We start from the raw sequence: 117,607 nt of genomic DNA on the forward strand, positions 1-117,607 counted from the left end.
TCCGAGGAGGCAGCTGATCACATTACTGCATTTGCCATGAAGGCGCCTTTTCTCAATGTGTCACAAGGTGCGTGGCAATAAATAATTCTTTACCTGAGAAATTGAACAGAAAAGAAAAACTCCCCCTGCTCAACACCGAGCACTTTGTTTGCTTTTAACTAAATTGGAGAATAATTCAAGAGCGTTGATTCAATCGTTAATCATGCGTAACCTTGTAAAGTAGTACAACAGCACAAGTGCACGTGCGCCTCTGCAGAACAGAGTTGCATACAAAAGTAAAGGAGAGAAAAAAAACGAAAAATCACTAAGCTTCAGATGACAGTTTTCAGCCCGCGTGCAACGTATACTTAATGTACGGTGCACGTTCAAGGATTAAAATCAACTTCAAAGTGCTCAGCCTTAATTTTATGCATCACCCTCAGCCAACATCTGTGTTCTGAAAAAAAAGTCTCATTTGAACTTATTTATTGTGCAACCGAGCATGCAAATGCCCACACCCTCCAGGAGTGCGACCACACTGAACGCTGGTCCCTCAGATCCCGTCACTGTTAACCGTGTGGGGTGCCTTTGCACTGCAGCTGGAACGAGGCTGGCTGGCTGGCTGACTGGCTGGCTGGCTGGCTGACTGGCTTGGCAACAGCTTATTTAGACTGCTGGTGGTCGCGGTTTTCCTCAGCTATGCCTCCAAATGCAGCAGCAGCCACAATGATAGCATGTAACTCGCTTCAGCAGCGTGTTTGGGGCGGGAGTCAAAACACTGGCGAATGTAAAGAGGTAAAAGACAGGTTTTCAATCAGTTCAGTTCAGAAGGACAATGCCATGATTTCATTAATAGATTTTTTTTTCAGAGAAAATTAAGTATGTTATTTGGATATCAATAATGAGGTACAAACAACTCAATGAAGAGAGGAGAAGAGATTAAATCAGTTTGGCCACAAGAAAGTTGTACCATTTTCTTACACCATCACATAGTTAGGGACATTCAATCATTTAAACAATCATCAGCAACAGGCGAATTGATGAATTGATCTTCTGCCAAGCAGTGGCCACAATTAGTCAATTGTATGAAAATCTGTTGCCCGCAAATCCATTTCTCGTCCAAGTCATTTTTCAATTAAAAAAAACATTTCTGTCTCTACGTTACTGAAAAAAGTGCACGTCATATAAATGCATTTTTGTCCCCCAAATAATATACTTTCCCCTCCAGCTACGACAGTATTCTAATGAACTTGACTGCCTCTCTTTTGCTAAAAAACAAACAATGCATTTATATCAGGTCTGATTGTCCATAATTGCCCTTTACAGAGATCTTGTGTGGATGTGGTTTTGCTTGGGACCGTTATAAAAGCTGTTAGGAAAAGTATGCAGCATCCCAAATGGCCATATAGCCAATTCTTGCCTTCACCTCACTGTTCTTTCTTATATTAAAGACAGTGCAATCCTCATGTGCCTCGAAGGAATTAATTAAAAAGCCGTCCTAATGCAGACAATTAAAAAATCATCTCATAAACTTTTGCATAATCCAAAGCTAGGTTTCAGTAGAGTAAATATTTATGCACACCACCTTTGTGCTTGTTTTATTTCGCTGCCCACTCAACTGTAATGAGAGGAACAAACCCACAGCAAATCTTTAGAACCGCACAGTGCGTGACGTATTCAATATCATTTCCCACCTGGAATGTTATGGACTCTAACGTGGACTGCGTATTCCCATAAATCCCTGGGCCCTGGGTCTTGCCCTCCTTGTGAGGTGCAGCGGCGAGCTCACACAATTGCACTTCCTTCACTGAAACGCGCTCCTTACAATCACTTACGGCCCGGAGAGGTGAAAGGGGAGGAGGCTGCCGATTGCACCCTGCCAGGGTGCACTTAAAATGCAAAAGATATTCAAGATAAAGTACTTGAGGACATACTCTACAAAATCCAATTTTCTTCCTCAGTCCTCCATCCCCAGCTGATAGATTTATTGGCAGTGTTTCTGCCTCGTTCATTTGCTGCAGCAGCACAGGAGTTATATTAATGTAGAGGACGCAATGAAGTGTTGGGATTTTCATAAAATGAGAACCTAGGCACAAATTGCAGGAGCAAATTTGACTTAACGCAGATCTCACTTTTCTTGACATTTGTCCCAAAATCATTACGGAACTGATCTCAGTCATTAGGGTGAGCGAAAAGTGCTGACACACTTTCAATTTTATAATGCAGCCAAGTGATGCTGTTGACACAGCACAGAAGGGGAAACGCTACTGTTTACCGCAGCTTCCTATAAGATGAAAACTGCTGCGCAAATTAAAAAGTGGGACATCTCGGGGCAGCGTGAGGAGGTCTGCTGGGACGCAGTCTTTGATTTTGGCAACGAGATTTATGGCGTAGGGAGACAAACAAGCTGCGGTAAACAAAAAGCCACTGATTCTGATGCACTGACGTCCCAGACGCTCCGTGCCTTCCTCGCATGTCGCCGTTTGTCAGGGACAATCAGATATTTCATCGCCTCACCGACACCAAGGGGCTGATTTAACTAAGATCTGAAACAAGAGGCGCTGCACTGCTTGCACACTCTTATGGAGCGCCGGTCGTGGTTGGTTTGCGCGTTGCGGCGGCTCCACTAAGACTGCATGCGTAATTGGATGCGTGCGCGAAAAGTGGGCGAGGACGCCCGACTGAAATGAGGACGTTGCACCCGTTCCCGTCTCCTACCGGAGAGAATACGGGACAGCAGCGTGACAGCGAGTGACGCGATCGCAGCTACGCGACTGTAAACAGGAGTGTACAGTGAGACAGGAGGTGAGAGCTGTTGCCTTTGATGCGCGCGTTCTATCGGGACACTCAGGCCGTCGAGTCGAAGCCGGTCAGCGCTGCGTCTGGACTGACAGTAGACATCACACACACACACCAGTGTTGGTGGTGAATCATTTTTTTGTATCCTCTCCGCCCAATATTTTGTGTTTTTTGTCAGAAACTCCCGTTTCTACATATTCATTGAGAGAAAAAAACACTAAAGGGACTTATGCGTCATTTTGCCCATGTGACCGTTAGAACCCTCATTGCGCCCCCTTAATAGATCAGCTTCATCACTGATTAGCGCGTGTAATGACATTCCTAAACCTTTAGTAAATGAGGCCCTGAGAGTCAGACATTTGGCAGGGTGGAGTCCCAAACTGCTGCCATTGTCGCACGGAGCAAAACCCTGACTGGAAGTCTTCTTCGAGGAAGGCTGAGGGGCAATCTGCAAATTGCGTGAACTCACAGAGCCCCTCGGTCGAGCAGGAAGCGGTGGCGTGCTGTCACCATTCCCCGCTATTCCCACTACACCTCAGTCGTTCGTGTCAAGACAACGGAGAAGACGCAGCACCAATTTTAGCGAACGAGTGAGCGAGCAGCCAGAATACCCTAACCCTACGGAGAAGGGCAGGCACACACTTGTCAAGTTAAAAAAGGGAATGTCACCAAGTTGTAAACACTTCCTGCCAGGAAGGGAGCACTTCCTCAATCCTGGAGCAACCCGGGCCATTCCTTAGTTTCCACCAAGCAAATGAAGAGCGAGACTTTTATTTCTCCACTTGTGTTCCTTTCATAAAAACTGCTCCTTTCCACTGCCGAACAACAGCGTGTTCAAGGCCAAAACTGTGAGTGAATAATGAATCTGGACAGATTTGAACATGCTGTATACATATATACAACATATAATCGTGTGTGTGTGTGTGTGCATATAGATCTATATAAAATGTTATGTTGTACATAAAATATGTATGTATTATATATACACATACACACACAAACAGTATATGTATGTATACACTCACACACATGCACACACACACACACACACAATGTGACAATCGGTTATCCCACAAAGAAGAAATGGAAGTGTTCAGTTTCCTGGTGGGAACTTGGTTCACAGGCTGAGGCGGAAGTCTGGCTGCCTCCTGCAGTGCCAAACAAAAACACTGGCCTGCATTCATGTCTGAGACACTAATGCAGATCAGTTTCTTTTCATAAAAAATGTAAAATAAATCAAGTCAAATCATTGTTATGATGATTTTATCACGGTTACATTTGCATACTTTTCACGTTTTTCTTTCGACAGAAAGCAAAGCTACTGTTTTTCTACCACAAAGTGAATGTATTTCCATTTTTGTGACTTAGCTGGCATGCGTCCTTGGGAGTAAATTTGTTTCCGTTTAATCGGCATGTGACAATCTGCCGGCTCGCCAGGAATCCTTCCTTCCAGACGCAGACACGCACAAGCACACACTGTCATTAAACAAAACAGAGCCATGTGTCTACAACTCCCCAGCGGCCAATGCTGCGGCTCGGCACTGCAGGCTAATTGTGACCTGGTGGAATCATGTGACTGATATCCTGCTGCAAGGCAAGGGGGAAAAAAAAAAGTGAATCGAGTAACAAGCTCAACAGAGCCCAGCGGGACCCCTTAGCTGAGAAAAAAAAAAAAAAACTCAGACAGAGGGGTTAAGAACTAGCTGGAATAAACAGAGGGACACTTCTTCCAACATATGCAACTTAAAGCAGCGTTAAGTTAAGTTATAGGTTGTGCTGCATGTTTAAAAAGGACGGTTAAATGTAAAAAATGACTTGAATTTTATTATTACACTTGCAAAGCAGAATTGTACTGGTACAATGTGAATGTAACGGTAACTCTCAGATTGATTGAGAAAATTGTGAACTGACAGAGCTTTGCATTCAGGTTTCGAGCAAATCTTTCACAATAAGATGACTTCATGCTGCCCCACTGAGGCGGGGCTCACATGCGTATTCTGTCAGGCCCTGCGCCGTTTCCTTCCTTTCAAAGCTCCTTTCCAGGATTCTGATTCAGGTCACAGGAATCCCTTGTTGTGCTCTGTTGTCATGAACACTTAAGTACAAAAAAAAAAAGCTGCTGTCTAAAGACACAACTGGCACGAAATAGAAAACTCTGTTGAGGTACGAGCGGAGAGTATTTCAATCTGCAGGTCTTGCGCCGTATGAACCGACGGCAGAACTGTGGCTAAAAACACATGCTCTTGATGCTTAAAATAGTTTAGGAAATGATTGGCGGTCTCTTCAGTGAAGAGTGGGACTAATCGGAAACACAGACCTTACAAAGACCTGACTCCGTGCCTCGCGTTTCATTCCAGCAAGCAGTATCACAATCTGGAGCTTCCTGTCATGAGTCAGAAAAAACATTACTCTGCCCAAGTTGTTTTCCACAAGGCATTATGATAATAAAAGCCATCATTCACTCTTGTGAAAGAAGTGAGTCACAATCCGCCGACCCGGTAACTCTGACAAACAACAGCTGTAAAAAAAAAAGAGACGAAAAGAAAACGAAAAGAAATGCAAAACACAAATCGCAGCAGGCATCACTCCAGCCTGAATAAACATGGTTTGTGCGACGGCGGATCGACCGGGACACTCGCTGCACACAGCGCTCCGGCATCCAGTCGGGACTCTCTGTCAACCGCCGCACTTTCATGGCAATTGGAGAGGTGGGAGAGCTGCACTTAAAAGGAGTCCTATGACAAAACACGATGGGCTCTGATGTTTTCATCCATTTTCTGGCTCCCCGAAGGAAACCACTCTCACGGACGGAGGTGATATTGACAGTTGTGCTTGACATTTCAACTATCTCTGCCAGACAGGGGTGTGGTGGGGTTTGGTGGGGGTGGCGGCTTTGGGGCGCATTTATAAAACAGTGTCTTGTCAGTGTCTTGAGTGTTGGTCGGGGTGAAAAAGGCAGGCGAAGACACAGAGGAAACGATCTTAAGTGGAGTTCAAACATGCTCTTAATCCACAGCGAGGTCAAACAAGCTGTCCACGCTCTGGCAGACCTCGGCCTGGAAGGCGTGTTTGCCAATGACGTGCTCAACTAACGCCCCGATGACAGCCAGTGGAAACGGCCGATGATATTGCCAAGCTAACTTAACAGTAGCATCGGCCAGCTAGTTAGGATCATCCCCACAGTGGCAACAGTTTAATCAGGTATTAATGTTGTGTATCGTGCAGTTTATGTGGGTTAAAAATGATGTCCTTTGTTGCCTTTATCGTTTTGAGATTATTATTTTTTTTTTTCTGAAAACCAACATTCGATGATGTGCGAGTAGCTGTTAACAATCGTCAGCAACGTACGATTTGGGACGTAATTCCATGTGGGGATTTGAGCCCCACACGCTAGTGTTACAGTCAAGACCGCACCAACCAAGACCAAGACATCATCAAGACTAGAGCGTATCGAGACCCAGACAAGACCAAGACCTCATACATCAAAAGAAAAATAACAACAAAACAGAAAAAAATGACCAGTATCTTTTTTTTAAATTCAAGTTAGCTTCTAAATCGAACAGCAACATTTTTTCAACGAGGTATCTTTAAAATGTTTTTTTTTTTTTTTTTTAACATTTTAATGCTTTGACAACTAGTTTGATCAACTAGGGATAAAGGAGGTGTGTCTCTCTGGGTGTCGCAAACAGAGCGTAAAACGGCAGCAGCTGGATTCTTTTCCATTATTATCTGTCATTATCTGTCATTGGCTGAGTCTTGACCACCCTTGATCAAAAATCCCGAGTCTGCCCAGTCCAACACCGAGACCCTTAAAAAATGCTCTCGAGACCAAGACCAATCTGGAGTACTGCAACACTAGCACACGTTGAGGGCACGATTCACTGAAGCACTGCGAGGGCTGTAAACCAGAGAATACACATCAATCTAAAGCACAAAAGCCCTCGCAAAGTGGCAAAGTGCATCTCAAATTGTGCTGCCAACCAAAAAAGCCTCGGCACATTTAATTGAGGTTTCATTCATACACTTATAGCAAAAAACAGGCCATGTTCATGTGCGCCGGCGCTGCGGCGGAGAGCCCGCTGGATTCGCAGAGATTCGGCGGCACTCGCCACATGCAGTCAGAATGAAATATTTAGCATTTCCTCAGAGTTGGCGATAATTACAGGACATTTCAAATCTGTGTCAGTGCACGCCCGGAGCTGACGGAGAAAACACCGCAGTATCGAGACTACGCAACGTGACGCCAGGAGCCTTCGAGTGCATCTGTCCACCTCAGTCAGTGATTGATTTGCCAGACTACAAAATCCCCCACAGGTATAACTTGCTAGGCCACACGGTTCTATATATATATATCAGTAATATTTACACAAACTCTTCAAATCACCAAAACTGTTTCTTTCAGGCTGTAGGCGAGCCTTTGAAAACACCTGCAGCACTGAATGATTAAGACACAGCCCTCCAAACATGACACCTGTCCGATCCAGCGACGTGTCCTTCTGTCAGGTGTTTAGGATTCATCTGTGAGGCCCTGGAGCTCACTTTAACAGAACTGGATTTCCCTATTTTTCGTTCTGCCATTTCTTTCCATGAGAGGAATGGTGACAAAAGCCGGGATTTCTATTTTGATACCAAGGCAGTTGTAATCGGGCGCAACAATGGCGCAATCATCTTATCTAAATTGCTATCTCCTTGTATACGTGATGGGCGTGTTTTGCACCATCACATGTTATTATTAGTGCCTTGCGCTTTTGTGACGCAGACGCTGCTTAAGAGGAGAATGGAGTGGCAAATTATGCACAATGCTTACCGCCAACAGTGGTCACAGTCAAGTCTTGGTGAGTCAGGACTTAAGTGGACTGCTGTCAACAATGTCATTTCCCCCACAGCCTGTGATTTCTCCTGACGTGAGTGACGTTTATGCAGTTCTCCCTACTTAATCCATCCATCCATTTTCAATACCCGCTTCTTCCTGAACTCTGGGTTGCAGGGGTCTGGTGGAGCCTATCCCAGCTGCCAGCTGCTCGGGCGAAGGTAGGGTGACACCCTGGACAAGTCACCAGTTCATTGCAGACTACAACCATTCCCACTCACACACACACCTACGGACAATTTAGAGTTCCCAATTCACCTCGCATGCATGTTTTTGGACTGCGTGAGGAAACCAAAGGAGAACGAGGAGAGAACCCGTGCAGACACAGGGAGAACATGCAAACTCCCCACAGAAAGGTACAAGAAGGTCAAAAGAAGGTCGTGACCTTCTTGCACTCCGCAACACCATCTTGCCTTTCCTCCAGAATAGTTCATCAAATTTAGAGGCATCCAATTTGTTAAAGTGAACGAAGAAGATATGGGAAAAAGAAATAACACAAAGGGAAAAAGTGGCAATCCGGCATCGGCTCGTCTGTTGTACTCCCAGACGACACCTTTGACTCACCAACAGCGAGTCAAAGGTGCCCCCAAAACAGTACGAAGAGCCAAACTTGAATTAAAGCAGCAGTTTCCCCAGGTGCACGGACAAAACACTGACAGCATAGCGGCAGCATTTCACAGGGACTGCGGCAACCTGTCAGCTTCGCGCCGCTGCTTTTGTTTACACGTCTACCAAGCGGCGCCTGCCATCACTTTGGCGTGCCCTTGAAGGCAGAGTGCTGAGTAGAGCAATGAGCTGGGAGATGAGGCCCCTAATTAGCTCCAAGGCAGAATGATAATTGATCATCTCCCTCAACTCGCTCGAGCATGAAGGGCTCGGCGTCATTAAAAACAAAAAAATACATCTTGGTGCCCTGAAAACACCGAACTTGAAGCGCTCGCTTCGAAAAGCCCCGCAATCCGTTTGAAAAACGTCCCCAACCAGACAAACGTGAATGAGAATCGCACATGCACAACTCGTGAAGCAAATATTATACATTTTCCGAGGAAAATTTCTTTTTTTTTTCTCGTTAAAACTTAATGACCTTCCTTTCGTCAACATAAAAGACTGAGGAATAAAAGGTGACAGGGGGAAAATTCACTCGGCACAGCTATTGGCATATTCGGCATTAGGTAAGCAGCAGCATAATTAGCATTCAAGAGTCAAGTAATTAAAACATCAATGTAACCAAGTAGTGCTGTTAAGACACTTGTGTGCTCTTTTTCTCCAGTTTCCAGCAGTCAGCATTTAGCCTTTAACCCTCACGCCAATGTGACGCCCATTTAGTCTGCATGTGTCTGTATGAACTACATTCCTTTTTCAGGGATGTCAGTAAACCTATTTTAGTTTGTACAAAAGAAGGCCCTCAAGCTGTCTTCACCAGCATTCACACATCTGAAATTGTATGTGCTTCAGATTTTTACAAATCATCCTTGGCAAGTAAAACAAAAATGGAAAGAAAATGTGTATTTTTAAGAACAATTTTGACCACAAAAACCAAAACGTTGAATGTTTGAAGGAGGCAACAGATAGTTTTTTTCAACTCAGATTGGCCACAACTGTCAAGTCAAGAGTAAAAACTTTCAGATGGTAAAATTTAAGCAGATGCAAAAAAAAAAGTGACAAAATGTGTTCCTGAACAACTCACAACAATTCAGACGAAAGAAAATAACTTCAATCCTCCTGTCAGTATATTGAATATCCAGCCAGCTGCAAGTCTCCGTTTAGCTTAGCCAGCTTGTTATAAAGGTGGGTGTGTGAAATACAATATTTCTAACAATGCTACACGATCATCTGACTGTCCATTGTGCGCATTCAAGTGGAGGAAGAGGAGGGGACGAGGCGTGCTCTAAATTCTTATCAACGCGTACGAGTTCACGTCGGGCCGCTGACAGTTTGGTAACACGACCAGCACAGAGGCTGATTCTATTAGCTTCAAGTAGTTCTGAATCTCTCTGTTAAAGGCTTTTGGGAAATCTAGCTGACAGTGTTTGGTGTGATCAGAAGTGGGGCACTGTTTTTTTAGGGGGGGAGGTGGGGAAGATCATCCAACACAGGAACTACTGTGACAGGCTGCACACACTGGGGAATACGAACCAAAAAAAACAAAAAAAAAACGTTGAAACAAAACCAACAAAGCACGCGCCACAGAGACAGGTGTGAACGCAAACAGGCCCAAGGCGGCGGAGGCGGAGGAGCGGGAGGAAGGAGGAAGTAACAAAGAGGTGAGATCAAGTTGACCACGGGAGAATTCTGTACACAGTCGTGAGACGTGACCTGAGGGTCGAGCGGTGGCACGCAGGGAGGTGTGCACAGCCCTCGTCCTTGAACCACACTGACAGGGGGACGTCGAAGCCTTCAGCTCCTGGTGTGTGTGGATTCCTGGGAAGCCCGTCGTGACAGTGGACTCCGGGGGAAGGGGGCGGTCTGTGGAACCCCTGAGCAAGGGGCGGAGCTACGTGGTGGACAGTGGTGGCCGTGGCCACCTCACGGCAAGGGGGCGGGGGGGGGGGGGTAATTTGGCAAAGGGTCTTACACTTTAACACGGCAGCGTCTCAAGTCACGTCTTTGCTGACTGAAGTAAAGTATCTTTTTTTTTTTAATTGTATTTCTTACTTGATGACTGGCCTGGATTTTGTTCTGAGTGGAGGCAAGACACTCAAAGAACTTTAACGCAACCCTTGGACAGTAGGAACAGGTTTATTGTTAATATTAACATTGGCAAAGATGTCCTGTTCTCCAATTCATCAGCCGACTGTTACAAGGTCACACTGAAAACATTTAATTCATACAAACAATTACATTAGAATAATAATAAACAGTAGAAACAGTCATTTCAGGTATCTTCTTATCAGCACCCCAATGTGAGTCGTGATGTCACCCTGGCCCACCGACGGGAAACATTTCTGCCTCCGCCACTGCCCATCAGTCTGTCTTCGCATTCACTCCGGGCTGACAAATGCCCATCTGGCACCATGTTTCGCGAGTTTGAATGGGGAAAAGTGAGAAGCTTGTGTTTGTATAAGCACACCTGTACACGAGTCTTCGGGTAGCTGAATAATATTCACCCAGCTCGATTAGAGGCGCTCGTCGTTCGGGATTGCAAGCAGAGGAGGGGGTTGGGGGGAGACGAGTTTCTGGGAAGTGAGCGAAAGTTGATTTCGTTTCAGCGCGTTGGCCGGTGAGAAAACCGGAGTACATTATGCGGGGCGGCTCAGCACTCCCCTGTCGTGTCGGGTTTAGTGAGTTCTCGGCCAGGAGGTGGATGTGTCGCAACCCCCGCGGCCGGCCAGCCAGCCAGCCAGCCAGCCAGGCAGCGTGCGCGGCTCCGATAACAAGTTCAGCCGGTTATAACGTTTGACTCCCCTGGAGAGTAGGTCAACTCTCTCCCGGCGAGGCCGTGTTTTCATGTTATAACTGAAGTCTGACAGCGCCTCGCTCGGTTTGGGAGAAACCTCGGCACTCCGCCACTTTAGTTCAAGGTGGAAGTAAAAGCGAAACGGAAGTCGTTAAAAGCTTCTTTTTTTAAAAAATAAAATTAAAAAAATAAATAAAAAAATGAAACAAAACTTCACCCACCTTCTCCTTGTTGTCGTGCTCCGACGGAGGCGAGGTCGGAGATTTAACGCTCCCCACGGCGACAGCCTGAGTGACCGTCACACCTCCGCCCGGAGCCGGGCTGCTCTTTTCGATCGTTTCCACCTTGATGAGTCTGTGCTTCGGCGACACGTACTTGATATCCGGCGAGCTCGCCGCGCTCTGACCGGGGCCGAACGCGATATTTCCACCTGGAGTGTACGGGTCCTCGAAGTCCAGCTCCTTCTGGAGTTTGTAGGCGGCGAGGATGTCCGGCTGAGCGGGACTCGGGAACGTGGCTCCGGAGCATGTTTGCTGGAAGCCAGTCGTACCGGGCACAGTGGTGTGACAGTGCCTGTAGTCCGGCTTCGGCGGCGCCGGCGGCGGGGCTTTCGTAGTTTTGAATCCTAGGTGCTCCTTGAACCACTTGGCCATGCTGCCAGTGCATCGCTCTCAAAGTCGGTGAGAGTAGCTCGAGTTCCACCTTCCCTGCCGGCGGCGGAGCACCAAGTTGCGTTCGGCAAAGTGCGGCTGCTCGGTGGGGGTGGGCGTCTGTCTGTCCGTCCGTCCGGGAGAGGACGGACCCGGGCTACTTTTCTGCTCTGTTCCCGCCGCCACTCTGTCACCCCGCGGTGCTCGGGCTGCCTCGGTGCCTCTCCGCGTCAGTTTCCAACAAGCACTGGGCGCGCTTGTGCAAGAGGAACGCGCTTCGGAGACACGCACAGGCGCCGTCCTCCTCCGCCTCCTCCTCCCCCTACTACACACAACCTGCACTCCCCCTCCACCTGAGAACATTCACTGCCACCTACCGGACTCGTAAAAACCCCAGACGACTGAATGGACGGCAGCCCAGCAATTTGATGCGCCCACTTACGAGCCGAGCAGAGAAAGCGACCACAGTCCCGAGGAGCTGCTTCTCCTCTCAGAGATTTATAATGGGGGGACATACAGGCTGATTAATGTGAGGTGTTTATTTCCATAAGTTTAAGATGATGATGATGATAATAATAGCAATTATTATTATTATTATAAAAATCATCATCATCATCATCATCATCATCATCATCATCATCAATATCTGCTTCTTAATGAACTCAGGGTTTGGGGGTCTGCTGTAGCCTATCCCAACTGTCATAGGGCAAAGGCAGAGTGACACCCTGGACAAGTTGCCAGTTCATTGCAGGGCCACATAGAGACAAACAACTTTACACGCATGTTTTTGGACTGTGGGAGGAAGCTGGAGAGAACCCACATAGACACAGGGAGAACATGCAAACTCCACACAGAAAAGCCACAGGCCCGGAATCGAATGGTTAGGTTGTATTTATTATTAACTCTCTCGTTCCCTTTTATAAATAAACAACTCTGAAATTAGTCAGAAAATAAAAGGTTGGTGCATGAACTTTCCTTTCCTCACGCCACAGGGCTGAAAATATTTACCTATAAATGTTGCTGGTCACATGATAAGGCTCAAGGGTAAAGTGTCCTGAGCTCACTCTCTGTGCACTCGTGTCCAGATGGCCAGCTTGTTTTAATTGCAAATTACATTCCGAATGACCAGTGGAGTGGGATGCTGGTTAACATAGCGTACTGTTTATTGCAGCGACGCATGAGAAGAGGAGGTGAAATGCTCATCGTGCCAATAAAGGTAGGTAAACATTTGTCTCCAAGGTGTCTTTCAATCTTTCAGATGCAGTGGGTCGTGGGGGTCACATGCTAAACACTAATTGCTTTTACAATGAGAACACAAAAGAAAAACCAGTCCCATTTCCCAGAGACAGACCACAGCAACAGACTGCATTAGCAGGAGTCATTGCAGCAGCGCATTGGGGTTTTATGAAGCAATATTTCTTTTTAATAACCGCACACACACAGGCAGAGCATTGAGCAAGTCACTGGGTACAGTTGATAGTTTAACCCTGAGAGCCCCTCTGGGAGACACGGGTCCAACGTGCCATGGATCCCCCCAAAAAATCTATCATTTCTGAAATGAAATCCTGCCATCACGGCACTTTGGACACACAGAGGGATTTTTTACCAGCACAATTTTCATGCACTTTATGGAGATAATTTCACCCGCATCTGGAACGTTAATCAACTGAATTAGTACCTTATCCATAAAAGCTCTGTGGGGTAAAAACAAACTGAAATGGGTGCTGTGGTGTACTAGAGCGCTGGCACAGGGAAAATCATTGTCATGGCATAAGAGGGAAAAAAATCCATGCAGCATTATATGTATGTATGTATCGCACGGTATATTTCAGAGCTTTGATGTACACACAGTCAGCATGCCCTCAGTGCTGCATCTACACGTCCAAAGGATGTGACATATATATATATATATATATATATATATATATATATACATATATATATATATATATATATATATATATATATATATATATATATATATATATATATGTATATATATATGTATATATATATATTTATATATATGATGCAGGTGCCACATGGCAGCCTGTCTCTCAAGTCTGGGAATTAGAGGATCCGCAGAGGGCAGAGGGAGTCGTATCATTTCCGTTTTTGAGGCCGACTCACATCGCACATCTCCTATGGCACTGCTACAATTGCATTCATCAGTTTCCCACAGCTGCCGTCACTGACACCCTTTAAAATGCAAATCCTGTAATCCAGCACCTCATAGGATACAAATAGTCTCTTAAGTAGCCGACGCATGCAGATTTCTTGCCAGGAGGAAATGATATAGAAATGTAAAGGTTCCTGCCTGAATAAGGATGCGAAAAATGGCTCTGTTTATGGATAAGGTGTCCGTGCCTCTCCGCCAAAAGTCATCATTCAAAGCATGCAACCTCTGTCTTATATATATATTTAAGTTTTGCATAAACTAACAGCCACTGATTTAAACATATCCATGCAAATTATCAGCATCTGTTTGCTCTAGGCAACATTAGTAATGTTGGCAGTTGCTGCACTGCTAAAAATTTGTGACATGTTCTGCAGGACATACTGCACAATTTATTTTCCTCTTATATCCCTCTGGGTTTTCCCCTCCAAGCACGACAGGAAATGATTTGACAGGGCCGGGATGTGAGGGCTGAACAAAATTGAGTTGCATGTATTTTAAGGGAAAGGGGGTAATAGATTATTTGCTCTGAACTGAAATGATTCTATACTGATATACATATCTTTGATCAAGCTCTGAGTTTTGTCAGTATGCAGGTGTCTGTGTTTGCATGGGATTCTGTGCTACTTCACCATTAGGTTTTGAGACATTACAGAGAGAACAGCAACAATTTTATGTTCCCTGACTTGAAGGCTACCTTTTATTTTATTTTTTTTATTGTTATAAAACTACCACTGTTACCTCAGTGCTTGCTCCCATTGAAACAACTGGTGGCTCGTGTAGTCTTCACCTGGTCATCATGTAAAGTGCCCTGAGTGGACATTTGCTGATAATATGGCACTATACAAATGAAGTCGAATTGAATTGAATTGAATTGAATTGAATTGAATTGAATTGAATACCATCCACTCCACCAAATAGTTTTCTATCACTGCTTCTCCTGCAATCAGGGTCTGATATGGGGTGCTGGATCCTATGTGGAGCCTTAGGTGGTGTGCACCTTGGACAAGTTGCCAGTTCGTCACAGGAAAATGAAAGTGGGACAAACAACCTCAATGTTCACATTGAGAGCTGCCAGTTATTCCAAAGTGAATGTCATCGGACTGCGTGAAGAACCCACACAGACAGAGAGAGAAATTCACACAGAAATTGACCCATGACGTTAACATAAGGTGACAGTGCTAATCACTGTGACACTATGTTGCTCATATTTTGGGAACACAAAATAGTACAAAATCCTGTGGCGTCTGATTCGGTTGTAATCCCTGTTTTGTTGTAATTTATTCATGTACCCCTCACCCCCACTGGCAAACGGTGACTCAGACAGTTTAAATTGAAAACAGTGAGTTCTCTCGTGCACCACGGCCTTAGTGTAGTTGTGATTCCAGTCTTGTAAGTCACCCAAATGTTGTTTTAAACCTTGCTCTTCTTTACACATTAAATATTTAGCTGAACGTTCACACCTTGTCTGGGTAAACACATCAACACTCCAAAGGTCTCAGAGAAAACGCGCTAGAGTGAATTAAGAGCTCTAGGCTTTTGACGGGAGTCTCCGTGGACTCACAAGGTGGAACACTTGTGAAGGTGTAACCATCTCCTGCCTGTCAGCATGGGGATCACTGAGGTCCTTAAGCAAGGGAATCAATATGTAATCAGAAAAGTAAACCGCAAAGGACCATGATTTCATTTTGAGGTTCATCCTGCAAAATGAATGAAAGTGGAGAAATGTATCGGCCAGTTGAGTCAATGCAAATAAACAGAGAGCATAGCTAGGAATTGCATCACTGAAGTTTGCATTAATTAATTCTGTATCTCTCAACCCTTAAGATGTTTCAAATCAATATTGCAGGCATCAGGCCAGAAGACATGAGGAAGTAGTCCATTTCCTGCAGGTCTGCTCCGACGTATATATTGGAAATGTAAAGCAAGGTAAGGAAAAATCACTCACTGGCATTTATTTATATATGCTATCAGTGTGATAATGTACCTTTCTGTGGCCAACAGTTTTCATCAGTAAAGTAGATTTATTGATCAATGCAACCCATACAAGATCAATTGGTGACAGATACAACTAATTTAGTGACACAAAAACCAGGCTTAGTGGGAAATACCAGGCGCATTGGATGGCTTACAACCAGTCGATACTGATCAATCATCCCCGACGTGGGAGCGAGATGAAATGAAAGGCAGCCTGACTTTACAGTCTATGAGTTCAGGAGCAGCCATCTCAGATTGTGAGGGAAAGATTGCACTCCATGATACCTCGGCAGTCGGGTTTGTAGTTTAGGGCCTGCGACAACATCAGTGCACTGAAGATATCATTTCACTCAATGTCACTTCAAGCTCTGTACTCAATGAGACTAAATAGATTATTATTAATTAAGAGTTTGAGGTTGGAAGTGGATATTCCAACATGAGCAAAGCTTTTCAAAAAGACGATGCATACAGGTCTCAATTTCCGATTCCATTTCAAATGGAACACACAAAATGTCTGCCTCTGCTTCACAGACTGATTTGTGACGACTTGAAAATGGCCAAATCAACGCATCTAGTGCACATTATCTCCACCGCCGCCACTGTTTGACTCATGTAAGCATTTCATAAAATATTAATGAGTTTGAAACCATTTGCATTAATCATCCCATCAATTAATTTAATTGATAAAATAAACCAGGCACTTGGCATTTCAAACACAGCGGATTGGGCAAACAAAGAAGTGGGTATAAAAGTGATATATGTGGTATCAGTATAAAAGGAGCTTTTCACTGCGGTTCCCGGTTGGCTCCTGTCCCCGTGTGTTATCAATATGTCCTCCCATTTTCTTCGTTCTGTCTGCACAGCTTTGCTTGCTTCCATATATCTGCCAATCACAGCTCAGGCTTGAAAGCAAGCTTACTCTGTAATAGTTTCTCATCTGCCAGCCGTGTGACCGTCACCTGTGGTTGTGCCGGAAAAAAAGCCTGGCGCTGCAGAGGCGAAGCAAAGAATTAATGGGGGCCTCTGCTGAGAGAGAAGACAAGGACGGATTGCTAATCTGATTTATGTGTGTGGTCTGCCGGGTGCAGGTGGGCATGCTTTTCGAGCTCCACCAACATTCACTGTTTTATTACGGACTTTGATGGCAACAGTGGGAACAGGTGCAATATATTGCAGCATGGCGAAGCCTGACCTCTGTCTGGTGGAGCTCTACATGTGTGTCCCTGAGAGTTCAATTCTATTTGGCCATGGAATTTATTAAAACAAGGCTGCTTTTACAACCTCAATGAAAGACAGTAGGGGGAAAAAAAACAAGTTTAATTGTTAGGCACAGGAAAAAGGGTGGAAAATGTATGTAGGTACAAGGTTTGAGGAATAAAACACTTTTTAGTACTTCCCAGGAAATAGCTAACATTGAAAGCACTGAAGCGTAGAGTGAGATTTCTTTTGGAGCTTCCAACTATATGCTATTGTATATACTATAATCCTTTAGGCATATTATATATATATATATGTATATATATATATATATATATATATATATATATATATAGAGAGAGAGAGAGAGAGAGAGAGAGAGAGAGAGAGCGAGCTGAGAAGACAGAAATGTACTTTTAAAGGACTGTACTGTCTAAGTATTCAACATCTGGCCCTCCTCACCCTGCTCTTTCTCACTGGCTATTGTGGGACTGATGTCATATGCAGCCCGGAATATCAAAAGTAAATACCAAACATGTTTGATATTTACAATTCGGGATTGGGGGGGCTCTGAGCGGAGTGGGAAGAGTAAAATAATCATATTGACACCTCACACTTGAGGAGCGTTTGGACAAATAGTTGTTTGGCAAGCAGCCAGGGACTCAGTCGGCTGGGCGGGGCAAATCTGGCCCAGACTTGAGCTTAATAGCGTCGAGTGAGTGGTGAGCTGGAGGCATTGCTGTATGATGTTTATCTTTCAGACAGCCCTTGACATCAGCTTGTCTGGGCTTTTCATGTGTAGCACCTGATAATGTTCTGCTCATATAAACTCGGCACCTCTGATTTTTCGCTCACTTATAGAAGCGAGCCGCCGCCGCTGCCGCTTGAAATCTCTGGGATGTTTGCCTTTTACCTATAGCGCAGAGCAGAGCCGAGATGACCTAGTTCTTAAATAGATTTATATGAGGCATTTCTCCGGTACTCATAACACAGAATTCCACACAGCTTTTCGTGAAGTGATGCTACTCCAGGATAAACAGAGTCTGCAAACTGGCTGGCTGAAGGAATGGGTGTGTGCTGAGGTGTTGGCCGAGAGTGACACAACCCTGAGCTGCAGCTTCTCATTCCTCTGGGAGTCTGCAGCTCGACAGGCTGTCCTCTGATCCAGACATGTCTCACTGGACTAATTTTCTTGTCTGCTTTCTCTGCGGCTCTAACAGCACGTTACAGCAAAGACCTTCAGCCCTGTCGATCATTTGGGGACTGAATCACTAAATTCCTCTTTATATTTTACTACCCCGCAAGGTCTTCTCTCTGACTCTTCACAAAGAACAGGCAAAATAGCAGCACTCAAGGTAACATGCTGGTTCCTTGAACCCCGTTAAGTAAGTCACTGCTGTGAAAAGATTTTACTCCCCATCAACCACGATCCCAAATGTGTGCTTTTAATGCTTTGGATGTTCAAAAATACTGATGATTAAATGAGCATCTTGCAATTGATCCATAGTGAAATATTAGCATTAATACTGGATACAATTTAGTTGCGAAAGCTGAGAACAAAGCAGCTCTCTGAGCTTTTTTTCCCTCTGTTTTGACACTGAATTCTTGAGGAAAGGGCGACAGAGGGCTTTGGGAAGATGAGTGTGATGGATCAGAGCGGTTCGGTTCACAAGCCCGCTTCGACACACAGCTTGACACAGTCAACCGCCTCTGACGAATGAAAATGTTCTAGTTGCGCTCGTCTCGCTTTGACGTCCCTTCATAATGCCGCCATGGTATGCGGTGTCACTTTTGGACACCACACGGTGGGGAGGTTGGTGGGGTTTAGGGGGGTCAAGCAATTCTCAGAAGCCTGCTAATGGAGTGCTGTCAGGGGATTTGGATAATGCCTTTGTAAGGCAAAATGTACTTACTGGTCTGGTCCTGTTCAATTATTTTAAATGTGTTTCTGTCACACAGGAATCATAGGGTCAGTTCCTTCAAACTGCATCGTCCTTATCCCAGATTTCGATAGTCATGCAGGTCATATTGTTTGAAAGTGCAACGTTTCACAGAGACATTAGAAGTGGTTAATGATTGCGAGTATTAATCTTCCACACATCTCATGTGTTTCCCCTCAAGCTCCCTCCAGTTCGCACTGCAAAACGAAAATTATTATTATGGCGGTCATGCCTCACCTTGAATACGATTTCATTATTCTGAGGCACAGTTACTAAAGTGAGACTTGCCAACAGTTTTAACTCATATTGATTGCCTTGCTGGAGGGCACCATGATTGGATGCACTCCCCTCGTTCACTGCGGCCGTCCCCGATTTTCTTTTTCATTCGAGTTTTAATTGCAACATTTCTCCATCACAGATAGCCTCCTGCTGTGCAGCTGCAGGTAAACCCGTGCATGATAAGGTGAATTCAGCAATATTGAAAGCTTGTCTCATAGCAACGTATTAGTGCCGGTCTTGTGGCGAAAGAGCCAAACCAACCTCAGCTCGGAGCACAAACACTGGGAAGGAGTCCAGGTTCACTCTGAAGCATTCCGCGCCTCGACTTTGGAGAGGTGGGTGGGTGAGTGCCAAAGATGAGATTTTTTTTTTATCCGGCAGATTCCTTGGATTACTTTCATTGTCATGCTAATGCGTCTGTGATGACTGAATGTGCTGGAAGTGCTCATGTGAGAATTTGCATTAGGCTGATTGAGGGTTTGATGCCTGGTCAGAAACCCACATGGAGGCTGGAGTGTGCCCCCAATTCTACCTTCACTGTCTTTTCACCTTAATGGCTGCCAATTTTCTTTTTCTCTGATGGGAAAATCAACAGCAAAAAAAGAGCAGACTGTGTGTGTGTGTGTGTGTGTGTGTGTGTGTGTGTGTGTGTGTGTGTGTGTGTGTGTTGACGCAGCCTCAGGTGGCGCAAGAAAAGCTAAAGGAACACTGTTGTGCCACTTGGATAAACAGTCTGACTAATACCCAGATTGTTGGAGACTGTTTTAACTGTGTGTTAAAGGAGTTAGTGTAATGTTCAAAGAAGTTCTGTTATGAATAGAACCAGCAATTTGGCTGGGCTGGCAACCCGTGTGAATGGATGCAAATCTCCTTTTGCTCTGTGCCTTCAGAACTGTAACCCCACTTCTCACATTTTGTTTTCATAACAGCAGCTATAGCAGCACACGGATACCGCTTGGTGCTAGTGATAACAAAGGTTAAGATGTTAGCCTAAGTTGTAATTTGCAGGAAAACAAAGCAGCACAGACATAATACCAACAAGGATGTCCTCTTTGCAGTGCTACCTGCTTTGTAGGCAGCCAGGTTAAATAATCTACAGTCAAATTATCAAACCAGAGCAAGAAGTCAGTTGGTCCATTGTTATGAATGTCTGGCTGTTAATAAACTTGTGGTTTCAAGCTGAAGTTATGAAGATATGACATAAGGGTGTCAGTAGAGTACCTGGATAGTGGCTGATATGACTGACGCTTCCCTCAAGACTCGTTCTATTCCCTTAGTCTGTCCATACTCACTCACAGTCACATGTTTCATCACATGACACAATGTTCAACATAGTTCTGGGGAAAAATAAGCAAGCTAAGACAGATTAACATTGTCCCAACACGTCTTACACAATGTCAAGCTTGGTACAATGTGATTAAGTTTACCTTTACTGCCAGTTCGCGATGCCATTTCTGTAAAACTGTTTCAAGATGACGCTGATGGATGGCATGGATAGCGACAGTCTGATGGCGCTGATGTAAAGTCCCTGTGATAATAGAAACAAGCCCGTCTGAAAGATGAATATTAGTTTATTAATCAAACATCGATCTTTCTCTTGCATTTTCTGGTTGCAGTTGGTTTGTTCGCTCTAATCCTTAGTGCATCAATAACTTGTTTGTCTTGTAATTGCATATTGATTCAGCAAATTCAACTATTTAGTTTGCTTTTAAGGCAAATTAGCGGCAAAACAGACTAAATCTCTGCGGACTGATTCAATCTTCATTTGCCTCTCGGAGGCAAACAACAACATTTATTCACCGTACAGGTGCGAGATAACATCATTTGCATATCTTGGGGAGGTTTGTTGTGTGCTGGGAGATGAGAGCAACTTCCTGTTTACATCGGAGGGGGGGGGGGGGGGGCAGCTGAAGTTTTGGAGAAATGCAGGTGTTGAAAGAGTCTGTTTTGTGATTTCACATGCCACTAAACGTGAACATCAAGCGTCCTCGAGCACCTCTCCAACACCTTCCCAGACAAATTAGACACAGCTCAGTAGCACTCAATGGGCTGCCCCCCTGGGAAATTATCGCAAGACAATGGGCTTCTCATCTTCGTTTTATGTTCTGAGGGGAAAAATAGATCTGAAGGGAGAAAGAGTTTTGGAGATTTCCCACTTTAGAAAAAAAAAAAAAAAAAAAAAGCCTGACTGGCGGTATTCAACAATTGCACAGCTGTGAATGATGAGCGATCTCCCTGCGGCGGCGTTGCACAGCAGCGTACCCCCGCAACTCCACAGAAGTAGTTGTTTTCACAAGGACGATTACATCCTGAAGATGATGGATGTGCAGCTGGATACTGCAGCAGACAGGAGGATGTCCAGGATGCTCAGCGGCTAATGACTCGCCACGGGCATCTGCAACCGCTGCCTCGTGTCACACGGAGCGTCCGCTCAACTCTCAGTAGTTCACCGATCCAGCTCAACTAAGCGGCATTGCTGTACAACCAGGTGCTTCTTTGCCCCTGAATTCTTCTAGCAAATACGATGAAATGTCTTATTTGCATGTAACGTCGAAAGGGGGTCACACAGGTGTGCCGGTCCACCTCAACCCGTTGACCTGAACAAATCGGAGCGACGGTTCAGTGAGAACGGAGATGGAGAACACAGACAGAGTGTGGGAAAAAATGTCCAAATGTTAGGAAAGTTGCTGAAAATCACCACGTCAGAGAAACATCCAAGCAATTGGAACCACCAGTGTTCTCACCTTTCATTTTCCTGTCATGCAAACTCAGGACCCTGTGATACATCGACTGCTCCACCAGCGTAACTCTTCGGATCAAACCTTTCATCTGACAGGCAGGCTCCCCCTGTAGACCAGGGATGAAAGCCTTTGGTCTTATGAAAGGATGAGGTCTCTGTTTGAAACACTGTACTGCAGTCACTGCTAAAGTCACGACCAATGTCTCTGTATGTAAAACATGACATACTTTACAAAGCAGGACCTTTTTTTTTTGGTTCAGTTTGAGGCAAAAGACTCAAATGTGCTTGATTCTCATTTCAGATGCTTTGCTGTGTCATTGGTTCCAAGGTATGATGCAATCAGTGTGTGAGAGGAGCGCTCAGTGTGTTTACCTTTAGATACTGTCCATGAAAATATATGAACAGAGTGTGGAATATGTGCACAGTGGAGCCTGTCTTGGGGAGCAAGCGTGCTCACTAATAGCCAGAAAAATACCATTATTGCAGACTGGAGGCTACAACGCAATCTAAAGTTTGCAGATCTGGGCAATAACACAAACTGAAGTATGAAGGTCATTGCGCTTCACTCATTTTAGCGTAACAAGTCGTTTACAGTATTCGTTTTTCAGACTTGATGGTACAGAATATGTGCTCACATTGTCGCTTTCCTTCATTTGCATGTTCTTCCAAACCCTCCAAATATTGTTTGGTTTTCTCGCTCGTTAAAAATTTATAAAGTATTTTACAGTCAGTGTGTAGACCCACTTCTCCAGCTGACTGCCTCTCCACTGATCAAATTCAGTGCGTCTGGTAAACACTGGGCCAACATCCAGCATACATCCTGCTAAAACGACCTCCTCTGACTCTCTGGGAAACAACCACGGCAATAACCAGCGGTAGTTTATTGGATGTATCTTTATGAGCTGTGAAAGCTGGGATTGCTTCAGGTAGTTGTCTTACCCTCTTTGTGTGTGTGTGTGTGTGTGTGTGTGTGTGTGTGTGTGTGTGTGTGGTTTTTTTTTTTTGGGGGGGGGGTTGTTTTTTTTCTCTGAGCAGCTGTAAGTCCAGGCCTGTTAGGCTGGTAGCAGCTGTCTGAAAACCTTACGTTGACGAGCAAAAGAAAAGCCAAGATGAGAAGGAGGCACTTTGGCCCCGTATAGTTCCAGGCACGTGTCACGATGACATCACGTCAAAGGGTAGCGTGACTGCAAGCTCATGCATCACTGTCAGAGGCACATCACTTTGCATTTTAACTCCTTGACCTTCTCTTCGACATTGCTCATAGTTAAAAATCATGAACATAATGTCGCACGGATCCCACGGGTAATCATGCATGTCAGCGTCAAACCAGCACGTCAACCCAAGATTCAACGCGGTTAAAGCCGTTTCAGCGTGGTCTCTGTGAAATTCAGCAGTGCACATGTGCTATATTTGGTATCGCTGGAAACTCGACAAGAATCTAAAACGGGTCTGGGATTTAACACAGCCTGTCGATGCGATGCGATGCTTGGAGGGACGACAGAGGAAGACAAAGAAAAGTCTCTAAATCGAAGACACAACTTGAATCTCGTAGAATTTCTGCTTAACTTAAAGAGATTTCAATGGACAAAATAAACTAAGAAGCAAAATAAATAAGTACTTTATCAACAAGCCATAGTATTTACCCTAAATACATAAAGAGATACAAAAAATAAATTGAGGTACCACTATGAACAACAGCACGCGCAACGTTGGCTAGTAAAGTAGATATGTTATAACGGTATTTTGCTTGTAAAAGTACTGCGCAGTTCTTCCAAGTAAAAATTCATGAACACTTTAAGAGAATAATATTTAACAGTTATCAAACATGCAGCACTAGTATAACTTGAGTCAAGACATTTCTCTTCAATCGCAGAGTAAAATATCTGTACACCTCACATCTAATCCACTACCGATTACAACAAGAACAAAAGAAACATATTGCAGCAGTGACCATGTGTTTGTCTAGCTGGTGCCATTACATGCTACTCCTGGAGGGCAGACAAATAAGACTTTTCAATTTCACGATACAAGGACGGAAGGACGACTCAGTTTGACGACACAGTTTTATTGTGAGGACATTTTTATCTCGTGGATAAAATCGTACGTGCCTTGAATAATTTAAAAACTTGCTCCTTTTGAATATAAATGAAAAGTGCCCCAGACATTTATGACCTTTGACCATTGCTCTAATACAGCTGGAAGTGATATTTAAGTGCCTTCATTATCCAAATGCTAAAGGACTCTCAGGAAAAAGTTTGGAAATCACTGAACCTAGCATTTGTAAGTGCTCAAAAAAAAGGTGCTATTTTGCATAGTGCAGACTGGATTATTGTGGCAGATGAAGCCGTCTATGCACTTTTGGCATCAACAATATAAAAAAAAACAGCCCTGTGACAGCTCCTCGCCTTGGAGATCAGGCTGTATCTCTGCAGACAGAAAGTTCTGACAAGTTCGGAGAGACTGACAGAGAGTGGGAGAAGAAAGGTGAAGTGCACTAAGAATATCGTCACGCTCCAGGGTTGTTCTTCCTTCGGTCATGACCTTTGCAGTTGATCTGTCGTGGCTTAGAGAGAAAACACTGCAGAGTTTACAGTTATTCTTCTTCTTGCCACTTCTCCATGAGACAGAATCAATAAAACGCTAAATAGAATAAATAATTCACTAATTTGAATAATTTAATAATTTAACTGGAGTGAACTGCAAAGATATGAATTTGCCCTGGTTGTGTGAAAATAGAATGAGATGGTACTTCACGGTGCTCTGTGCTCTGTGCTCTGAACCTAGCCAGCTATTGTTTGCCCAACGGTACACAGAAATGCAAGAGCACATGAGCTTTGTGTTTGTGTTTCCTGTCAACAAAATTAGTTGCAATTATTTACTGAGGTTGAGACAACAAGCTGAGCAACGCAAAAGCAGCTGGATCATCAGCTATGGGTGGCCTTCGCACTGGGTCGTAACTTAGTTGGGCTCTCCTCACTGTTTTTAAAGGTTTTCCATCAGGTGGTAGTACCTGGTACCTGGTACCGGGGAGTATTTTACTGTCTACTTGGCCATGGTTGATGACCACGAGGTGGTATTCAGTCTTTAAGGAAAAATAATCAAAACCAAGTAGTCAAGAGCTGAGGAGTGCTAAAATTTTTCCTTAAGTAGTCAAAGTAGTGCCTCAACCTCTCCAAACATCATCTATGGACTATTATCACAATTGCCTCTCCCAATGGCATAAGATGCAGCCCATGTAATTATTGCTGCAGACAAAGGTGATGAAACAAAAAACCCCCGTGGGTGGAGCAATCCAAAGCTGCAGGCCTGATCACGGCCTAATCTCTCCACGCAGAACCGCTTTCTGCTGTTTCCGTCTGACGCTCTCCAGCCGTGTCCCATCTGAGTGGCCGTAATTAACGTCCACTGATAAAAAAAAAAAAAAAACAAGTCCCGGGGGGGGAAGAGGGTGAGCTGTTCACTCGTAACACATTTCAATGAAGTAAATGATATAAAAGGATAAATTGCGTGTTATATGGAGCTGAAAGGTTCAACCATAAACTGTAATACAAGGCGCGCTCATTTTCTGTGGAGCATTCATTAAACCAAATGGTTCCAGGACGGAAAAAAAAAAAGTGTACAGATGTAGACGTGCATCCGCCTAGCAGCCTAACACGGCCCTGTTTCCTAAACGCACAAATTTTGTGTGTGAAAAAAAAATAGTGCACAATCAGTGTGACGTCTCTGCCAGAGGGCCGGTGTTGCCGCACTTTTCTTCATGCTAATGAGCCACTTAAGAGGATGTGCGCTCACCTTTCTGCAGCGGTCTGCTCAGACCTTTGACAGCGCGTCACAGAGGTCAGAGTCTCTGTTAACGCATCATTAAGCGTTAAGTCCACTGATTTCAGAGCAGCGTAGATATGCAACGGGCAGATATAGGTGGAGCGCAACACCTGCAAGCTTGCACCACGCGCACAGTAAATGTAGAGGTACACTTGCGCAATAGACACAACAGGCACGTATGACATTTTAAGCCATTTTGATTGATTGCTATGTCCAAAAAAAACTGTTATTGAAGTGGTTTGTGAGTTGTTGTTTTTTCGGTTTTAAGTTGGGATGTTAAACGATTAATTTTTTCAATCATGATTAATCGCAGAATCTTCACAGTTAATTGCGATTAATTGCGGTTTGAATAGCTAATGTAAAATTCTCTTATTTTGCATTTCAAGGCAGTTTTAAGCCCATACTATGAAGTATTTCTTACCAGAAATCGGCCAGATGGGCCAACTACGGGTTAGTAAAAGGGACAAAAAGGCTTACGTTTGAAATGCGATTAAAAGAAATGTACTTGTTATGGATTGTATATAACTAACCGCGATTATTGACAGCCGTAGTTTTAAGTGAACATTTGTTCCTTGGTCAAGGTGTCTAAAAAAATAGATTTTTTTGTCAGTAAGTTCATAGTTAAACCAAATCACAGTGTCATATGACTTTACATGCATTTGTGTGTTGTTATTTTTTAATTTTTCTTTCCAGGACCCAGGACGCCAAAGTATGTCTCTTCTGCCACTGTTCACGTTCCAAGAGAGAGAAAGAGAACAATTTTAACGCAGTCAAGTGAATGCTTTTGTCTTTCCATGACACGCGTGACCCTCACATCATATTTCAGTTCGCCATCTGTCTGACCATGGAAAACTGCTGCGTTAAGCAAAAAACATTTGCAGACCCTCAGAAATACGTTCCAATAAACGCCACCTCAAGCCTCTAGTCTCAAATCCAGCGAGGAAGCAAGTTTATGTGGACACACATAAAAAAAATCCAGCTTGAAAGCTTTACGCTAGCCCTTGTGCCCATCCCTCCACCCCTCCTTTGAAGGCAAAGATGAATGAACTTGGAATCAGGCACGTTGTCTAGTGTGTGGCCTGCTCAACAGACTCCATAACTGCAACAGAGTCAGACTTCATTTAGACGCACGGTGTTTTCTTTTAAACATTGAAAAACTGGATTCATCTCTCACAGGGACTCATAAAGGACACAGAGGAGTGAGCAGGTTTAAGAGCCAATGGTGTGTTAAAGGCCTTCCTGACATGCAGTTCCAATAACTCACCTGTGACCTTTCGATGAGTCACGCCTGCCATCCTCTGGAGCTTCACGTCCTGTCCCATTAAAAAAAGAAAGAAAAAACCCTCAGTACTGTAGCTCTCAGCGTGAAAACCATGGCATTAATTGAAGGAAGACAAAAAAAGAGCTGCTGAGTCTTCCAAGTGCCTGGAAGGCTCAGCAGCTGACTGTCAGTTTCCAATACCCCTAGAATTGCACAAAACCCAAATATTTATTTTCTCGACTCACTTAAGAAGGGGAGATTTTTTTTTTTAATTTGAACTCTTCCTTCATAACGTATATAGCTGGTCCAGTCTTAGGAAGTCTGGAAATAAAAATCAACTTTACGTTTTAGTGAGATAACAGTTTGAACTGTCAGCAGCTGCAACGACGGATAATTCTCATCTGATTAAAGGTTACATCTAGAAATTGCATCCAGTGACAAACATCAACTTTCATCAATTTTTTTCATTTGCGTGTGTGTGTGTGTGTGTGTGTGTGTGTGCGTGCGTGCGTGCGTCTCTGCATGAGCTCATGCGTTTGCACGATGGAAAGTGCACACTCAGATAGAGTGATTATGTTTACTAATGGCAAAATGATGTCAGAGAGGCTTTTTAGGCCACTTAGCTCTGAAAACCAAATCAATAGTATTGCTCTGGGATTATTTACACCATCATCTCTTTTTAGGGTTGCGTCTCCTTCATCGCTCACCAATAAATATGCGTTTCTTTTGGCAGGCTGCTGAACGTAGCAGTTGTTTGGGTCAAACCGCCTTTTTTGGATGGAGCTGATTAGGTATAATTGGTGCCTATTAGAGTATTGATTGTTCAGTCACTCTGCTTGAGCTCATCAGCACGGCGGGTTGACCCAAGCGCACGTGCGCTGGCCTGAATCTGCGGACTGAATTTACTGGGCACGAGACACAGGGGAATGTGTTGTCCGTCTGCCTGGTTTAACTGCATGTCACAAAACTGCTTGAACCTTCTCAAAGCTCGGTTCGGTTCTGCGCTTCGGCCCTGTTGTGCTGGTTCTGCTCGAGGATAGAGCAAGATATGTGGGGAGTCGGTCTTCGGACCGCTTCATTTAAAATTGATTTTCTTAAGACGAAGACAGACAGACAGGACAGGCAGGCTGTTGACATAAGAATAAGAATAGACTACATATATACACTTCAGACAGAGTTCTGTCAGATTTTCACAACCGTTGACTGGGATTCCAGATGTCAAAAACAACACGCTAAGAAAAGGTTTTCATCACAACAGCGACCCTTCATCACACCTCGGCTCTTTCTCTTTCTTGTGCCCGCAACAGGGACTGGAGGGCTCATATTTCAGAGTCAAATTTTCACGTGCAGTGACAATGAAGCATTTGTCAATTAAACCGCTGGCCACTGGCAGCCTTCAGGAGACGGAGTTGTGAAACAGCCGAACTGATGGATTCAAGCTTTGCCTTGCGGCAGTGATGTTCTGACACTTTTTCAGTCGCCAGTCGAAAAGAAAATCCTACTTTGCAAACCCATCCAGTTTGCATCCCGTTTTCCCGGTGCCTGATGAATGCGCTTTCCCATTTCGCTTGTCTTCACTGCTCCCCACCCCACACCGCCGACGGCCCCCAGCTTATTTAGCATCTTCGGGAGTGACGGTAGGATTTTAGTTGCGTCTCTGATCCCTGAACCTCTGCCGCGGGGGGGGGGGGTCGCCACGGCTCCCTGCTGGGCGTCGCTGCTGCGTCTCTCCGCCTCCCCCACCTCGTCACGGATGAAAGAGGAATACAAATAAATGCCCGTGGTCGCCGAAGCTCAGACCCCCGCGCCGCTCTCGCTCCCTCTCTCCCTCGGCTGCATCCCCGCTCCAATGTCGACGCCTCCCTCCCTCCATCCCTGACTCTGCTCACCCCCAAGGACGGCCAAAGACGTTTCTCCTGAGTGGAAAGAGAGTGATTCCAGCCGACATGACACGGCCGCCTCGGGGCGTCGCCGGGCGGAGTCCTGCTGAGTCTTTTTGGAGTTGCGTAAGCGACTAGCGCGTCACCTGCCACGTGTCGGAAGCTAAACGTGCATCCATACTTGTCCGTCTTCATTAGTGACGGAGGCAAAGCCAGCAGCCTGAGGACTGCAGAACGCCGGTTCTACAAGTGTTCTACAAGTGGCCGAGGCCAAATGCTAGGGAAGAGAAATTAACAAGAGTTGCTACAGCATGACGTGTTGTGACATTTTTCATGTTTAATTATGTCGCATTTGTGTGTACAAAAGCATCTTCAGAGAAAGGCGCGACAGTGCTGCTGTGGTTTGTTCTGAAAAATGTACAACAACAAAAAATTCTCAACATTTTGTGGTCACAGTTGATCAGAGTTGGTCAAATGTCTGATATTCCATCATAAACCGCTGAATGAAGCATGAAGAAGTCAGTCAGTCAGTCAGTGTGTAGATTTAGAACTATTTATTAAGAACTACATTTTGAAAACACTATTCTCTAAATAAATATTTCCCTTCTGAGGTCTTTTTTTGGTTTGTTTACTTTGGAATTTTGTAGCTGAGGCTTAGAGAGAGGAAGCCACCCTGGAGAACACACGGTAGCCAACGCTAGTTTTAATGCGTTCTGATTTGCTGTGTTTCAAACGGGAGTCAAACGACTGCGTCGCTTTTTGTTGCCAATTAAAAAGTAAAGTTCTGCCTCTCCACCTGCACAAACAACACAAACAACGGAGAACTGGGGAAACCGGAAAGTTAGAAACTAATCGTCTTGATGGATTAGATGCTGTGCAGCCCGAGTAAACAGCAAGGGCTGCACAAGCTGTTTAATTAGTTCTTCATTATGAACTGCCACAATAAAAAAGAAGCTGGCAGTAATGAAAATGCAAAATGTTTTTGATATGTGCCAGCTGACCTTTACTGATGAAAAGAGATTCCCTATGTCTGACCTGACTAACCTGACCATACTCGGTATGTTTACATGCACGCTGTAGTCGAGCTAAGGTCATAGCGGGCTGATCAGTCCATCGGACCAATCCCCATTGTCTGTGTGTACGCTGAAAATTCAATTTCGGACCAAGCACGTCTGACTCCATCTCAAATGACAGCACTTTGCGCATGTAGTGATCTTGTCGTCAGGGAGAGTTTACATTAAAGATAGATGGGGGGGGGGGGCTAATTCAATCATTTCGATTACCTCCAGTGGATGATTCACCACAAAGAAACCCCGAGAGGAGAAGCGTCCTCTGTTTTGTGACATTTGTTTGAAAAACATTCCCTTTATGCATGTCTACACAACCAAATGGACAAGGTTACACAGCCCTGCACCATGATATCTCATAGCCGCAGTATCTCATGAAAGCCTTTATTGCTTTTACTAATAGTATCATTAATCATACAGGTGCTTTCAATTACCAATAATAAAAAAAAAAAAAAACTTTGAATGTGGCGCGAAAAAACACCCAAGGTTGCAATATAAAGCTGCTCGTCAAAGACCCGCAGGACGCGTGCAGCAGGTGGCACGAGAACTCCCGCGCCATGAATCTGTCTTTGTGCCGGCACGCCGCTCTCGACAGGGAATGTATGGGTTTATGACCGCCATCTATGAAGTTATTTGGCACCAGAAGGACAAAGTAGAGAGCGGTGATTAAAAAGCAGAATGGAATGTCACAACTAATAGATACAGAGCTGGCCAGGGGAAATGGGAATGGAGGGAGGGAGGTATGGAGGGAGGGGCTGAGGGCAAAGAGGAGACAAAAAACGCAGAGAAAAAAGCTCTTTTTGCCAGTGTGTGCGTGTGTTCCTGTCACAGTGTGTGTCAGTGTGCGTGCATGTGCACTTAGTGCGCGTCCCCCTGAAGGGCCTGCTGAGAAATTGGAGAGCGTGTGGCTGGAGGTGTTCTCGGCCCTCCCCAATTTTAGGTGTAATTACCCAGACAGAAAATGAGAAGTAAGTGGAGTGGACAGGGTCTCTTCTGGTCCCCTTTTCTTTGATACAACAGCCTCCTCTAATATATTTCTAAAGTCTGATGTACATAAACCCCTTACGACATATTCCACCACTTGCAATATCCCTGCTTCTGTCTAATTGCATACAGCAGTTAGTTAACAGCAACAAAGACACTGAAGATATAAAAACTAATGCAATGGTTGTAGGTTTTAATCACTGGCATGACATCATCCTTGTCTGTCTGTCTGACTTGTACATGTAGACAGTAAGGTAGCTGACAAAGGCAAACACACTGCAAACACAAGAAATGAAGCAAAAGCAATAATGAGCAAACAAAGAGAATGGAACAAAACGCTTCAACAGCGAAATACTGCAATCCCAGAATCAAAAAAAACAAGACATAAGTGCGCCAAGCAACTCGGTGGACTCAGCCTGTGAAGTCTCTAGCTCACTAACATTCATCTAGATCTGTTGCTCTTCTGTAATTTTGTGAAGGATTACATCCAAGAGTTTAAAAATACAGCCAAGGTGCATTTCTGTGCTTGCAAGACGACCTTGAAGTGAAGACCACATGTTTGGGGTCCTTGATCCTCATTGGGCACCATTAGAGCTGTGGCAGCAAAGAAAAGTTGCAGATAAGCATTTTGTCGCCACGCAGTCAACAAAATGTTTAAAATGAACAACTGGTGCCCACCCACCTCCCTCCGCCCTCTCTTTGTCAGCCGAGCCTTTCACTGAAGAGATTCCAGGTTGGGGACATGCTTGGATGCACCGTGTGTACATTCCTAACGGGATCATTTCATCTGGCAGTTGTAGACTTGTAGTTTCCTCGTTGTGCCAATGGACGTCTAGTGAAAAAATAGGCCAGTTTCCTGTTCGCTGCCTTCCAAAAAGCTACTGGATCCACTACCACCACTTGTCCTGGGCAGGATAAGAAAGCACCGTTGGCACCCTGCGCCGGCACTGACACCATCTGTGATACTGTTGAAAGAACGGAGTTGAAACAAACATGCGCGATACACAGTTTTATCAAGGAAAGTGCCAGGTAGCAGTTGGACAGGCAGATGGGCAGCTCTCTCGAAAAGCTTCAACTCAAAGTCGGAAAAAAAAAAAAAAAAATAGTGTTGCAAGTTGTTGCAGGAGGTGATGTCATCCTGCTGGAGTCGAGTCAGGGAAAAACCTGGAGCTCACTGGCGTGGTATGCGTGTTCGGAACTTGACCTGTTTCAAATATACCTTCTTATTTTAATGATTGTTGCAACATGAATTGTTAAGAGAGCAGACAGAGAGAGAGAGAGAGATTCTCTCCGTGTCTGTGATTCTTGTGCTGAAAACGTACTAAACAAGGACCCCAAAGCTGGGCCTCTCTAAAATAATCTCCCTCTAAAATATGATCCGGTTGAATATTTATCTCCACAACAGCACAGTTCAATTAGCTCCACTTCAAGCAACAACAACTGTGCCAAAAAGCTAAGAAGTACTTTTAACAGAATTTAAGCTTAAGCGCAAAAGTAACAAGCATGTTTTTCCAATGTAAGAAGTAGACAGATATTTACGTACAAATGTAGGGAGCAAAAGTCAACAGATAAAGAAATAGTCAATTAAAGTACACATACCTGAAAAACCTACTGAAGTACAGTAGTATTTGTATAAGTATTTGTACTTTGTTACTTCTCACCTCTGATAGTTGCCATCATAACCCTTGCCAGTTCTTAGAGGAAGTGATGGAGCTAAATCAAAAGTTGATATGTGCATTCTGGAGTCTGCAAAGTACCGCATTTATTATCGCAGAGAATAAGTTGACACTCGTTTGTCACAAGGTGCCTGTGAACTTGCTCAGCTCACCTAAGGCCGCGTGATCCCGCTGCTCTTTCTGGGCTTGTTAGAGCCTGTAATATTCCGGTCTGTGGCATTTGTGCGAGCCGGGTATAAACGCAAGGAGACACCTTTTATAGCGTGACCTTCTCATCAGACACCACCTGTCCCCACCCCCTCCTGCCGCATACCCCTGCGTCCTTGTTTGTAACAACCCCCTGTCAGACCCAGCGGGTTGTTCTGTTTGTATGCGTTTGCTCTCACAAGCGGAGGAAAAATCTCCATAAGAAACTCAAGAAAAATAACAAAGGAAATCACACGGGACTCAATTATGAAAAGCAATTTTTTTAAACTCAAATTTGGATGTTTTTTTTATTAGTCGAGCTGTCATTCCCTTTTTCTTTTTAGTAATAACTTTAGTGGAAACATTGTTTTCCGAGCCAATACGACACCATTGACAAGAGGCTACGAGCTACACTGAATGCTGGGCAAATGGTAATAATTTACTCTGACGTTTCGAGGAGCCGGTGCCGTCCTTTGGAGGGGGAAAATGCTCACAGCCTCAAAGCAAAGACCATTTATCTCAAGCTTTTTGACACTGACAATTTGCGACGCAGACGCGGTTGTATTTCACACGTCGGGGAGGTTCGAAACTCTTGTGCGTGCGCGGCTGCCTGCCTGCCTGCCTGCCTGCCTGCCTGCCTGCCTGCCTGCCTGCCTGCTTGCAACAGACTGCCTCGTGCATCTGAATGAGAGGCGATGAGCCGTAGCAAATCCTGTCGTGAAATATGCAGGTGAGCGCCTGGCTTACGGTTTTACCGCGTGTGTCTTTTTGTCTCGCAGGCGCTTCCCTCCTGAGGAGCGCGACTGCGCGTGTTGTTTTGCAACCCGATTGAAATTATTCTCATTCTGGACATGACCGAGTACAGTCGCGTTCCTCAGAAGGAGGGAGTGCGGAAAAGCTCTTTTGCTGTTTGGTTGCGTTTTATGCCTTTCACGAGGAGAAATGCAGTGCACTTAAGAAAGGCAATATTTTTTTTCTTTTTCTTTTTTTTTTTTATCTCAGAACCTCACAGTGCTTGCGGTGTGTGGGTAGACGCCAGCCAGACTCGCTGTCATACACTCACACAAAGTCAATCTTGTATATAAAGAATAATAAATAAAAAACAATCACAAAGGCAAAGGGCATTTCTCCAGGCATTTAATCTCAAGCGGACAGAAGGCCGCGAGAAGTCCTTGGCTACCGTAAGTCAGGAGGAGGAGGGAAGAAAAAAGCTCTTTAGATCTTCAAAAAAAAAACAACTGTTTAAAGCTTCACAAAGGGCCTTCAATCCAAAAAAAAAAAAGGGCTTTAACTGAAGACATCATGCTTCTGTCTGCAGGTGCTTTTCATTGTACTGTATATATCCAGCATGAGGCGCACTCGCCAATTAAACTTCGACTGCAGGAGAATGGTTCCACCACTTAGTCTGACACCGGTGACTAAGAACTGAAACCAATTCAATTTTAACCAGAAACCTTTCTTTTACAATTGAAATTACTTAGGAACTGTCTGAACTAATAAAATAATCAAAACTAATTGAATGAATTAACATTTGGCTGATGCAGCACCAATGGGTTTGCTGTGGAAAATACTGCTAAATTATAATAAACAGTGTTTTCTGTCTTAGCTCCTCCTTCTTGACAATTTAACAGAGATCACCAGGTCAACACATCGAATTCCCATTAAGTTGGCAACAACACTTATAGGAGTCCATGGGCTTTGTCATCGCTACTAAGACGTACTATCACTTTTGCAGCATTTGTGATAGAAATGCAGAGAGGAGATTGGAAAATGAATATATACATATAAATGAACAGGAAGAGCGGGTAAATATGGCAGAATGCTGGTGGAAAACTGAACAAGCTGGTGTGGTGTCGGCTAAAGTTTTAGAGAAACTTTCCTTCTTCCTCTAACAATTTGTGCACATACACACACGCGCGGACACACACAGACAAACACACACACTCACACACACACAAATGTGTTCGTGTGAGCAGAAAGGAGTGCAGTTTTATAATCAATTTGGACCTGAGGGTGGCGTGGGTTGATGTTCCTTCCTGCAGTGTAAATCCTAAAGTGACTGCTCCTCAAATAGTACCAGCACGGCAATCAATTCCACCGGTCTGGTCACTATAAAGCTGGGAGGCGGAAAGGGAAAAAAATGAGTTCAGGCAGCCAGCTATGATTTCCCCCTGTTCCCTTAAATTGAAGGGGCGTGATGCATTTTCTTTGGTCTGACTTCCCATTTGACCACCACTCTCGGAGCCACCGCATTAATGTCAGCCCAACGCCCCTCTGCAGAATAAATGATCAGAGCGTTTATTAATGCAGGGGAACTGTAAAGCGGCCCTATTGTTTGGGAAGATGAGGCTTGCGGGTAAACTCACAACACAATGAGTGGAAACTCAGAGTGGCGCCCAGGAAAAGCTCTTCAATCGGCTACGCAGCGTCGCATTTTTAAGCAATAGATGCCCTTTCCAATAAAGTTAATGCGCACACACACAACAGGATGTGCTGATTTAATGCAGATTCATAAAGGCATTTGTATTCCTTTGAGCTTCCCCGGTCTTACCGGCAATCTCATAAACGCAGCTCCCTGAAACTGGAGGCCGCTTCAATAGTGTGAGCATCAGGTTTTTAATCTGACTTAAAAGCCCATTAAATCTCAGAGTCGGTTGGCACGATAAGGAACTTTGGAGGACACGGTCGCCTTCCCCTCGCTTTAAGAGCAGCGTAATGACTTCTCTCATGTTTCATTTAGATTAATGAGGACACAGTTTTCTGGGAGTCCTCGTAAGCCACGTGTCATCCACAGAGGGAGTAAATTATCGCCTCAGTGGAATGAATAAATTCTGCCGAATCAGGACCTCCCTCTGTGCATTGATAATTCCCAGCAGTAAGAGATCTACTGGTTTCAGTGGCTTACCAATGTTGTGGTCTGGCAGATTGATACTTAGATGAAATGGCTCATCTTGCGGCTGATCACACTTCCTTGTCAACAGACATGGGAAGTGTTTATCTGCAGCAGAAGCAGTCTGACAAATACGCTTGCTTATTCTTATTCTTATTTTTATACAACCGAGGAGTCAACAACTGGAGAGTTTCAATAAAGGCCAAGGCTACTGTTCAAAGGGGGGGAAATGCAGAAAGCTGGCAGACAAATGCCCATGAAAACTAGTTTCCATCCTCCATTGACAGTGGCAAGAACAGAGGCAGATAATAGACACACAGTGTGAAGGGACCACCTGGTCAAACCTCTTTTTTCTAAAATGTAACTTAACCAGAAGAGCAACAGTAAGTGTGTCCTGGCTGAGGGTGTTCATGATGGTCAACAGTCATTGCATTTAAAGGAGCAATTAGTCGTTTTCATTGCTGTCAGATCAGAAGATATCTGTTGATACCGAGCCATTTCTATCCTACAATGCTAGATTGGCCGTGTGTGGGCCCCGCTCGCCAGAAACAGATGCCCTTTCACCATTATAAATAGTGAGAAGCAACTGCCCCTACAGCGCACCGCAACTTTGGAAAACACATTAAACAGGCTCCAAATGAATGCTAACAGCGGGTTAAAATTATGCTGGATACAAACTTCAGTAGTTCAGAGTTGCTTTTTGAAGGGGAACGTTATCAGTGATGAACCTGCATCCAACACGGAACTATAATAGTTTTGTGTTTTGAAAGTTTTAGCTTGTTTAAATTTAACAGACTTTGGACAAATCAAACTAAACGAAAAGTCTTACCCAGTTAAGTCTGTGTCAGAGGCAAGTCCATCACAGGTTGTGGTCCCTCTTGGAAACACGACATGGTGACAGTGCTCAGATGCACCCTCTAGAGGTGAAAATTCACTCATGGCCAGCCACCAGATTTACAATGATTGCCGGCCATCAGTTCTTGATGAGACAAACACCCGACCTGCAAGCTTAAGGTAACTTTAATAGGGCAAAGGGTGTGGCTGTAGCAAATAAACGTAAAAAATCTTCCAGCGCGTAGCAGCTTTTATTGGCAGCAGAGCGGGGTTCTCGTTGGACTTCTGAGAAGGCAGCTGCACCATGTTAGAAACAACTCAAAGGCAGCAAGTTGAAGGAAATCTGACATCAATCAATATAACATTTATCGCCGCCTTATCCGTTTCTAAATCTCTTTCAATTTTCCCCCATTTCCAGGTCCATATCTCTCAAGCCTGGATAACTGCTGTCAGTCTCTTCGCTCCGTCACCTCTCCCTTCACCCTCTTCCTCCTCATTTTATCGTTTTCCTCCTCTATGTGTTCACTGTTTCCTCTCTCTGTCCGCCGTCCCCCGGGCTGATATTATCACACAGCCCCACTGATGTAAACTGACATGTGAAATATAGCTAATTGGAGGGTCTGGCGCTACTTAATCCCGTCTGACAAGAAATCCATTCTCCGTTCTCGTCTTTTCTATACAACATTCATCAACCCACAAACAAACTTGTTGCTGGAGGATCAACACTGAGTACAAGTCGGCAAATTTCCTCCGGGGCCTCAGGCCACATTGGTTATGACATGTTAAGACTGATTACAGAGATTTGCCTCCCGGTGTTTCGTCCTCCAAACACACTAGTTCTCGTTATTTTCTTTGGGTAAATCCATCTTTTAAAGGTCTGTTTGCTTTCCTGCGTTAGCAGTCGTTTGTTTCTATCACTGTTCATGTCCAGGTCAACCGGGCCGCAAGATAATGGTCCTTGCCACTCCTCCATGGTAAGCACAATATTTTTGTTTTTCATTTGCTTGCATCAGATGATGCAGCAACACCCATTGAAACACAACCACTCACAAATATTTCATGGAAACATCTGAGATTGTGCAAAACTATGAGGTTGTCCGAAAAACGCCCTACCCGTTCTGTCGTCCAACCACAAAGGAGATGGGGCAACAGCAGCAGAAGACCACTTTGTGCGTCTCTCCCGTCCGCGGCGAGCATGATACTCGAAGATACAGTGGACTTTGGCTCGCAGACATCGGAAAGAAAAAGATGATTGGAAAAAATATCGTCTGGTCTGTGGGGAAATTTTCTTGGCCCAAATCAACTCTGCATTGTTTGAACACCGCAGTCCACCCGAGCGTTGCTGCTGACCTTGTCCATCGATTTATGAGTACAGCGGTGGCTATTTCCAGCAGCCATGTCACAGAACTCTAATCATCTCAAACTGGTTTTCTTCAACATGACAATGAGTTCGCTGCATACCGATGGCCTCCACGGTGACCAGACCTCACTCTGGCAGAGAAACTTTAGAGAATAAGGCGAAATGGGAGATTTCCGACAACTGCCTGAATGTCGTTGCAAAATCTGGGAGGGATGTTTTCCTCTGAAGGTTCTAAGTGCGAACACCGTGACTAATGAAGATGCCGTGCCGTCAGTGAAGCAGTTGATAAGTCTCACCACCTTATCTCAAACCACTACGCTAGCACTTTAACACATGAATATTTATCTCTTTGACCTCCACCGTTTCCCCAGTGACTGATGGGGAAAAATCATCCTTGTAATCAGAGCTGAGGCACTTCCACGCTGCTCTTGGCGTGTCATTTTGTCATCCGCCGCCGTATAATCCATATCTCCACGGAGGGGGCCGGGGTAAAGTGAATTAATAAAACTCTCTCAAGGCTGCAGCTAAAACCTCTCACGGAAATGAGGTCTGACAAAGTCTCCGCTCTAATTGCATAAGCATCGCCGCCTTTTTTGTCCACTTCCAGGCGCGTCGGTGGGCGCGGCACTCGCAAAGAGCTGCCCTCTGTTGGCCCCGCCACGCTTGCCGTATCTCTGCCCTCAGCTCAGCTCGCCCCTCAGCGGGAAATCAAATACACTTAATGGAGGAGGGGAAATATTACGACTGTAATCGAAGCTGTAACAAGATAAGCGTGTCACCAATCGGCACCTTCCCTCGTGTCTCTTTGCGGCAGCAGGGGAAAACCCTTTTTACAGCCCTGAGCCCTGTGTCAGCACTCCCCATGATTTCACTTTAATGGTGGGATGACGCGGTGTCTCGTGCAGCATGTCAATGGCACACAGGAACACCAACCCCAAGCCCTACAACCACACATTAGGAAGTCAAAAATGTAATTAATTAGCTTTGAAAAGCAACATTTTTTAATCATCCCTACGATCAAACAGCACTGTCTCACGTAAGATGGAAGTGGACTTTCTTTTTTCCCCCCTTTAGCTTTCCGCACTCGACAAACCCATTTAACCGCACAATTTCTCAGGGGCTCTCCACGGCTAAATAGCTCCAGAGTGCACAGCAAGTGGATCAAGTTCTCCCTCTGACCGAGGTCAGTGTGTCCGGCTCTGTGGTGCCTGCCTCACCGCAAACCAGCTTCTGTTTCATTGGAGATGGGCCGCCATCAGAGGGCGAATCTCAATGTGAAAGACGCAATCAGAACGGTCTGTAGGACTGATGCTGTGTTAGCGATTGGTCCTGAAAGCATTTTGCGAGATCCTGAGGGTTGTTACACTGTTGTCTGCTCCCGGCCGCGATAATATAACAGCACTGAGAAGCTGAAAAGGCTAAAAAGTGATTAAAGACATTTGAATCAGGTATTGTAACATAATGATGCCTAGCAACTTTCAGGCTTTTGTGCTATGACAACTCCACCTATGTCGAGGTGGTACTCATGTATTTTATGGGTAACTCCATAAAATATGGGTAACACCATCAAGTCAAGCAGTGCTAAAACTGTGCACTGGAAAAAACTACGATTTGTTGCCAGTTCCTGGTACCTCATAAAGTGTCCGATGAGTGGTTGGAGGTGTTGTGCCTTCAGAAATGCCCATCTGCACACGGTGGTTGTAGCCAGTGGTTATTTTGAGTCACTGTTGCCTTTCTCTGGTCTCCAAGCAGTCTTCCCATTCTGACCACTGACATCCACGAGGCATTTTCCTCCACACAACTGCCGCTCCCTGCATATTTTCTCTACTTGGGACCATTCTCTGTCAACCATGACGATGGTTGTGCCATTGTGAAAATCCCGTGCCTAAATTGTGCAGTTACTGGACGAGAAGCTGTTGAGCATTTTACCTAATAAAGTGGCCGCTGCGTGCGAGGTGTGAGTGGAACACGTAGGTCGTTTCAAGGTTAGGGAACACTATTCATGCCAATAAAAAGGGGGTCCTGGGATTAAGTTGACCTTTATTTGTTCCTTCTACAACCTTGTCAAGCTTTCATCACACTGACGAGCCAGAGTTCCCCCCCCAACCGTCTCCAGGTCAGCAGACATTTTGTTCCACAGCCAACACTCCATCAGAGGGAGACTTACCTCTTTGCGTCGCTGTTTCATTAAAACAAAATGGGCTCCACTGACAGAGGCTTGACGTCTTTATTGGGCACTCCAGCAAATTGATTGAGGCTCCTTTGTTAACTCGAGTCGAGTACTAAGAACACTTTACGTTTGTCATCGTCGCACATTTATCCCTGTTCAACATGGAAGCAAGTGAAGTACTTGTTTTCCGGATCCTGATTTTGGTCAATCCATCATCATAAATAAACAAATGCATACATAAATCTTGACATATGACAAGCTGAATGGAACCTTTAAAAGGGAACTGTCCACTAATCCGACCTCCGTTAGGTTTAGGGTAGCAGTTAGGGTTAGAGTTAGGGGAGGGGGCAATTCGTCGGACTAATGGGAGGTCAGACCAATGCCATGCTCCCCCTTTAAAAATGGGTCATAATCAATCAATTGAGCACAGTGAATCATTTTTTTTTCCCAATCAGGAATATAATTGTGCAGAAATAGTACTTTACCTGTTGCTTTACAAGTTTCTCTTGAGAAAAACCTCGACTTTTTCTCAGTTTGATGTCAAATTTGATTTGATTACAGTTGGTTAATTCCCTCATAATTAATAATCATGATCACTGTTTATCTGCAGCACCATCTTGTCGCTCAGTCTTTGTCCCTTCAAGCGGTCGATCCGAAGCTCTCGCAACATGGCAATATGGTGAAGAACCAACAGTCTTCTCCCCATGTCATTCCAGTACAGTAATATATTAACAATAAATAATGAAGAAATTCATCAGAGTGGACTTTGCATATAGATAGCCTACTTAAGACGGGAAGGACGATTAACATAACTTGTGGATAATTAGATTGGCTCTACTTCCCTTTACTTTCCTTTCTGTGACCGATACAGAGGGCAGTCGTGACAGAAGCAGGACGCAGCTCTAACTGCAGGGGGCAAACATGAAAAGGGGTGACGCATGCGTGACGCCGAAGATTTGGTCGCGTAAACATGAAGCAGTGGACCACGGTGTTGTACTTTCAGCGTGTTTATTTTTTTATCCCAAACTCCGGTGGAGGAGCCGCGCACAACTGACTGTTCAATAACTAATTTTATCATGCTTGCTGCGTATTTAGCCCTCTGCTTACCAGCTCCGACAGGAACGCTGCTTTTTGGCTTCAAATGATGCCTTGCTGGACCTTTGACATGTTTGTGAGACAAAAAGGACAGTGACCGCCAGATGGTCTCAGAGGGTGGAATGAACACCTGTTCGGGGGTGTGGCCATGAAAAGTTTCTGAAAAAAAGGAAGGTTAAAAAAAAATAATAAACTTGTTGAAAATGTTTAAAACATCAACAAACAATAGTGATTTTTTTTTTTGTATAGTGGAAGAATTACTATATACCATGCCAAAGTGCCTATTAGCCACCAAAGCAGGGAAGAAAGCAACACTAACACAGTGGTCCACTTCTGTGTCCATGATGTAAATTTAGTGTGTGGCTGAGTCGAGGAGCTGCATCGGATGTTATTGAGGGATAAAAATAACAATAATTTTCAGGTCAGGAGCCAAGACTACAGGAAACTGTGCAGCGAGAGCAGACAAATGGACCTCTGGTCTTAAAAAAAAGAGCAGATTTGATTTAATGTAAGGCTTTCAGTCTTGTGACTCAGCAGAACTTTGGACTGAATGTGTCTACATGAACTGTCCCACCCTGCTCTGTCGGGGTTGAGAGGATTAAGGCGTAATTATTTTTCCCTCTGGAGAGACTCATCCCCGCTGCCAAGGTTATCACTCTTCCTCCCCTCCACTTTGATTTTGCGGTTGTACAAGTGTGTCTCCAATCTGATAGTGCCCCGTCACAGCAGGGATAAAAGGGAAGCCACCAACATCGGGTGAGGGCATTTTTTGGTGCAATTTTTTTCCTCTAATTTAATGATAATGATTTCAACGGCGACCACTGTCACGGCTAAAAAAGAAAAAAAAGAAAAAAAAGAAAAGAAAAGAAAAATGTATTTACTTTTAGAATTTGGGCAGACTTTTGAAAATCAAGCTTTTAAAAGTTCTAGGAAAGACAGCAGATCATGGCTGTGGCGAAGAGTTCATTATGACCCCCGAGCTCCAGTCCTCCACCAAATCTCAACATAACAGATAGTCGCTTGTACTAACCTGAGAGAACAGGAGACGCAGACCCTCACACATCAACAGGGTTCGAACCCCCAACCATCGAACATCCTGTCGCTGCGCTCCGTCCCACATCAATCAGTGCAACCAACATGCTGGAGGCAGGTAAAGACGTTGATGGTATGCTAATGAGCGACCTGCCGATGCAGTGTTGGGAGAGAACATTTGTCACCGTGTAATTAATGTCTGAGGCACGACGTCGTTTTTTATTTTTTCATTATTGATTTTTGTTTTTTGATTAGACATGAATTCGACGGTCTTTTCCGACACGCTCCAGCGCGCTGATCAAAGCCTCGGTGGAATCCACGGAGCCGTCAGTCTGTTTAATGCCCGATTAAACGCTTTGCACCATTTACGCGGGAAACTTTTCTTTCCTGCAATTTATAGCTGCGTTAGAGTGGAGGGTGGGCAAATATGACTAATAACCCCAGTGCCACGCGCTGCGGCTCGAGAGGCAATCCAAATGAACGAATATTATGGGTGCCGTAACGCCGCCGCATTGCAATGGTTATTGTGATGCATGAACAGCCGCCGCCTGCAGTGGTAGGTGATATTTGAACAGCTGGAGATACCGCAGCCGCCCTATCGCGGATTACTTCACGACGATAATGACAATGGATGAGGAAACCTTTCTCGGGAAAATCATCTCAACCAAAAGCCGAAAACCATGGAAGGACGCAGGGGCGGGGGTGCTAAGGGGACAGCAGCTTCCCCCCCCCCCCCCTTGGTGAGAGGCGGTACCTGCACAGCAGCAGTGATTTAAGAAATAAATAGTTTTTAAAGGAAATTGTTTTTTTGTTTTTTTATGTATCCCTTGTAATTTTAGGCAAACACAAACATTACATGATGCAGTCTCGGTAGCGAATTCTGTTGAATAGTGTTATTACGTACGTGGAGCACATCACCTGTGGTCGTGGTGAAGCAATATTATTAAGTAATCGATCCAAAAAATGCATTCTATGAATTCTATGAATAAACAAATATATCACGGCACTGAGCTGGCTGTGGCTGATTGCTGGATGTAGTATCCTGATATTTCTGTTACTCTAGAGGGAGCTCTAAGCCCCAGGTATGGGTGACCTGACAGGAAGTCTTGGCAGGAAGTATATATTTATATATATATATATATATAGGAAATTATCTCATGTCATTTGCTCTGTCTGTGATCCACACATGTGCATGTAAAAAGCCAACCCGTCGGTATCCTGTGTCCTCCTTGACACAATATCATACTGATGTAGTGTGAAATGTCACACGGTGCAATTGAAGCAGGCCGGGACAACATCTAATGAGGTCGAGTAACCAAAGCAGCCTGTAGCGTCAAATGAATCAATACATTTTTTGTCCGCCGCCACTAGCCTGTTCTTTGAATCTCCGCAAGCTTAATGAGTTCCACCGTCCCTGCAGACATTTATTCCATCTGGCATCACTGCCACAGCATGATTGCTATGTTGTTGACGAAGTCCACCGTTTTTGAAGGCATCACCTTAAGCTGTGTTTTCACCGCAACGCCTGCAAATTGCCGTCTAAAAATTAGCATAATTGCTGGGTGAAAACTGGCAGCCGTTTTCACCTGCTCTCCAAGTCGGCAAATTTCCCCCCAAATGAGGCCATTTTTACTTGGGTTCATTGTTTTCTGGGGAAGTACTTAAAAGCCGCTCGAGCAACAACGGTAACCAAGCAAGACGAGTCAGAACAGGGAATGGCGCGCATGTACGAGCCGAGGCTGTGTTCTTCACATTCACATTGTTTAGCTTACTGATTGCCGTGGAGCTTTGTGTTCTGTTCATTCTGCAGATTAGCTTTGCATTTCCTATGTGCTCATTTTCCTGCAAAAGTTTAACGCATACAACAAAATCATTAGAATTTCTCATGGAGAACGACGCATAATTGATGGGTTCACTTCCCACTTGGCTACGCACTGTGTGTATGCAGCGGATGTATCGTCACGCTAGTCGCCAAAAGCTCCATATGGCTTTTTACACACGGCGAAGGCAAAACGCCATTGGGAAGAAAGATGAGGAATTTTCCAGGCGTTTTCTCTCGACAAAAATGCCGCCTTTTTTCCACCACTGACTGTTTCACATGAGGGGTAAATTTCAAGTGCCTGTAAATGAACCTGCTTCATTGTGGAGTAAAAGCTGTGTTTTCAACTAAACAACGCAGCAACCACAAGTCACAGCAGGTGCAGACAAAAGCTCAACAACAGCTTGCTGTTATGTGCAAACTCCAACAGGAGATTAGGGCCATTTGCTGGCAGACAAGGGAGCCAATGTAGTGCTTGGCGAACCAGCAGTGATGAGGCTGAAGGTCTGGGATGAGCTAAAAGTGTAAATTGGCTGTTGGCAAGTGAGGAGCGATCCTGGGATTGCAGAGAAAGGCAGAGGTGTGTGAGGGAATAGGAAAATCTCACCAGGACTGGAAACTACCACAAACTACCACAGAGCAACCAAACTAATGTAACTGGTATGAAGGGGGCTAATCGGTCTTTCACACAAAACAGTGGAGCCATCCATCCTTTAGCTTCTCTTTGTACATGGACTGTTCATCGCAAAGCTAAATCCATCCTTCTCATTGGCTTTCGCCCGGGTGCATCTGCGTGGCTGTGGGCTGCAGCCTAAGCGAGACGACGGCAAAGTTGGTGGTCGTGGGTTGTTTTTTTTTTCGTTGTCTCCGCGCTCCAAAGAGACGGATGGCTGCACCGATCCGCCGATACGTCCTGTTCTCGATGCCCCAAGGTGGCGGGGGAGGGTAGGTGGAGGCTCTTAATGGAATCGCTCTCATTTAGGTAGCGCAGCTCTATCAAGCGCTCTTGCCACTGCAGGAGGACCCCCCTTTGTGAAAGCGAATGAACTGGGAGATTGATGAGGCCCGCCGGCATGGCGTCGGCGCAGTCATGGGCCCTGCGGGGCGACGGAAATTCATATGAATGTGAAAATGAAATGCCACTGCTGGCTCGTTGGAGAAGCGATGCATTTCCAGCAACCCGTCACAGTTCTGGGGGGGGGGACAAGCAGGAGGGTCGTTGGGCAAACATGGACCCGCTTTTCTGTCTTGAGGTCTTCATCAATCAATCAATCAATCAATCAATCACCTTTTATCCGTACAGTGCTAAATTACTTCCAAAGACGTCTCAAAGGGCTTTGTACAATCAGAAGAAAACCAACAGTCTGGCTTTGTTTCCTTGGTGCGCAGTCAGAGTGACGTCTTTCTAAAAGGTTCGTGGCGCCAGGTACCCTCGGAGAGCTCCAGAGGCAAAAACGACAAGCTGATAAGATAGTTATCAGTGCCGACGCTCGACGCCCTTATCGCTTTTTATGGGGCCCCTTGCCTTTTGACTTCCACAGACACGCAGACAATGATCTATTGTCAACAGGAATTACAGGCTGGCGGTGGTGGTGGTGGTGGTGGTACTGGGGCGGGGGGGCAGTCAGGATCGCTTCATTTCCATGTCGTGTACGCGTTTGTGAATCGTTTGTTCAGTTGTGGTGATGAACGCCAGCGTTTCATCCGGCAGGTGCTCAACACTTTCGGCACAAACGTCGCTCTGCGGATAAAAGTCCACTCTGTTAATGCGTTCGGGCCCCCCTGTAATGGAGAGTCTTTTGTCTTCCCCGCCGCTCCCCCTGCCGACTCTCCGCCGGTGCAGCAGCAGCGTAATGCGCAGACCCCATCCATCAGGTCTGCGAGTGTCCTCCTGTCGGATCGTCTGTCACCAGCGCGCTCCCTCCTCCGACAAGCCTCCCGCCGCCTCTCAAAATAGAGCAGCAGATTAGAAGGGGGCGAGGGCCATTTAGGACCAGTCCCAGGAGGTCCATCATCCCCACCCTACCTCCACCCTCCCCCACCCCTCTAAAAAGTCTATTCTCCGCTACCCCTCCTTCTGTCTTTCCCCCTCTCCTGCTTATTTCTTCCAGCACCTTGACCTGATGGAGCCGTCAAGGGAAATCATTGTCCAGAGGACAGCGCTGTAGTGGTGGTTGCGCCATCAGTCATGGACAGGACACACACACACACACACACACACACACACACACACACACACACACACACACACACACACACACACACACACACACACACTTGAATTTGCAGGAAGACAAAAGTCAAGACTTTACGGATAAATAAACAAACAAACAAATACCACTTTCCTGGGCTTGCGATACAACGTGGTCACTGAAGATGCTATCCTCAGCACTCTGATGCTCGCGTTATGACTTTTTTTTTTTTTTTACATCCTTGTTCAGTGTCTGACACGCCTGAGGCCACTCGGTATGTGGTGCAGGGAGCCAGTTTGTTTTGATGTACGCCCAGAGGCAAAACTGCGACATCTAGTGGCCAAGTTGTAAGAGTGGGAAGAAACAGACAAGGCTGCTAAAGCTTCGAGGGAGGATAACAGTTGCAACAGCAACAAAAGGTAAAAGGCTGATCGATTGATGTGGCAAAGAGTGAGGGATAGATTGTGTTAAAAGAAAATCACAAATTAGCAAAAGTAACTCTCTGACAATTCATCTGAGCTTTATTCACAAGAAAATAGGTGGTTTCATTTAAAATGGGCCCGACATCATCAGTGAAAAAAAAATGTTCTTAGTGTTTCTTTTGTAAAACATGATTGATACTAAAAGCCATTTTCATCATAACACCACTTTCCTCTTTCATGTGGTGTATTTTTGCACTTAGATTTGTCACTTCGCATGTCTGACTCATCATTTAGAATCAAACATGCACAGGTGAGTTTTAGCACACTCTGTTGATGTGGGTTGTGCAGCGTGGGAGTGAAATGAATGTTGCATGAATTGCCAGTTAGACAGATTTTAACAAAAAAAAAAATAAATAAATATATATATATATATATATATAATTATTTTCTATAAAGGCCTTGAAATCAGAACACAACTCTCATTGAGCGTTCCTTTAGTTCCTCAGTGCCATTTGTCCAAGCAAGGATATCATTTTTGAGGCTGGTGATAAAACACAAGTGTTTTGAAACACGGTGATTAAAAAAAAAGCCAGAAAATAAAGAGCTCAAACTCAGACACTGAGGCAAAGGGTAATGCAGTCGCAAAACCTGACCACACACTGACAAGTGGAGCAGGTTAACGATGCAAAGATGCATTTTTCTCATTTCGGGGGAGTTCAATGACAATGCCACAGACGGAATGTTGCCACAAAACACGAGTGAAGTGAATTTTGCACAGTGCAGGGCTTTTTAGTCCACGGCTTGCTGGTAGCTAAGGATACACACACAGGAAGTTTCCTGCTTGCCCAGTTTGTTGAAAATTTAAATACCAGCACCTTACATATCTGAACCTCCTAATTGATTAATTTATTCAAAACCAAAATGAAATCACAACTGGACTGGAAAAAGTTAATTACATTAATCTAATTTAATCCTCGCTTTGGAGAGGCTAAAGAGCTTGAAATGGTACTTGATAAATTACCAAACAATAATTAGCATAATTAAGAGAATTCTTTCCAGCTGTGAAGCACTTACAGTCAGGGTGGCCATCTGTCAAAGAACGCTGATAGAACAATGGACGCTCTACATTTTTGTGACGTAGCGTTAGCATTAGTTTTATACTTTTCTGTAATTTGTTTTACTCTCTTGTGCTCTGCATGCTGTCCTTGCACCGTGGACCGCCGAGTAGCAATATTTCAATGCTCTGTATATGTTACATATATCGTAGGATTGACAATGAGGCTACCTTAAACCTAGCATTAGCGCTCGTCGTTACATATGTTGTAGGATTGACTATAAAGCTACCTCGAACCTATCAATAGCGCTCAGGTTCGCATTTAGTTGCTAGCTAACAACAAACGGAATAAAAAATAACTCAAAAAAACAGTAACAGAAGAAGTGGTTCAAAAGCCGCTGCCAAGCAGTGTGTGCAACACACGTGTGCACGGACGCGTGCTGATGGAAGTTTTCACCGTGGAACGCGTGCTTTGGTCATTATCTCGCGAATCAAAGGGTTTTTTTCTCACCTCTTCAAGGTGGTTGGAATCAAGGACAGGAACTTACCCGGGAGGTCTAATTGACGTGTTGCTTCTGAAACTCCAAGACCGTGACATTGCCTTTTGTTTACCCTCATGTTTATTGAGGTATTATAATGTGTTCCTGTGTGAAAATGCCAGCATCCAGCAATTCTTTAAATAGCTCTGCGGCACGGATGCAAACAAGGTGCTTTAGCAGACAGCAGGCGGTCCTTGCTATTAGCTACGGGACGGCCCGTGTATTATTATGGTCTGTGTGAGGCTTATTAAAGTAAATGGGGAGCTCGGCCCCAGAGCTGCAATAGTTCCGATGGAACGGAGGCAGAATTGGCGTCCGAAGGCGTGGAGGACCAGGTGTTAGCGGAGAGCAAGGAGGCAGAGGGATCCGCACAACCTCTCGCTTGGTTCCAGAACAAACCGGTGCAAACCGGTGTCTGATGTTTGAAAGTCAATATGCCCAAAGTTGTAAAAAATGTTAACAATAACAGAAGAACAAACGCCTCCAAATGCGACTAACAGCGCTGGTGGTGGTGGTGGTGGGGGGGTGGTGGTGGGGGGGGGGGTTAACGTATTCAGGCTCTATTGGTGGTGAGTGGCACTGTGTGGAGTGTTATAATTTTCCTGGGGAGGACACTGCAAATGGCTGCTGAATAAAATATGCTGTGTGTGCCTCTGTGTGTGTGTGTGTGTGTGTGTGTGTGTGTGTGTGCCTCTGTGTGTGTGTGTGTGTCTCTGTTTATGTTCTCTGTATTTCAGGGAGAGTTTGAGGTGGATGGACCCAAAGGAGAGCTGTCAGGGAGGAGGAGCTGCTTTCTTGTCTGTCTGTCTGCCTGCCCATTCGTCCTCCAGTTGGTGTGTTTCCAGAACACCTGTTAATAGGATTTAAGATGTTAGGTTTTTAACGTGTTGGATTTTTAGTGCTTGTCTATAAATGTTTTACGGAAGCTCGATGGAAAAATAGCAAAACATTTCATTTTGGTTGAAATCCTCCTCACCGCTCAACATCAAACACTTTTCACGTCACGTTGTCCTATGATGAACTTCATGGTTTACATCGTCTCATTAGTAAATCAGTTGCTTGCTTCGATTTATGCATTCATTTTTTTTTTTTTTATGAAAAATTTAAAGATGTCTTTGAAAGTTTGATTTTGGTTTGATGAAATGTTTTTTTTTTGTTTGTTTTTTTAAATAGATGATAGTTAAAGTGCCAGGGCGCTGTAGAATTCGATGGCATTTGGTTGGTATTAAAATGTGAGTTTGCCACCAGTTAGCCAACGGTAATATTCTAAAGTCCCTTGCACTCAGCTTTTGTTGTTCTGCTGGATTTCTGCTAATAATGCATTCGGTGTTTTCAATTTTGATGTGAAAAGAAATGAGTACAAGGCAACCAAAACAAACAAACACTGCTCCATTGGCAGTGAGGCAGCATTGAAACTAAGCCTCTTAAGTTCTAGTTCTCTCCTGGACAGTTTTGTTGATTTGCCAGAGTAAGTGGACCCAGTCTTAAAGAAAAAAACAAAACAAAACACACTTTTGGAAAGCACAAAAGCTTTTTGCAGCGCTACAGAGCGAGAGAGAGGCTGACCTTCACCGGCCACCCTTCATGTCCCCGCTGAAAGATTCACTTCAAATGTATTCACAGTTCGCCTCTCAGACTGCGGCAATGTCACAATCAAGAGCCAGAACGCATACATTACACTAAGAGACCTGGCCTCGAAAAAAAAATCCAATTCTCTCCGGCTTCAAGTATATGTAAATATTAATGATCTGTGGATCTGCATTTTGCCTCATATTCTGCCCGCTTTCATGGCTCTTCGCACCCAGATCAGATAAATTCCTCCGGCCGCAGCCGGGAGCCCCGCCACCCGACTGCACAAGGACGCAATTACTCCCGGAAAAGATGGTCACTTTGTGATGCAATGAGAGAGAGGGGGTGGGGGGTGGGGGGGAGGCTCTTTTTCCTGCTTTCCCCTCCTTTGTTTGGTCTGAAAATGGCCCAAATAAAACCTTATTTGTTGGTCCATTCCAGCGTCCTCACCTTGAGTCGTCGCCCGCTCGTCCTCCCTGAGGCTGAAGGATGGCCGAGGGTTCGGCCCAGCGTGACGACACGCCCCCCCCGCGCGCAGACGACTCCCGCTTCACAGCCGGCTAAATGGATTTCCATTAGAGGGGCCGTGGCTCATTCCAGATGCTTACTCGATACTGCGTGGGGGCACTGTTGCAGAGACTTTGCTCCGCCAGGGTGCGACGACGACGACGACGACGACGACGACGACGACGACGACGACGACGACGACAAAACAGACAACAGGAAGGAGAAGCTTCTTGTTTTCCGAGGGGGGTGAATCATCTCTGGAAACTGGCTCCTGCAGGTGAGGCAGCGACGCCGTTTGTGAAGAGACCGAGGAGCCGATGCAAAAGTGGGAAGGAATGAAGTACAAATACTGTGTTGCTATTAATTATTAATAATAATAATAATTATTATTATTTTTTAAATATGTGTACACTATAGAAAAAATGTTTGTTACTTTTGTGTTCAGAAGTGTTTATAAGATACAAATTCTGTTCAAAGTAATTCACATATTACTTGGAACAGAATTTGTTCCAGGTAATAAGTGTGGCTTGAATTGTGGCTATTTGAACTATGCTGTTGTGTAGTTCGATATATAAACCTGGATCAAATTTTAGAGGAAGATCATTTTAGAGTACCTCGGCTTTGGGGTGACTGCTCAGTATATTTTTAGTGCAAAGAAAAAGAGAAAAAAAAAATCACTCACTCGTCAGAACAATGACTGATTACAGTTTGGTTGTGCTGCAGTTAAAAAAGAAAAAAAAAGCTATTGCACAAGTTTACTTTTACTCTAAGCACACAATGTGAAGACTTTCACCAGCTCTGAGCAGGCAGAAGTCCAATAGAGACGAGAGACAAAAGGGGCCAAGATTAGTTACCTTTAAAGGAACATCTGTTCAAGAAACTATCAACATTCATTAGAGTGCACGCAAGCCCCCAGAATGCATGTTGCGCCCCTTAAAGGCGACCCATGCACATCTCCCCAGCGCCACGTCTGCACGCAAGGCAGGAGCTGAATTAGCTGATCAATAGGAAAAGTAATGATGTGAGCGAAATGGACCATCCATCTTATTGTGCAGCTCCCCTCCAGAAGCACAATATGGACCTGAATTATTGTCCGGCTATTGATTTTAAGGCTGTCCGAAGAGGCAGCACTTTCTCCTCCAGTTCCAATCTTCCCCGGCGTCATAAAGGAAAAAGCTAATTCTATCAGAAATACGATGAGCGCAGATGTCCTTTCTGGCCGGCTTTCAGATGCAGTGGGCTTTTTAAAAGCAGCGACGTGCTTCGGAGAGACGGGAAGAACATATTAAGATTAACCTCGTCGTCTTCTTTGTTCTTGTATGATGGACTTCACAACAACAACAACAAAACACATTTTCTGGCTCCCGCAGCCCATTCAGCAAACGCGAAACATGCATCTCTTTCATGACATGTGAGAAATTCTGAAATGCCTGCATTCCGACTCAGCAAAGATGAACTGAACATGCATGTTGCCTAAGGTGGTTTTGTGCCCCGAGTTTCCCCTGACTTCACCTCGCAGCTATTAACGACTCACAGAATATATAATACACAACAATGGCAATACGCAACCTACGCCACTAAATTCATTTTCCAAGGCATTTGCTGTTGTGTGTGTGCCATTTGCATTCTGCAAACAAATACTTGCGCATTTTTTGCAAATGTGGTCGAGTGTGTAGGCCACTGGAAGGTTCTGTTGCTGATAAATATTCACACAATCAGCATCTGATGCCTGAAATACGTCACATACTTTGTTTATTTTTGAGGTTTACAAAAAATACGGCGGCGGGAGGGGATTTTATAAAATTCCTGGGTTTTGCTCATCTTGTTCATTAATTCTATGCATTTGATATGTATAATATGTAACAAAGCGCTGCATTGGGCCACTGGCTGAGATTATTCCGGATGCACTGGCCACCTGCGCAGCGCTCTCACATAAAGGAACACGCCGAGACGTTAAAAGTAGTTTTACGCATGAATTGTAAAAAAGAAAAAAAAAAAAACTTACTTTTTCGTCAAAATTGTGAACGATGGGAAGTCGCATGTGCTGTCAGCGAAGCTGGCACCTGTATGAAAGTCAAGAGAAGGTGATGTGTAAAATTTCAAATTTAAACAGAAAAAGAATACATTAAATAAAGGTATAGTAACTTGGAGCATATTTGGGTATTTTTGCAGCCTCTCCAAGAGGGCATCCCAACAGGAACTGCTTGGTGGCATTATTTACATTCATCAATCCATTTCCATTATTAAATGAGACAACATAAATTCAGAATATGGACACAACGTAGACCATATAAACACATATAGCATAATGTTTGCAAAATACCTGTCTTCAGTTGACTCACCTGCGCTGCACGTTCTGCACACCAGACGCTGATGTTCACTCAGCTGCAGTAAGTTTTTATTCTGGCAGCTCCCGCCCACCGGGAGCCATGTTGTTTGTTTCTACACATTTATTCCAATGACTCTACTTCACTGCCAGCCAAGTTCCTGGACCCTTTACAAAACACATCTACCTTTGTCTCAACAGAGCTGGTCGTTGGATGAGTTTCTATCTCCACGTTTTCACGCTCGCTTCAGGCAGGGAAGGGTTCTTTTTTTTTTTTTTTTCCTTAATAAAAATAAATTCAGGTGACAATGAATAAATTACACTGTGACAAACACTGAACTAATCCACATCCCCCCACGACGTCTTCTGCGTCTCCTGACACCTGGTTGAAGGTGTTCAACGCTGACTGCACTCGAAGGCAAATTCCAATCGATTCCATTCCACCTGATCCCTGTAGAATTCTTTCCTCTTCTTCTACACGTCTTTACAGCCATACTGTGGTGTGCTGCCAACAGCGCCATCTTCTGACAACACTAGCACAAATGCCCCCTGAGGGAAAAACACCAAAATTTTATGCAATTTTTTTTTTTTTAAGGTTTTAAAACCATGAAACCTTACCCAACCAGATTGATATATCCAGCTTATATTAAGAGATACTGTTGGTGGACCAAAGAATTTTGTAGGGAATCACAATGTGTGCTGCCCTGCAGCCGTAAATACAGTGTAAGTTAGAGTGCAATTAACAAGAAGTGGATGCGGCCTGTTGCGTATTTGCTCACGGCTCTGTATACCATCTACTGAATCATCCTGTGCTGAAGGAAACCGCTCGTTACAGACAACATCGGCCATCCGGTAATTTCCGGCTTCTTCTGCCTCTGTAACGTTTAAAATCCGCAGTTGCAGTTCACCGTTATATTTTTCCTTCGAGCATAACTATTAAAGTGGCGCCAGCCTTGGGAAATGGTAGAAAACTCCTCCACAGGACACCAAGTGCCATTAGACCTATAAAAAAAAAAAACTGTGTGTGAAGCACGTAGACTTCCAACCCAGCAGCGAGAAGGGGAAAGACGTTCACAGCTTCTCCTGCTTACAGTCTCCGTTTGAGTTGACGTTCAAACGCCCTGCTGAGGGAGTGAGAGGTTCTGGAAGTGGAGCACCACTGATGGACATCAGTCACCCAGGACGCCGCCCCCTGCTGGACGCCACACTGCTAGCCCAGGGTTAGCGGCCAGGGACAAGAGCTTTACAGAGTGGGCATCAGTCAGTTAATTACAGAGACAGAGACGTCTCTTCCTCTCTGCTCGAAGTCTGCAAGGCTCCTGGATGGACCGTGTGCGAGGGCAGACCCGGTGTTCAGACTGGCTGGAGCTACATAATGAGGACCTCACCTCTCCAGCCGGCCCAGGGCCACACCTAAACAAGACATAAAAAAAAAAAAGGTCTGCAACGCCAGCCGTTTATCTTTTCATCAGCAGAGTGATGAGGCCCTCACTCCTCTAGCTGTTCTCATTCCTCTCCTCCAAGCTGCAGCCTGCGCCTTGATACCAGAACGAGCCTGGCAGAGGCCTTTCCAGCCACACTAGGGTATCTCAAACCGTTTGCTACACTCGCTACAGATCTGGGCTCAATTGTTCGCCATCTGCCGTGCTTCGCGTAAAAACTGATGGAAATTGATTTTGGCTATTTATCGTGAAGTTGCCGTCGGCAAGCGGAGCCGCACTTTCCCAGCAACATAATGATATCTTGGGAGCCATTATCAGAGATGGAAAAAAGTATTCACATTGTGTACTTAAGTAAAAGTACGGATACTTGTGTAAAAAAAAATATTCTGGTAAAAGTTAAAGTATTAATAATCAGTATTTATGACCTGTGAGCCATCATTAGATGATCTTTTAATAAGAATAATCTTATAATCTAATAATTATTTTTCTCTGTACTGAAAACGGGCCGAACAGCGACTCCAAAACCCAGGGACTCTACTGTACACAAGTACAGTAAAAAAGTATTTGTGCTTTGTTACTCCCTACCTTTGACCACTATGTAATGGGCTCCATGTGAGCCGGTCCAGGTCACACACCATCAGTAGCACGATTCTCCTGACAAACAGACGACCCCATTATTCATTATGCCAACCTGCAGAGAGGTGAGCTCAAATGAGCACAATGAAGACGCTGGCTGATGAGCGATCTGGCATTTAGGGATCCACGGCATGAAAACAAACACAGATTCTGTTTTTGGAAAATATTGTTTTGCTTTGATTAATAGGACAGAGGGTTTACAAACCCCATCAAGGATTCTTAATCAAGAACTCACTACTTGTGGCCCCACCTTTCTTGGCACGCACACATACTCACGTACATGAACAGCAAACTCTGATGATAAGAAATGTGTTTGCAAAAAGCTAAGGAGGATAAAATCTCTTCAACCCACTCACCCGGCCCACCACCTGTTCCAGACGCTGCCCCCCAGGAAACAGCGATAAATCACTGTCGGCCAAGATGCATAGCAGCTCTACCACCTTTATCCAACCACTCCTCGCTCCACTTTGTTCTCATGTCCACTCTGGGTAAAACAGGTACATTGGTAGAAACATTTTAAATAACCGTAAACGTGATAAGAAAGAAGCGGTTGCAATTTCTGTAACTTTTGAAGCACAAAAATCAGGAACAGCTAATAGAAACTTTCTTATTCAGTTCATTTTCATTCTCTCTTAAACATTTACATGGAATATCCATAGAATTTTTTTTTTAAAGGAGTTAATAATATATACATATTAATACTAAATTCCTGTTCTTAGTACAGAAAGTGTGTGACAAAGACACCATCTTGCTGAAACATCCAGTTTTGACCCGGAGAGAAGTGAACAACGGGGAGATGGACGGCCTGAAAACTTTCTTTCACCCGCTGTAGTTTTTTGTTCTCGCATGTTTTCAACTGGATTATATAAGATATGAGACTTCATGGTGACCGTTTTCTGCATTTCCTGTAAAGGCAGCGCGATTCTTCGATCTACACAACGCCCGGGAAGCGTACATCTGCTTTTAACTGCAACTTATCAGCTAAAAGCAACATATCGATATGAGGCACACATAAATGTCAAGAGGCCAAGTCTCTCATTTTTATGTTTGAAGTGATTGATATTCGTCGTTATTTTAGCAACACGGGAAGCTGTTTTGCGCCGGTAACTGACTGGGAAATTCGTAAGACACAAAAAGGTTAGTTGTGTCCACTCCAGACTGAGGAGCGCAGCATTAGCAGCTGAGGTTGCTAACCGTCATATGTTTGGACTAATGCCGCCATCCAGTGGAGGATACAGGAAGAACAGCATCAAGAAACCCAGGAGGTGGGCAATCTGTGACTTAAAAAAAAACCCAAAACATTTCTAGACCACAACACAACACGGGTAATTCACTCTTACCAAAGATCCAAAACTACTACTACAACGACTAAGAAATATACCGGTGTCCTCAATGAATGACAAATGTGTTTTTTCACTGCTTCAAACATTCACAACTGGCCGCAATGACACATACTTGATAAAATTCTTTATTCATAAACTTGATGCAAGTTTACAAATTATTTAACATGGTCAAAAACACCCTTGCAATGGGAGGGGAGAAAATGAAACCAAACCAAAGCATGCTAACAGTGCATAACTTTATAAACCCGGCAACTGCAGATATCTGAAGCAAGGTAAAGAAACCCAGAATCCGGCTAATTCAGACCTCAGACCCAGAGTTCTTCTTTTTCTTTTTCTTCTTCTTCTTCTTAAGACCACGGCAGCTGTTGCTCACTTCACAACAGCAAGCAAAGCACATTAGTCACGGGTTCTGCTGAAAGACGACGCTCTGCAAAATCTGGTACATTTATCGGACGTGGAGCCTCGTCGAGTGGAGCGGGCTTCTCAAGTCACAACAAGTCCCTGTGTTCGAACGGAAGCCGCGCATGGCATCGACGGCCGAACCGTATTCGTCCCCTTTTACCGATCGTACCGACGTGGCTAATCCCCCTCTCAGCCTGAGGGGGGGCGCTGCCCCCGTCGAGCAGGGAGCGGGACGTCCCTGTCCACACGTACTCGAGTTTGTCAGTCCAACTCAAAAAAGGGCGTCCAGTAAAAGTCTAGCAAAGGGCAGGGGGACAGCAACTTGTTGTTGTTTTTGTCTTGTTTTCTAAACGGCCCCCAGAGAACACATTCAGTCTTAACCTTGTGTGACGATTTTCCGAAGCAAAGCCATTTTGTACGTAGCGGAGTGTGCAGGTATGTATTCCTGAGTTTGCCTCTCCAGCGGAAGAACGGAGTGCACGGGACAAATGTGACCGGGATGATTTGGAAAGTTGGCTGTGGGACCACGACAGCGTCAAGAAAAAACAAAAACAAAAACATGCAGGCGACCATGGTCGTGTTGGGCAGGGGGATCCTCACGTGGGACGACCCCCTCGAGTCAGACAAGGTGCCAAAAAATAAAATGAAATAAAATAAACAAAAAAAAAAAAAAAAAAAGGGGGGGGGGGGTTGCAAAACCAGGAATGATTGCATGACATAGCATAACCGATAAGTGAGCTTTCTACACTGCTTTTTGGGACAATGTCTTTTTTTTCTTAAAACGGTGCAAGTAACCACACAATAGAACACCCACATCAAACATGTAACTGCAATAACTGGAATGCTTCACACAGTTTTCTGCAAAATATTCACATTACACTGAAGACCCCCCCCCCAGCGGCGGCGCTGAGGGAGGCGTACACAGGAACCGGAGAGGCGTTCTTGGGAAGAGTCGGGTCCGTTCCTGCTCCTATGGAAAATCCAAATCAGTATTTCTCAAGAGTCTCCCCCACCAACCCCCCCAAAAAAGAGAAGTATTCGGACAGCGAGTCCGAATTCCAGTCCATCTTCCCAGGTGAGGAGAAGCTGGAAGCTGTGTGGTGTTTTTTTTTGTTTAAGACTATTGCTGTGAATTTAAACTTGAGCCGTGCTTCTGAAAAACTCCGGCTGCGAGGTCGAGCAAAGGTCGTCGTAAAAGGTAAAAGGTCACGCCCCCCCCCCCCGCTCCCCAAGACCCGCCCACCGCTCAGACGGAGGCCCAACTGGCACAAAGTGCTCGGGTCACGGCCACTTGGAAAAATCTTCAGTGAACTGAAACTCCCCCCTCCAACCACCACCACCACCTCCACCCTCCACCTCCACCCGAGAGCGTCTTTGGACGCTGCATAGCCTGACTGAGGTTCATCCGGTTTGAGTTATTGGGTTGCCGATGGACCAAAACCTCTGGAATGCCAAGAAACAACCGTCTGCCGTCGCGATCAAAGAGGCGAAAGGAATGGAATGGTGCCGTCCCAGTCGACACGTCATCAGGACGACCGTGAACAATCCAAAAAAGAAAAAAAAAAGGGAGAGCGGGAGCGCGAGAGGAACAAAAATATAGTAGTCGGTAAGCGTACATAAAAACATGGTGTTCTTAGTTTCCTTCTGCAAGAGGATTCATGAAGCAACTTTTTGTCTCCGCAGCCTGAAACAGGTGTCGCAGTTCCCCCTCTGCTGTTAATACAAGTCAAGGGTGTGTGTGTTGGTGTGTTGGTGTGTTTGTGTATGTGTGTGTGTGTGTGTGTGTGTATGTATGTGTGTGCGCGCGCGCGCACGCACGTGGTCACACAAGTCTCTGCCCAGCCAAAGACCCGGACAAGGTTACATTATAAACAATTAAATCCTTTTTTTTTTTTTTGCAGAAATACAAATTTACAAGTGTACACGTGGCGTTTAAAATCAACTTCATTACAGTGTGATTAAAATCCAAACGCGCTGCCGAGCCGCACGCTGCGGGCTCCGTACAGGTTTGCTGGTTGTAATGACGATGAACGAACAAGAAGGGAGTCTGAGGGGTGGAGGGTGGAGGGGGTGGGGGGTTGGGGTGATCGTCCTGCCACCGCCTCTCCCCTTCCTCGACTCCTGGGGTTCAAACACGAGCGAGCGAGCGAGCGAGCGAGCGGGCGAGCTGGAAAGCCTCGAAGACAATTTTTATTTCACTTTTTCAGTTTTCTTTTCCCCGCCCGGAGGGAAGAGAGACATCAGCACAGAGTCCCAGAGGCCGTCTCGTGCGTTGAGAGGAGGAAAAAGGCAGCGACTGTATTCACCGCACATCGTGACCGGGAAACGATTTCCCAAGTCCTTCATGAAGCCAGTCTTCAGCCTTCAGGGGGAGCGAGAGAGCGTCCGTCTGTGTCTGTCTGTCTGTCTCTCTGTCTGTCTGTCTGTCCGGCTGTTCAGCTGGCTGGAGTGTCAGGACTGATCAAATAACAGCGCAGATTAATCGGGAGCCTCGGCTGAATCCAAAAAAAAAAAAGGAAAAAAAACACAAAAAGAAAAAAGGTCGACTTCCAAAGTTCTTGAGGTCGCTTCAGTTTCCAGGAGGGTCACACTGGGGTGGAGTTGGGGGGGGGGGGGGGGGGGGGGGGGGGGCACGAGATTGCGAGAGAAAGCCGAGTGATAAATATCTGGCGGGGTGGGTGGGTGGTGGGGGTGGGGTGATGCGAAAAGCTCGGCAGCTTGCGCGTCGACTTCGGTGGGGGCGCGAGTGTCTTCCGAGAGATCGTGTGCTGTAGCGTCTGGGCGGGTGGTCCCCGAACGAGGAGGTGGGTTCGTCCAAAGTAGGTTGGAAACTCTTGCATGAAGAGGAACGATGGGGGAAAAAAAAAAAAAAAAAAAAATCAAAGGGACTTAGGAGAAATACTTTGCAAGGGGGTAATTTTTAAAAAAAAAAAAAAAAAAAAAAAAAGAGAAGAGGGGTGGAGGTTGGTGGAGGAGGAGGGTGGAGATAACTCAAAGACGTGGTCCCAACGCAGGAAAGGCAGGTGTCAGTTTTAGCCGTCCTCCTTGGGGGGGGTGTACCAGCCTGGGGAGGGGAGGGGGCGCAAACAGACAAGAATGAACAAAGACTAAAACACAACGTGTGTGTGTGTGTGTGTGTGTGTGTGTGTGTGCGCAATGCAACAAAAAACAACCACTACTCTATACTTGGACTACCAGTCAAAAGTTTGGACCCACCCTATGAATTTAATGTCTTTTCTTTCATTCTCATGACTATTGACACTGCAGTTTCTCACTGAAGGCATCAAAACTACGTACGAACACACATGGAATTACGCAGGAAACAATGAAAGTGTAAAATAATGGGAACACCGAACCTTCGAAAAAAAACCTCTCAAATACGGCTGGAAGGTTTTGATGCTCTCATGAGGTGGTTTTACAGATGTATCGATGTAGAGGAATATCTCTGAGGTGTCATGGAATCACTTTCATCGCATTTACACGTCACCACACGTGACGTGCGCATAAGCTTTCCATTGAAGCTCATGCGCTTCAATGGAAACAACTGCAAATCGCAATTGCACTTTGTCGAAACTTTAGGAATATTGCTTTTATTTTGCGAAAAACTGTAATGGAGACACAGCTACCGACGCTGGTGTAAATTCCATCCAAGCTATGACAGAGTTGATGGAGGCAGGTCCAATGATTGCTGCTCCATTATCTCTGTCACAGCAACATAATCCCAGACTGAGCAGGACGCTGCGGATGACTTGCGCGCTTCGCACAAACACAATAAAACCCAGCGCTAATTATGCTCCGTTTGACGGATTTTATTATTTTTGTGCGTGTGTGTGTGTTTGGGGGGGGGGGGGGGGGCTGTCAGCAAACAAGGTCAGTGATGCACTGTGTGCGAAAGCGGAGGCTACAACACTCACCATTCTTTTCGTGGATCTGAACGAGGGATTTGTAAGACTGCTGTGCTCGGGCAAGATTGTACTGGTTCTGCACAGAAACAAGAAGGACAATGGAGTCAATCTGAGAGAATGAAGGAAGTCACGAATGACTGCAGAGGATGAGACGGCAAGAACGAGTGGATCCGGCAGCCTCAGGTCTGGAAGAGAAGCAGATGCTTGGTCCAAGATAATGGAGACTTTTTTTTTTTTTTGGTTTCTTTTTTTTTTTAAATAATAAAAACTGCTTTTGCATAAATCTGAGGGATTATTCTTTGAAAGCAGCGTTACTCCTGGTTTAAAAGGCACATCGTATTCCACCTCTTACACACACATATCCATACTTTAATGCTCGGTGTAAAGCCTATTAACGAACGTTTATGCAAAGACAATGATGACAATCTGATGCAGGGTTCACAGCCATGGCTGAGAAATTCGACTCAGCTGGTCTTTGCCACATCTGTCTGACAATGATAGTATAGTGTAGTATTATTATATATTAATCCAAACATTTTTCAACCACTATATTTACAACACACACACACACACACACAAACAAACAGAAAGTCACAGTGAAAATGAAAATAAAATCGCAGCAGCGGTCCAATCCGGCCTCAACACGACCTGACAACGCACGTTTGACAGCAATTTCAAAGTTAAAGTCTGTCCACTCTGCATTATTGGGGCCCATGTGGTCACAGAGCGTCAAGACTGGAAGGGACGTCGTGGCGACGCACTGTGCAGGTGTTTTCCGCGGCACCTTCCGTCCAAACACCGCGTCAGCACGGAAACGGCTCGGCTGTTTGCTCGCGACGACGTCGACCCAGCAGAGACCCTCGTGAAGAGGCCCGGCTGGATGCAGGCGCTCCGTCTGTCTGTCGCTGACAAGGACGGTGACTAAGACGAGTGACTGTGCGCGGCTCCCAGCCGCCGACAGGCTTGGCACTTCCTGTTGGAAGTGGAGGAGGGCTGATACCAGAGTCCCCTGCAGAGGACAAGCGGCGTCATCTGTGCAAACTCTGCCTATCTACGGATGTCGAGGTGAGTCAAGTTGTAACAAGAATGTAGAAATCCAACTGTTTATAGGAGGTAAATATCTTCTTTTTCCTTCTTACTCTAGAAATGTTTCATTTGATTTCTATTTATTTTAAATTAATATAATTGCCCTTCTCTCTGTGAAGCCCTCTCTTTGCACTATATTGTTGCTGTAATAATGCAAATTTCCCCAATGCCAGATTAATAAAGGCTTTCTATTCTATATGATTCTATTCTGAAACAACCCTGACTTTTGCCAGAGAGTCGTTCCACAATCAACACAATATCAACAAAGCATTGTGCGCATTTCATTTTGTACCAGGAACCCGCTTCTATTGTCGGTAACCTGGAACCCAGGAATGAGGAAACTTCCTTCACTGCCTTGCTCCACTTTCAGGAAGCGCTCACTGAAAGACGCAGCTCTGGAAAAGTCGACCCACACGCACTCCTCCAGGTTAGAAATCACACACACAACCACCTCAGATCAGGGCTCAGCAACCTTCTTGAACCTGAGAGCTGTTTTTCTGAAATCATTTTTTTTCACTTAGCCTTTAGTTACACTACCAGGCAAAAGTTTGAATGAATTTAATGAATTTACGACCACTACTGTGTACTTTATACACCACCACTCAAAAGTTTGGACTGTTTTCTCACTGAAGGCATCAAAACTACGTATGAACACACAAGGAATTATGGAGGAAACAATAAAAGTGTAAAATAACTGAAACACGTTTTACATTTAAATTTTTCAAAATTGCATATCTGGAGTCATTGAATGTGTTTTTCTTTGCTGCATAATCACATATATTTGATGTCGTCAGTATCTATCTACAGTGTAGAAAGTTGTAGAGACTTAAGAAAAAAAATAAAAGAAAGAAAAAGATTGCATGAGAAGGTGTCCAAACTTTTGACTGGTAGTGTGCATAATTGATCACGTGATGCTGCTCAGCCGCACTCCAAGATCTGAAAATACACTTAATATGGGGCCTGTGAAACGCAGCATCCATCGTGCAAATAGCGACTCTGTCAAATATGGAATTATACAGGAAAACAGCCATTTACTGTCTGTCTGCATCTCCGCCGCGTGGCAGACGAGTTCTCCCTCGTGGCGGGTGAATGAAACCCAGACCCCGGTGTGCGTCTCAGACAATGTAATGGCCACTATTACCTCCATCACCCCTTCATTAGCGCACGGCAAGACTTCATTCACGCCGAGTCTTATTGGAAACGCCGAACAGAGCGGCGAGGACTTCGGCGTGTTGGGATTTTCCGGGTTTTCCTGCCTCGACCGACGTCGCCCACGAGGGCTCTGACCTCCAGGCAACCGTTTGCCTACCACTGCAACTCTCCCGATGACTCGTGTACTTGCTCGAGGTTGTGAAATCGACTGGCCTTGGGGCTCATTGAACTAGTGGCTGCCCGTCTCCCGACCTGTCCTTCAAGCGTCTGAGACAAGTTGTTCGGGTTGCGGCAGACATATTTAATCTACGACTTGGAATTTAAAACTGACCAACAGTGTGTAATGGGAAAAAAAATAAACACAATATGAACATCTCAACGGTGATGTGATCCATCATGCATGCCTTTGCAACCACACATATTAACATATTAATGATTAAATGCGCAACTGACGAAGAAAGAAAAAAATAAATATGTGCATAAAAACAAAAGAGCCATGACGAGAGTCTTTGGTTGCAGACAGAGACAAGGGAATAACACACACTTTTGCAACTACTGTAGTGTGAGGCTGCACAGGCCACATCATGTGACACCCCCCCCCCCTCCCCCTTTAAAAAAAGAAAAAAAAAAGAAAAACTTACTTTATTGGCTCCAAACTGCACTCTGGCTTTTCCTTTAACTAATGTGGCATTGATCTGCATGATGACAGACTCAATGGAATAGGCACTGCTCCAACCCTGCAAGCAGCAAAACCAGTGTCATTTGCATTCGTGCACACTTCATTAGAAAAAAAAAAAAAAAAAACACAAAAAGGGCCCGGCCATATGCGGTGGGAGCTGGTCTGTATTTTTGGTTTGCCAGGTGTGTCGTGCCTGTACCTGTTTGGTGAGAAGCTCCATGCACAGGGCGCCTCCACCGAGAACGTAACTGCAGGGAGGACAAAACTGGGCGTCAGAGGTTTTGCGTGGGAGTCGAGAAATAAGTTTGGTTCAAAAGTGAGATAAATTAGCGTTTTTTTCCCCCCATTTGCTTGGTTCGTCCACCGACTCAAACCCTCCGATGGAAAGCGGCTGCGAGGCGACGTGACCAACTCACCCTCCAGAGAGCACGGGCGAGACCACCCGGACGAACGGCGGGTCAAACGGGAAGTTATCCTGCAACACAAACCAGCAACGTGGTTCAATGGTTTGTTTTTCACCTTCAAACAGCTCAACTGTGTCTGACTTCAGTCGATGCGAGAGAGGCACTCACTTTATAGGAGAAGTTTAGTAAAATGTAATCCATTCCTTCCTTCTCCTTGAGGACTTGTAAGTCACTGTGCAGAGGACTGTCTGGATCCACCCTGTTGTTCAAACAGTGATGAGTTCGGACTGCGCTCACGGCAACAGAAGTGGAAAACGTGCAATGCAAACCGGGTTAAAAAAAAAATAAAAAAAGACTTACGTCCTTATTTTGACGTGCCATTCATAGAGGCTGTCGTTGACAAGCTCAACAGAGTAGATGCCTGGGTGGGAAATAAAGACATTTGTTTATGCGGGGTCTTCTGACCGCGGCTCGAGTGCCCACTCTGGCAGCACCATGATAGAAAGACACATGCAGTAGAAAAAGATACATCAAAATAATGCCTTTTAGTTTTTGGTTTACCGATACATTTACTGGATACATTTTTAGATATATTGCGGTGCGAGCGGTCATCTAAACAGGCTATATATCTATACAGAAAACCGACTATGTTTGGAAAAAAAATAGACACTACCCGTCAAAAGTTTGGACACACCCGATAACACACCCTTTTCTTTCATTGTCATGACTGCTGATGTTGCAGTTTCTCACTGAAGGCATCAAAGCCACGCATGAACACACACGGAAGGATGTAGGAAACAAAAGTGTAAAATAACTCCACCGCGTTTTATATTCAAATTCTTCAAAAACAGCCACCTTTCATAAAAAAGCCTTTTTAGAGTTATTGAACGTGTTTTTCTTTGCTGTCTGCAGTCAAGAAAGCTGTAAAAAATAAAAAAATAAAAAAAAACCTTTGGCTGGTTGTGCATATGTTCATGTTCACAAATTTGTTTGCGATATCATTTTGTGTGTGTGTGGGAGAAACTCATGTGGTGTGTGCACCCAGTGCATGTGTGTGTGCATGTGTACCTGTCTTGTAACTCTGAGACCTGTAGATCTCTCTGAGCTCCTTCATTAGGCGGTCAGAGGCTTGAACCGAACCAGAAACAGCTCCCTGCAGGGGGAAGAGGGAGAGAAAAAAAAAAACACACACACACAAAGCATAAGTTTGACGGTGAAGGCAGATGTGAAGGGTGCTTTGCATTTCTTGCCGAGGAGGATAGGACTGTCATCCATGCTTAATGTGGGCCAAGATCAAAAGGAAAGCTTTAGTCTTGGGCGTGTTGGTATTAATGTGAGAGCACCCCTGGAGACAGGGCTTCAGCAAAAGTTCCAAATATATTTCAAGACAAAATAGGAGCATGTGAAGCGAAGCAGGCAGCAGCGCTTCCGTGCTCACAAACACGGGCTAAAGGAGTCACTGTGAGGTACGAACTGAATTGCAACAGCCACTGGTGTGAAGTAAGTCACTGGTTCTCAAACCTTTGCACCCACATATACGCATGAACGTTTTTTATTGAGCTATCTGCTCCATATTCCATATTATCTCAATATATTGAATCAATTTAAACATGTATCATCACTCAAGCATGAAAATATGAGTGCAAACTCAACACTCATGTTGTGTTACATTGAAGAAATAACATAACATAACCACCTGAAACATACACGCACTCACACACATGTACTACTATGAACATCTGTTTTCAGTTGTTCACATGGGATCGTTCAAGAGAAAGAAGCCCTGCTGTACATCTCGTTTAGAACCTTCACACCATATTTCCATTTATGAAAGTTCTTCAGGCCCTTGGGGTCCTGCTTTGGAAACATTATTGCTTTTGCACATCACTAAAATCGAATCACTTGTCCACAACCAACGACACAAATGCAAAGTTATACGGCAGATATTCTTCAGCGCGATGAGCACCGCATGACTGGCGACTTACATTTAAGTGGTCCTGCCTCTGGTTCTTGCGGATCTTCTCCAGAATGGCCAGGTTCTCCTTCTCGATGCCGTCGTCCTCAGATTTCTTCCCGTCCACAGGCTCCTCTTCTTTCATTTCATAGTGGTCCAGGTCCTCGATGTCCTGTCGTTACAAACTTAATGTTTCATAAACTCAATTTTCCGGGTAAAATAAGTAATAAATTAAAACGGGGACGAACACACTTGGAGAAACTTCCTCCCCCAGAGTCGCAAACACTCAGAAGCACAGCGGCCCTAGTCACTTCTCTTTCCCTAAAACTCGTATGAATAATTTTTTTTATGATAAATTTGAAATTTATTTTATTTTCTTTGCATTTACAGATTTGCAGCTACATGCAGCAACTCATGAGAATACGGTCTGATCTAAATCTGTGGCAACCGTCCCAGGATTTTTTATTTATTTATTTTTTAACATTTTCACTCTAGAAGAAACCGAACACGAGGGTGACAAACACGCTCACACACAAACGCAACAAAAAAAAACACATCAGATGGACCATTTCCACATTCACCTTACAATATTCTCTGCCATGACATAAACCTGCCTTGCATTCAGTACCAACAGCATAAACATTCTCCTGCTGCGATCCAAAAATGGGAAGAAAACACAGCAGGCGGCGGGCAAGCAGGCAGCACTCCCCCTATTCAGAACAGTGTGTTAGGTGTGTGGATCGAAGATGAATTACCTCTCCCATCTCTTCCTCCTCCTCCTCTTCAGATGTGACCTCCTCTGTCCCGTGCTGGAGACAAACCACAAACACCCTACTAAATCAAGCTGTGAAAACACCTTTTATTGACCGTGCGTCCGGCGGCTCTACTGCTGGGCTAAAACAATAACTTTGTAAAAAAAAAAAAAACTAACACCGTCTCCAATGCACTTCATGCAGGTTTCTAATTAAAAGTCTCCTGTACAGCACCAAAAACACAGTCAGTAACTATCTGGTACCAAGAGTGGACTAAAGAGGCTTGCCTTTCGGTCTTGTCCTACGGGTCCCGCAGGAAGTGGTTGGTCCAACATTTCCACATCTGGATGCTGGGGGAGGTTGTAGAGCCGGCAGAGATCACAGATGAGTTTCTTCAGCTGCTGTAAAAGCTACAAAAAGAAAAAGATGGAAAAGATTGGGTCAAAGGAGAACTTTCAATGCTGCCGGTACAGCGAGAAAGGTCAGAGGCATGACAGACGCCAACTTTGTCATGAACGAGATTTCCTCAATTCCTCAAGGCGAGCCGCCCAAATGAGGAATATGCAAGTGGAGCAGAACAATATTAGCAGCACACACACTGCTGGAATGCCGGCAATTTGAATGGCAACTGTGGATCACGAAAAAAAACAAAAAAATACCCAAAACCCTAAAACTAAAACGAATGCAAGATAGGCTTGGATGCCTCACGCTCGTCAATTTCATAGCAACACTCACTTACGAAAAAGAAAAGCAGGCAAACGAAGTCCCAAACTATACTGGCAAGCGAGTTCCACGCCAGCAAACGCAGTGCATCGATACAGTACAGTGTTGCAAGACTTTATTCCACTGGAATGTCAAGTTTGTTTTTGACCTCGCTGACAGCACTGCCCACTTCAGTGTGACGGCAGAGAGAGAGAGAAACAAAAGCGGACGGCATTCAGACAAAAATGTATATTCTGTCTGTGCCCTTCAAACAGAGCGCCGAGGCGACCGAGGGTGACACACCACCTCGGAAATGACATAAGAATCCGCCAGACAGGTTGACACGGAGGCCGTCCCAATAATCGAATAACACAACCAGTTGGTCAACTCAACTCCCATTCCTGGAGATGCGAGTTGCATATGCAGATCCAGTTCTTTAAGGTAAAGAGTGACGCACATTAATTAAGCACACACAAAATGGCCGCTTATCCATCAGACGCCACTAGAACTCGTATTACAATGGACAGGATGAAAATAGCAAAACAAAACAAAACAAAATCTCTCAAAACAGACAACACAGCGGCCAGTTAACTGCAGGACATCCATGACAAAGGCCTGCTCCGAGTCAAATGATTAGCAATTAAATCACTATTCAAATGAGTGGATGGGGGGGACAACAGAACAGTTTGGCACCCTGCGTATCTGCTAACTAATCAGGCAGGCCGAGGGGAGCAGGCAGGTACAACTGCACAGCTATCCTGAGAAAATGCAAGAGGGAGCCAGGTTAAGACATGCCGGGCAAGGAAACCAGTCAAGTCACATAGTGAGCGCAGTCCTTTCATTCACCCAAAGAGCACATATGCCAGTTACGTTGAGAAATCACCTTGAAAGAGTTTTATTTAGCGTCCAACTTTACAGCAGCATCACAAGACAGCAAACGTATAACGCTCGGCAGCAAAATGTGGATTTCCTCGAGCCCTATCTCGATATGAGCATGGCATTTTGTGTCATTTCTCCCTCTGCAACAACGGGATATCACTTAAGTGTAAAGCAGTTTTTGGCGTTGTTGTTGTTTTTCTTAAAGGAAAGAAGAGAGTGAGAGTGAGAGATGCGACGTTACCAGAGTGCTGCCTTTTCTCACATCTTCCAGTCTCTCCAAAACTTGTGCCAGGCTGGGGTCATCAGAGTCCACAAACCATATCGGCGGCGTGGATGGATAAGATTCCTGTAGTCCGCGCAAGACAGAGAGAGAAAAAAAGACACGGTTAAATAAGCACGAATGACTGAAGTGCGTGAATGTCGCACTGGGGTTTATCGCACTGGGCATATGAGCTCTGACGACGTTAGCATTCAGCTGGCTTTAGCGTTTCAAATTAAATGTGGTATGCTCAAACCGGATACATTTTCCGGTACTGCGTATTAGTTGCCAACATTACAAGCAAAAATATGACAAATATGGGCCTTCGTATTTGGAGATCGTAAAGCCGTCGAGTCAAGTCTGCTACCAAAATAGTAAGGGTTCTAGTTTGTCGGCTAGCGAGCTTGTTAGCCTGGGGGAAAGGGAGGAGGAACCCCGGCACTGTTTTTGTCGCCTTACCGTAATATTACAGTGGATAATGAGCAGCTTTTCCCCAGTTACATTAAACTGACAGCTTAGCTCGTCGGGCTTCCAGTCGATGATCCTGAAACGCTCGTGGTTTGGGTCAAAAATGGACTCCAAAAACTTCAGTTCGGCCTTCAGACCCGACACCGACATCTTCCACGCATCTCCGGCCGGGCCGCTGGGAAGGGGGAGAAGTCGGGGCTTAGCCTTGAAGCGAGCTAGAGCCACAACGCAAATCTAAAGGGAAAAAAAGGTTGCTCTTGAAAAGTGTCAAATATACAGCAAATAATCCAAGTAGCTGAGGCTGTATATTCACAATAAGCTATGGGCGGCGTCCTGTTAAAATGTCCCACAGCAGCCCGGAAAGATGTTAATAGTGAACCAGCTCACAAGAGTGAGCTAGCTAACTAGCGGTTAGCTGCTGAAAACAGCGCAGCGCTGAGAAAAGAGGCTAGCAGGCTAGTTAGCGCAGCAACTCCGTTGTTGTTGTCTTTCCGTCTATTGTTGTTGTCTGCCAGTGCTAACAACAGCTTTAAGGCTCCCGTGGAGTTCCGCCTCCTTCTCACAGTCCCTTCGGACGGTTCCCCTTTTTGTTACTTGACCGGGGGAAAATCACACCACCTCCACGTTCTGTACTTATATTCCGCGGAAGGAACGGTGTTTTTCATCCCGGTGTACAACAGTATAGCTGGCCTCTTGTGGGGTTTAAAGATGGCGTTGTGCGATTTAACCCGTTCCCGCAGAATCCCAGCATTCAGCGCGTCTCCAATTATTGTATGATTTAAAAAAAAAAAAAAAATTATAATGGGAAATCCATAAATTGGCTATTCTGTGTGTAAGTTTTGTGAACAGATGTTTTCGTGATTTGCTTTTCGACGTTCAAATAGAAGAATCCATTGATCACGCACAACAGATTCTTTGAACTTTTTTTATTTTTATTTTTATTATTTTTTTTAACTTAACATTTTGCTCCTTATAGTGTTTATTGGGGGTTGTTATGCATGTTTGTTTTTAATCATACAACATTTACTGCTCAATGGGGGAAAAAATGAAAATGTGTTGACTGGTTCGGTTGGAACATGGTGAAATACCACCAAAACCCCATCAGCATAACAGGCCCAGTTCAACCCCTCCTTTGTTTCAAAGGTTTAGCTTTAACTGTTCACTAATTAAAAAAAATAATACTAAAAAAATACTGTTGGTTGAAATCTCATTGTGTTATGTACATGGCGACGTGCTGACCAGATGTTATCCAACAAGTGAGCTTTTCCAAAAGTAAACTTTTTTTTAACTTTGTCCCTCTAAAATTAAAAAGCTGAAGTTCATAAACAATGTGGGGAAAAGGTTCGGTTAGAACCAAACTATAGCTACAGTAAAGGTTGGGCGCTTAGCGTTGCCCCCCCAAAAAGCACTTGTCATGTGACCATCAACAACTGACAACAACACTAAATTTCAAGTTATAAAGACAATGCATAAACAGCTATGTTAAAATGTCACTAGCAAACCAGACATTTTTTTCTTCTGGAATAAAAGCTCGGCAATTTGATTAAAAAATGGCTCGCATCATTCACGAAAATCACATTGTTTACTTAGACTGAAAATTTCCCCTGTTAGAAATCAACGTTCGAACAGAGCGCGTTTGCGTGTATTGTTGTTAACGCACCGCTAGAGGGGAGTGTTTCTACGAGAATCGAGCAAATCGAGTCGAGGCTTTCGAGTAGAGCGATAAGCGGGCACCGTTAAGGTAGTTAAAACTACCACCCCGAGATTCTTCCGTAAATATTTTTGCTTATATGCCGTTCATTTTGATGATCAAAACACATCAATTGAAAGTCTTCTTTAACATCAACACCAGGGATTGATTGGGTACCTCACTGCAAAGGCGAATGTATGTAAAATGCATTAAAATGCACGTGGAACCAAAGGTTGAGAGGAGAGGTCATAAAGCCTCAGGACGATTGCAGACACAACTGTTGTGTTTTTGCATTCATGTGTTGCAAATGATGCTACAAACATATCTCACCAAACTGCAGGCATGCTGGCATACTTTCACAATCTGAGACACAGTCAATACCTGAAGTAGGGCACAGAGCCTTGATGAGATGCTTTACAAAGTTTTGGAATTCATTTAGACAAATAGTGTATGTTCTGCAGTGTCTGGAGGAATGAATAATAATTAAAAAAAAAAAAAAAAAACTAATAATGTCAGGAGAGATTTGGAAGAAGCTTGCTGGCCCGGAACAGCACTACACTGTAACTTTTCACCATGGCGCTACCATGGAGTGTCTATTTGTGCAGGGACAACATTGCCTCTTGTTCTTTTTAATAATCTAAAATCACTTAAACCAGTGTTAATCATGTCATCAGAGGTTTAGCATAAAGAAAATTGAAAAAAATGAGTACGATAGAATCTCCCTCAGTTGTGTTACTCAATAAGGCTGCAGTTTGCAAACATATTGATCCATCACTCTAAGTGTCATATGAAATTGTATGCGTGGTTGACCTTTTTATATTTATACCTGGTACTTGGCACAACTTCTATATTCCCCTTTTAATCTCATTCACTTTTCCTGAGGTCGTTGGCTGTGCATTATGTTCAGGGTCTTTGTTAATGTTATGGTGTCTCAGAAAAAGGTCATGGTTCCAGTCTGGCAAACACAGGGAGAGGTGTAGATGAGGGTGGAGGTAGCTTGCTATTTGAATGAGAGGGCAGTAAAATATTTCCCCACTAACCTTTTCTGTCTGTCACAAGCACTTGGTGTTTGGACTGATGAGTGGTGGCAGGCGGCTGCCTCTGTACATGGACTCCTGTTTCTGCAATGAGTAATGGCCACATGTGTGGCCGCCACACCACATTTGTTTATTTGCTTAAAGCTTACGTAACTGTGCACTGATGTTGTTCATTTTATTTATTTCACTGGTGCAAAAAAAAAAAAATTGATGAAGCTCATTTTATAAGTGTTGGCAGCAAGGGAATAATAAAAATTGATTAGATTTTTAAAGTTACTGTTCAGTTTTTGTATAAAAAAATAAAAATAAACGACTGCAGCCTAGAGATTATTGATTTCACACTCAGCGCCGCCTTGAATTTGACGCTCCTTTTGAAACCTTCTTTTGCACTGCAGTATTTTTTTCTTATACATGTAGTGGACAAATGATAATAAAAGTCATATGTCTATCTATCTTATCTTTTTTTTTTTATCTTATTTATTTACTTATTTATTTATTTATTATCTTATTTTTTTAAAGCATTTTTGCAACCATTTTTGGCAGTCCCTGCTGCCCAAACAATATCAGGTATCTTTATATCCATCGTTATATTCAGTCAATGGATAAAACAAAGTGTCCTGGAGAGCTCTATCACTGGGGGCTCTGATATGTCTCAAACCTAAGTCACAACGATCCGATTCATTCTTTCATCGAGACTGTACGTTCTTTTAATTTTCTATTTCCGAACAATGTGGGAGGCCCAACAAAGCATTTCATCTGGGTAGTTTTGTGCAGGAGGGTGTGAACAGAGAGCAAAATAGGCTGTTTTCTGAAGATGTAAAAAAAAAATATGTTCCATAGTGGATCTTTCTCAGCTATTCTCAGCCTTTCCAATTAGTACCACACCTATCAGCACATATCACCCTTCCACTGACTCTAAGCAATTTGCCTTCTTAGTCGCCGGTTGAATCAATTAGTCCACATTGTTGTTGTTGGTCATTAGTTCACATTGATTGCTCACTGAGGACAGTGTGCTGAGGGTCTCGCCCGCCAACGCATGCCTTCAGTTAGGGTGTCATGTTAATGGAGACAGCGGTCGTATTACAGAATACCCGTAAAAGCAATTAACCCTTCCAACATGAATTTTGTTGCGTCATCAAAAACAACCACCTGCAGAGTGACTCTGTACCCCCACATATACATACCACGACCCCATGGTTATCAACAGAAGTTGATCGAATATTTTATTTTGCACAGTGGATAAATAATCACATTGCAAAGAGAATTAGACTGTACCGCAAGGGACGTTGTGGTTGTGTATCTTGTTGATTGTGCCAAGTGTGACATCTCTCTCTAATGAAGGAGACATGCAAATGAAGGTGAGGCGATGGACCGTAAAGAAACGGATCGTAAAGCCCTCCGCTAGAATAGTGTTTCAACTGCGCATTTAGGGCCGACTGTGTTCTGTCACAACAAAACATCATGTATACGTCTGTTTCGTTTTGTCTTTTCTCAGAGCCTGGAAGGAGTCAAAGGAAACTGGCACATTCAGAAGGTCTTGAACTACTGTCTCTCAACCATGTTTAATGGTTGAGTGGCAGTGAGGGTAGTTTGTCACGGTGGGTCTGTGTACGCACTAATAAAGAGGCAGATTGCTGTTGTCCTCTGTGATTCATCCGGCTCCTGCGCCTTCCATCTGCCCAGCCTCAAAAGCTAATTAAAGCCCCGCCTTAGCCCTGCATTCCATCCCAGACAGCAGGAGCAAATCACTGGCTGTCATTTACAACCCTTTTGATTTTTTTTTTTTACTTCACTATGGAACCACAACAGCACTGACATCAGGAAAAAGTGCAACACGTTTTATTTTCCCACCCCATTAAATGAATTAAGTCTAATTTGAACAACATTCTATTGCTTTCTCCTTTGTTACTGTATGTGACTAAAGAATGTGCATTACCTTCATTTACTATTTCCAACATCCCGGCTTGTCTTGTCTGGGTCCAAGTAAGATGTTGGAAAGTAAATAATACAATCTGATGTCTCCAATGTTCAGTTAACAAGCCCTTTAGAGGAAGGAAACACATGAAAAATTTTGAATTGTGTTTACATTTGTTTTTTGCTGCCTAAAGCCATTCCTCAAACACCCTTCAAATGCTGACTCACCGCATCCTGCCGGGCCATTTGTCACACGAGACTGCACCATTCCCAACAAGGGAGAGCAGCATCAGACATCTTGGCTTCAGGGGCTCCATTAAGATGACACACAACCGCAACCTCATGTGGGGCTTCTAAAAATCTTGTAGGGGTGAAGTACACAACTTAATACGGGAGCTGTCATATGTCGATCTACATGTGCCCGAGTGGGATGCATCCAAATATTTTTAAATGTCGTATGCATCTAAGTTGTCTGTTCTCCAGTCAAAAGGCTGGTTTAAAATCTAATAATTAATATACCAGTAAAGTATATATATTTTTGTAAATGATGTGATGGAAAGGTGGCAAGAACAAAACCATATGCATGCCTACTACTATCTCGTACGCCACATCAAATGTCTGAGCAAAGACACAGCAACCGACTATCAAGAAACGTGTTTGCTCAGTCTAAACAGGCACCGCCCTTGTATTGTAAAAGGAGGTCTGGCGCCAGATATGTGAAAGCCAAGAACAAAACACATTATTGTATCCAATCTGATGATAATAGCTTCTCAGATTTCCAGCAGGATTAAGCCGGCCACCACCTGAGCCCACTTGAGCCAGACCGAAAAGATGTTGCTGCCAATTCTTCATGAAAATGTCCATCAGAGATGCAACTACAGTCAGTTCTATGACCCCGCCTGCAGGGCAGATGAGTCCAGACCACAAGAGAAAGCAGATTAAAAGCTGGATCTGATACAATGAGACACAGTGTATTCCATACAAAGCCAAGTAAGAGAAATCATGTTGAGCCCAACTGTTGTTCGCCCATTAAAATCTGCAAAAACATCAAAGTTGCTCTCACATGTTTCCATTTGGTTGATCAAAGGTTTCCCCCATGAGTCAGAAACTCACTCGGAATTGTTGCAAATGACATAAATGTGTCAGGTGAAGGCAAATATGCAGATCTCTTTTTCTTTCTTCTTCTTCTTCTTCTTTTTTTTTTTTTTTTACATCATTATCCTTCAAAAGACAGTTAGATTAAAAAAGGCACTTGCCATTGCCACAGGTCTTCCCGGCAACTGAAGTGTTTCCGCAATGAGCCCACGGAGGGCTATTACTTTGAAATGGTACTGAATAAAAAGAAAATGTCACCTTGACCCGGAGGAGTTCTGCTGAAAGAACCTCAGCGCACTTTCACTTTTCATCTGCATGAAAAAAAATAGTCTTTCTTGGGTAAAAGTCCTAAAATGAATCACATATATGAAATGTTCCTTCCATTCAGGAATGAAACAGGAACAGGAACGCAGTGTTAATGAGCTGGAGGCATCTATGGCAGAATAAACATGTATCTGCTTAGCATATCTATTTAGCAATGCAGCATCCTATTTTACAGCTTCAGATTTCAAATTCTGGAACCACATAGAGCTGTTATTTTAATTGACGGTTCAAAAAAACAAAACAAAAACAAGACAGCATCATTACAGCGGGAGAGGACACCAGTAAAGAGAGGTTAGCCCATCGCAGCGTTTTGTAAAGCCATGTATATTTTATAAGTTCTGCAGTCAGTTGGACGAAGGTCTGTGTTTTAGCAGTCTAATTGGATAAGGGTTATCTGTAGGGCATCGCTGTTTGCTGGATCTGTTGTTGCTCATGCGGCTTAACCAAGTGAACTGCTGCCTAATTACATTCAAGCCAAACTCTATTTACTTTCTGGGGCACTGCTGCTCTGGCAAGAGGCAGAACGAGCCCGTGGAAGGGGTCTCATAAATGAGAGCGCCGCTGCCAATCTATGTGTCCTAATGCTAATTCAGTTTACAGGGCCAGCGAGAGACTCTGGCAGGCCGACTGGAGGGAAGGAGGCTCAGCTTAAAATCAATTAGCTAAGAGGGCAGTGCCTAAATCAAACTGCGCCTCCTCTCCATCAGCAGTGGCCCCAAAAAACGGGAGGTACCTGCCAGATAGAAGCTGGCAAAAGCGGCTATGATGCAGAGTTGCAGGTTCGGTGCGGCCAGTTGAGCATCCTCGACAATTTTCTTTTCTCTTGTCCTTATTACAAGTACTTTAACCAGTGGATTTTTTTGAAGTAACAACTGCAAGATTGTTTTCTTTTCTCTGCTGTTAAAGGGGTGCTATCATCAAAAACTGATCTTTAACATGTCTTTGTGTGTTCCTGCCAAGCCAACTAACACACTAAGTATAAAAAATTACAAATTCTAAATGGTTTGCCTTTTTCGTGTTACTGAATTTAATTTTTTTTTAATTTTGGAGGACTTTCTAAATAAGACGCCAAGCTCATTATCAACGTTTTTTTTTTCTTCAAAAATGTCCTGAGTCACTGGCATCATGTTGTACATTTGTATGCATTTTAATATGTATATAAATGTGTGTATATATAGTGCGTACTTGCTCATTCACATAAAATGATTATAAGATCCACAATACAGAAACAATTAATAAGGGAATTAAATAAATCAAATCTATGAATCAACAAAAGGAAAAACCGATATAATGTATTACATGTGCGCATACGTGTTGTACTAGAATGTGGTCAGAGTCCATAGTTATGGATTTCTTTACTATAGCAGTGTTATTCCGAAAGGCTGAGGACCTTTATTTGAAAACATTTGAAGGAAAATCCCTTGTCAAAGACGGTTCAAAATTATTTAATAATAAAATGAGAGGTCACGAGTCCATGGTCATTGGAGACACTGCGCAAACCTTCAGTCTTTCTGTCCCACAAGAACTACTGCATGACTGAGAAACATGCTGCCGTAGAAAGCCTCGAGAGTGCTTTCAACTTTTCAGCGGTTACGTCTTGTCCTGTGACTACTGGCATGTGTGGAAAAAAACTGGCGGGACATTGTACGATGAGGACATATGGTGCCAGTGCTGAGAAGCTGTGTGAGCCCGATAATATTTCCACCAAAAAAAACAAAAAAACCTGTGATCACAGTGGAGACTTGAAGAAGGAGAGAGGAGCAAGGGGGGCAAGGTGCCATCTGTAATCCAACAAGCTGTGACACATCTAATTTACCTCCCGGTGGACCACCGTGGACCAGTCAGTTACCTCGCTGTAGTTCCCACCAGGCCTGCAGCCCCAAAGGTTAGATCCACTCTGACCTGACAAGACAAAACTTTCTGGGACAAGACGAGTGGCTGTGTGCGGTCAGGCTGTGCAGATCACAAGCTTGGGAACCTATGGCTTGCAAGCCCCATATGGCTCTTTTGCATATGAATCTCAGACAGATTTTAGCCAACAGTCCTCAACACGATAAGTAATGAATAAACCGGAAGCATCGTTCGTGTCCACATGGCTGCGGGTCTGCCCTGTTGTTCAGCGAAACCCTCGAGTCCGTAAGCGATTGAGTGTAATGTATCATCATCACTCCAGGTAAACATTAAAAACAGCATCCTCAGCTCGAAGGTTTGCTAGCCACCTAATTAATGGATGGTTAGGTCCCCTTGTGGAATAAGCAGCAGCACATCCAATCTGTTTCACTTACTTCAGAGTAGCTACTAGCCACACAGTGCGCGGTTAGCTGATTATCGCTGACTTGCATTGCTAGCAGCCAGTCCAGCCTGACACACAGCAATCAGTCATTGTACCACCTGAGCCCAAGGCCTCTTGGACGAGCTCCTCGGAATCGCTGCTCAGTCTCTCGGGTCCTACGGCTGACAGAAAAGCTCTGTACACTCTCTTCCTTTCCCTGGAGAGTTGGTTTGATGGTAACACTGCCACCAAATTCAATCACACAGGCATAATCCCAGGCAAACGTAGTGTATAAACATCATTAACTCTGGATACAGTATCCACGGAGGGACAGCTAAGAGGACAGGCTGACGTCAGGGAAGCTGCAGTCACGGACAGGTCAGTCATATCTGCACCACAACTACTTGCTCTGTAATCTGGTTTTCTAGTTGCATCTCATTATTTGGACTCTGTTTTTGCTAATGTGTCTATTGCCTGTATCCTAATGAGTTTACATGTATGAACATGAAATGAACGCACAAGAAATTCTGGGAAGTAACACACATCCCAGACTCCTACAGAGGCCCAGGCGGGTCATTTTCAAGTCCAGAGTTGAAAGACACTGATTGCGTTTCATCATGCTATGTGCCCCATGAGATGGACTCATCCTCCAAAGCCCAGTAACACCAGAGCTGCAATGTCAGTCCCACTCCATCATAATAAAATCCAGTGAAGATCAGTGTCTAAAAGACTTCCTGCTGAACACAAAAGATCATCTGCAATACTGTGTTACTGCAATACTGTGGAAATGATTGTGATAGACAGGAAATGTGTCTTCGTCGCACAAACTATCCGCTATCCAACAACTTTTCCTCCTCTTGGATTGCTTTTCAACTCATGATGTCTGCAAAAAATACTAAACAGTTGTATTTTTTTTTTTTAAATTCCCACTGACCGTTTATTAACTAAACTAAACTATTAACGAATCCTTTTGTGACAAAAGACACATAAAGACATTAATGCAAAATGCAGCGTGCGGTCCTCTGTTTCAAGCCAGCTCTTTCCGAGGATGTCCTAGACACACCTTGATAATCACATTAAGATCTCAGCAGAAACTCCAAACTCCAAGTTAATTGCCTGTCGACCCTGGTTTTCTATTTTCTTGTCCAGGGTGCACCCTGCCTTCGCCCTATGACAGCTGGGATAGGATCCAGCTGACCCCCATGAGCCTGAGCTCAGGAATAAGCGGGTATGGAAGATGAATGAATGAATATGAACTCTAGAATATTTATAATAATAATATATGTATAACATTTTAATCTTCACTGAAACTCATGTGAGAAGCTCCTGGGGCGACAATATCTGGACAGGGTCACCCCTAAATCAAACCCCAGGATGGAGACAGTGGGCCGATAAAAAAAAGCTGACTTGTCCAATTTCACATCACTGAAGGTGTAATTTAACACTCCTCCATGAGCTGTAAAAAGAAGAGAAAAAAATAGAGCTGGAAAGTTCATATGAGTCCATTTATCTTCCTGGGCCTCCCAGTGTGATATACTGGACACCACACATTGGATGAGTTTCACCACACTGCCTATCACCGGCATGCTGAATGCTTTCATCAACGGGATAATCTGTCTACTCCAGAGACTCAACATTACTGACCACAATCTGGCACCACCGTCATGGACCGCTCAGATAAAAAAAACTCCCACTGTCCTCCTATGACATTCCAGGTCATTCTCGCGCCACTTTTTCATCTTTCTTGCGTTTTCCCAAACTGTATCTCCACGACCACATCCTACCCACAGGACCAAGCCAGAACATAGTCATGACAAAATAATAGACCCTGCAACGGCTTGGTTTGTATAAAGTGCCTTTAATTGTCAATAAGAAAGTGTTAAAACGTTCAAGGGCTACCAGTCACTACTAATGAGCGGTTGCTGTGTTAATGCTCAACAACATTTACTGAGAATGTATTGCATTCTTACATCATTATTATAGGATGAAAAAAAAAAAAAACAGGAGCAATGTAAAGTTAACGTTGGCGGCTTAATGTTTTTCCCTGAACTGTAACGTGATGTCTTTCTCTCTCGGTTCATCCTGCAAGCGATGGAGGCAATGTTGCTGTCGAATGTAATGCAGTAGGTAGAATCTTTTCATATGCTATGTGCACTGAAAAACAAACAACAAAATAACAACTTCTAAAATAACCAGTATTCAATTACTTTGATATTTATATGTTTTAGATGTTTGTTTTTTTTTTAATCATTTTTTAATCATTGCAGAATCAAAGGTGCCCAAGTTAATCATTTTTAGCCTCTAAATGCTCCAAAGAGACCTGATGCAAAGCAAGCACATATTCGCACAAATTAAAAACGTCTCCGTTGCATTTGCATATTATCATAATAGCTCAGAAACATCAGGCATGAAGTGGTGAGACGAGCTGGTACGAAGCTTAACGCTGCGCAGGACGGTGGCCGATCGATATCTCAACAACATGAAGCTGAGCCCCTGTGCTAAAGGAGCCAAGCACTCCGGGTAATGAACTGCCTGCTTGATGGATATCCCTCACAGGGCGGGATTGCTGTGGCGCAACATGGTACTGCAACAGCAGCAATTCTCTGACGAGCCATTTCTCTTCCATTACGCTTCCGTGGCCCGCCAAGGAATCTTTCACACGCACGTACAGGGATTGCCTGTCAGCTTGTCAACAGGCCCTGGAGTCAAACTGTCATGTGGCTGCTGCTGCTGCCGCCGCTGCTGCTGCTCATCCAGCCCCATCTCCTGCCTATAGTATCATTTTAACCTGGTTTAATGTGACAGCTGCAGATGTGTTTCCCTTTTTTCGTTTCAAACCGTTGTCTGTTTTATTTGCATACACTTTCTGCTGTCGCTACTAATATGCTTTTTTTTTTTTGCGTTTTGCTCAATTTGATGAACTAGGATGTAAGATTTAGCAGCATCTAATGTTTAGAAAGAATAAACATCCAACAATGCTGCCATTAGGAAGCAGCATTGTTGGATATTATTATGGAACAAAATAACAAGTTTATCAACAACAGTTATTGTTGACTGAATCCATTACCATTACATCCTGTAAATCCACCCTCCAGCCTATAATTTTGCCTAATGAATTTTGTTATAGTCGTATTTATCAGGCCTCAGAAGTCTACTTAAAAAAGGGCCTTCTTACTGTGATAACTTGGCACTGAACCATGAAAAGAAATCTTCCCCATCCAACGAATTACTTTTTTTGTCCATTTCTTTTCTCATCAGACGTCTAAAACCAAGCAGTTCATTCTCACATTCACACTAATCTGATCAAGACAGCACAGTTGGTGGAGTCTAACAACCTAAAGATGTCATTTTATTCCTCTCTATTTGCAGTTATCTTAATATAATGAACTGTTAACATATGGACATACATTGACATGTTGTGGATGAAATTCTTTTGACTTTAATTCAAACTCTCGACAACTTTTCTGCCCTGCAACTGTAACTTGCCCACTATATACGTCAGTAGGTTCACAGCGTGTGTCGCTATATATCTTCATCACAGTGTCACAGAAGGAGATAGATTATTACACCACGCCACCACCCACGCCATATACAGATTGAACTGGCACAGGGCTCACATCAGAGCCGTCGCCTTTCATCACCCGTGATGACTGTACTGCAGTTGCTGTAATATTTACAGAATCCAGTCTATAGATTTCTAGTGCAGGTCTCACATTTCTCAGAGTAGAGTGCCAATAAAGGATTAAGATATTCTTGTATTTCTTGGATTAGGAATGAAAATATGGCAATAGGAATAATATCTGACAACACTTTACTTGAATGGGTGTTATAAAGTGTTGCTGTACGTCATTTATAATCTATGGAACAAGGATGAAGTGTGGACCTAAATGAATTAGCGACCGACTGACAGATGCAATTTAGCCCTAGCATAAAATTTGATAATGGTCAACACTCTGTCTTGCATGTTTACGGTGATATTTCAAATTCAGCATATTCAACAAACCTAATCTGATTCGAAACCCTTTTCAGTCATGTATTTTACATGAACCGATTTTAATTTCAGGGCACTGTTTCATATTCCTGATTAATTATTCAAACTTAATAACGAATGCAGAGTAGATTTTGTGTTTAATTGGAAAATAGAGGCATATTATGAACAATGCACAGTTATTTGCCTGAGCAATTCAAAGTCAATCAAAAATATATTTTAGCCAAAAGTTACTAGCTTACTAGCTACTTGTTAGTCTGTGTAACGATAAACAAGTGACTTGTAGACTCCATTAATCCTGAGTGCACATTTTCCCTGTGGCTGTAAAGGTTCACAAAAGTGGAAAAGTTGACACTCAAAGTCCAAGTACAAACATGACCTCACACTCACAGTCAGCACAGAACACCTGTACACAGAAACTTGCAGAGTTGGTAAGGTGGCGGCTGGTAACTTACTTTACACTCACACAAAATATCAGGTATCGTCACTAATCTGAACTACTTTTATTGGAGAGAAAGGGTCTTGAGGGTTCAAACCCAACTGATCCCATTGATTTATCTGCCCAGTAAGATTCAGTGGGTGGCGGTCTGGAGTGAGAATTTATAACCGTGGGCGAATCCTTGGTGGGGCTGCTCCTCATGCCTGACACAGTTTCTTTACTGGCCATAATAATGATGCTTTAAGCACCGTGGCTACTGCAAATCTCCCCTGCTAAGATCGCACCATTTGGACTGCACTCCCACTTTAGTAAATCCCACTTTCAACTGCAGGAGGGTTATTTATCATCCTGTATGATTGTGAAGTCAGCAAATGATCACAACCTACCTGAATCATTAAACAAAGCTGTTTTTTTTTTAAGGTTGTTTTACAACGTTGCTTTACGTTACAATGTTTTCCAGGTTGGTGAGTGGGTAGAAATGAAGCTAGCATGAGTTGTCGTTTAGCTTTAGCCCTTGACAGTCTAGCTAAGCACTTCCAAAAGTCTGTTGGAGCTGGTGTGACGTGCTTAGCTTGTGGACGCTAACGGTAGCTAGTATGTTAAGAGCATTAAGAGCACTAAAGTTATTTATTATGTGAGAAGTCCCTTGTTTTATACTCTGTTTTATGACCATTAGTGTGTAACAGTACAACACATGGTCACATACTTCTCATTACGGACCCAAGTAAAGCAAAATATCAATCAGTCAATGTTGAAATATCAGCAGTTCTAGTTAATCAATGAATTGTTTTAGACTCTGGATGGGGGTGGTGGGGAGGTGGTGGAGGGGTAGGAGGAACAGGAGGGGGCAGTGGTTCTGAAGGCAGGGAGGAAGACAGGGATTGAGGTGGGGCCGGCCCAGGAAACAAGAAGCTGGACAAAAGATTTTACTCTGGACGTCATGACTCGCACAACAACAAAATTGAAAATGTAGTTTTGTATATCACCCTTTAAACTATCCCTGCTTTCACGCAAAGCATTCCATCTCGGACACCACAGGTGATTTCCTGAAACAACAACCTCGAAACTAAAACTAAAACAAAAAACAGAATTGTTCCGTTTGTCTTCTTGAAGTGCTAAAACCATAAATCTGTTTCAAAAACCAGAGTGTGAGGGGACCTCAGGGTTCATACAAGGGTCATGCTCAGGCGTGTCCTCGGCAATCACAGACAGAAACCTCTGGCAAAGAGTACATCTCTTGCCCTTTTAGCTCCGTCAAAACACAGCGAGCCACGTTAGTGCCCTGCTGCTGAGCCGGCGTTTCCCCTCACAAGCCCCGGACTAGACCTGCAGGACAAGCTGGACGGGACGGAGGAAGCAGCGGCGGCGGCGGCGCAACGCACCGCACCGCACTGCACCGCACCGCTGGTGTCGCCACGTTCACTTTAAAAGACCCAGTTGAAGAAACCCTGACCAACACTCATCTGTGTTCTGGGGGTGAGTGATCTCAGGTGTCGGAGAATTAAGTGTCCGAGCCGTGAGCGCGCAGAGTCCGGAATGTCCCGGGGAGAGAGGCGCGCAGAGCAGGAGGCTTCCACACCGACTCGTCCTGCACAGCGGATGGTGCCGGAAAAATGACTCGGACGCTCTGCATCCTGGCTTACTTTCTCACTCTGGTGAACTGTGAGTATGTCCTTCTTTTCCGTTCTGAGACTTGACCCACAAATCTATCTGTGCACGCTTTTTAATTTATTTATACTAATTGTTATTTTAATTTCTGAGTAAGGCCAAAATTTAATTTGGGCTGAAAAGCTCCTCCTCTGATGTGAAGTTGTATGTGTTGACCGCAGCTTCAACCGAACCTTGCAAAAAATAGCAGCATATTTTTTTCTCTCTCTAAATATTTATGATTTATTTTGCAACGGGCAGGGAATCAGAGTCAATACCATCACATTTTAATCAGTAAACGGCTCTTGTTTAAAAGCTCTGAGGACACTTTTGAAATGTTTCTGTGGTCTCGGGAGATATGGAACAATATGAAAATAACATTTGACGAAACCGGTCAGAAAATTAGGAATGTGGATATGAGAAAGATATGTTAAGCATGCAATAACAATTATTAAAAAAAAAAAAAAAAAAAAAAGTCTGGTTACTTGAATATCCAAACAGAATCCAAACCTGCAGGCCCTTGAGAAAGAGTTTAAAAACAAGCTATGACAACCGAGACTGCAAACTTTGAAGCAATTTTAGGAGGCTGTTTTATCAGAAGCACAACAGCTCCCAAAGGCCCATGAACACAATTTACCCAGCACCGATATCATCTTGTACAGAGTAAGTATGGAAAGACACAACATGTTCATCATGTTAGTCTGAAGGTTTACTGTTTCCTCAAACGCAGGGTTCTCACTCAACACACTTTACAAAATAGACTTGTTTATACCAGCTGACACCTCTTTCAACCCTCAGCTTTTGTTTTGCAATTTGATTTTCCTTTAACCCAAATTACATTCTCCAGTGTTTCTCCCCATGTGGTTTATGCTGAGTGACCTTATCGACACTGTGGCCGACTCAGCGGCACATTTCCTGCAGCTCTGCTCACTCCCAATCAAACTTGTGTCAGCTTTCCACCTCCAAAGCTGCCGCTCCTCTTCCATCTTTAATTCCCGCTGACATGCGTCCACCAGGGGTCGCTCACAGCGGTCGATGACAAGTTTGCCCGCTACTTCTAGTGGCCTCTGCTTCTGAGGGGTGTTTGGGGGTGGGGGGTGGCGGTGCTTTCAACTGTGATCTCCGGAGGCTTTGACAACACGACATCTGTTGACAGAGCTCAGACCTTGCTGGGGCTGGGACCTCGGCCAAAACCGCAGAGGCACACCGGTGACAGCTGGGCCCCATTGGGGCCACGCCCCACAGATCTCCAGCTTGATGGCAAGCGAGGGGGGGAGGCGTACCGCTCACTGGAAGAGTCATCGGGGTGGACACACAGCATGACCGCCTCGGTAGAATATCGACACCAGCAACGATCCCTCTCTAGCCATCCCATCAGTAACAGCCTCGCCTCATTGGCCCGTCTAATCGCGAGGGAGTCGAGTCAGCTCTTCCCGATGGCAATGGGGCATTAATAACCAGCTGCACGTATGGAACATGCTAAAAGATAGGGTTGTACATATTAATTCTGCTCCAGATGAGAGACCCTGGTCATCAGTTCACATCGTTCTCATCTTCACCCTCCCTGACACACAGGGGCCACATTTATCAGCGGAGAATGGGATGGTTAGTTTTTTTTTTCTCTCTCTTTTAAAAGTCACAGGGTCATATGTTCGGAGCGAGGCTGAGGCAGAAAGATGAAGGCAGGCAGACAAGACATACAGCTCCAGGTGCCTTTCGCGCAAGGCAATCTTGATGTATTTTGGTGGAGAAATGAGACGCAGACATAAAGAGATTTGGCTGCTTCCTTCCTTCTCCTTGGGATTCAGAGATTTAAGCTCAGCCAAAGGCTGGATGAGAAGAGAGGAACGGCTGCGTACATTTAGCCTGCAGCAGCACATCCACTAAGTTAATCAGCTGACTTGCCCCTGTCCACATGTAAACCCATATCCATTTGAATCACACTCCTATAATGTCATTACGGTATCAGGCCATGCCGACATTCAGCAGCGATGCAGGAAGCGCTACATCTTTTTTTTTTTTTACACAGGAGGGACTCATTAAGGATGTGGCGCGTTTGTGTGACTTTCAGCTTTCGCATTGCAGAGCCCCCGACGTTGGCTGGTAGCGCAAAAAAAAACAAAAAACAAATACTGAGATAGTAAATGTAACCACCACACAAACAAGCAAAAATGAGTTTTGTTTCTTTGTGAAAGTAGCGGGGGGAAATAAAATCCAAAACTTTGGACATCTGTGTTATCAGGTAGCAGCTGCGCTGAGTCTGAGGAGCGTCTCATGAACCTGTTGCTGGGGAAGAACCGCTATAATCCTCTCATCCGGCCGGCCGTCAACAGGACCGAGAGAGTCCCGGTCAAGCTGCAAGTGTCTCTGGCTCAGCTCATCAGCGTGGTAAGACGAGGACGTACGCCATTCCGTCAGAGTGTGTGCGAAGTGTTTGAATAGTCGATGTAGGTAAAGCAAGACAGAGGCCAGAGCAAGCAGCGGAACAGAGCCGCCTGGGTGGGAGAAACCGCTCTACTGTAGTTCCAGAGAGATGGATGAAATGGGGGATAACTGGGGTCGGCTGTGATCTTGGCCTTTGTCGTGTCCCAGATTGAAACTTCAGCACATGGGATTGAGAGGAGCCATAAAGCCGTTTTAGCCGCTGCGTGAGACGCTTCTCCGTGATGCACGGCTTTACTGCCCAGCTGCAGAAACTCAAGGCTTCATCCCAGGTCTCCCCAGTTCATGAGTTTGCCTCGCTCCCTTTCAGAGTAATTGGTATTTTTGGGAAATGCAAGTCAGATCGGAGTGACGGTGCTGCCGCAGGCACGCAGGCAAGAAAAGGGTCACTGTTTAGATCTGTAATAGCATTAAGGAAAATGACCATCTAAAATATATGAAAATATCTACAAGACAAAATAAAGCAAAACAAGTCTAGTGAAAGCAAGACTGGCTAGCGTCGTTTTGAAACCAAAATTTTGGTATCATACATAATGGCATTTAGACAAATAAACACTGGCCACTTCTTAGGTACACCTTTCCAGTTGTGCAGAGATTTGAGTTACTGTTACCTTTCTCTGACCTCCAGCCAGAACTAACTGTGGTGTAAACTAACCCGGGAAACCTGAACCGAGTCGAACGTACAACCAAGTCCTTACACAAAGAATGTACAGACTGACATACTGCACATGTATTTCTTCTCTATCTTCAGAATGAAAGGGAACAAATCATGACTACAAATGTCTGGCTCACTCAGGTGAGTGTCGAGATGCTTGATCCCATCATTCTCTCAGTATTGCTAAATGTCCTTTCCCTTGAACTTGAATTAAACCATGTCCTTTCTTCCCTCAGTGCAGAATAAACGGCCTGCGTAATTGTGGGCCAAGCACATTTTGCTGATAACGAAGCATGTAATTAGAATGGTTTTGCTTTTGAGCAACTTTTATTAAGGTCGGAGACGGTGACCCTCTCTCTCTCCCACTCTTTAGCACTGGGTAGATTACCGATTATCATGGGACCCTGCGAAGTACGAAGGCATCGACAAGCTCCGTATCCCCTCCAGACTCGTCTGGCTCCCAGACATTGTTCTATACAACAAGTAAGTAGTACTGGTGGTGTAAATGTTTTTGATCAGATCTCTTCACACCTGTCATTATTTGTGAAAGAAACGCAGTGAGTAAAAGTGAGTAAAAATCTCTTGAGGTTTTTGGGTGCAGACCGCGACCGCAAAGTTGAGATGAAGAGGGACACTTTCACGTCCTAATAGGAGAGTTAAAAGTGTGCCACAAAAGGTTCCATCTACTTTCTAGGATGTGGTCAGATCAGGACACTATTACAGCTGGGGAATCATCTGAGAACACAAAGAAGCATAGCTAGCCCAACAAATCAATAGCACTTTGTTATATGATATTTTGAAGGCTTTCCCTCAGCAGTCGCATTTGAGTGTTCACACAAACTGTCATGCAGTGACCCTCCTGAATAGGGAATAAATAAAAATTACAGATAGTTTGTACAGTACAAAGCACCTTGACCTCAATGTGTCTCAAGTTGTTTTCATGTTTGTGACTTCACCATTGGCATAGCATGGATGGTCGAGCCTTCATCTGATATGGAGCTCCCGGCATCCTCCGGAATCAGCGCGATAAGCAAATTAGGGCAACGACAAGTGGCCTTGTTTGACTTTCAAACTGTATTGTTTTCCGAGAGTGATGTATGCAAACCAGGTTGATTGCAAGAACCGGTGCCGGCATGTGCAGTTGTTGTTCCCGGTTGAGATTCAGTCGTCATGGAAACGTGATGCACCGTGAAAGAAGCCCAACGTCGTTGTGTCGCATCTCATTTGTTAAAATGCTCTACAGGGCTCATTGTGTGTGTGTGTCTCTCAATGTATTGCTCAGAAACACATATAATGAGCATGGCAGGCACTGTTGTTAATGTTGCTGTGAGAAACGTGCAGCACGAAAAACAAAAAAAACCAACATATTTTATGATTTTTTTTTTTACTTTTTGTATCATGGCATCTAGTGTGACAATACTACATTTTGAAAATGTTTTTTCCTTTTGGTGCAAAAAAATTAGTAACTAAAATTAAAAGTAAGTTTTTACATTGTTTTGGACGAGTTCAACTTCAGACTCAACAAACGCCCGCCCTGTTTCCTCGCAGCGCTGATGGTACCTACGAGGTGACAGTCTTCACCAACGTCATAGTTCTCTCCAACGGGACCATCAACTGGCTCCCTCCCGCCATCTACAAAAGCGCCTGCAAGATTGAAGTCAAGCATTTTCCCTTCGACCAGCAGAACTGCACCCTCAAGTTCCGCTCTTGGACCTACGACCACACCGAGATCGACCTGATCTTGAAGTCCGAGGTGGCGAGCATGGACGACTTCACCCCCAGCGGCGAATGGGACATCTTGGCGCTGCCGGGCCGACGCACCGTGGACCCCGAAGACCCCACCTACGTGGACCTCACGTACGACTTCATCATCAAGAGGAAGCCGCTCTTCTACACCATTAACCTCATCATCCCCTGCATCCTGATCACCTCGCTGGCCATCCTGGTCTTCTACTTGCCCTCGGACTGCGGCGAGAAGATGACCCTCTGCATCTCCGTCCTCTTGGCGCTTACCGTCTTCCTGCTTTTGATTTCCAAGATCGTTCCGCCGACCTCGCTGGACGTCCCGCTGATTGGCAAGTACCTGATGTTCACCATGGTGCTGGTCACCTTCTCCATCATCACCAGTGTGTGCGTGCTCAACGTGCACCACCGCTCTCCCAGCACCCACACCATGCCTCCGTGGGTCAAGCTGATATTCCTTGTCAAACTACCTGCCCTACTCTTCATGAAACGCCCTCACAGTAATTCTTCGCGGCAGAAACTTCGCCAGCAGCACCAGCACCTACAGGCGAGGAAAACCATTTTGGGCTTGGGGTGCCCGAACATGTCCAAAGCGAGCCTTACCATGTCGCCTTCGGCCTTGAGGTCGTCTGACTCTGCATTTTCTACATCTGGATATAAAAATGTGGCTCCTCCGCTAAGCTACACTTACTCCAACAGGAAAGGGGACTTGCACCCGACTAATTACCTTCCTAGTTGTGGGTCTTCGGCGCAGAACCTCAAGCAAAGCAACGTTTCAGACTGGACGGCTGACATCCAGGAGGCCATGAACGGGGTCCGCTTTGTGGCTGAGCACATGATGGGGGATGACGATGACCAGAGTGTATGTATGCATGTTAGAAAAATGTCTGATTGCATATAAACAGTGTTAACAAATTTGCAACAAAAGACATGGCCAAAAACTCGTTTAAACCCGCTGACAATCGGCATTTGGTGGCAGTGGGAAAGGCATAAAACAACCCGGCAAGCAACCCGGGTTAAAACCGGCTTTAATCCGCTTGGCTCCGATCGGCTAGCATTGGGAAAGCCAGATCCGCGTCAACGCGTTAACGTTGAGCGTTGCGTGCGCTACGTCATAATATCGCACCAGTCGCAGCGTGTATCACGTACCGAAACAAAGCTTTGTTAGCATTCGGGACTGGATTCATTCAGCGTGTTGCAGCACTGGCAAGACAGTGAAATTTGCGAGCGTCTCAAGTCTCAAGCCCAACAAGAAAGTCGTCACTCACGTCACTCCCATAGTCCGTAGACCGTTGGGGCACTTTGATGATTCAACTGTTATTCGCCAAAGTACACTGACTGAATTGAACGTGAACTTTTTGACAAGCTCACTTTCAGAATCCATCAACTCAACCGGTCCCAATCCCAATCAGCTGAATCAAAGGCGTTTGTATTGACGCAATAATATTTACTGTACATCCAGTGACCCTTGAGCCACAGGAAGGAATCGCTAATCCTAAGTAGTGGCTGTGAGCCAGAAAATTGAAGGAAGACACTGGGTGATCGATTGCTTTTCCCAGTAAATCAATAAAATAAAGAGGCCAGCCGGCATGAGAAATGACTCACTACCAAGGGCAGCAGTGGAAATGGGGTGAAAGGGTCAATAGCTGTTGTGTAGCGCAGGTGCTAGAAACATTGAAGCAATCCTGATGTCCTGATTCCTGATGACAGGTAGTGAAGGCACAACGCAATTGCAGACAAAAAAAGAATGCAACAAAAGGTCGAAGGGTAACAAAAGTCCAAATCCTCAAACATGAATGTACGTGACATGACAAAACATGGAAGACTTACACTGACGGTTAAAGCTGACAACCTGACACGGGCAAGAGGGCAGGCGAACACAGGTGAGAACAATCAAGGGCAGGACTGACAACGAGACACAGGTGATAAAATCAAGGGGCTTTAAAAAAAAAAAAAAGGCAGGAAAACAGAAACAACGGGAGACCAAGACTTTCAAAATAAAACAGGTAACACTAAAACAGACCATAATTTCAGACTTTGTTATACGGTGAACAGTATTTTTTAAACACATTCATTAAATGCTTCGGAAAAGTAAACAATGTCAGTTTGTCAGCATGTCGTTTGGCCATCAAAAAAAAGACAAGACACAAACTAAAGGATTTTTTTCTCCTCAAACGTGAACTAATCCATGAAGGCAGTTGTAACCTCTGCCACCAAGTGGCCACAAAGGGGTATTGCAGTGTCTTTGTCGAAGCTCATACAAATGTCCCATTCTTTTTTTGGTCATGTATTTTTGCTACTAGCGTTTATCAATAGTGTAACTGTTACTGATACTTAACACCAACAGTCATTACATACATAAAAAAAATGTGTACTTGAGATGACTACCGCAATATCTTTCCATCTCTCTCTCTCTCTCTCTCTCCCTCTCTCTCTCTCTCCATATATATACTCGTGTGTGTGTGTGTGTGTGTGTGTGTGTGTGTGTGTGTGTTTTAACTCAAATTATCCAGACTCCTTATTTCAGCTTTGCTCTCTGCATGTCCGCAGGTGATCGAGGACTGGAAGTATGTGGCCATGGTGGTGGATCGCATGTTCCTGTGGATCTTTGTGGTAGTTTGCGTGGTGGGCACCTTGGGCTTGTTCCTTCAGCCTGTCTTCCAGAATCCTATCACTCAAAATGACAAGCAGCCCATCTATGAAACACCTCGCATTTGATGAGCAAAAAAAATAAAAAAAAGAGAGAGAGAGAGAGAGAGAGAGCAGCCACTTTTAGCCCAGGTTAGTGAATGTGTTACGATCAGGTCAGTTTATATTGTGAGCAAACCACTGATTGACTTTTTGGTGTGTTTGAAGCTGAAGGACTGAACAAACTTAACCCACGGGTTATGCGAACAAACCCACCACTGAGTTTGCCAACTGGACGAGAAAACACATTTTTTCAGGCAGCTCTTGGTGAACATGAGTGCATTGAGAGTTATCGCTGCCATCAAGCCTGCAGAGAAGGCTACAGGGAGGGACCGACTGTACCCACACTGACGTCTGCCCAAAACGCGGGACCGTGAGATGAGGAACATCTGTCCGCTGTCAGATGCTGTGTGACGACTTGCTTGTGTTCAATTTACTGGTATATTACCGTCTCATTTGACTGTGATGTGTGATTAATGTGTGAATAATAAAGATAAATGTGTGTCTTCTTTCAGTTGGATGAAATGCACGATACCAAGGGAGTCCTAGTTTGCAGTGACGCATCTGTAGAGACAGGATGTTGGCTGGATGGAGCACGGGTGGGGGGCGGGGGGTGGGGTGAAAAGAAAAATGTTTATTTTGTCTCATTCTCTTGAAACATAGACTTGTTTACAACAGTGCCAAACCAAATGTTCACCCACTGACAGAAGACGCTTCTCAGTCATTAGTGCTGAATGGGCTCGTTAGGGATTCTGCAGACTGTTTGTTCTTGCCTGCAACCCTCATTGAAGCAAGAGGTTGCAATCAGCAGCTGTCACGGCAGCAGTTTGGGGTTTTCAACATCGTTTCACATCTTAACCTTTAACCTGTCTGTCGTTAGTTTAAATGATCAAAACTGTCTTTTCTATAGTTTTAGTACTCCCAAAATAAAGTAAAATGTAGTTTATTTGAGTGGAAGCTGTAAGAGGAGACTGTGTGGAAAAAAAATAAAATATTCAATGTACGCAACCTACTTTTGGGAAGGTAAAAAAACAAAAAAACATTTGTGATTCTTTTATGCACTGCAAATCTATTTACAGAGGCAACTCATGCTTTTGGTCCAAGGCTGGACATGAAGCAGCATCTGGTGGGCCTTAGCGCTTGAGGGCACTTTAGCCGGGTGATGAGCAGCACTTGGGTGTTCCCCCCCACCTGCCGGCTAAGTGAAAGACACGCCGTGCCTTACAAATCACAGCAGAAAAAAAAAAGAGGAAGTAAATAAAAGACAAGGGCGCTTGCAGGGCTGCCGAGAGAACCAGGTTTATCAGCACAGGGTAGATAAACAGGATGAAGACAAAAAAGCATTGAAGAATCAATACGTCATTAATATTATTATCTGATGTTATTTTTGGCCTGTTAGGGAAGCTACTGATCTTGTCATGTACATCAAGGTCTAGGTTGATTCGATATCCAAGCATGTATAATCATGCCCTGTGTCAAGGTTAGGTCTCAATGTAAATACCAACTGGGACTTTTAGATTTTAGCATATCAGCGTATTCAGATGTTAGGCAGTTTTGTATTTTCTGTTATGATCTGTTTGAAACAGACTCACAAACGCAGACGTTGGGAAGCAGCACGTATCACACAAGCACACAACACCAGACTGGCAAGTAGAACCAGTGGCCTGGGCTGGACTTAAATAGATTGGGAGGTTCTGTGACGGTCATCATGTGAAACTAATCTGCACTAATCACAGGAGGAAGCCAGAAATGTAGCCCCGGGCAGAGGAAGAACAATGAGGCGGGGGAAAAAAAACTACAAAATAAAACAGGAAATGATGAAGGAAATTAGAAATACACATAGATAGATAGATAGATAGATAGATAGATAGATAGATAGATAGATAGATAGATAGATAGGCATTTTCACAATGTCTCACTTAAACAAGGGAAAAACAAAAAAATCAAAATAAAAATGGTTGTTTTGAAACTTGATCGATATACGTGAGCAATCACAGCGCTTGTTTCCGGAAGTCTCTCCTCCTCCTCCTCCTCCTCCTCCTCCTCCCCCCCTGCTCCTCTTCCCTCCTCCCCCTCTCCCTGCAGCTGCCGGCGCTCTCTTCCTCCCCTCACATTCTCCTGCTGCCGGCTCGGCGGAGCGCCACTGCCTCTGACCCTGGATTCAGCCTGAGAGAGATGATGGGAGCCACCCTCTGCTTCTTGCTGCCCGCATGTTCCCTCCTTCTCCTGTTGCCAGGTGAGTTGGCTGAAAACCCGGAACCCTTGATGTGACATCTGCTTACTTGTTGCTGTACGCATCCATCATACCTGAGAAGTAGCGGCGATGATGTTGCAGGCTGTGAGATTTGCGGAAATAAAAAAACTGAAATGAGCAGTTTTTTTTAATTGAAAATTATGGATTTCTTTATGTTTATATTTATAATCTTTCAAGTTATGTACCCAATTAATTTTTTACATTGTGGACATATAGATTGGGGAATAGACTGTAGAGGTGAAATATTTTCCATGTTCAATCCTTTGATCCAGGAGGCTCCGCTTCAGAAGCAGAGCACAAGCTCTTCTCGGTGATTTTCTCCAACTACAACCAGTACATACGGCCGGTGGAGAACGTGACCGACCCGGTCATTGTGCAGTTCGAGGTGTCCATGTCGCAGCTGGTCAAAGTGGTGAGTGAGGCTGTGAAAAAGGTTTCCCTAACTGTTCCCTTGGCGAGTGCGAGAGAGATTTATGCCGCCGTAAACGCGTCTCGGCAGTGGCGTTCCGTTGAAAAGCGCGGCAACAAAGGCGGACATCAGTTCTTGTCTCAGTTTTTTTTGTGAGTGGACTTCTATAAGGCAAAAGTTTCAGGGAGGATCTGGAGAGGATACTGCTAATGAGGAAAAAGAAAAAAAAAAAAGAAAGAAAAGAAAAAAAGGTCGTCATCACTCCCCTCGCTTGCAGGTTGAAAAGCATAGAAATTGTCATTAGCACTGTTTTCGGAATTTCAATCATGCCAGGGAAGTGTCATCATTTTCCCACCATGGACTCAGTTTCACGCTATATACGCCAAACTGTGGTTATAGTTTTTGCTTTTAGGTTTGCGCTGATTGTGTTTGTGCAGAGTTTTTGTACATTTCACATGTTTGGAAGGGGAGAAAAACGAAGAAGCTAAGAGGCGGTGCCAGACTGTGGAGTAAACACCTGTCCAATGGATTTTTTTTTCTTTTCTTCAGAACCTGTGAAAAAAAGAGTGTTCTGTCGCCCTTTGTGATGTCATAAAGGGTCTTTTCCCTGACCTTAAAAGCAAAGAAAACAAAAGCTGTAAAGGATGGACTCTTCATATTTCTGCATTTTGCACAACATGGGACTTTTAAGCCGTTTCACTCCACATTCTCCAACCTCAACCGACCCGTTTACATAAACTCCAAGGTTTTTCTACAACGGTTGCCAAGACACCAGTTTTTGGTCTTGACTAAACGCGTGATGTGTCTTGCGGCTGCTCTGTTTCTCAGTTTTTCCCTTCAATCAGTCAGGCGAGAATTGAACATGTGTCCAGATCTAAAGGTGACATAAAGAAAATTGATATTTCATCGGCTTCTCCCTCAGTCGATAGCCGCCGCTGGCTGCCGAGTTAGCGCACCTGATGGATGACCGTTATCCCCATCCCACACCTGCTGCTCTAATCCAGATGCAATTGGCCAGTCTACCCCAATAACACCAGGCCTGTATGAGCTAATTTGGACCAGCAGTGGCTCCGAGATGAGATGAGATGAGATGAGATGAGAACACGGTTACCTCACAGACTCCCTCATAACGTTGCATCATTTAAGGTTCTTGACCTGAGGGAATCACAGATGGTGTTGGTGCCATACAATAAAATCGGAAGGTGTGATTTAAGAAGACACCTCCAACTCAAAGGCCCAGAGTGCAAAATGTCTGAATGTAATGACTGAAAAACCCGTTGCCAACTACAGTATATTAATATTAACAACTGTTTCCCAGCAGTCACAAATGTCTTCACTTGGTTTTGCACTTTTCGTGCACGTTGTTAAGGCTGCAGACCTGATCACCACATTTAAATGACTTGTTAACACTATGATAAGTAAGTAATTCCATAATACGCACCTTGTGATATTGCAGCCATCAAAACATTTCAAATATTTCATTCACTCAAAAGCTTTCAATAAGTGCAGCAGCTCCCTGGTGTGTTCAAATGGTGACGTGAATGAAAGGTTAATGTAACACACTGGGTCAAGAGATTTGTTCATTTATGTTCCCAGTCGCACACACACACACACACCCACACACACACGCACGCTGCCCTGCTTTGTTTCTGTGCTCTCGCTTCGTTAGAGTAAAAGTTGAGGCAGCGCTGCGACCTCCCGTCAGCCTGTCAGGCTGCAGGCTTGGGGGACTCAGGTGTGTCTGGCTTAATCCTCGTTTCTGTACTCGGCAGTCTGACCTTGCACACAGACAATCCTCAACGGTGCATCGACCTGTCGACCAGAGATGTCTTTTAGTGCTTTGCATTGTCAACGTTCTGTTGACAATCTGTGTTGTTGTTGCTCTTTTTTTCTTTGTGTCTTCACTGTCTCCTCCGCCTCCTTCTCTTCCTCCTCCCTCCTCCACTCCCGACTCCCCTCACAGGATGAAGTCAATCAGATCATGGAGACAAATCTGTGGCTGAGACATGTAAGTTTATGGTGCATGGCCGTGCAAATGGACCTTGGGAAAGGTCGTCAAGTATGGATCGAGCCCTGTATCATACATGTTTCTTGGGGGGGATTTGACTCACAGGTTGAATAGTTCATGGAACGAAGCTTTTTATCATCCATTGATCCTTTCAGAAAAAAAAGCCTGACTGACATTTTTTAAACCGTCTGCCAAAACATATCTCAGAATATTTGCCGTAAAATTACGTTGTAAGAGTCAACTAGCATGAGTGGCATTCAACAAAAAAGCAAAGTGTATACACACAAATGTCCCTGCCTGTTTGTTCTCTGCTGCAACAGCGAAGCCGTTTTGACTCAAACGAGGCGGGGCAACTCCCAGATCGTGCTGTGAGTGCTGGGCTGATACTCATCTGTGCTTGCAGCTGTGTCCGTGCTTAGAGGTTGGCCTGTAATTGCGCAGAGTTGTTAGAGCACCATGACAGCGACTGTTCCTGTATAAAGGATGCCGGTCGTTTTTTTTCCCCCCCGAGTATCTCCCAACGGTTAATGGCTCTGATCTCGACCTCTCATCGGGCTCTTGAGACCTGGCGGATGTCTTCTATAAGAGGCTGAATAACAAAAGGCCAAGATGTTAAAAACACACTTCAGACATTTTCAGGATATATGTCTCAGACTACTTAACTTGTGATAAAAGAAAAAAATGGCATAAATCCATTAGTTTACTTGGTGCCAGCAACGGGTGACAACATGGTAAAATGTAAAAATTAGTTAGATAATAATCTTAACCCCTGATTAACTGTCCTCGGTGTAAACAGCATTATCTTACATCTGTCGCCGTGTGTTTTCAATTTCTTGTTTGTTGCTTGTTTGTTGTTTCATTTCTCATTCACAGTCTGAGTGTGATTAAATCTCAGTGTTGTCTTTCCCAGATCTGGAATGATTACAAGCTAAAATGGAATCCAAAGGATTATGGAGGTGTGGAGTTTATCCGGGTGCCTTCTAGCAGGATATGGAAGCCTGACATTGTGCTGTATAACAAGTGAGCATGACAAAAAAAAAAAAAAGACCTTTAATATTTTCTCTGCATTCAAGTAAAAGTAGTATTATCTTTTAATTATTATTATTATCAAAAATAATCTAATTATTGTTTAATATTTATTATAAAATATAATCTATAATAATCATTCATATGATTGCCTGCCAGTCAAAAACATTGTTCATGGCGTCATGAGTGTGACGTATCTGTTTGCGCCGTTTCTCAAGGTGATTTGTCCCACAGGCCGGCCTAGGTAGTACAAAAGGGACAGGTTTAGACAGACAGCCCAGCTGTGGAGGACACTGCTGCAAAAACAAATCCGAAGAATTGGTCAAGTAGGAAAATACGAGGTAGCATACGTGAAGTACGGCTTTATATCCATACAGAAAAATAGGCATGATTATCAAAATGTTAGTTGATAGTATTCTTATTCTAGACAAATAGAACAAACAAATAGAAAAAACATTCTCAAAGTTGATGTTTCTTTATGTATTTTGTAACATTGTCTACAAAGCTGGTGCTTTTTGGGGAGTCATGGCGTGGAAAAGTTTTGGGAAGCCCTGTTCGAGAACACATTGCAAACGGCACATGCTCCAAGTCAGACAGCTCCCGTCTGAGCTAGCGGCCTGGCGTTCCCCTCGGAGTGTCTCCTCCTCTTCCTCTCTCCGCTCTTCCACAGCGCGGTGGGAGACTTCCAGGTGGACGACAAAACCAAGGCCCTGCTGCGCTACAACGGCGACGTGACCTGGATCCCGCCGGCCATATTCAAGAGCTCCTGCAAGATCGACGTCACCTACTTCCCCTTCGACTACCAGAACTGCACCATGAAGTTCGGCTCCTGGACGTACGATAAGGCCAAGATCGACCTGGTGCTCATCGGCTCCACCATCAACCTCAAGGACTTCTGGGAGACGGGCGAGTGGATCATCATCGACGCCCCCGGCTACAAGCACGACATCAAGTACAACTGCTGCGAGGAGATCTACACCGACATCACCTACTCGCTGTACATCCGCCGCCTGCCGCTCTTCTACACCATCAACATGATCATCCCCTGCCTCCTCATCTCCTTCCTCACTGTGCTGGTCTTCTACCTGCCGTCCGACTGCGGCGAGAAGGTCACGCTGTGCATCTCCGTCCTGCTGTCGCTGACCGTCTTCCTCCTGGTCATCACCGAGACCATCCCCTCCACCTCGCTTGTCATCCCGCTCATCGGCGAGTACCTCCTCTTCACCATGATCTTCGTCACCCTCTCCATCGTCATCACCGTCTTCGTGCTCAACGTCCACTACCGCACGCCCAAGACCCACACCATGCCCTGCTGGGTGCGGACCATGTTCCTGGGGCTCCTGCCCAAGGTGATGTTCATGACCCGGCCCGAGAGGGACCCCGAGCAGGACTCGGGCGTCACCCAGACGTTGCACTCGAGGACCTGCGCCGCCGTCCAGTCGTCGGGGTCCCTGCAGAAGCAGCCCAAGGCTCAGGCGCTGGTGTCCACCCTGACCGCCCGCCAGCGTCTCCTCAACAACACGGAGCTCTCCAACCTCAACAACCTGAGCGGAGGTCCGGGAAAATGTGGCGGCTCGGCGCCCTTGTGTTGCGAGGGTCGCTGCAACGGCTGCTGGAGCCAGAGATCCAGCAAGCTGCCCGCAGATTCCGGTGGAGGACTGGGAGGACTGGGAGGCCTGGGAGGACTGGGTGGACTGGGCAGCCAGGGAGCGCTGACGGGTAGCAGCGGCGTTAAGGTGGGAGGCGGGAGTCGGTGCTCCAGCTCCGAGTCCCTGAACGGAGGAGGGCTGGTGCCGCTGCTGTCGCTTTCCCCCGAGGTGCGGGAGGCCATCGAGAGCGTCAAGTACATCGCGGAGAACATGAGGCTGCAGAACGAGGCGAAGGAGGTGACTCGGTTTTTCGTTCTTGGGGGAGGAACGTTGGAACGCGGTCCGGTCGTCGCACTAAAAGCTGTCTCTCTCTGGTGTTGATCCCGCCACAGGTTCAGGACGACTGGAAATACGTGGCCATGGTCATCGACAGGATCTTCCTCTGGGTGTTCGTCCTGGTGTGCATCCTGGGGACCGCCGGCCTCTTCCTCCAACCTCTGTTGCTCGGGGAGGACATTTGAATCAGGTTAAGAAAAACAACAACAAGAACTGATAGTTCTGACTGCTGAACAGTGCACTAATTATAATTCATGAGAATGCCATCAACTGACTCAGGCTGAGGGAACACGCAGGGGACTCCGAATCCGAAGGAACAGTTTGTTACTGTTTGTCTCATGCACAGGATGGTGTTTGTTTGTGGAGATTGTCTCCAGAGCTTTTAAATAGTGAGACCACACTTATTATCTGGTTTACCGTGAATAACATCTCTGTGTAGAGGGGTTTTTCCTATTTTTGATTTTGATCACTAAAAATAAGGATGTTTTCACACATGGACATCTACGTAGACACAAATAAAAGCATAACAGCGGTTTGTTTCAAGGACATGAGCGTTTAATTCCTGGGCAGCATATGTGTCTGAGTTCACATGAGAAACAAGTCATCAGGGACGCGTGATGACTTACATGACCAGTGCCTAAACAAGGACCCTTGTGCATTAGCTGTTTACTGATGGACTTGGTGAATACAGATGTACTGGTATGCAAGCATACTGAAGGTACTTCCCAATGTCCCGATATAGAGACTTAAGTATGAACAAAAAGTACAAAAAAAAAAAATAAAAATCTAACTGCGGTATGGCAGAATTGAGACTCATACTAGAACAATGCACACCTGTTGAAATGAAAAGTCAGCGCTGAAAGTGAGATTCAAGAAGAGCTGGTAGTAAGAAATCATGACATTAATAAGAACTGTTTATTTGTCATGGACTGTGTTTTCCGGCCACGTTGTTACTTTTACTGTCGCTGTCGAGTGAAATTCAGATTGTGTTGGCTGAGTGACACGATGACGCACCCTCCCAACGGATAACTGGCGCTCCATATATATATACAGTATATGCCAATACGTTTCTTAAAATGTGTCACATCTTTAAGAGCTGATAGTTGTCAACCGTGTTCAGGAGGGACACCGTGTGGTCGTGTTGTGCTACTGCAAGTAAACGCGGCCTTCTGACAAGTAAGAGGAAACTTCACCCTTTTGGAGTTGCATCATCTTTCAAAATGTAACCGATGCTCCAGGATAAAAAAAAAAAATTCAAACCTGTATTTGTACTTAACATTTGTTGCAAGAAACGATCTCAAAATATGATTCTTTGTGTATCACTTTCCTATTTCTGTAAATAAATCTTCTGAATTGTCATGCTTGTGACGATGACGAGTTTTGTTTCCTGTTTGTCCTAACAAGCAGTGAAGGCAAACAACAAACATTTCTTCTTCTTTTTTTTTTTTTTTTTTTAACTCTGATTCACGTCCTCCTCAGAGAGAAGAAGCGCAAGAGCAAGAGTCCAAAGGACCTTGGTTGTTATCATTATTTATTATTATTCATTTTTGGAGCTGTTCTTCAAGGCCAAGAGCTATTTGCTGCACTCTCTTTTATAGTGTATGCTATAACTCTGCTAGGTTTGGGTTGTAAATGTAAAGTTCTCAGAAGCATGGAGGGAAACTTCCTGACGGACTCTACATTAGCTCGTTGCCACATGTAATAAGACAGTTGCCAAAAGGGAGCAACTAATTTAATTGAACATCAACTCAGAACTCGAGTGGCTGATTCGTCATGAAGGCAAAAGATCTCTCGGACAGATACTATCTCATCTACACAGCCAACACTGCATTAAATTTAACAGGGGCTCTTGAGACAGATATATTCTGCAAAAAAACACTGCAATGAAGAGAAAAACAAAGAGAGAGACTGTACGCTGAAAACTTAAATTAAAGCATGCATGATCACATTTAAACCTGTGATGGTCAAAGTCAGAAGAACAGGAAGTGGTTCATACCAGTAGGCAGAACTAACCGTTGCAAAGTCTCAAAAGGTGCTGTGCAGACCGTCGTGTTGTCCGGGACCATGAAAGCCATCATCATTTTTGTCTGTAAGTTCAATTTCACCCGACCGACACTTTTGATCATTGTTGTACATACAATTTTGTCGTACAGTGTAATGACAATAAAGCTGCTTTACCTTTACTTCGGGCAGTATAAATGCAAGCACTTTGTATTTGCTGATTTGTTTGCTTGTTTATTAATTTTCTGTTCAGGTCTTTTTACAAATCGAGTGACCAGCCAGTCTGCCGGTAAGGTTGGGATCTGGAAGACATTTCTCGGCTTTTTGCTCGGCTTTCCTCAAGAATAATGTCTGTGTCATTTTATAGATTTTGCAGATGTATTTCCTGGGAAGATCTTTTCCAGCCACAAAAACATAAGCGAGGGCAGTGAGATCATCTTTAAATGCAGCCCGCACGGTTCTGGGAAATCCTCCACCTCGCTTTATCTTTATTTGTGCAAGGATGGCCAGGGAATCCAGAGGAAGAGGCAGAAGCAGGACCAAACCGATATCATCTTCACTGTAAACAGTGTCAAGCTGTATGATAGTGGAAATTACAGCTGTGTTTACTCCCCTAAGGGATATGAACCTTCAAACATTTTTAAGAGTGGGAGCAACACCTTTGCGATTCTGGTTAAAGGTAATGGACTCTTGTCACGCTAATCTATGTCAAGTTAAAAGGTGCAGCGCACATACATACCATTTAACCAGAGAACGTGACTCACAATGTGCTAATCAGGACTCATAAATCAGAAATGCTTACGTTTGAAATGTGGCGTTCCCCAAGGCTGTATTTTTGGACTATTCCTTATTTCAATATTAAACAAAAAGAAACCGCTTTGTTTGCAGGAATAAGTATGAACAACTCCAGATTCCTGTGGGAAATTAACTGAAGAGAGAGTTGGCTTATCATAAGTAGTGTGACATCACATTTAATTAAAACAACATTGATTACATTTGGCATTTGTTCAACTTGAAACCAGAGACTTGTGATGAATGTTCTGGAAGACATCAGAAATCTATTAAATATAAATATATTATGATCCATTATTGTCATCATCTATTATTATTATTATTATTATTATTATTATTATTATTAGTGGTAGTAGTAGTAGTAGTAGTAGTATGCCATGTGTGTGAGTGTCTTTAACCACTTGTCCTCCTGCTGTGCAGCTGCTTTTCTCCCTGCACAGATCTCAATGGTGGGGTCGTCAACTGTCACTGAGGGGGACATTTTTGAGCTTCAGTGCACCGTTGATGCGAACATGGTGCAAAAACACACAGAATGCACTCACATCCGCTCGTACCTGATGAGAAACAACACCGTCGTGCGCATGGAGGCGTTCAGCATCAAAGACACGAAGGCCACGTTCGCCATCCAAGACGCGACCCTGAGGGATTCAGGCCAATACAGCTGTGTGGTGTTTCCCTCCAGATGTGTCCGGGAAGAAGATGCAAAATTCAGAGGGAATAACACTCTGACAGTGCACGTCGAAGGTCTGGGTTCCCACTGCACATTCATCTCTTTCAGTGTTTTTCAATTTTTTTGGAGCCCTTGGCACATTTTGATATTGAAAAAATCTCCTGGCTCACCACAAACACAAAATTATGATAAAATGACACTTTCACGCACTCTGGCTCACATTCCTTTTAAAAACTCTCTATACAATGAAATGTTATTTGTTTTAGACCAATTCAGTGAAATTTGGTAATTTTTCACGGCACACCTGACATTATCACACAAAAACACTGATCTATCACAAATTCATAATATTCCTTATTTACCACTCAATTCAATCTTGAAAAAAATATAATTTGATCCCAAGATGCAAATAAAACCAGGACATAAAGTGTTCATCTTATCCTGCTTTTTCAGAAAATGTGTCTTACTGGGGAGTTGTGGGCATGGGACTGCTCAGCACACTGATGATACTGTTTTTTTTTCTCTTCATCATTGTCAAACAACGTCAAATATTCACAGGCAAGTACAGATTTCACCAAAAATAAATGCATCATTTGCTCATTTGCTTTTTCACATACAATGTAATCATGCTAGATCTACCTAAAAACATTATGCAATTGTGTTTTATGAATGGGTTTTCATGGCAGTGTTGCACATAATCTAACACTGACTGGAGCATCAGCACACACACACACACACACACACACACACACACACACACTGCCACCCAGCTGCCAGCTGTTTCAACTGCAACCTCATTCTGTCAACAATCACGGTTGAAAATGAAAACATGCCAAACAGCTCAAGGATATCTTTATGGCTTCCTCTATAGTAGGATACATACACATGTGTATATTTCAGGCAACAACTAATAAAGCAATTAAGTTAAGATATTGTGGGAACAAAAGTCAGTTCACTTTGTCTTTTTTTTTACAGTGTGTACAGCATTTTGAGCACAATAATATTGTTTGCACCATGTCAGTGACTGCTTGTGTTTTCTCTCACTCTTAGCCCACTGGAGAAAACGGTGAGTGCTTCCCTCAAAGGGACCTTTAACTTCCCATCATCATTAAATGCGTCCAAAAATGTGAAAACAGCGCTTCGTTGTCCAAGAAGGTTTTCTCTTGTCTTAAATGTATGTGCACACGATGTTTCATTCAAACTGTACTGACATGTTTGCATTGGTGGATTGCGTTCAGCTTCACAGTGACGCCTATCTATACTGATCCAGGGGCGATGGCGGAGGAAACCCAGATGGACGTTTACCACGATCCAGACAGTGAGTTGATAATGGAATCACAAGAGAGAGTCGATGGTGACACATTGGAACGTCACTGCTCCTGCAGAGTTTCAAATAAGCCTTCCCATCCTCAATGCTGTAGTGTAGACTGTCACCCCATTGTAATCAGCATTAAGTCTCCCGTGCATTACTGTAAGACTTCCTGAAGAAAAACATTGTACAACTGACACTGCCAAAACCATTATAATTATTTGGGAAATATGTAATTACATTTATTTTGGGGGTCCATTTGGTAAACACTTTTTCACCCAAACCTTTTCTTTATTTTTTCAAGGAGCCTCACAAGACTCATTTGCAATGTCTTCGGAAGAAAAGTAAGTGTGTAAACTTTTCATGGTAACGGCTTTTTCTGAAGGTACAGGAATAGTTTCTCGAAAGCCAAACGATTTAGTCCTCGTGAAAGGCAAAAACAAACAAACAAACAAACAAACAACATGTAATTTGAAAGAAAAAACGTGTTTAGCATTGAAGATATTAAAATTTGCTCTTTCGCTGGAACAATTGTTCCATCACAATGACGAACGTCCACATGTTTTTCAGTCTTCCCAATGGTGCCGCGTTCTTTGACCATGCTGACGAAGTTTACATCGATCCTGGTGGGTGGCACTCGACGACGCTCATGAGAACAACATTTATGTATCTAAAGATGCACACTCGCAGTGTCGTCAGGTGACTGCCAGTGGAAAAAGGCAGCTACAGTTTCAGTTAAACATGTTTATTTCGGAGTGAAGCTCTCCGTTCACAGGCCAACCACAACTTGTTTTCGTCGTTTATTTCGGAGTGAAGCTCTCCGTTCACAGGCCAACCACAACTTGTTTTCGTCACTGCAGGGGACTCGTGTCTCAGTCTAACAGCACACGAGTTTTGGCTTAACTAACTAACCAACCTGCTGAAAGACACAAATCCAAACTTCCTGTGTAAATACCCTGCATACCACACAGTTAGCTATTAATACTAAAAAAAAAAACACGTGTGTGTGTGAGAGAGAGAGTATGTGAGTGTGTGTGTGTGTGTGTGTGTGTGTGTGTGTGTGTGTGTGTGTGTGTGTGTGTGAAAGAGAGAGAGAGAGAGAGAGAATGTGTGTGTGTGTGTGTGAAAGAGAGAGAGAATGTGTGTGTGAAAGAGAGAGAGAGAGAGAGAGAGAGAGAGAGAATGTGTGTGTGTGTGTGTGTGTGTGTGTGTGAAAGAGAGAGAGAGAGTATGAATGTGTCTAATAAACCCACAACCTCCCGTACATGCTTTCCTACACGCAGCACTTGTTTGTGGCTGTACATGTTAAAAGTCCAGTGTGTGACATTCATGAGCCTCTGCTTGTAAGAAAGCATGTTGGAACCCAAATGGACAGCTTTTTCAAGTTTTGCGTTATTTCATAGTTGCTTTGCATTGTCTCCAGAGACCCCAAAAGTAAATTGCAATCAAGAGTGGTGGACTATCCATCTATCTATCTATCTATCATCAGTGAGTGGTCATACAAAAGAGAGAGTTGATGTTGACACGCAGGAAAGTCGCTGCTCTCGCACAACGTTTTAAACAAGCGATGGTCAGCCACCTTCAGCACCCTCGATGCTCAGATCGTCACCCCAGTGAAATAGACATGACGTCTCCTGTGCATTAAGACTCCCTGAAGTACAACACTGTCATGACCTGGACAACTGAGACTGCCCACGCCCCCCCCCGCCCCCCACCCCTGTCAATGTACCATTTTAATTATTTGGTAAATACTGAATTCAATTTATTTTTGGAGGGTAAACACTTTTTCACCCAAACCTTTTCTTTGGTTGTTCAAGGAGCTTCACGAGACTCATTTGGGATGTCTGCGGAAGTAAAGTAAGAGTGTAAACTTTTCATGGCAACAGCTTTTTCTGGAAGTGCGGGAGTAGTTTCTCGAGATATGTAAAGCTAAACAATTTAATCCACGTGAAAGGTAAAAAAAAAAAATAATAATAATAATATTAATAAATGTGTAATTTGTGAGAAAAACGTGTTCAGCATTTTAGATGTGAAAGTTTTCTCTTTCAATGGGAGAACTGTTACATAACAATGACAACGTCCACATGTTTTTCAGTCTTCCCAGTGGCGACGCCCTCCATGACCATCCTGACGGAGATTACATATTACCCGGTGGGTGGCACTCTACGATGCTCATGAGAACGACATTTATGTATTCTAAAGGGTGTCCGGTGTTCGCTTTCAAACACGAAAGGTGCACGCCAGCAGTCTCGTCAGATGACTGCGAGTGGAAAAAAGCAGCTGCAGTTTCAGTTAAACGAGTTCATTTCGGGGTGAAGCTCTCTGCAGCTGCGTCTTGTCTCGTCACCGCAGGGGCAGATGCAATTAGCAGTTTGTGGTCAGTTGTCTAAAAAAAATGTAACATGTAACACCCAGGGCTGGGTCCACTGGTGAGCACAGTACCCGCTAGGTGTTGCACCAGAGCATTTGGATTTAAGAGCTTCACTAGAAAATGGAGGGCAGTTTTGACGGATGTGGCGATGAAACACTAAAATCATTTGGGGATGATTAGATGTGATCAAGTCTGCTTTTCTTTCAGCTCATTTCTCATTAAAATGGTCTTCATTCACATTTTTAATACAATTTAGTTACAAAAGAGTAGAATAGAATGGATTATAATAGAATAGAATAAAGGATGGAGAAAATGTCTATTACATTGACATGTTGAATAGCAGAGTGTATTACTAGTAATCCTGAAGAATCTAATCGTGTCAGTCTAACAGCACACGAGTTTGGCTTAACTAACCAACCAGCCTGGTGAAAGACACAAATCCAAATCTCCTGTGTAAATACCCTGCATACCACACAGTTGGCTATTAAATTACACAGGATTTGGATTTTAAGTACTTTAAGTATCGCGTGTGTGTGTGTGTGTGTGTGTGTGAGTGTGAGAGAGAGAGAGAGAGACAGAGAGAGCAACAGAGGGAGAAAGAGGGAGAGAGAGAGAGAGAGAGGAGATACTCCGAGAAACAAGCTCTGTGATTTAATTTCAATTCTGTTTTTCCCTGTTTTAGTGAGACACTGTGAAAATATCTATCGATCGATCTATCTATCTATGTATCTATCTATCCTAACTAACTATAAACCTCTCTCCCACAGATAATGTGTATGCAGATGTGCAAGATTTGTATTCACATGCAGAAAAGTAATCTCCCATCAAGTGCAAACTATGAAAACACAGCCGTGGTGAACAATCGTGTCTCTCAGTGTGTGTTGCAAGCAGTCATTTTTGAGTTTTCAGTAAATGCATATTGTGGCCAGCTGAAGGCAAGTCTGTGGGGGATTTCATGCTTTACTTTTTTTCTTTTTCTTTTTTTTTTTTTTAACTGTTTCCTCTTTCCTGTTAGCACAATAACTGCTTTTAGTCTCTCCTTCACAACAGCATTTTACTAAAAACAAAAAACTGTTTGAGATGAAATAAAATTAGCTACAACACTTTTGAGTAACGATTTTTTTTTTTAATTGAATAAAAAACCCACATAAGATTGTAATTTCATTGACCTGGCCAAGAGGGACAGTATACATTTTTAGAACACTTTCAAACAAAAATGTAAATGCACTTGAATGCAGCCAGAGATCTTCAGTGAGAGTTACAGTGTCAGATGGTGCTTAAAATTATATCTATTCTATAAAATGTATTTCTTTTTTTTTTTGCATAACCAAGGCTATAATCACAGACCAAGAGAACATCTTTTATTTTCCCACTCTGCAGCCACTAGTGAAGCAAAAGAACAAGGCATTGTGCCGCACTACTGTCACTGTGTCTTTACCTTTCTTTTGGAGCTTTTCTTGCAACACATCCATCTACAAAGCATGAGAGGGAGGAGCGTCACTGCTGCGACGGTAGCCACAACAGAAGCTAGCACATCCACAGAGTAGTAGGAGTACCAGGGCAGCCTGTAGGCCTCTGTTCTCAGGTGAGGCGCACCTTTGTGCCTCATGACAAACTCTATCCAGAAGAGCGCAGTGTCCATCGGCTTCATGGGCTGATCTCTGTGCAAACTGGAGAGTCTCTGCATGTTCATCCTGTACGAGGGATCGTTCAGAACTGTCAGGACTGCCTTGAGGAAGTTGTCATCTTTGTCCACTGTGGCTAAAGAGAGAATCCTCGCCGCTCCTCTGTCTTGCAGACGCAGGAGGTTGTCGTATTGGTCGAAAAACACAGGGAGACCCACAACAGGGACGCCGTGATAAATGGCCTCCTGAACACCGTTAGTTCCTCCGTGAGCGACAAACAGTTTTGTCTTGGGATGTCCCAGAAGATCATTCTGAGGCATCCAGTCCACTATCAAGGTGTTTTCGCCCAGGTTTGTGGGTCTTTGGCCCTTGTGTCTCCAGATGACTTTTTGAGGCAGCTTGGCAAAAGCTGCAGCAATCTCGTCGGTAATGTCAGCTGGGAGTTTGCTCACAAAAGTCCCCAGAGACATGATGATGACGCCATGTTCTCCGGAGCTCTGCACAAACTCCTCCAGGTCTGCAGGTAAGGGCTCGGAAGGTTTGCACTGGAAACCTCCAATATAGACAACGTTGGGCATGGTGGGGCGAGGAAACTCAAAGACAAAGTCTACTCTCATCAGCCACAGGTCCGCTCCCTGTAACAAGTCAATATAGCGAACCTCTGGACCGAAGAGGCGATTGCAAACAGCTTGATACTGAGGTGCGATCAAGAACCCATCCTGAGCCTGCCAAAGAAAATAGAAAAATAGATTCTTAACTCTTTGCACGAAAGTCATTTTGTCCGTCAGCCCTGAGCCGGTCATTGGGACGTAGGATAAAGGAGATGGTGCAATGGCCAGGTGTCCTTCTCCACTAGTGATCCACCTCACGTTGTAGACCAGTGGAACCTCGAGAGCGTGAGACAATATTGTGCCAGTGCCCCATGCTGGGTCTATCAAGATCAGGTCATACTTTTTCTCTTTAAGTTGGTTCAATAAGTCTGCATCTTCAAAGATATTAATGGTCATCTGGCATGTTATTCGATGCATGTTGTACATCGCAGTGAACATCTCAACCTGCAAACTAGCAAAGGTTAAAAATGGACTGTTTCCCCTTTCTATGTCGAATATCTTCTCCAGAACAGGGTTGATAAAATCGTGATTGAAGGCTTCAGCGACGGGGACAGTGATGGTCTTGAAGTGGGGGAAGCCGTCCTGGATGTACCAACTCTGGTTGGTACGTAGCACATCGATGGAGTGTCCTCTCGCGTGAAGTGCCTTGACCATCATGTCCATGTTGACCCAGTGGCTCCCCTCTAAAGGAATGACTAAAATCCTCCCTCCGTGACAAGTTCTACAGGACAAGAGCACCATGAACAAACTCAGGAGAAAAGCTGCATGTGCCTGATTGAGCATGTTTGACCTGAGATGAAACAGATAAGAATACCATTTACCACTAAAAGACACAGGAACATGTTTAAATTTACAGATGGTGCATTCAATTTCTTCTGAGAGGTAAAAATAAATAAATACTGAAAATAAAAAGTAACTTCAAACATACCTTTTTTACATGGAGTTGCTCCCAGGATACACGTGCTTCTTCGTTGGAGTGAAAAGCAGAAGTTGAGAAAGTCCAAAGGCCACAAAGTCCAGGAGAAATTGCATCAGTGGATTAGGGTTCGTGCCTGCCTCTGCCTTTTTCTGCTGAACTTCGAAAACAACACAGCCTTGTTTTGGAGCCGCTTGCCTCTTGCCAGACATCCGCTTTCATTTACTCGTTCCCTTGTTGGAATTTCTGAGGCATGTTTCTTTGTCTTAGTTCAGTGTCACATGCCAAGACCCTATTGTAGTTATAACTGAATAAGATTTAGTTTTTTGTTTTTTTTAAAGATAAATACAATAACTTTTTTTTTTTTTTTTAAACAAGTCTCTGAAAAAAACAAACAACCGCCCCCCCCCAAAAAAACCAAGCGTACGAAGTTAAACAAGCAGAGGTCTGGGGGCAGGTCAGTGACACGCAGATAAAAGACCTTATGCAATAAAACAAGCAAAAGACAAAAAAAAGAAAACGGCAACACTCAAAGTCACACAAAGTTAAGTAATACACAGGTATAATATTTATTTACACAATATATGACATAATTTGCTTTTGCTGGGAACTATTGGCCTTTGCAAGTGTGATCTTGACTTGTATGTTGAGTGCTCTAAACTATTTCACAGTATGGCACCATAAAAAAATAAAGTTCCGAAAGATGATTAGAACCACAAGAAGAGAGGGGGGAAAAAAAGGGAGACTTTTATTGAAATGTTCATTTCGACCTTTAAGTTGAAATTTCTTAAATAAAGTCCATCCTTCGTAAAATAAATAAAGGAAATAAAAAAAAAAAAAAAAGACGAAATTTCGTGAATAAAGTTGACTTGATTTTTTTTTTTTAACAAAACTTAAATGCTTCGAATTAAATCCTCGCAAGGAGTCAGTGAGATGTTGCGCAATCCTGTCACGACATCTACGCAAATACCCAATCACAGACCAAACATCCCCATCTTGGGTTTTTACACCCTGTAATGTCGGCAAATGGCCACATGGTGACAGTGTAGAACTATGCAAAAATTCTACTGCTCAGTTCCCGAGTCTTGTGTCGATTTTGTGAATTCTGATGCAATAAAGTTGAGGTGCTTTTGTTAGATTTCTCCAAATGACATCACACATAAAAGGTCTCGGCAGCAGGGATCTGAAAGCTCGTCAGAAGTAAACCTCTCTCTCTCTCTCTCTCTCTCTCTCTCTCTCTGTTAGATCTCAGTCAGTCCGCCTCGCCCTGAGTCCTCGCTAATCCCTTCCCAAGGATCCTCTTACAGCCCTAATAAGGAATGCAGAGCTCGTCCTCACGCTGAAAGTCAACACAGCTTCAAGTCTCGGCACGAAAGCCCGAGCCCTCATTCTCTTGCCTGTGCATTGTGGACCCGGAATCAGAAGAATCCGTGTTTTTTTTGTGTTTTTTTTTTTTGTTTTTTTTAACCACCAACGAAGAAACTGAAATGGAAATTGTGAACTCAAACACAGGAAAGCAAAGCGGAACTACTGTTGATTTTATATCGATTTTATTTGTATCCCATAGAATACGAGGTTATCTTCCCGAAATGCTACAGATTAGCTGACTGGCATACAGACTGTGATAAAGTCACGGGACTGAGGGTTTACTGTGTGTGTGTGTGTGTGTGTGTGTGTGTGTGTGTGTGTGTGTGTGTGTGTGTGTGTGTGTGTGTGTGTGTGTGTGTGTGTGTGTGTGTTTATCTCCACTGTACTTTGTCACTTATTGGAGGTGCTGTGTTGCTGTGTGTGTAGTCACTCGCATGTACTGATATGCACCGAGTTCCTCAGTGTGTCCCACAATCTCCATAACGAAAAGGGTCATAAAGAGAATTTACACTAAATCTTAATATATGGAATCTCAGAAGATACATTAGCATTCTCACACCAGGAAATGTCGAGGATAAAATGCATTTCCTATTAACAGGATCCATCCTCTAGGATCAGGGGTTCTCACAGTGGGTGCCATGGCAGCCGCATAATAATTGGATGATGATTGGAATTTTCCCATGTGACACTGGATAGATTAAGAGACTGAAAAATCAAAATGAAAAGTGTGGTGTGTGTGTGTGTGTGTGTCAAAGAACAAGACATTAGTTTTGAGGTGGTCATGTTACTCCTTGAATGATGATACATGCTTATATTTGATGAAAATATTTGGGCAATGTGGAATTGCTTAAAAATGAATTCAAATGTATCCGATCACTCAATAACAAAAACAAAATCAACATTCATTGTCATTTAATATAGTTAGAGTAGTTATGAAGGAAGGGATACACATAAAGTTAGATAAAAATGTATGCAAAATACATGAAATGATTTAAAAATTAAAATATGTCATAAATATAAGTGGTGGGGAATGAGTCTTAGGCCAAAAAAGTTTGAGAACCACTGCTCCAGATGCAACATACAGAATACTAACAGCACAACAAAACAAACTTCTGTCAAACACAAACAGTAAGACAGGTCGGAAACCTTGCAGCTTGACCTGTGTCTCGCTGAGTGACTGTGCATAAAGTGAACGGGGACCTATCTCAGCCGCAGTTGTCCGAAGACCCTTTCACACAGGGAAGCAGCATCTGAGTCTCAGTCAAAGTGCCACATCGAGTGTCACGAGTTGCACTTAGTTAAACTCTGGCTCTTTGAGAACACTTTCGTGGTTGGGGACGATGATGCTGGCCCACTTGTAGATGACTGGGATGAAGAGGAGCGCAGAGCCAAGGATGGACACCAAGAGGAAGGCCCAGAGAAACATTCGGTCCAGGACCTGCGCGACAAACTTCCAGTCTTGGACCACCTGAGATGAATAAATAAAGGATGCACACGTTTCCTGGATGCAAGGGGAGAAAAACAAAAACAGTGCAGCGATGTGAATAACACAGATTTTGACTCACCTCTCTGACCTCGTTTTCTTTAACCACATGCATGGTTATGTAGCGAATAGAATCCAAAGCGGCCTGCAAATTCTGTCTGGTGTAGAGCAGCGGCGTCAGCTCGGGCGGAGGAGAGTCCCTGGTCCTGCCCGGGCCCTGAGCGCCGCCTGCTCCGGTCGCGGCGTAGCGGTCGGCGTGGCTGCGCATGCACAGCAGCTTGGGCAGCCGGTGCAGGAAGATCCTGCGCACCCAGGGGGCCATGCCGTGGTGCGTGGAGGAGGAGCGGTGGTGGATGTTGATGGCAAAGACGGTGATGACGATGGAGAGCGTGACGAAGATCATGGTGAACACCAGGTACTCCCCGATGAGGGGGATGGCCTTGGAGGAGGAGGGGATGATCTCCTCGATGACCAGGAGGAAGACGGTGAGCGACACCAGGACCGAGGTGCAGAGGGAGATCTTCTCGCCGCAGTTGGAGGGCAGGTAGAAGACGAGGATGGTGAGGAAGGACAGGCCGATGCAGGGGACGATGAGGAAGAGGGTGTAGAAAAGGGGGAGCCTGCGGATGATGAAGAAGTAGGTGATGGTGGGGTAGGAGGAGCTGCCGTCCGTCCTCAGGCCCCGGCAGCCGGTGGCTTTGACGATCTCCCATTCGCCGTTGTCGAAATAGTCGCGCTTGTCGACATGGAAGTCCTCCAAAATGATATCGACCTGGTAAAAAGAAAAAAGAGGAACGCAGTTGCATGTTTAATTTCAGTTTGGTTTGTTTAGTTTATTTTAAAACAAAAATGAGAAGATAAATAAGAAAGTGTACATGTGGCTACATTAAAGAAACAAAAGAAACAAAACCAAAATGCAGACAGACAGATAGATATACTTTATTGATCCCAAATTGGGAAACTACACTGTTGCAGCGCAAAAAAAAAAAAAAAAACAGTACCAAAAATAAACTATATAATAGTACTCCAATCAATCTATGCACAACAAACAACCAAAGCAGGTATGTCAAATATATTTTTAACACTGAAAGTACATAATTCAAATAAAGATTTCATGTTCAAAACGGAACATGAACATACTGGGTTTGTTTTTTTTTAAATATACCCCTTCTTCTTACATCATATTTGACGTGCAATGGAAAAAGCTACCTGGGTGCCATCATAGGTCCAGGAACCAAACTTCATGGAACAATTCTGCAGGTCAAAAGGGAAGAAGGTGACGTCGATGGTGCAGGCCGACTTGTAATTGGCTGGCGGCGTCCACGATATGGTTCCGTCATACTTGACGACAGCCTTGGTGACGGTGCCCTCAAATCGCCCGTCCGAGCTGTTGAGAGAGAGAACACAGTGCACATTCATCAGTCATCCTGCATTATTGGCTTCCTCCGTTCATATTAATTAAACATACTTATCATATAGGACAACGTCCGGCAGCCAGATTCTGTCCGATGGAACTCGGATGATGGTGATTCCCAGATAGTCGTCAGGGTTCCATCTGAGCTTCATGTCAACCCACTCCTACAAAAAAAAAGAGATGGGCAACGTTCGATGAAGACAAAAACAAAAACCAAAAACCAAAAATGGATAGACGTTGCATCACGGCAGCTTGAAAACACTTGGTGAAGAAACATCTGATGAGCTCATTATTTACATTCCACGAACGCTCGTCGGAATAACATTTTTCTTCCAGGTTGTGCTTCAGACTTCAGACTTTTATTTTGCAATTTAAAACATTCACTTTTCAGTGCACGTTAAAACGAAAAATCCAATGCAAGCACCAGCACAAACAGACAATGACAGAACCGTTGAAGGAATTCAATAATAATAGTATGTGGCCTATGTACAGGAATACATGTGGGTATAAAAAAGAGCCGTAAAGTGCAACAGGAAGCATACAAGGTGCAGATGGAGCATTAAAGTGCAAATGACATAGTACACATACTGTGCTGATTAAACAGATGACATCACTGACGTCGTTGTGAGACTGGGTTCAGTGCAGTCGCGCCAATGTGCTCTCACATTCTTATGTCATTATCTGTACCCTTCTCTTAACATTATGTGCTTTACATGGACTATGTGCAGCAACAATATTTAGTTGTATTATGAATTAAGCTTCTGAAAGGCATAAGCAGTAGCACTTCTGTATTGCTATACACAATATGTATTGCGTTGCATCATATTTTTTGCATACATATGAAGTTTTTAAATCAGGCCTAAAACCTGGACTTGACTGGAAATGACTGGAGTCCTCTTTGGATTCACTTTGAAGTCGCAGTTACAGACATTCGCTGCTGCTAATTTTCTTTTTCTGTCACGAGCTGAAGATAATTTGAGTTTCTGAGTTGCTTCCGTGCCACCGAGAATATGGGCCTGAGAGACTTCCAACATCTGGCACTGGCACTTTATTTATTGCTTCTACTTCTGTGCTCAGTAAAAAATACTGGGAAACGTAGAGAGCCAATAACCAGCAGGCGTTTTCAGATGCCTTACATGATTCCTCCATTCGGAACGGTAAATTAAGTTGAAACTATCTGCTGCTGTTGTTGTTGTTGTTGTTGAGGACCAGGGTACAATATCAAAATGTGAGACTCTATTAACCTCGGGAAAAAAAAGTCACCAATAGGTCGACCACCTGGCTGGAACTACTGGCCTTCCAGCCTTCCAGCTTGCATTCTGCATTGTGCCATCCATCACTTTGACAGGGAAATACTGAGCCAAAGGGCAAACTCTGGTCTACCGTGGTAATTTATAACATCCATGACAGAAAAAAAATCACCAGGGAGTGGGAGCAATCAGCTGTCCTTATCTATTAGACAGATCAGCTCTCGTGGCATTTCACCGACTCCTCACCTGCCATATAGATTAAGGACTGTCGGTAAAATGTCCTAAAACCAGATTAAAAGAAGCTGACTGCGAAGGCGGAGGTTGATATTATGAGATATTTCCAGAGTCGCCGTAGTTCACTGAAGCTCCACTTGCCTGCTTCATCCACACGTTGGTTGTCATTCGCTGATTCTTCTCATCCTAGGGTGAGATGTCATGGTTAGAACTTCCATTCTCGAGAGCCGATTCACGTAAAGCCCCCACCCCCACCCCGCCCGTTCTCACCACATCAACAAGCTGGGAGATGGCCAGTCCAAACTTGACGCGGATGGTCTGGTTCAGCTGCTCCACGGGACGCACCCACTTCTGGTAGCTTCCAAAGAGGTACTTGAACAGCTTGTCCTCTGCTTTTGCATAGGAGGAGAGTTTTGGAACCTCTGAAAGGTGTGAAACAAGAGTTAAGCAGAAAAATATGAGAACCTTGTGAGTCACAGAGGCTGTGGAGGTTTTCCTACACAGTGTTTCAGTACTGAACCTATAATCAAAAAAAGATTTATAAATGGGTGAAAGATATATCTTGTGATTCTTTGTGACAAGTTGGTTTTTAGCCATGAAAGGATTTTAACACACCAGCTTGCGGTTTCCTACAGCCCCACAGCAGGCCGCAAGGCATTGATTCAATTTTAAAATCCAACCAAGGACCTTTCTCATGTCTTTTTAAATCACTCAGCGATGTGGTTATGAACTCAATTTATGGATAGAGAATGAGACTGGGAACCTTCCCCAGGTCTGATCTCAGATATATGAGGTTGCCCTCGCAGCGAGTGCGAATCAATGAAGAACAAAGCTGCAACATCATTAATCACTGACTGTGTCATAAGCAAATTCATCCTCGCTCCTCCGCTATCAGCGGCATCTCGCGCGCCGAGTCGGCTGGATTCAATGTTAATCGGATGATAATAATAATTAATGTTTAACTCATTTCTGCATTTTCAAGGAGGTGTGAGTCAAAGGCAGAGGCTTGGCTGTAATCCGCTGTGGAAGGCGAGACGAGACAAACGCACCAGGGCATATTTGAAAACAGTGCATCAATGAAAACAGGGGCTGCCAAATGTATGGATGGTGTGTTGCCATACAGATGGCACTGGCGGCCGCAGCCAGGATGATAAGTTGCCACAGTGGGCCAGATATGCAAAACATCTTGACGAAGAGCGAGGAAGAGAAACTGAGTAAATGAGCTGCAAGAGAGCGAAACAGTGAGGTACGGCCTGAGAGCAGCATCAGGCCGTACCTCACTGTTTCGCAGCATCAATCTTGCATCAATCTTGTCTCGACCAGAATAGCGACAAAATTCAGGTAGCCTCCGCTAGCAAATGTTTGTAAGTCTTTACGAAGAAAGCCCGAGAAGATTAATCACACTTCAAAATATGCTAAAATATTGTACTCAGCTGCCACTCTTCTCGCCTCTCTTCCCACATGGCATCCCAACCTACTGTATTTCACTATTATTCTCACCTATGTTGTTGATTTGTTCATTTAGATCCAGTTTTACTGACTGCTTGGGGAAACATACGCAGCCTATAATTCTGTGATTATTGACAGATGATTTAAATGCACCCGTCTTCTCCGGGAAAAACCTGGAGCATCTCCTAGCTATGTTTCTGCATTAGGAAGAACACATTATATAGCTCAAACAGAGAGTAGCTACACGGAGGAGTTTTATTTGGTTGTCATGTTTCTAAGTTGCAGCAGATCATCAGGTAATAATCTTTCCTTGAATGTCCCTGTACAGTTCATATTTTCTACTACAAAACTCAGAAATGCTGCTGCTGAAATCACAAATGTTGTTCCCAGTACTTTGTTCTATGTTTCTGCATATCTAACATGCATCCCCATCAGACCTGTCAGCCTGAGGTTGACTGCATTCCAATGCGGGAATTGCATTTCCAAGTAATCAAGGTTAAAAAAGAACAACAAAAAAAAACAACAACACTCAAACAAACAAAAATAAAAAAAACCAAAACTTACGCAGTGAGTGGCACAGGTGGCAGCAGCACAGCAGTGGCAGCAGCAGCAGCAGCGCCAGGGAGGCGGCTGCCCCCCCGGCGCTCAGCATCGTACCAGGGGTGGCGACGGAGCGGCGCAGCTGGCGCCTCTAAGCGTGGGAGAGCTGCGGCCGTGGAGGAGGAAAGTCGTTATTGAAAAGCGGCGACTCCAGCGCGAGCGGGGCAGGCGTCTGAGGCGGCGGTGGGGGTGGCGGGGTTCCCTCAACCCTGCAGGCAGGCGGGTAAGTAACTGCATTCTCTGCACATCTTGCACAAACAGCGTGCTGCACTGGCGATCCCCAAATCCCCCCAACCCTCCCCCAACCCCCTCTATATCTACCCAAGCTTCCAATGAAGCGATTTCTTAATATTTGACAGTGCATTGAGTGTGCATTTGCTGCATACTTACCAGCCGGGGCTCTCCTCCATCGACACCTATTCCTGAGTGGAGGCGGAGGCGGTGGGAGTCTGCGACGAAGACTACGACGACGCTGCTGCTGCTGCTGCTGCTGCTGCTCCAGCCCCCTTCCACGCAGGCTCCGTCTCTCTCCTCATACAGATGCTGCTTCCCTCCCCGCTGTCTCCAATCGTGCACGGGCAGTGCTCCCTCATCTCACTCTCCCCCTCCTCCTCCTTCAGAACCCACCCTGCTCCCCTGTTTCCCCCCCGCTCCCCATCTTCAACAGCATTTCCACAGTCACTGAACGCAGGCAGGGACCAACCGGCACCACGTCTCTGATGGCAGGAACGAGGAGGATGACGGCGTCACGGCAGCTCCCCAGGTTGTTATGGTGTTTCCAATCTACCGAGTGCCCTTCAGTCGGTCTGTGACCGTGTGCGCTTCCATGGTAACAGCGTTTAGTGGTTCCTACATCTGCTGTATGGGAGGCAGGGGTCGGGGGAGATGAGGTGAGGGACTGGGGGTTGATTACCAGCTTCCAATCCAAAAAAAAACACATCTACTCGCACTTTCACTAACAAATATGTGTTTGGTATGATTTGTACTTTTTTCTTGACGTTTGACCAAAATGAAATAAGAAGAAGATAACCCTGGATGTTCAACTGCTGTTATTTGGTTCTGTGCAATAAAGGCTCTTGGCTAGCTGAGAAAGTGAGCTCTTTAATGTGATTTTCTTAGATTTGGGTACATTTTTATAAGAGTATGTTGCATTAAACAATACAGTTTTATATATTATATATTTAGTAAAACGTATTTCATCAGGAT

The 117,607-nt window shown here is 44.4% G+C and overlaps 6 protein-coding genes, 2 long non-coding RNA genes and 1 pseudogene across 11 annotated transcripts in view; 4 read left to right on the plus strand and 5 right to left on the minus strand.

Moving 5' to 3' along the window:
- The window catches only part of shf (Src homology 2 domain containing F), an 89,596-nt gene extending 77,606 nt beyond the window's left edge, over nt 1-11,990 (minus strand). For 2 of the 4 annotated variants that reach the window (XM_076051390.1, XM_076051382.1), the window contains exon 1: nt 11,267-11,986. In XM_076051390.1, the coding sequence (XP_075907505.1) occupies nt 11,267-11,698 (432 nt within the window). In that variant the 5' untranslated portion in view covers nt 11,699-11,986. Of the gene's footprint in view, nt 1-11,266 lie in introns of all 4 variants that reach the window. The other 2 variants (XM_076051364.1, XM_076051373.1) reach the window with 2 other exon arrangements.
- Nucleotides 11,991-31,191: 19,201 nt separating this feature from the next.
- LOC142902028 (uncharacterized) lies at nt 31,192-52,809 on the minus strand. The gene is made up of 4 exons (XR_012929032.1): nt 52,706-52,809; nt 52,369-52,426; nt 31,701-31,983; nt 31,192-31,612 (listed from the first exon to the last, which is right to left on the minus strand). It is a non-coding gene; the product is annotated as an uncharacterized LOC142902028 (long non-coding RNA).
- Nucleotides 52,810-56,217: 3,408 nt separating this feature from the next.
- On the minus strand, nt 56,218-69,471 carry ube2q1 (ubiquitin-conjugating enzyme E2Q family member 1). Its single transcript, XM_076051399.1, has 13 exons — nt 68,744-69,471; nt 68,267-68,371; nt 66,728-66,854; nt 66,448-66,509; nt 65,724-65,864; nt 64,807-64,891; nt 64,099-64,159; nt 63,907-63,997; nt 63,751-63,809; nt 63,534-63,582; nt 63,297-63,392; nt 60,427-60,493; nt 56,218-59,576 (listed from the first exon to the last, which is right to left on the minus strand). Exons 1-13 carry the CDS (start codon nt 68,900-68,902, stop codon nt 59,545-59,547), a joined length of 1,134 nt encoding a protein of 377 aa, XP_075907514.1. The 5' UTR covers nt 68,903-69,471; the 3' UTR covers nt 56,218-59,544.
- Nucleotides 69,472-82,711: 13,240 nt separating this feature from the next.
- Nucleotides 82,712-91,200, plus strand: chrnb4 (cholinergic receptor, nicotinic, beta 4 (neuronal)). The gene is made up of 6 exons (XM_076051411.1): nt 82,712-83,173; nt 85,401-85,546; nt 86,352-86,396; nt 86,629-86,738; nt 87,804-88,860; nt 90,549-91,200. The coding sequence occupies exons 1-6, from the start codon at nt 83,125-83,127 to the stop codon at nt 90,714-90,716; spliced, it is 1,575 nt and encodes a 524-aa protein (XP_075907526.1). The 5' UTR covers nt 82,712-83,124; the 3' UTR covers nt 90,717-91,200.
- A 1,599-nt stretch (nt 91,201-92,799) lies between these two features.
- Nucleotides 92,800-99,667, plus strand: chrna3 (cholinergic receptor, nicotinic, alpha 3). The gene is made up of 6 exons (XM_076051422.1): nt 92,800-92,922; nt 93,213-93,352; nt 95,313-95,357; nt 96,268-96,377; nt 97,054-98,269; nt 98,365-99,667. The coding sequence occupies exons 1-6, from the start codon at nt 92,862-92,864 to the stop codon at nt 98,491-98,493; spliced, it is 1,701 nt and encodes a 566-aa protein (XP_075907537.1). The 5' UTR covers nt 92,800-92,861; the 3' UTR covers nt 98,494-99,667.
- Nucleotides 99,668-99,799: 132 nt separating this feature from the next.
- Nucleotides 99,800-103,828, plus strand: LOC142904985 (T-cell-interacting, activating receptor on myeloid cells protein 1). The gene is made up of 8 exons (XM_076051436.1): nt 99,800-100,397; nt 100,563-100,598; nt 100,686-100,988; nt 101,522-101,845; nt 102,225-102,837; nt 103,010-103,089; nt 103,385-103,424; nt 103,651-103,828. Exons 1-5 carry the CDS (start codon nt 100,373-100,375, stop codon nt 102,353-102,355), a joined length of 819 nt encoding a protein of 272 aa, XP_075907551.1. The 5' UTR covers nt 99,800-100,372; the 3' UTR covers nt 102,356-102,837; nt 103,010-103,089; nt 103,385-103,424; nt 103,651-103,828.
- Nucleotides 103,829-104,792: 964 nt separating this feature from the next.
- On the plus strand, nt 104,793-106,433 carry LOC142905002 (uncharacterized). The gene is made up of 3 exons (XR_012929485.1): nt 104,793-104,937; nt 105,185-105,231; nt 106,219-106,433. It is a non-coding gene; the product is annotated as an uncharacterized LOC142905002 (long non-coding RNA).
- A 19-nt stretch (nt 106,434-106,452) lies between these two features.
- Nucleotides 106,453-108,767, minus strand: LOC142904994 (UDP-glucuronosyltransferase 2C1 pseudogene; annotated as a pseudogene).
- A 2,099-nt stretch (nt 108,768-110,866) lies between these two features.
- On the minus strand, nt 110,867-117,379 carry chrna5 (cholinergic receptor, nicotinic, alpha 5). The gene is made up of 8 exons (XM_076051465.1): nt 116,792-117,379; nt 116,366-116,507; nt 114,623-114,774; nt 114,494-114,538; nt 112,923-113,032; nt 112,664-112,841; nt 111,537-112,226; nt 110,867-111,439 (listed from the first exon to the last, which is right to left on the minus strand). Exons 2-8 carry the CDS (start codon nt 116,451-116,453, stop codon nt 111,266-111,268), a joined length of 1,437 nt encoding a protein of 478 aa, XP_075907580.1. The 5' UTR covers nt 116,454-116,507; nt 116,792-117,379; the 3' UTR covers nt 110,867-111,265.
- Between the last annotated feature and the right edge of the window lie 228 nt (nt 117,380-117,607).

The sequence above is a fragment of the Nelusetta ayraudi genome, unplaced genomic scaffold (assembly GCF_046127955.1).
Source record: "Nelusetta ayraudi isolate G7.1 ecotype Tasmania unplaced genomic scaffold, CSIRO-AGI_Nayr_v1 ptg000005l, whole genome shotgun sequence".
In the NCBI taxonomy this organism is placed as follows: Eukaryota; Metazoa; Chordata; class Actinopteri; order Tetraodontiformes; family Monacanthidae; genus Nelusetta; species Nelusetta ayraudi.

What these genes read in the sequence shown, in the direction of transcription:
- ube2q1 (XM_076051399.1), bottom strand. Translation starts at nt 68,902, where the DNA reads ATGTCGGTGTCGGGTCTGAAGGCCGAACTGAAGTTTTTGGAGTCCATT. An exon ending in TGAGAAAAGGCAGCACTCTG is followed by an intron (nt 66,855 to 68,266) that starts GTAACGTCGCAT and finishes TTCTTTTTGTAG; the next exon opens with CTTTTACAGCAGCTGAAGAA. An exon ending in AGGACAAGACCGAAAGGCAA is followed by an intron (nt 66,510 to 66,727) that starts GCCTCTTTAGTC and finishes TGTTTGTGGTTT; the next exon opens with GTCTCCAGCACGGGACAGAG.
- chrnb4 (XM_076051411.1), top strand. Translation starts at nt 83,125, where the DNA reads ATGACTCGGACGCTCTGCATCCTGGCTTACTTTCTCACTCTGGTGAAC. An exon ending in TGGCTCAGCTCATCAGCGTG is followed by an intron (nt 85,547 to 86,351) that starts GTAAGACGAGGA and finishes CTCTATCTTCAG; the next exon opens with AATGAAAGGGAACAAATCAT. An exon ending in GGGATGACGATGACCAGAGT is followed by an intron (nt 88,861 to 90,548) that starts GTATGTATGCAT and finishes GCATGTCCGCAG; the next exon opens with GTGATCGAGGACTGGAAGTA.
- chrna3 (XM_076051422.1), top strand. Translation starts at nt 92,862, where the DNA reads ATGATGGGAGCCACCCTCTGCTTCTTGCTGCCCGCATGTTCCCTCCTT. An exon ending in CAAATCTGTGGCTGAGACAT is followed by an intron (nt 95,358 to 96,267) that starts GTAAGTTTATGG and finishes TGTCTTTCCCAG; the next exon opens with ATCTGGAATGATTACAAGCT. An exon ending in TGCAGAACGAGGCGAAGGAG is followed by an intron (nt 98,270 to 98,364) that starts GTGACTCGGTTT and finishes ATCCCGCCACAG; the next exon opens with GTTCAGGACGACTGGAAATA.
- LOC142904985 (XM_076051436.1), top strand. Translation starts at nt 100,373, where the DNA reads ATGAAAGCCATCATCATTTTTGTCT. An exon ending in AGCCATCATCATTTTTGTCT is followed by an intron (nt 100,398 to 100,562) that starts GTAAGTTCAATT and finishes TTTTCTGTTCAG; the next exon opens with GTCTTTTTACAAATCGAGTG. An exon ending in AGTGACCAGCCAGTCTGCCG is followed by an intron (nt 100,599 to 100,685) that starts GTAAGGTTGGGA and finishes TAGATTTTGCAG; the next exon opens with ATGTATTTCCTGGGAAGATC.
- chrna5 (XM_076051465.1), bottom strand. Translation starts at nt 116,453, where the DNA reads ATGCTGAGCGCCGGGGGGGCAGCCGCCTCCCTGGCGCTGCTGCTGCTG. An exon ending in GACGTTGTCCTATATGATAA is followed by an intron (nt 112,842 to 112,922) that starts GTATGTTTAATT and finishes CTCTCTCAACAG; the next exon opens with CTCGGACGGGCGATTTGAGG. An exon ending in GGACCTATGATGGCACCCAG is followed by an intron (nt 112,227 to 112,663) that starts GTAGCTTTTTCC and finishes TCTTTTTACCAG; the next exon opens with GTCGATATCATTTTGGAGGA.